The sequence below is a fragment of the Nicotiana tomentosiformis genome, chromosome 6 (assembly GCF_000390325.3).
Source record: "Nicotiana tomentosiformis chromosome 6, ASM39032v3, whole genome shotgun sequence".
Lineage (NCBI taxonomy): Eukaryota > Viridiplantae > Streptophyta > Magnoliopsida > Solanales > Solanaceae > Nicotiana > Nicotiana tomentosiformis.
Genome location: NC_090817.1, coordinates 87,529,458 through 87,673,636, shown reverse-complemented (window position 1 = coordinate 87,673,636; position 144,179 = coordinate 87,529,458). Strand labels below are relative to the sequence as shown.

At 38.1% G+C, this 144,179-nt stretch overlaps 3 protein-coding genes and 1 long non-coding RNA gene across 6 annotated transcripts; 1 reads left to right on the top strand and 3 right to left on the bottom strand.

The window, feature by feature from the left end:
* Positions 1–2,037: 2,037 nt before the first annotated feature.
* LOC138894370 (secreted RxLR effector protein 161-like) lies at positions 2,038–3,009 on the bottom strand. The gene is made up of 2 exons (XM_070179065.1): positions 2,500–3,009; positions 2,038–2,157 (listed from the first exon to the last, which is right to left on the bottom strand). Exons 1-2 carry the CDS (start codon positions 3,007–3,009, stop codon positions 2,038–2,040), a joined length of 630 nt encoding a protein of 209 aa, XP_070035166.1.
* A 39,290-nt stretch (positions 3,010–42,299) lies between these two features.
* LOC138894369 (uncharacterized) lies at positions 42,300–69,725 on the bottom strand. Its single transcript, XM_070179064.1, has 5 exons — positions 69,068–69,725; positions 44,234–44,910; positions 43,293–43,663; positions 42,604–43,023; positions 42,300–42,516 (listed from the first exon to the last, which is right to left on the bottom strand). Exons 1-5 carry the CDS (start codon positions 69,723–69,725, stop codon positions 42,300–42,302), a joined length of 2,343 nt encoding a protein of 780 aa, XP_070035165.1.
* Positions 69,726–71,201: 1,476 nt separating this feature from the next.
* LOC104084682 (uncharacterized) lies at positions 71,202–83,266 on the top strand. 3 transcript variants are annotated; one of them, XR_683659.4, is made up of 6 exons: positions 71,207–71,347; positions 71,985–72,064; positions 81,947–82,020; positions 82,102–82,224; positions 82,319–82,419; positions 83,078–83,266. It is a non-coding gene; the product is annotated as an uncharacterized lncRNA (long non-coding RNA). The 3 variants fall into 3 exon arrangements; XR_001967019.3 differs by lacking the exon at positions 71,985–72,064 and having other exon boundaries at positions 71,202–71,347; XR_011408726.1 differs by lacking the exons at positions 71,985–72,064; positions 83,078–83,266 and adding an exon at positions 82,700–83,044 and having other exon boundaries at positions 71,202–71,347.
* A 16,693-nt stretch (positions 83,267–99,959) lies between these two features.
* LOC138894368 (uncharacterized) lies at positions 99,960–100,565 on the bottom strand. Its single transcript, XM_070179063.1, has one exon. The coding sequence runs from the start codon at positions 100,563–100,565 to the stop codon at positions 99,960–99,962; it is 606 nt and encodes a 201-aa protein (XP_070035164.1).
* Positions 100,566–144,179: the final 43,614 nt, after the last annotated feature.

Sequence of the window (144,179 nt, the reverse complement as noted above, 5' to 3'; positions counted from 1 at the left end):
GCTTCCATGAAGAATAGGCCTACACGAGAAGTGATAGATCTTCTCTCAGCATGAGGGAGCAAGACCTTGTTCACCATCTCAAATAGCAGTTCGTACATTGGAAGGAGGGCCTTCTTCTGTACCTGTTTCCTTCAAGATGGCATTTTTGAAATTTTGAGAACAAGATCCTAGAACACTAGACAGCCCTTCAGCAGGCACACCCAGAATAGATCCCAACAAAGCAAAGTCCATTACCATGTCAACTCCATTCACCAGCACGCAAATATGATCATCATCAACTTTAAAGAGGTCGGAATAGAAACTTTGAACTTCCTCATCATACACCTTTGGAGCATCACTTGTGAACAAATGTGTCCACTATTGAAACTCACAAATTTCAACCAGTTGTCTCACACCAGCCTCCTCCAAAATGTCAGGGGCAAATGTGCGGGCCCATAGCACCTTTTGATTCATCAACTTCTTTTTCCCAGCACTCATTGGATCACCAACTGTGGCCTTCTTTGATGAATCAGATTCCTCATCAGTGGAAGCTTTTCTCTTAGCAGACTTGCGAACATTCTTTCCTTTTTCATCAGACTTCGCACACTTTTCACCCAATTCTTCCATCACCCTGGCAGTAGGCCGCAGACTCTTCTACTGACTTATCACCAGATTCTTTCACCACATTTTAACTAGCGACAATATTATCAGACGTGTTCAGACTTTCAGCAGACACAGAAGATCCCCTTTTAGGCTTGGGGAGACCATGCTTTTGTGAGCGCTTTCTAGTCAAGGAACCAGGTTCCTCTTCTACTTCATCATCCACATTCACAATTGGCACTGGTTTCTCACTCACAACTTTCCCATCTTTCACTAATTTTATTCTCTTTGACTTAGTTTGGTTGTTCTTAAGCACAGACTCAAGAGCCTACTTCATTTGCAACCTTGTAGTAGTTCGCTTAGGAGTACACTCTTGAGCAACCATTGGTCTACGCCTAGTCAAGCTAGCAATTGGCATATCATCAGAATCCTCTTCACTGTCCCCAATTACTTCTACAAAACCAGATCTCATCTCAAGCATAACCACAGACAAAGGCTCAGCATCGAAACGAGGGGAGGGAGCAAGATCAATATTGACCTAGGGCTCTTGAGAGGATCCTTGAGTTGGATCCTCTGAGGAGGGATCAGGTCCCTTATTTGGGACCCCAGTAGTATTGTCATGTGCCGATTATTCAACAGGCACAAGCTCTCTACCCTCTACCACAACCTTAGACTTTCCCCTAGAGCCTCATATCCATCTGTACTTCCTTCTATAACAACCCCTTCATTAGTTATATATAACATGTTCTCTATTACTTCTTTCTCTTGTAACTCCATTGAAATCGCAGAAGAAGAAGAAGTTGTACCTGTAGGCTCAAGATTGGGAACTGAAGCATTCTCAGAACCAGCAGTTGGATCTACATTTAAGCCTTCATCCAAAGGAAGACTAGAGATTTCCTGATTCTCTTCTTCATCAATAGGACCATTTTCACCCAGTTTTTTCGGTGAGGTAGGAGGAGATCTTGTAACCACAAATCTTCTAGGAGTTGAGATTTTGCGACTCCTATGATAACCAGAACTCGATTGGATAGGAGAGGAGACGGAGTGTGGGGGTGACTCTGCCCTAGGGTTTTTTCTAGAGGTGGTGTTGAGGGAGGAGTCTAATATCGATGTTTGAATGGCTGAGGACTCAATGGGGGTGTCACTTGGGACACTTGAGGTTTCGTGATTTTTAACCATGGAGAGAAGTGATGAGTTGAGGAGAAGAGATGGGTAGTTTGAAAAGGATAAAGAAGAAGGAAAATCTTAACGTTTAATGTGAGGAGTTGTGACAGTGATGGATGTATTTAAGATTGATGAGGGACCAATTAGGAAAAGGCGACAGTTTTGGTAGTCTGGTCGATTTCTAACGGGTGAGACGTTTGGGTTCAGAAGACGCAAAGAAAAGAAACTGACACACTGATGACGTGGCACTTGTTTTAACCGTTCAAAATTGTGTAAGAGAGAACAGAGAAATTACTATCCTGTGTCAGGAGAACCAGGTTCCCTGACTAATCTTACATCTGTAAGCTTTGCCCTTTTTACCAGCACGTACTGCATCAACTGCCTATTTGCTCTATAATCATCATGTGTGTATACCTGTAACGGTATAGAGATGAGTTAGATTTTGCCAGAAAATACTTTTTAGCTAATTTTACTTGAACATTTCTTTCATAGCCAATCATCGAGGGACCAGGTTCTCAGTTGGGTTTAATCAACCCAGTGCCAGACGATTTCTTTCAAAATGTTCTCTACTCAAGGGCCTTGGTAAATATGTCTGCAATCTGATCTTCTGTGTTGCATAATTTTATGCAAAATGAGCCCCTTTTCAACATTGTCTCTAAGGAAGTGGTGACGCACACCAATGTGCTTGGTTATCTTATGTTGGACTGGATTTTTGGCCATATTGAGTGCACTTGTATTGTCGCATAGGAGAGGCACACAATCTGAGAACACTCCAAAGTCTTCCAGTTGCTGCTTGATCCACAACAATTGAGCACAGCAAGAAGCAGTTGCTATATATTCTGCTTCTACAGTTGAGAGTGCCACTGAGTTTTGCTTCCTTGTACCCCATAAGATTAGGCAAGAATCCAGGAAATGTACCATTCCAAACGTGCTTTTCCTATCCACCAGATATCCTGCATAATCAGCGTCAGCATACCCAATAAGATCAAAGTTGTCACCTGAGGGATAGTAGAGAACCAGGTCATGCGTTCCTTTGAGATATCTCAATATTCTCTTGGCAGCCTTCAGATGAGATTCATTTGGATTAGATTGAAATCTTGCACAGATACCCACGTCAAACACAATGTCTAGTATGCTTGCAGTGAGATACAAGAGTGGCCATATAATCCCTCTATACATGGCCTGATTTACAAGGGAACCAGGTTCATCCATGTCTAGACGAGTAGTTGTGGCAATAGGAGTGTCAATAACTTTTGATGCTTCCATCTCAAACCTTTTCGGCTGCTCCTTGATGTACTTCTGTTGACTTATTCATGTCCCCTTTTGAGATTGCCTCACTTGAAGTCCCAGGAAAAAATTTAATTCTCCCATCATACTCATCTCGAACTCACTCCCCATGAGTTTTGTAAACTCTTCACAAAGAGATTCAGCTATGGCTCCGAAAATGATATTATCAACATATATTTGAACAATGAGTAACTTCCTCCCTCGTTTCTTCAGAAAAAGAGTGTTGTCAATTTTCCCTCTTGTAAAACCATTTTCTAGAAGGAATTTTGACAACCTTTCATACCAAGCCCGGGTATCCTACTTTAGCCCATACAGTGCCTTGTCCAGTTTGAACACATGCTCAGTATGCTCGTGATTCTCAAATCCAGGAGGTTACTTTACATAAACTTCTTCTTTTAGGAAGACATATAGAAATGCACTTTTGACATCTATTTGGAAAAGTGTGAATTCCATATGTGATGCAAAGGCTATAAGGATTCTGATGGCTTCCATTCGAGCAACTGGAGCAAAAGTTTCATCATAGTCAATCCATTCTTCCTGATTGTAGCCTTGAACTACAAGCCTTGCCTTATTTTATGTTGTGTTTCCAAACTCATCAAGTTTGTTCCTGAATACCCACCTGGTTCCTATAACGGTTCGATCTGCAGGTCGAGGAACCAGGTGCCATACTTTGTTTCTTTCAAATTGATGCAGCTCTTCTTGCATGGCATTGATCCAGTCTGCATCTTTCAAAGCTTCTTTGATGTTTTTGGGCTTTATTTGAGAAAGAAAGGCTGAGAAGGCAAGTGAGTTTCTAGCTTTTGACTTGGTCTGAATTCCTGAGTCGAGAGGAGTGATTATGTTGTCAAAAGGATGTGAGCTTTTGTGCTTCCAATTTGGTACTTGAATCTCATTGGTAGAGGAGCCAGGTATATCTGACTAAGGTTCTTGGCCGCTTCTTACTTCAGCAAGTAGAGTACCTTGGACTACATCAATAACTCTATTTTCAACTTCAGTTGTTGTGATTGTGGGACTAGGTTTCTCTCCAATGGATGGAGATGTATTTGCATCATCTTCACTGGATTCCTTGACATGACTCATCATGTCTGCCTTTCCATTTGCCATGTCAATAACTTCACCTAGAATAAATAAAGTTTCTCCGTCTTGGTCAACATGTCTTTCCTTCTCACAGGAGAGGTGAGATTCATCAAAGATCACATGTATACTCTCTTCAATACATTGAGTCCTTTTGTTGTATACTTTGTAAGCTTTGCTTTGAGATGAGTATCCCAGAAAGATTCCTTCATCACTTTTGGCATCGAATTTTCCAAGAGTTTCCTTTCCATTATTGAGGACAAAACATTTACACCCAAAAGTCCTTAGATGTGTCAGCTTGGGTTTCCTTCCATTCAGCAGTTCATATGGAGTCTTGTTCAGAAGGGACCTGATCATGCACCTATTCACCAAGTAGCAAGCAGTATTGACAGCTTCTGCCCAGAAATTCTTTGCAATCCCACTGTCAATTAACATTGTCCTTGCCATGTTTTCAAGAGTTCTATTCTTCCTCTCCACAACATCATTTTGTTGAGGTGTTCTTGGAGCTGAAAATTTATGAGTGATATCATTTTCAGTACAGAACTCATCAAATTTGGCATTGTCGAACTATGTCCCATGATCAGACCTAATGCAAGCTATATTATTACCCATCTTCACTTGAATCGTTTTGATGAACGCAACAAACACTTCAAAGGTTTCATCCTTGGTTCTAAGAAACATAGTCTAGGTGAATTTGGAGTAATCGTCAACTATAATGAAGATATATTTATTTCCTCCCCTGCTTGCCACCCTCATGGGTCCACATAAATTCATGTGAAGAAGATCAAGTGGCCTTGAGGTACTGACTTCCCTTTTGGACTTGAATGAGGATCTGACTTGCTTGCCTGTTACACATGCATCACACACTTTGTGATCCTTGAAACTTGACTTGGGCAGACCACGAACCAGGTCCTTCCTGACCAATTTGTTCAGCAATGTAAAGCTTGCATGACCCAGCCTCCTATTCCATAATTCAGCATCATCATCAACAACACTTAGACATCTGAGATCACCATTCTGCAGAAACTCAAAATTAGCAACATAGATATTTTTGTATCTTTTAGCTACAAGCACCACCTCACCAGTCACTAGGTTTGTGACTGTACATATTTTTGACACAAAATCCACCTCGTTTCCCCTGTCACAGATCTGGGAATCACTTAGCAAGTTGTACTTCAACCCGTTCACGTAGTACACATTTTCGATTGAGTGTGAAAGTGACTTCCCAATCCTTCCAACTCCCAGAATGTATCCTTTCTTGCCATTTCCAAAGGATACACTACCTCCTTGTAGGGCCTTAAGTGAAAGGAAATCATTTGTACATCCAGTCATATGCTTTGAGCAACCGCTATCCATGTACCATTGTAGGTCGTTTTCTTTCACTGTTCCCTGCACAAGAAAATCAAGAGTTAGACTTAGGAACCCAAACGAGTTTGGGTCCCTTGTAATGAGGAAAGGGTGAATAAGGGATCTTCTGGTCCAAGCAAGCATCATGCGTTTTTTATATGAGGGACCAGGTTCTCTACCAGTAGTTACTTTTTTAGCGAAAACTTTATTTTTCTGTTGTGACTGAAATCTGGCCTTGTAGTTTTCTTTAAAGTGTCCAGTGTTGCCACAGTGAGTGCAAAGCCAATTATCAGGTACAGTAACGTACTTGTTATGAGGATTGTAAGGAATCTTTTTCCTTTGGAACCCAATCCCTTGTCTGCTTCCCCTATTATTGGTGTACATGGCAGTGATAGCATCAGAGGACGAGGTCCACTTGAGTGAATTTTCAAGGTCACTCTCCACTCTTCCTAGTTCTTCATGAAGTTGTTTGTTTTTATCAAGCTCAGCATACAGACTGGACTTCACTGAATTTAACTTACTTTCAAGCTTAATGTGTGCTTCGCTTGCAACTTCCTTTCCCTTTTGAGAATTTTTCAAGCCTACTCTCCATTTTAAGTTCCCCAATTGTTTCCTTCAAGTCCACTAGCACCACTAATAGGTCATCTCTTTCATGCTCAGTGTTAGCAACCCTCTCAGTTAAGACTTCCTTTTCTTTTATTACACACCCAGTGGTCTCTTTTAGGTCTACCACGACGACCATTAGATCATCTCTTTCATGTTCTATATTTGCAATTTTTTCATCTAAGGCCTCATTTTCTTTCTTTAGGTTCTCAATTGTTTTCTTTAAATCAACTACAACGACTACTAGGTCATCTCTGATTTGTTCTACTTCTCCTAATTCCACAGTTAAAGCATCTTTATTATTTATAAGACTGTGATAAGAATCAATTAACACATTTGCCAAATACATGAGTTTTTTAGGAGAATAATATTTCAGATTTCTCTGAACATCTAGAAAATTTTCCTCATCGTCGTCGTCATCTTCATGATCATCAGACTGATCCATCAAGGCAAAGATTGAGTCATACTCATTTTCTTCACCTTCTACTGCTTGAACTATCACCATGATCATTTTCTTCTTCAGATTCGCTGGAGGAATCTCCCCATGCAGCAAGAGCTTGTTTCACAACATTATCAGCGACATTCTTTCTCTTGAAGCGTTTATCAGGAATCGAGTTCCTCTTGGTTGCTTTGTCTGTGTTGTGCTTGAATTGATCCTGCTTTAGGAGGGGACAGTCCTTGATGAAGTGTCCTGGCTTGCCACACTTATGACAGAGGTCATAGTTTTTTGGCTTGCTAAAACTCCCTCTTTTTAGAATGCCTCCATTTCTGCGAACCATCTTCTGAAATCTTCTTGTCAAGTAAGCCATATCACCATCCTTACCACTTGAATCATTGTTGTCCGTCTTGAGGGCCAAGTTCTTCTCTCTTTTGGGCTCTCTTCTTTCATTGTCCTTCTTTTTCTTTATTTCATATGTTCTCAAATTGCCAACGAGTTCATCGATTGTCAGCTTCTGCAAGTCCTTCGCCTCTGTAATGGCATTCACTTTGCTTTCCCAAGAATTGGGCAGCACGCTAAGGATTTTCCTAACAAGCTTGTTTCTTGGAATAATTTCACCAAGAGAGTGGAGTTCATTAATGATAGAGGTGAAGCGAATATGCATATCTTGGATGGATTCATCATGTTTCATCCTGAAGAGTTCGTATTCAGTTGTGAGCATGTCGATCTTGGATTGCTTGACCTATGTTGTTCCTTCGTGAGCTGTCTAGAGAGCTTCCCATATTTCCTTGGCTGACTGACATGCCGATATCTTATTGTATTCATTAGGACCAATACTACAGACAAGGATTTTCTTTGCACGAAAATTCTTCTCTATGGCTTTCCTGTCGGCATCATTAAATTCTTTTCTTGTTTTGTGAATAGTTACAGCAGGGTCACCACTGATTTTTGTGGAAACAAAGGGTCCATCACAGATGACGTCCCAGAGCTCGAAATCGTTAGCCATGATAAATTCATGCATCCTTGTCTTCCACCATCCATAATACTTGCCATTGAACTTTGGTGGCCTGTAGATAGACTAACCTTCTTCAAAGTTTGGTGGAGCAGTCATGAGGATCTTTTCTAGGTGTTAGCTTGATAGAAAGAACCTGTTCTGATACCAATTGATAGAATTTAAGGGTCCACCAAACTATATAGAGAACCAGGTTCTCTATAAGTTCGCACAGATATAAGTTTCCACAGAAACCACGCACACTACAATGAGTAAATGACAGGAGGAATTTTACGTGAAAAATTTTCAACTCAATGGGATTAAAAACCACGACCTACCCTTGTAGCATTTCAACTTCACTACTGAGAAACTTTCAGATTACAACCTATGTAACCTAGGGATTAACCTCTTAATCCCTCACTAACTTGTAACACTCTATTACAAGTCACTTTGTAATAACTCTATTACAAAGAGTTTACAACTCGACTAACTCTAGCCAAGACACAAACACAAGGGCTTATGATTTACAAAGGGTTTCCTACGCAATGCTTCTAAACAAGCTAAGTAGGAATTACAATTGAAGAACTATTACAAAGTTAGAACTCAACTAAGGACATACAATAACATGATATGGGAAACTAGCCCGTAGTAGTGTTGTTATTTGTTCTTGATGCACTTGAGAATCATTCTCTTGATGATCAATCACAGAGAGTGTGCTTGAGTAAATTCTCTAAGTGTTCACAATATTTGGTTTACCTTCCTTGATATTAATAATGCATTTGTGACATCACTAGGATGATGTAAGCAAGGTAGGTAAAAGATATTCCCCATAAAGTTGAGAGTTGTACTGTTCCTACATTGTAGCGTGTGCAGGCAGAAACTTTACATATGGGGCAGTTGAGTTGTGCAGTTTCTTCGGGAAGCGGTAGCTATTTGTTCCCTTTGTTGTTCCTTTGACTCTGAAGAGTTGAACCATATCCCAAGCTAGAACCTTTTGATTTTAAGATCTTGAGAATGTGTAAGAGGTTCCTTATTTGGTTCTTGACAGTAAGTTTGTTAGATCATCAAAACATAACAGGGATATACATATAGCCTATCAAAAGAAAAGAAAGTGACTGATAATTAATGTAAAAACTAATGACATGATGGTGGTTATGGAGGATATGAAGGTGGTCCGCTGTATGTGGGTGAAGTAAAAGGAAGAAGAGAAAAAATAAAAGAAAAAGAAAAGGAAAAAAAAAGTAAAACAAAGTAAAAATTATATTTTTATTTTAAAAAAGGAAAAATACGCTTAAATTTATCCTATCACGCGCTACATTGAAGTATAGAATATTCTCTGTGCCATATAAGCATAAAAGAGGGTAATAATTTCACCTCAAACATGTATAGGAGGGTTATAGAACCAAACAAAAATAAAGGTGCATCTAATAAAGTGGTTCAATCCCAATGGGATAATTACGTATTATCCCAAAAAATAAAAGCACTGAATATAAGACAAAGCACAGATTCATATGATATATACGCTATTGAATTCGAGAATGGTGTAGCCCAAGGGATAAATTTGTGAAATTTATCGGGCCAACGCAAAATCTTGGACTTGGACCGTAATTGCTAACCTACATGTAACTTGAGATTTTTTTTTAGTATATATACAAATTTTTAAACTTATTTACCTAGTTTATTTAAGTTTTCCTATTTATAAAAAGTAACTAATTTTTTTACAAAATATATACAAATTCGGTCAAATCTACAATATATCTACAACTTAAATACAATCTTTTTTGCATAGAATTCGGTTAAAAATTAAAATTTACATATACAATTTATATACAATTATGTTAGTTGTATATATTATGTATGTCGTTTCTACACCCAACATACAAAATATATACAATTTATTTATATCTTCTTCTTCGAATTTCAATTTGAAATTTCAACCAAAACCACCTCGAATCTTCACCAAATTCTCTCAAAATTGAATCTAAACTTCAAAGGATATTCCCAATCATTTGCAACAACACCCAATCCAAACAAACAATAATTTTACAAAATTTAATTTTTGAATTTAAAGTTTCAAAACTTTTTAATGGTAGTCAATGGAGCTTCACAATATCAATTGCATTCTAATGATAAAAAATATCCCAAAAAAGGAACTTTCGTTAACAAGCAAACAGATCATCAGTATCGTTCAAATGGTTTTCATTTGAACTATCATTAATTGCCCAATTGGATGGCCATGCTCATAGAAGAAAACCTTAATGTTGAGGGGCACGGAATATGAGCCTAGATTTTACATGCATCAAGCTTCTAGGTTGGTACTACTGGGTCACATAGCTTAAGCTTCTAGATTGGATGAAGAAGAAGAGAGAAAATAGGAAATATTAGATTCTAATATATTATTTTGTATATAAGTAAATTATGTATTAACTTGTAACTAAATTAAAATTTTAATACTCAGTAAATAAATTTCAAAAATCGTATAAATATGTAAAAATCTCTTAATATTTGTGCCACGTAGATTAGCATTCAATGGATAAACAAAGCATTTCATGAAAAACTTAATACCCAAACTAATAATGAGAACTATCAGTAGATACATACGTGTATGTAAAATCAAATTTCCTCCTAGAAATGCGGAGTTGACTATGCCGGCCAAATATTAAAAGAAGATTTGATATAAAAAATCCTTTTGAGTTTACACTAGTTTTAAAAGAAGTTTTGACATAAATTAACATAATATCTTACATAAAAAACAAATTTTAAACTGACAGCACTTTGGAAATAAAAATGCTCACAAACAATTTAGCTCAGAAAATTTACTTCACTTCCCGAATTTAACTACAAAAAGCTATACAGCATGATATTATGAGAAATCAAGACTAAAAGATACGTCTCAGTAACCTAATGAAAAGGGTGAGAAATACTCATAACATATTGAAAACGGTTTAAATTTGCCTTCCTTCCACCTACTAGACCATAGTTGTCCTTAAGTTAACTTTTGGATTAAAAATATCCCTCCTTTTAACAGATATTTTTGATAGCATATGTGGGTCCTTTAATTAAATATGTGGCACTTATTTATTGGTCCACCGGCAATTAGACCAACCCAAAAATAATTCGACCCATCCACATTAAAACCCAAAACAATTACAAACCATTTGATTTTTCTAGCAGAAATTGTCCAAAGATTTTCAGCACTGCAAGTTTCTATTACGACAATGGAAAGCTTGAAGTTCAATCTTCACAGCAAGGTACTGACACAATGTTTTAAGTTCCAAACAACTTTAGCCAAGCAATTTAACATAACTGATCTCAATAAAGAAATCTAGCAGTAGAGGATTCAACAATGCTTAGTACGAGCTCCTCGAACCAGCAACTATACTTGATTCTCAGCTTCAATTCAATAGGTTTTTTCGAATGATTTCCATCAACCCTTAAATCAGTACTACAAATTTTTATCAACCCCAGATTCGTTCTTGAGAACCTAGGAAGGAATTCGAAAATTTCAACCAACATACTTCAAATTCAGTATAAACTTCTCAAAGATTGTAAAAATTGGTGTTTTGAAACCAGAAACAATTCAAAATCCCAGATTCAAAACACCCAATTGATCCCTTAACAAATTTTCGGTGTTAAAATTAAACTCAAGTTTCCGGATCATTCAACAATGGCGATCCAAAATTTTCTGGCGCAAATTCAATTCCAACAACAAGTATTGGCAGAAAACAAATTCAAATGATTTCACAGCCTCAATAATGGTTAAACTTAAAAAACATTCCACAAATTTAAATTTTGTTTGAGCCCCGTTTCTTCAATGTTTTGCGTTTTATGACTGAGTGTATTCAGAAACTGCGACGATTTTTGGTTAAAACTAGCGCAAATAAGCTCCAACCTATTCTATATCTAAGCTCAGCTAAGCTTCTTCGAAAATGGTGGATTCTTCGAAATCCAGTTCCAACAATAGCCAAACTCAGGTGTAAACAAATAAATCCTAATGGGTCGGGTAATTTATGAGTCGGATTATTTATGGATCGGGTCTAATAGCCAGGTGGATCAATAAATTAATGTCAAGTGTAACGACCCGACTTGTCGTTTTAAAACTTTACGCTCCGTTCAGTGACTTAAGGTCTCGAGCAGCTTCGCAATATGTATTATGACCTGTGGGTATGGTCGAGTTTGATTTACTCAAGATTCAGAATTAAATTAAAAGAACAATCCTTATTTAGAAGTTTAAATGGAAAGAGTTGACTAGAGAGCTGACTTTTAAGTAAACTACTCCGAAATAAAATTTTGATGATGTCAATAGCTCCATATGGTGATTTTGGACTTAAGAGCGTGCCCGAAAAATTATTTGGAGGTCCGTAGTGGAAGCAAGCTTGAAATGGCAAAAAATTAAATTTTGGAAAGTTTAACCGGGGGTGACTTTTTGATATCGGGGTCGAAATCTTATTCTGAAAATTTAAATAGCTTCGTTATGTCATTTATGACTTGTGTGCAAAATTTGAAGTTATTCCGGATTGATTTGATATGTTTCGGCACAAGATATAGAATTTGAAAGATCAAAGTTCATAGATTTTGATTTGAGGTGTGATTCGTCGTTTTGATATTGTTTGATATGATTTGAGGCCTCGAGTAGGTCTGTGTTATGTTATGAAACTTATTGATATGTTCGGATAGGGTCCCGAGGGCCTCGGGTGAGTTTCGGATGGTTAACGGATCGAATTTGGATTTGGATGAGGAGCTGAAGCAGCTAGGCTGCTAGTGTGATCACACCTGCGCGAAAAAGGGCCGCAGGTACGAGCTCGCGGATACGAGGAATGATTCACAGAAGCGAAAAGGCATGGGCTGTCCAGGCACCGCGGGTGCGAAAACAATCATCGCGGATGCGAACACCGCGGGTGCGAAAAAAATCATCGCGGGTACGAAGACCGCAGACGCAAATATATCATCGCGGGTGCGAAGACCGCAGGTGCGAAGAAATCACCGCGGGTGCGAAAATCCTCGACAGAATGTTAAAAAGTGAGGGGTTCCGAGTTTTGCCATTTTTGGGCCTTCAAGCACGGTTTTGGGGTGATTTTGAGAGAGAATTCAAGAAAAACTTGAGGTAAGTCACTTGTGATCATTTCTACTCCATAATATTGAATTATCATCGACTAATCCGACTAGATTATATGTTTTTGAGGTGTAAATCGGGGGTTTGAACTTAGGGATTTGAAAATAAGATTTGAAGATTTCAAGGTCGAGTTAAGGTCGGATTTTGGTAAAATTGGTATGGTTAGACTCGTGGTTGAATGGGATTTCGAATTTTGTAACTTTTGTCGGGTTCCGAGATGTGGGCCCCACAGACGATTTTTGAACTAATTTCGGATTTTTGGTTGGAAAATTAGTATTTTCTTATGGAATTAATTCCAATAAATTTTATTGACTGAATCGAATTACTTGTGACTAGATTCGAGGTGTTTGGAGGTCAAATTCAAGAAAGAAGGCGATTATGGAATATTGGCATAACTTCAAAAAGGTAAGTATCTTGCCTAACCTCGAGTTGGAGAATTATCCCTTAGGCATTGAGTCTTATGTGAAAATTATGTACGCGAGGTGACGAGTACATACTTGGTTTATATGTGCAAATTATATCGGTTGAAATTCGTAGGCGCCCTTAAGGATTAAGTTGGAAAATTGTTGTAACTTATTCAATCCCTTATTTGTTATGCCTAATTCTTTGTTTGCCGAGGTTATTTTTATAGGATAAATTGGTGTGATTGTCACTTGACTTTTATGTGAACTTTGTGTTTGTTTGAGTTGCCATTTTTTTATGGAAAACACTTTCATTATTGATTTTACTTATAAATAATTAAAATAGAAAATTTAGTTAATAAGATGAATTACTTTTCAGTTCACGTTGTGGAAAATTTAGTATTGAATTATAAAGGCCGTAAATCATATTGAGTCAAAGTGCCAAATTATGAAATATTATTCGGTTAAGCTGTTCACTCCCGAATATTTTGTTAAGATGTTGTGCACATTATGATCGAGTCATGGCTCCTTATTGTGGAAAAATAATGTGTTGTTGATTTCTGTGGCAAGTTATAATATTTGAGCGCTTAATGTGCAATTTGTGATTGTAATGACCCGGGCGGTCATTTTGAGAGTAATAGCCCCGATCCCCTATTAACTGCTTTCCCCAAATTGTTTTCTGCTATTGTGACATGCCGGGATGATTGGTTTTGAGTTTCGGAGTGTTTTGGGACACTTAGTCCCTAAATGAGAGCTTAAGCCTTAAGATTTGGACCGTAGTCGGAACTGTGTGAATACGACTCCGGAATGGAATTTTGTCGCTTCCGTTAACTCTGTTAGGTGATTTTGGGTTTAGGAGCATGTCCGGATTGTGTTTTGGAGGTTCGTAGCTTATTTAGGCTTGAAATGACGAAAGTCGAATTTTTGGAGTTTTGGGCCGGTAGTGGAATTTTTTATATCGGGGTCGTTTTCCGATTTCGGAAGTTGGAGTAGGTCCGTAATGTTGATTATGACTTTTGCTCAAAATTTGAGGTCAATCGGACGTGATTTGATAGGTTTCGACATCAGTTGTAGCATTTTGAAGTTTCAAGTTCTTTAACTTTGAATTGGAGGGTGATTCGTGATTTTAGCGATGTTTGATGGGATTTTAGAGCTCGACTAAGTTCGCATGGTGTTTTAGGATTGGTTGGTATGTTTGGTTGAGGTCCCGGGGGCCTCGGGTGTATTTCGGATGCTTAACGGGTGAAAGCTTGGACTTAGAGAAATTTCTGATTTTTGCTGGTTTTTGGTGTTTTCGCACCTACGGTGGGGAGTCCATAGGTGCGGCCTCGCAGAAGCGAGACTTGTAGGCACAGATGCGAGAAGTCGAGAGTTTCCCTGGGGTCGCAGGTGCGAGGAAGTTCCACATCTGCGATGCCTGCAAATGCGCAAGGCTGTTCGCAAATGCGCAAGATGCGCAGAAGCGGAAGGGATGTCCGTAGGTGCGGCCCTTTCGTCGCAGGTGCGAAGGCAGATGGGGTAAATGAGTTTCGCAGATGCGCACGTTTTCCGCACAAGCGCACCCGCAGGTGCGAGCCCAGGTTCCGCAGGTGCGGAAATACCTGGGCAGTGATTAAAACCGAAGGGCTTCGCGATTTTTGTCATTTTTGGCTTTGCAAACTCAGGTTAGGGCGATTTTTGAGAGCATTTTCGAGGCATTTCTTGAGGTAAGTTCCTTGTGCTTATTTTTGGTCAATAACCTTGCCTTGCCATGTATTTTCCCACCTAGTTAATATGTATTTAAGGTGGAAATTGGAAGTTGGAGGCTAGGGATTTGGAAGTTTGAATTGTGGATTGGAGGACCATTTGGTGTCAGATTTTAGTAAATTTGATATGGTTAGACTCATGAGTGAATGATCTTTCTAGTTTCGTCAATTTTGTTGGGTTTTGAGATGTGGGCCCGGGGGCGGGTTTGAGCCAATTTCGGGTTTTGGCCTAATTTTGTAGTTTTTCTTATGGGATTCATTCCATTAGCGCGTATTGATGGTATTGTACTGTTTTGAATAGATTCGGGCCATTTGGAGTCGGATACCCGTGGCAAGAACGTGATATCAAGTTCATTTGAGCGGCTCGAGGTAAGTGGCTTGCCTAACCTTGTGTTGGGGACTTCCCCCTTACGATATTTTGATATTGTTTGGTGTGTGGGCGCCATGTACGTTAGGTGACGAGTACGTACATGGGCTATTATTGCAAAAATCATGCTTAACCTTTTTAAATCATAAATTGCATCTCTTATTAATTGTACTAATATGTTTAATTGTGTAGTTTAGACTAGAAAAGCATGCTTGCGTGTTTTAACTGAACATGACGCACAATTGACATTTTGTGCGTCATGTTCAATTAAGTCCTTATTTACCTTATCTGTGTCCAGTATAAACTGTATAACTCGATGTCATACCTTTCATTTCATCTTGTGTTTCATATTTAAATTGGGACTAGAGACGTATTCCGGGAGATCCCTTTGTACTGCATATTTACTTTGGGACTACAGACATATTCCGGGAGATCCCCCTGTACTGCATATTTACTTTGGGACTACGGACGTATACTGGGAGATCCCCATGTACTGTATATTTACTTTGGGACTACGGACGTATTCCGGGAGATCCCCCAGCACTGTATATTTACTTTGGGACTACTAACGTATTCCGGGAGATCCCCCTGTACTGCATATTCATTTGAAACTATGGGATGGTATCCCGAGAAACTTCCCACTGTGTTCACCTTGTTTTGAGCCGAGGGCTCCCTTAACTATTAAATTTTCGAGAATTTCTTTAACTGTGTTGCCGTAAATTCTACTTATATCTTTTACTGTTTAATTTATTATATTTACTCTGGTAGGGCCTTGACCTGACCTCGTCACTACTCGATCGAGGTTAGGATTGGCACTTACTGGTACCATTGTGGTGTACTCATGCCCTTTCCTGTACATGTTTTTTGTGTGCAGATCCAGGTACGAGCTATCAGCCTTGGGATTAGTGCGCGTTGCTGATTCTAGGAGACTTCAAGGTATTTCTGCTTGCGTCCGCAGATCTTCGGAGTCCCCTTCTACTCCCTTGTCTAGAGACTTTCCTTATTATCTTCAGAATTTTGTATAGAGCTACATAAATTATAGCATCTTGTGACTTAGTGATATTTCGGGTTTTGGGAAACTATTTTGTATATGCCGAGTGGTGCTACTCTTGGCTATTTATAATATGCTATTTACCTTTAAAATGTTGTGTTTTCTTTATATTTTTCGCAATAGTAAGCTTACCTACTCGTAAAGACTAGGTGCCATCACGACCCCTTTCGGAGGGATAATTTGGGTCGTGACAAGTTGGTATCAGAGCACTAGGTTCGTAGGAGTCGCGAGTCACAAGCCGGTTTATTAGAGTCTCGCGGATCGGTGCGGAAAAGTACGTACTTATCTTCGGGAGGCTATGTAACTGTTAAGAACAATCATATTTCTTTGATTTCCTTGTCGTGCGAGTTATTGACCCCAAAAAAATTCTAAGATTCTATTATATTCTTTCTCACAGATGGTGAGGACCCGCAATGGGAGGACCGACGATCAAGCACCCGAGCCCCCTTCCAAAGCCACCAGAGGCCGGGGTCGGGGTAGAGGACCACCACGCGGTGCAGCCCGAGCACCTGCGAGAGCTGCGTCAGAGGAGCCCCCAGCAGCTCCAGTTGGAGGGCTAGCGTCAGAGATCCCTATTGCTACTCCAGCCCTCCAGGAGAATTTAGCTCCGTTCTTGAGCATGTTCAGTACTCTGGCTGGACTATTTCCGATAGCTCCCGCTCCATCTCAGGCCGGGGGAGGGGAACAGACTCCTGCAGCCCGCACCCCTGAGCAGAGGGTCCAGGTTGATCAGGCCCCAGAGTATATTCTTAAGCCCCCAGTGGCTCCGGCTCAGCATGAGATCAGGGTAGCTGCTTCTGAGGCAGAGCAGCTCAGACTTGAGAGGTACAAGAAGTACCACCCACCTACAAGAAGTACCACCCACCTACAAGAAGACTTGAGAGCTCAGCTCAGCATGCTCTGGGTTTTCTTGAGGAGTGTCATCGTATTCTTCGCAGTATGGGCATTATGGAGACGGGTGGGGTTTTTTTCACCGCTTTCCAGCTGAGGGGAGAAGCATATCAGTGGTGGCGTGCCTATGAGCTGAGTAGTCCGAATGAGGCAGCCTCACTCACTTGGACTCATTTTTCAGAGATATTCTTACATGAGTATGTTCCTCAGATCCTCAGGGATGCTTGGCGCGCAGAGTTCGAGCAGTTGCGTCAGGGTTCTATGGCTGTGTCGGAGTATGCAGTCCGTTTCAGTGGGTTAGCTCGCCATGTAACAACTCTGGTTGCTACAGTCAGAGAGAGGGTTCGTCGCTTCATTGAAGGACTCCACCCCAGTATTCAGACCAGTATGGCCAGGGAGTTGGAGATGGACATCACTTATCAGCAGGCAGTGAGCATTGCCAGGAGAGTGGAGGGCATGTTCGCCCGGGACCGAGAGGAAAGAGAGGCCAAGAGGTCTCGAGAGACTGGTCATTATTCAGGAGCTCGTGCACCAGCAGCACGCTATGGTAGGGGTTTTGTGATTCACCCTGTTCATTCAGCTCTTCCAGCAGCCAGCAGTGTCCCAGCTCCTCCTAGACCTCAGGAGCCCTATTATGCACCGCCAGTATCCAGTATGCCTCCTACTCGAGGTGCTATTACCGGCCAGTCCAACAGGCCAGGTCCGAGTCAATCTCAGTTTCCGCGTCCTCCAAGAGGTTGTTTTGAGTGTGCTGATACTCGTCACCTGGTTAGAGATTGCCCCAGAGCCAGGAAGGGTGCACCTACACAGATTTATCAGCCTCCACGTGCTCCACCAGGTCCTCCGGCCATTCTTCCAGCACCAGATGCTACCCTACCTCCTTAGCCAGCTCGTGGTGGAGGTCGGGGAGGTCGAGGTCGCCCTAGAAGGGGAGGCCAGGCTAGGTACTATGCCCTTCCATCCCTATCAGAGGCCGTTGCTTCAGATTCAGTCATCACAGGTATCGTCCCTGTCTGTCATAGGGATGCATCAGTATTTTTTGACCTAAGATCTACATATTCATATGTGTCGTCTTATTTTGCTCCACATTTGGGGATATCTTAGGATTCTTTGAGTTCCCATGTTTATGTATCTACTCTTGTGGGAGATTCTCTCATTGTGGACCGTGTATATCGGTTGTGTTTGATTGCTCTTAGTGGTTTTGAGACCAGAGCAGATTTGTTATTTCTCATTATGTTAGATTTTGATGCTATCTTGGGCATGGACTGGTTGTCGCCCCATTATGCTATTCTTGATTATCACGCTAAGACTATAATGTTGGCTATGCCAGGTTTTCCGAGATTAAAATGGAGAGGTACCTTACAGTATACTCCCCGCAGGGTCATTTCATTTCTTAAAGCTCATCGAATGGTTGAGAAGGGGTGTTATGCATATTTGGCCTATATGAGAGATGTCATTATTGATACCCCTACAGTTGAGTTAGTTCCAGTAGTGAGGGACTTTCCAAATGTGTTTCCAGCTGATCTTCCAGGCATGCCGCCCGACAGAGGTATTGATTTTGGCATTGATTTGTTGCCGGGCACTCAACCCATCTCTATTCCTCCATATCGTATGGATCCTCCTGAATTAAAGGAGAGCAGTTGTAGGAGTTGCTTGATAAGGGCTTCATTCGGCCCAGTGTGTCACCTTGGGGTGCTTCAGTCTTATTTGTAAAGAATAAGGATGGTTCTATGCGTATGTGTATTGATTATCGGCAGTTGAATAAGGTTACAGTGAATAATAGGTATCATTTGCCTCGTATTGATGATTTATTTGATCAATTACAGGGTGCCAGGGTGTTTTCCAAGATTGACTTGCGTTCTGGCTATCATCAGTTAAAGATTCGAGAGTCGGATATCCCGAAGACTACTTTCAGGACCAGATATGGTCACTATGGGTTTCTTGTCCTGTCATTTGGGCTAACCAATGCCCCAACAACCTTTATGAATTTGATGCACAGTGTGTTCCGGCCTTATCTTGATTCCTTCATCATCATGTTTATTAACGACATCCTGGTATATTCCCGGTCTCGGGAAGATCATGAGCAGCACCTGAGGACCGTGCTTTAGACTTTGAGGGAGAAGAAATTGTATGCAAAATTTTCTAAGTGTGAATTCTGGCTTGATTTAGTGGAATTCTTGGGCCACATAGTGTTTTGTGATGGGATCAAGGTAGATCCGAAGAAGGTGGATGCAGTGCAGTGTTGGCCTAGACCGTCATCAGATACGGAGATCCGAAGTTTCCGAAGTTTGACGGGGTATTACCGTCGCTTTGTGGGAGGATTTACATCCATTGCAGCACCTATGACCAGGCTGACCCAGAAGGGTGCTCCGTTCAGGTGGACCAAGGAGTGTGAGGAGAGCTTTCAGAAGCTCAAGACAGCTTTGACTACAGCCCCAATATTAGTATTGCCTATAGGTTCGGGGTCCTACACTATCTATTGTGATGCCTCGAGGATTGGCCTTGGAGCGGTATTGATGCAGGATGGTAGGGTGATTACCTACGCGTTTAGACAGTTGAAGGTGCATGAGAAGAATTATCCAGTTCATGATCTCGAGTTAGCAGCTATTGTTCACGCCCTAAAGATCTGGCGTCATTATTTGTACGATGTTCCCTGTGAGATTTACACTGATCATCGGAGTTTACAGTACTTGTCCAGGCAGAAGGACCTTAATTTACGTCAACGGAGGTGGTTAGGGCTACTTAAAGACTATGATATCACTATATTATACCACCCGGGGAAGGCCAATATAGTGGCCGACGCCTTGAGTCACCGGGCAGAGAGTTTGGGGAGTTTGGCATATCTTCCGGCAGCTGAGAGGCCCTTAGCCTTGGATGTTCAGGCCTTAGCCAACCAGTTTATGAGATTGGATATTTCAGAGCCTAGCCGGGTATTAGCTTGTGTGGTTGCTCGGTCTTCTCTTTATGACCGTATCAGGGAGCGCCAGTATGATGATCCTCATCTTCTAGTTCTTCAGGATAGGGTTCGGCGAGGTGATGCCAGAGATGTGACTATTGGTGATGACAGTGTGATGAGGATGCAGGGGTAGATCTGTGTGCCCAATGTAGATGGGCTTCGGGAGTTGATTCTCGAGGAGGCCCACAGCTCGCGGTACTCCATTCATCCAGGTGACGCAAAGATGTACCAGAATTTGAGACAACACTACTGGTGGAGGAGGATGAAGAAGGATATAGTTGGGTTTGTGGCCAAGTGTCTCAACTGTCAGCAAGTCAAATATGAGCACTAGAGGCCGGGTGGATTACTTCAGAGGTTAGAGATCCCAGAGTGGAAGTGGGAGCTGATCACCATGGACTTTGTAGTTGGACTTCCACGGACTTTGAGGAAGTTCGATGCTATTTGGGTGATCGTGGATCAGCTGACCAAGTCAGCCCATTTCATTCCAGTGTTGACAACATACTCTTCAGAGAGATTGGCTGAGATTTATATCAGAGAGATTGTCCGCCTTCATGGTATTCCAGTATCCATCATTTCTGACAGAGGTACACAGTTCACATCCCGGTTTTGAAGATCCGTACAGCAGGAGTTGGGTACTAGGGTGGAGTTGAGCACAGCCTTTCACCCTCAGACGGACGGGCAGTCCGAGCGCACGATTCAAATTCTTGAGGATATTCTTCGTGCATGTGTGATGGAGTTCGGAGGGTCATGGGACCAATACTTTCCACTTGTAGAGTTCGCTTACAACAACAGTTATCAGTCCAACATTCAGATGGCACCGTATGAGGCTTTCTATGGTAGGCGGTGCCGGTCCCCTGTGGGATGGTTTGAACAGGGCGAGGCCCGATTGTTGGGTAGAGATTTGGTCCAAGATGCCCTGGATAAGGTGAAGGTGATTCAGGAGAGACTTTGCACAGCCCAGTCCAGGAAGAAGAGTTATGCAGACCGTAAGGTTTATGATTTGGCATTTATGGTTGGTGAGCGGGTCTTGCTTCAGGTATCGCCTAAGAAGGGTGTCATGAGGTTTGAGAAGAAGGGCAAGCTGAGCCCGAGGTTCATTGGTCCTTTTGAGATATTGCGGTGAGTTGGGGAGGTTGCTTATGAGTTTGCCTTGGCTCTCAGCCTAGCAGGAGTTCACCCGGTATTCCACGTGTCCATGCTCCGGAAGTATCACGGTGATCCGACTCATGTATTGGATTTCAGCTCAGTCCAGTTGGACAAAGATCTATCTTATGTTGAGGAGCCAGTAGCCATTTTGGACAGGCAGGTCAGAAAACTCAGGTCAAAGAATATTACTTCTGTAAAGGTCCAGTGGAGGGGTTAGCCAGTCGAGGAGGCAACTTGGGAGACCGAGCAGGATATGCGCAGCCAGTACCCTCATCTTTTCACAGTTTCAGGTATGTCTTTATACTCGTTTGAGGACGAACGATTATTTTAAGAGGGGGAGGATGTAATGACCCGGCCGGTTGTTTTGAGAGTAATAGTCCCGATCCCCTATTAACTGCTTTTCCCAAATCATTTTCTGCTATTGTAACTTGCCGGGATGATTGGTTTTGAGTTTCGAAGTATTTTCGGATACTTAGTCCCTAAATGAGAGCTTAAGCCTTAGGATTTGGACCGTACTTGAAACTGTGTGAAGACGACTCCGGAATGGAATTATGTCGGTTTCGTTAGCTCCGTTAGGTGATTTTAGGTTTAGGAACATGTCCGGATAGTGTTTTGGAGGTTTGTAGCTCATTTAGGGTTGAAATGGCAAAAGTTAAATTTTTGGAGTTTTGGGACGGTAGTGGAATTTTTGATATCGGGGTCGTTTTCCGATTCCAGAAGTCGGAGTAGGTCCGTAATGTTGATTGTGACTTGTGCGGAAAATTTGAGGTCAATCAGACGTGATTTGATAGGTTTCAACATCGGTTGTAGAATTTTGAAGTTTCAAGTTCTTTAAGTTTGAATTGGAGGGTGATTCATTCCGGAAGTTGGAGTAGGTCCGTAATGTTGATTATGACTTGTGCGCAAAATTTGAGGTCAATCGGACGTGATTTGATAGGTTTCGACATCAGTTATAGAATTTTGAAGTTTCAAGTTCTTTAAGTTTGAATTGGAGGGTGATTCGTGATTTTAGCGTTGTTTGATGGGATTTGAGAGCTCGACTAAGTTCGCATGGTATTTTAGGATTGTTTGGTATGTTTTGTTGAGGTCCCGGGGGCCTCGGGTGTGTTTCGTATGCTTAACGGGTGAAAGCTTAAACTTAGAGGAATTTCTAATTTTTGCTGGTTCTGGTGTTTTCGCACTTGCGGTGGGGAGTCCGCAGGTGCGGCCTCGCAGAAGCAAGACTTGCAGGCACAAATGAGAGAAGTCGAGAGTTGCCCTAGGGTGGCAGGTGCGAGCAAGTTCCGCATCTGCGATGCCCGCAAATGCGCAAGGTTGTTCGCAAATGTGCAAGATGCGTAGAAACGGAAATGATGTCCGCAGGCGCGCGCGCGCAGGTGCGGCCCTTTCATCGCAGGTGCGAAGGTAGAGGGGGTAAGTGAGTTGCGCAGATGCTCACGTTTTCCACACAAGCGCACCCGTAGGTGCGAGCCCAGGTTCCGCAGGTGCAGAAATACCTGGGCAGTGATTCAAACCGAAGGGCTTCGCGATTTTTGTCATTTTTGGCTTTGCAAGCTCGGGTTAGGGCGATATTTGCGAGCATTTTTGAGGCATTTCTTGAGGTAAGTTCCTTGTGCTTATTTTTGGTCAATAATCTTTCCTTGCCATGTATTTTCCCACCTAGTTAATGTGTATTTAAGGTGGAAATTGGAAGTTGGAGGCTAGACATTTGGAAGTTTGAATTGTGGATTTGAGGACCATTTGGTGTCAGATTTTAGTAAATTTGATATGGTTAGACTTGTGAGTGAATGAGCTTTCTAGTTTTGTGAATTTTGTTTGGTTTCGGGACGTGGGCTCGGGGGCCAAGTTTGAGCCAATTTCGGGTTTTGGCCTAATTTTGTAGTTTTTCTTGTGTGATTCATTCCATTAGCGCGTATTGATGGTATTGTACTGTTTTGAATATATTCTGACCATTTGGAGTCGGATACCCGTGGCAAGAACGTGATATCAAGTTCATTTTAGCGGTTCGAGGTAAGTGGTTTGCCTAACCTTGTGTTGGGGACTTCCCCCTTAGGATATCTTGATATTGTTTGGTGTGTGGGCGCCGTGTACGTGAGGTGACGAGTACGTACATGGGCTATTATTGCAAAAATTATGTTTAACCTTTTTAAATCATAAATTGCTTCTCTTATTAATTGTACTAATATGTTTAATTGTGTGGTTTAGACTTGAAAAGCATACTTACGTGTTTTAACTGCCTAATTGACATTTTGTGCGTCATGTTCAGTTAAGTCCTTATTTGCCTTATCTATGTCCGGTATAAACTGTATAACTCGATGACATACCTGTCATTTCATCTTGCGTTGCATATTTAAATTAGGACTACGGACGTATTCCGGGAGATCCCCTTGTACTGCATATTTACTTTGGGACTACAGACGTATTTCGCGATATCCCCTTGTACTGCATATTTACTTTGGGACTACAGACGTATTCCGGGAGATTCCATTGTATTGCATATTTACTTTGGGACTACGGACGTATTCCGGGAGATCCCCCAGCACTGCATATTTACTTTGGGACTACGGACGTAATCCGGGAGATCCCCATGTACTGCATATTCATTTGAAACTACGGGATGGTATCCAGAGAGATTTCCCACTATGTTTCTCGTGTTTTGAGCCGAGGGCTCCCTTAACTGTTAAATTGTTGAGAATTTCTTTAAATGTTTTACCGTAAATTCTACTTATATCTTTTACTGTTTAATTTATTATATTTACTCCGGTAGGGCCTTGACCTGAACTCGTCACTACTCGACCGAGGTTAGGCTTGGCACTTACTGGTACCATTGTGGTGTACTCATGTCCTTTCCTGCACATGTTTTTCGTGTGCAAATCCAGGTACGAGATATCATCCTTGGGGTTAGTGCGTGTTGTTGATTCTTGGAGACTTCAAGGTATTTCTGCTTGCGTCCACAGATCTTCGGAGTCCCCTTCTACTCCCTCGTCTAGAGACTTTCCTTATTATCTTTAGACTTTTGTATAGAGCTACATAGATTATAGCAGCTTGTGACTTAGTGATATTCCGGGTTTTGGAAAACTATTTTGTATATGCCGAGTGGTGCTAATCTTGGCTATTTATAATATGTTGTTTACCTTTAAAATATTGTATTTTCTTTATATTTTTCGCAATATTAGGCTTACCTAGTCGTAAAGACTAGGTGCCATCACGACCCCTTTCAGAGGGATAATTTGGGTCGTGACAGTGATATGTTGTAATATTTGAGCACTTGATGTGCAATTTGTGATATGTTATAATATTTGAGCACTTGATGTGCAATTTGTGATATGTTGTAAGATTTGAGCACTTGATTTGTAATTTGTGATATGTTGTAAGATTTGAGCACTTGATATACAATTTGTGATATGTTATAATATTTAAGCACTTGAGGTGCAAGTTGTATTATGCTATGATATTTGGGCACTTGAGGTGCGATTTATGAAATATTATGATATTGATACGCATGCAGTGAGATAAGGGTGGCTTGAAACGCATGGCTAGTAGGGGAACTACTAGAAGTCATGCGGTGATATAAGGTCAGGGTGTTGAAACGCATGCGGTGAGATAAGGGCGGCTTGAAACGTGTGGCTAGTAGGGGAACTAATAGAAGCCATGCGGTGTGATAAGAATGGCTAAAACGCGGGATGCCATTTCGGGAAAAAATAATTTCTTTAAAAATTAAATGTGAAGGCTCCCGCGGTGATATAAGAAAATGAGATATTGTGAATTTATTTATGATTTGAGACTACGAGGCAGTACCTCGGGAGTGCCCTGTTGATATTTCCTTATTTATGTTCCTGTCTTGATGATTTTGTTTCATTGAATATGTAAATTCTTGTCTTCTTCCGTGATGTACTAGTTGACTTTATTATCATGTGTTTTGTGTTCCTAGTTATATTGTGTTGGTTTTGGCTTTTTAGCACGTGACTCTGAAGAAGTATATTTCTAGGTTTTCTTACTGATTTTCGATGATTGAGTTGATTTAAATAAAAAGGAATTATTATTTTATTTTATATTAAATAGTTTTACAACCAAATCAGTATTTTATCTGATACCTTAATTTAAGTGAAATATTAGTTTCTTCACCCAGATGAATTCTAAAAATAAATTCAATTATTTGTTGATTTCTTACTTGATTTAAAAATTCTAAACTCACTTTAGTGGAAATAGATTGATCATGTGGATCTTATATACATTGAGGATATTTGGCACGTGAGTTGTTCGTGCAGTTGAGATATGAATTGAGGGCACGAGGTGCTGGAAAAATATGATGATTTAATTATGGGACGCGAGGTGCCGTGAAAATATGAAAATGGGCCGAGACCCGTGTTTACGAAAAATATAAAAATAAACTGAGACCCGCATTTTTATGATTATGAAATTAGGTGTCACATGGTGACTTTTTAATTTAAAGAATTATATTCAAAATATTTATTTGGAAGGATTTTTATTCAAAAAGAATTATATGTGAAAGACATTTATTTGAAGGACTTGATTTAATTGGGTGTAATTGTGTTTATTAATTGTTGAGGGATATTAATGGTATTCTTGTTGTCTGTTGTGCATATCACTGGTTGTTTTATCCTGCCCTTATTGTTATTATTTCCTAGTATTTTGTATATTATATTGCACAAGTTATTAGACTAGTGAGTGTCTTGACTCTACCTCGTCTCTACTCCATTGAGGTTAGTCTTGATACTTACTAGGCACCGTTGTGGTGTGCTCACTTTACACTTCTGCACATTTTTGTGCAGAGCTAGGCATTGTAGGTATCGGACTTGAGCAGAATTAAAGCGCGATGTAAAGATTCAAGGTAGAGCTGCTTGGCCGTCGCAATCCCTTGGAGTCTTTTCATTTTATTGTACTGTTAATTTATAATCAAACAGTGTTGTATATTCGGTCTTCGTGATCATTCCATGTATTCAGTTAGAGTTCGTGACTCAGTACTACCAGTCTTGGGAGGTTGTATATTGTGATTATTTCCGTTGTTGTTTTTAAAAAAAAAATGGCTTCAAAAAGTAATTGTAATCGGCTTACCTAGTCTTAGAGACTAGGTGTCATCACGACGCATGTGGTGGGATTTTGGGTCGTGACACCAAGGGACCCACATATGCCATCTCATAATTATGTTAAAAGAGAGATATTTTTAATCCAAAAGTTAACATTAAGGGCAATTATGGCATAATAGGTGGAAGGAGGGCAAAGTTAAACCATTTTCAATACGTTTGAGACGTTTTTGACCCTATTCCGTTAAATAAATAAGAGTCCTTTCATAATTATTTAACAAGGGGGACTAGTGCAATCGACCAAAAAGAAGCTGACGACACCTTTAAATACTTCTCTCTTCTTCTTTTTTTATTTTATTTTTTATTTTTATGATAGCGATTTTGATATGCCACTATTGTAAACTAAACGAAAAAAATATAAAAAGATAAAGTCAACTCCCAAACAGCCCTAGAAAACAGATTTTCTTCGCAAGCACCCTGGATTATGGATGCATCAACAAACATATTATTGCGGAAGAATAATTTAATTTTTGAATTAAATTAAACAAAGAAATGTAGGACATGTCTATTTTTGTATGTCAATCTTACAATTAAATTATTTGAATTAGTATAAGCACCCGATACATATTTTTTAATATTGTCTTATACGCCAAATTGACGTGTCATTGCAAAACCATACCTGCACAGCTGCACTAGAGGACATCATAATACATATGATTAGTTTATTTTAATGAGACAAAAGAATAAAAGAGAGAAACTAAAAAAAAATCGTTGGCTTATATATCATGAATAAAACACTCCGTATACATACCGTACTTTTCTTCTTGTTGTTTTGTTTTGTTTCTTAATCAAATTCTGGATAGAGGCAGATACGATGATTACTCAATATTATTTCAATTAGCACTGCATCATTTATAAGTCTTGCAAAGTCATAAATAATGCATATAACCTGGTAAATATATCTTCATAATCTTCAAAAAAAAAGGTTGCTTGTACAATTGTGTATGATCTTTTTTTAGGTTCTTTTCCAGTAATTAACATTTTAGCACTTCATAATTGAGATTATATTCCATTCATGCGTATCAAAGTATGAGAAAAAAAACTTGCCTAGCCTATATTGTGCGGGAGACACCAGTAGTAAATTTATTCATGGAGCACAGTAAAAGTATTAAGTTGGAAGAAAAATAGTCGACTTCAGTAATCTACTTATTGAGAATATGAATATAATAAGGAATGTTATCTAAATTCTAAGACACCACAATCTATAATATGAATTATTTTGGGTGGTTGTGATGCATGACCTTGAATAATCATGATAGGTTCAAGGAATTACCAATTATAAATCAACACTAAAACTTTATTAATTAATTAATTAGTTGACCAGGTTATATGCATAGCTCATCATCTCCAAATTACAAATTGCTTCATCTATATCCTGTGGCTTGCAATCTCGATTTAGGAGTCACATCTTATAAATTAACCAGGTTATATGCATTGCTCATCGTCTCCACATTGCTAATCAATTCATCTATATCCTGTAGCTTGCATTCTCGATTTAGGAGTCACGTCTTTGATTTAAATTTGAATTAAAAAAAAAGTCCAACCTTTTATTCCGATTTTCATTACTCAAATGGTCATTCAACTATCCGAAATTACTAACTAAAGTCATTTTTCTTTCGTTTGTAATAGTAAAGTCACTAAACTATGCATATAACTCAGAAGGCCACTCAACTAGAGTTCTCAAACTTTTGATTGCCAAATACCTACCCTATATGTAATGACCTAACCAGTCATTTTAACTTTTAGAACCCAATTTTCTAAAAAACAACTTTCCGTATGTGTTTTTTATGATTTATGACTTGCGGGGATGGTTGGTTCGGGATTTGGAAGTGTTTGGGTTGAAATCGGAACACTTGGTTCCTTAAGTTGGCTTTAAAAGGTCAAGTTTGACTTCGGTCAACATTTTGAGAAAACGACCCCGGAATAGAATTTTGACGATTCCAACAGCTCTGAATGGTGATTTTGGACTTAGGAGTGTGTTCAGAATTTTATTTGGAAGTCCGTAGTTAAATTAGGCTTGAAATGGCTTAAATATGAATTTAAAATTTGAAAGTTTGACCGGGAAGTTGAATTTTTGATATCGGGGTCGGAATCCAATTCCAAAAAATTTCATAACTCTGCTATATCATTTATGACTTGTGTGCAAAATTTGAGATCAATCGGACTTGATTTGATAGGTTTCGACATCGAATGTAGAAGTTGGAAATTCTAAGTTTCATTAAACTTGAATTGGAGTATGATTTGTGATTTTAACATTATTTTATGTGATTTGAGGTTTTAAATAAGTTTGTATGATGTTTTAGGACTTGTTAGTATATTTGGTTGAGGTCCCGAGGGCCTCGGGTGAGTTTCGGATGGTTAACGGATCAAAAATTGCACTTAAAAAGCTGCTGCAACTTTTCCTCTTCTGTTGGACATTCTGGGTTGTGATCGAGCCCAGATATCGAGCCCAGAGTTGACGAGGCTCAGGCTCGAGCTTGTGTATCTAAGCCACGATCGAAGGTCCAACTCGAGGACCATGATCGAAGGCAAGGTTCGAGGGCTAAGATCGAGGGTCACGATCGAAGTCCCAGCCTCGATGCCATGATCAAGGCCATGATCGAAGCCCAGGCTCGAGGGCCACGATCGAAGCCACGATCGAGGCCCAATTCCGAAGGCTGCCTGGGCAGTTTATAAAAGAGGACATTCGTCCCATTTGCCATTTTTAACGAACTTGAGCTTGAGCAGAGGCGACTTTTGACAGATTTTCAAAGGAAAACATTGGGATTCGAGCCAATTGAAGTTGGTTAATCGAGGAAAAGGCCTACTAGTGGATTAAATTGGAGCAAGACGAGGTAAGTCTCTTGTCTAATCTTGTGAGGGAGAAATTAGCCCATAGGTAATTAAAATTAAATAATTATTGCCAATTGTGGGGGCTACGTATACACGAGATGACGAGAGTCCGTGCGTAGCTACTATTAATGAGAAAGTTTGGGTAGTTTAGGACTCAAAGCATGATTACTTGTGTAAATTGTATTCCTTGTGTGTGTGTGTGTGTATATATATATATATATATATATATATATATATATATATATATATATATATAGTGTGAATTGTTAGATAAAAATATTAAAGGATGAAAATCTCATATGCTTAAATTTTCTGTTTAAATTAATTAACTGTTAAGAGAATTTGTTCTTCCTCCTGAATTTATCTTATAATAAATATACTCTCATTCCGGAGGTACACAAAAAAATATCCTCCTTTCTTGTGGAGCGGGCCGAACGCCTCGGCATGATAGATGCATCTATGGATCGTGCCGCACGTCACTCGGCAATGTACACGAAACTCTGGAGCGGGCCGTACGACCTCGGCAGAAATCGTGCTTGATAATAATAAAAATTACACGATACTTGGACAGTTTATTGCAGCTTGTAAAGCTATTTGATAAATTGGAAGTTTTATTAAAATTGAAAGATTTAATTAATAGATTGGAAATTATTGCATTTGAAGGATTTTTATTATTTCTGCTAATTGAATAAAATTATTGTTAACCTTGTGAATCATGCTGATTTAAATAATTATAATTTATTCCATTTATTATTGATGACCCTTAGTGAGTGTCAAAGTCGGCTATCTCGTCTCTACCACTTAGAGATTAGGCTTGATACTTACTGGGTACACGTTTACGTACTCATACTACACTTGCTGCACTTTTTGTATAGGACTTGAGGCAAGTATTAGTGGGGAATCTATCGCCTTGCACCCACGTTATCCAGGGACATAGTGGTGAGCTGCCTTTCTGAGCCGTCCTGCAGCTATCAGTGTCTCTCCTTGTATTTTTCATTCTGTCTATTTTTATTTCAGACAGTATTTGAGGTTTTGTATAATCTACTAGATGCTCATACACTTGTGACACAGGTCTTGGCACACAAATTGGTAGAATTTGGTGTCTTATTATTTTTCTTAGATTTAAATTTTATCGATATATGTTTAATCTATTAGTTGGCTTGCCTAGCTATAATGTTGGGCGCCATCACGATCTATAGATAAAATTGGGTCGTGACAACATGGTATCAGAGCCTTAGTTTACATAGGTCTCATAAGTTATGAGCAGACCTAATAGAGTCTTGTGGATCGGTACGAGAACGTCCGTACTTGTCTTGGAGAGGCTATAGGGTGTTAGGAAATTTACCTTTCTTCATATTCCATCGTGCAATTTATGTAGTTCTAAATATCCTTCTTTTATTCTCTCACAGATGGTGAGAACGCGCTCTAATGAGGTTCCAGACCAAGGAAGAGCTACTCCCCCAGTTGCTAGAGGCCGAGGGAGGGCTCCAGCCCGTGGTAGAGGGCGAGGATGTCCTAGGACTGTTCCAGTTATGCCGTCAGTGGGTCCAGCAGAGAACCCCATTGTTGAGGAACAGGATGAGGTGCCTGTGGCAGAGCCAGCTTCGGTGGATTTCACATCTGCACCGAGATTTCAGGATGTCATGGGTCGTATGTTGCGGTTCATGGACAATATGACTCTGGACGGTTTATTTCCGGCAGACCCAGCCACATCTCAGGCGGGCGGGGGAGCACAGACCCCTACCGCATAGGCTCATGGACAGGAAGTTGATGTATACGAGACCTAGGGTGCACTACCCGTGGGTGGAGCCCATGCCAGTTGTAGCCGCTGATCCACAGAAACTATTGGAGAGATGGACTAGACTACGTCCTCCTATTTTGGGGGGGGGTGCGACATGAGGATCCCCAGGATTTCATTGATCGGTGCAAGGATATACTGTACAATATGAGGATATTGGAGACTCATGGGGTAGACTTTGCTACTTTTCAGCTAAAGGGCAGAGCCCGTAGATGGTGGCAATTATATATTCTTGGAAAACCAGCAGATTTTCCTCCCATAACTTGGGACAGGTTTACCCGTATCTTCCTGGACAGGTATATTTCACCCTCCCAGAGGGAAGAGTTGAGGTTTCAGTTTGAGCAGCTCCAGAAGGGTCAGATATCAGTGACTGATTATGAGGTGAGGTTTTCTGAGTTATCTCACCATGCACTTATGATACTTCCTACTGAGGCGGAGAGAGTGCGAAGGTTTGTTGCAGGTCTACATACTGTCATTCATGCCACTATGGCTCGAGAGGTTGAGATGGGTACTTCTTATGAGCTAGTCGTGGAGATAGCCGGATTGAGGGTATACATCAGCGGAGCTGAGAGCAGGTTACGAGAGATAAGCGGTTTAGGTATTCTGGAGAGTTCAGAGGTGCTCCGTCTGGGGGTAAAGGTCAGTTCATGATAGGGCACTCCAACATGCACCCATATCCAGCACCACCGCCTCCTCGGAATGCTCTAGTGTGACCTTATTCAGTGCTATACCAGAGAGTTATTTTCGCCCACCAGCTATTCAGGGTCCTCCCGATGGGTATTCGGTTCCCCAGGGCCAAACTCTGAGTCAGCAACCCATCTCACCGAAGAGTTGTTACGAGTGCGGGGACCCCAGTCATATACGGAGATTCTGCCCCAGGCTGCAGGGTAGCCCAACGCTGCAGGGTCAACAGCTTATGCTTACTGGACCAGTTGCTCCACCAGTAGTCCGACCACTAAGAGGTGGAGGACAGGTGGGTAGGGGTCGTCCTAGAGGTGGAGGTCAGCCAGGCAGAGGCCAGCTAGTTGGCTTTCCAGCTCAGTTCTATGCTTTTCTGGCCAGACCAGATGCAGAGGACTCAGATGCCATGATTACATGTATTATTTCTATTTGCGGCAAATATGCCTCAGTATTATTTGATCCAGGATCTATGTATTCATATGTGTCATCTCTATTTGCTCCATTCCTGGGTGTTTCTCGTGAGTCCTTGAGTACTCTTGTTTATGTGTCCACTCCTGTGTGCGATTCTATTATTGTGAACCGGATCTACCGGTCCTGTATTATTATATTTTATGGTTATGAAACTAGAGCAGATCTCATATTGCTTGAGATGACCAATTTTGAAATTATTCTAGGCATGGACTGGTTATCTGCATATAATGCTATTCTGGATTGTCATGCCAAGATTGTTACCTTGTCTATTCCAGCATTTCCTAAGCTGGAGTAGAAGGGTCCGTCTGTTAGTTCATTTAATCAAGTTATTTCTTTTATAAAGGCTCAACACATGGTTGAGAAGGGTTGTTTGGCTTATCTAGCCTATGTTCGGGATACTAGTGCAGAGACTCCGGCTATTGATTCTGTGTCTGCAGTTCGGGAGTTCTCTGATGTATTTCCTTTAGATCTTCCAGGTATGCCACCTTATCGTGATATTGATTTTTGTATTAACTTGGCTCCAGATACCCAGCCTATATCTATTCCACTGTATCACATGGCTCCGAAAAAATTGAAAGAACATCTTGAGGAGTTACTAGCCAAAGGATTCGTCAGACCAAATGTATCGCCTTGGGGTGCACCGATATTATTTGTGAAGAAGAGGGATGGAACAATACGGATGTGTATTGATTATCGTCAACTCAACAAAGTCACTATTAATAGCAAGTACTCGTTGTCACGTATTGATGATCTATTTGGCCAGTTGCATGGTGCTAGGGTGTTATCTAAGATCGACTTGAGGTTGGGGTACCATCAATTGAAGATTTGGGATTCAGATGTTCCGAAGACTGCTTTCCGGACTAGATATGGTCATTATGAGTTTCTGGTGATGTCCTTCGGTTTAACTAACGCCCGGACAACGTTTATGGATTTGATGAACAGGGTATTCATGCCATATATTGATTCGTTTGTCATTGTCTTATTTGATGACATTTTGATCTACTCGCGCAGTAAGGAGGAGCATGAGCAGCATATGAGAGTAGTGCTTCAGACGTTGCGGGAACAAAATCTATATGCTAAGTTCTCTAAATATGAGTTCTGGTTTGAGTCTATAGCATTTTTGGGGCATATTGTATCGGGCGAGGGCATTAAAGTTGATCCCATAAAGATTGAGGCAGTTCAGAATTGGCATCGTCCCACTTCGGCGACTGAGATCGGGAGTTTTCTGGGTTTAGCAGGTTATTATCGTCGGTTCGTAGAGGGTTTTTCGTCTATTGCAGCACCTTTGACCAAATTAACACAGAAGGGTGCTCCGTTCCAATGGTCCGATAATTATGAGGTGAGCTTTCAGAAGCTCAAGACAACATTGACTACAACACCAATGTTAGTGTTTCCTTTCAATTCGGGCATGTATATAGTGTATTGTGACACTTCACGCGTTGGCTTGGGTTGTGTATTGATGCAGAAATGGCGAGTTATTGCATATGTTTCACGCCAGCCGAAGTCCCATGAGAATAATTATCTGGTACATGATTTGGAGTTAGCTGCGATTGTTCACGCTCTTAAGATTTGGAGGCATTATCTTTACGGTGTGTCTTGTGAAGTTTACACTGATCATCGCAATTTGCAACATTTGTTCAAGTAGAGGGACCTAAAGTTGAGACAACGCAGATGGATTGAGTTACTAAAAGACTATGATATTACTATCTTGTATCATCTGGGCAAAGCAAATGTGGTTGCAGATGCCTTGAGTAGAAAGGCAGAGAGTATGGGTAGTTTGGCTTTCATTTCAGTAGAGGATAGGCCATTGGCTTCAGATATTCAGTCCTTGGCCAACAGACTTGTGCTGCTGGATATTTCAGAGCCCAGCCGAGTTCTTGCATGTGTTGTAGCTCAGTCTTCACTATTTGAATAGATCAAGGCTCGCCAGTATAATGATCCACACTTAATGGTTCTTTGAGAAATGGTACTATGGGATGGTGCCAAGGAAGTTACTATTGGAGCGGATGGCGTTCTGCAACTCCATGATTGTCTATGTGTCCCTAATGTGGATGGACTGAGGAAAATGATCCTAGAGGAGGCACACAGTTCTCGGTATTCTATTCATCCAGGTACTACGAAGATATATCGTGACCTGAGGCAGCATTATTGGTGGCGATGAATGAAAAAGGACATAGTTGAGTATGTAGCTAGGTGTCTAAATTGCCAACAAGCTAAATATGAACACCAGAGGCCAGGCGACCTACTTCAGCAGATGACTATACCAGAGTGGAAATGGGAATGCATCACTATGGACTTTGTAGTTGGGTTGCCGCGGACCTTGCCGAAGTTTGATGCAGTTTGGGTCATTGTCGACATGTTGACCAAGTCGGTACACTTTATTCCTGTTGTGACTACGTATACTTCAGAGAGGTTGGCCCATATATATATATATATATATATATATATATAGGAGATAGTTCGATTGCACGGCGTGCCAATTTCCATCATATCAGATATAGGCCCTCAGTTTACTTCACACTTCTAGAGAGCAATACAGAGTGAGTTGGGGACCCATGTAGAGCTCAGCACAGCCTTTCATCCGCAGACCGACGGGCAGTCAGAGTAGACAATTCAGATTTTGAAGGATATGCTCAGGGCATGTGTGATTGACTTTGGAGGTCAGTGGGATCGTTTCTTACCTTTGGCCGAGTTTGCTTATAATAAAAGTTACCAATCCAGCATCGAGATGGGTCCATTTGAGGCTTTATATGGTCGGCGAGGTCGTTCGCCCATCGGATGGTTTGAGTCTGGTGAGGCTAAGTTATTTGGTACTGATTTGGTAAATGATACCTTGGAAAAGGTAAAGTTGATTCAAGAGTGACTTCGTACAGCACAGTCCAGACAGAAGAGTTACGCAGATCAGAAAGCGTGTGATTTATCATTTATGATGGGTGAAAAAGTTCTCTTGAAAGTTTCGCCGATGAAGGGAATCGTGACATTTGGGAAAAGGGGGAAATTGAGCCCAAGGTTTATAAGCCAATTTGAGGTGTTGAGACGAGTTGGGGAGGTTGCTTATGAGCGTGAATTGCCTCCCAGCCTATCGGGAGTTCATCCGGTTTTCTATATATCTATGCTCCGGAATTATCATGTTGACCTATCACATGTGTTAGACTTCAGCACAGTTCAGCTAGATAATAGCTTGGGTTATGAAGAGGAGCCAGTTGCCATTGTTGATAAACAAGTTCGCCAGTTGAGGTCCAAGAGGATTTCTGCAGTAAAAGTCTAGTGGAGGGGCCAACCAGTCGAGGAAGCGACTTGGGAAGCCGAGGAAAATATGCGGAGCAGATATCCACACTTATTCAGCACTTCAGGTATAATTCTAAACTCGTTCGAGGACGAACATTTATTTAAGAGGTGGAGAATGTAATGACCCAACCGGTCATTTTGACTTTTAGAATCCCGTTCCCTAAAATAAAACTTCCCGTATATTCTTTTTATGATTTATGACTTGCGGGGATGGTTGGTTCGGGATTTGGAAATATTTGGATTGAAATTGGAACACTTGGTTCCTTAAGTTGGCTTTAAAAGGCCAAGTTTGACTTCGGTCAACATTTTGAGAAAACGACCCCCGGAATAGTATTTTGACGATTCCAACAGCTCCGTATGGTAATTTTAGACTTAGGAGCATGTTCGAAATTTTATTTGGAAGTCCGTGATTAAATTAGGCTTGAAATGACTTAAATAAGAATTTAAAGTTTGGAAGTGTGATCGGGGAGTTGACTTTTTTATATCGTGGTTGGAATCCAGTTTCAAAAATTATCATAGCTCCATTATATTATTTATGACTTGTGTGCAAAATTTGAGATCAATCGGACTTGATTTGATAGGTTTCGACATCGAATATAGAAGTTGGAAATTCTAAGTTTCATTAAGCTTGAATTGGAGCATGATTCGTGATTTTAGCGTCATTTTATGTGATTTGAGGTTTCAAATAACTTTGTATGATATTTTAGGACTTGTTGGTATATTTGGTTGAGGTCCTCGGAGCCTCGGGTGAGTTTCGGATGGTTAACGGATCAAAAGTTGGACTTAAAAAGCTGCTGCAATTTTTCCTCTTCTGTTGGACGTTCTGGGCTGTGATCGATCCCAGATATCGAGCCCAGGTATCGAGCCCAGGGTTGACGAGGCTCAGGCTCAAGCTTGTGTATTGAAGCCACGATCGAAGGTCCAGCTCGAGGACTATGATCTAAGGCAAGGCTCGAGGGACAGGATCAAGACCCAAGATCGAGGGTCATGATCGAAGGCACATGCTCGATGCCATGATCGAGGTCATGATCGAGGCCATGACCGAGTCCCAAGCTCGAGGCCATGACCGAAGCCCAGGCTCGAGGGCCACGATTGAAGCCACGATCGAGGCCCAATTCCGAAGGCTGGCTGGGCAGTTTATAAAAGAGGACATTCGTCTCATTTGCCATTTTTGACGAACTTGAGCTTGAGCAGAGGCGACTTTTGACAGATTTTCAAGGGAAAACATTGGGATTCGAGCCAATTGAAGTTGGATAATCGAGGAAAAGGCCTACTAGTGGATTAAATTGGAGCAAGATGAGGTAAGTCTCTTGTCTAATCTTGTGAGGGGGAAATTACCCCATAGGTGATTAAAATTAAATAATTGTTGCCAATTGTGGGGGCTACATACGCACGAGGTGACGAGAGTTCGTGCGTAGCTACTATTAATGCTAAAGTCCGGGTAGTTTAGGACTCAAAGCATGAATTACTTGTGTGAATTGTATTCCTTATTTAATTAATATTATATATATATATATATTGTGAATTTATAGATAAAAATATTAAAGGATGAAAATCTCATATGCTTAAATTTTCTGTTTAAATTAATTAACTGTTGAGAGAAATTGTTCTTCCTCTTGAATTTATCTTATAATAAATATACTTTCATTCTGGAGGTACATAAGTAAATGTCCTTCTTTCTTGTGGAGCGGGCCGAACGCCTCGGCAGGATAGATGCATCTATGGATCGTGTCGCACTTTCCTCGGCAGTGTACACAAAACTCTAGATCGGATCGTACGAACTCGGCAGAAATCGTGCTTGATAATAATAAAAATTACACGATACATGGACAGTTTATTGCAGCTTGAAAAGCTATTTGATAAATTGGAAGTTTTATTGAAATTGAAGGATTTAATTAATAGATTAAAAATTATTGCATTTGAAGGATTTTTATTATTTTTGCTAATTGAATAAAATTATTGTTAACTCTGTGAATCATGCTGATTTGAATAATTATAATTTATTCCCTTTATTATTGATGACCCTTAGTGAGTGTCAAAGTCAGTCATCTCGTCTCTACCACTTCGAGATTAGGCTTGATACTTACTGGGTACACGCTTAAGTACTCATGCTACACTTGCTGCACTTTTTGTGCAGGATCTGAGGCAAGTACTAGTGGGGAACCTATCACCTTGCACCCACGTTATCCAGAGATATAGTGGTAAGCTGCCTTTCTTAGCCGTCGTGCAGCTACCAATGTCTCTCATTGTATTTTTCATTCTGTCTATTTTTATTTTAGACAACATTTGAGATTTTGTATAATCTACTAGATGCCCATACATTTATGACACCAGGTCTTGGCACACACATTGGTAGAATTTGGTGTCTTATTATATTTCTTGGATTTAAATTTTATCGATATATGTTTAATGTATTAGTTGGATTGCCTATCTATAGTGTTGGACGCCATCACGACTTATAGGTGAAATTGGGTCGTGACACTATAAATTATAAACTTTTATCTTCTTGTTATTTTTTTAACTTTTTAATATTATGATTTTTTCTCTTTTTAATTTATATTATGGACTTACCTATAGAATAAATAAATTTATTTATAATTTAAAAAATAAAAATAGTATTTAAGCATATATAATGTTGGAATAATAAAATATTAAGCATAGTTAAAAAATTTAATTAGAACAATTTGTTCATAATAATAATTTTGATATTAACAACAAAAACTTAAAAATTTATTTACACAATTGAGAATGAAAGAAAGTAAAAGTTTTATAATATATATTCCTTGCACATAATATAAAAAATATTTTTTTAAAATAAAGGTATTTTATAATATATATATATATATATATATATATATTATATTTTTTGAATATTAAACTCAATCATACCATTATTCCGATGTTATATATGCTAAGAAACTAATTTTTTATTTTTTATTTTATAAATAAAATTTATTTTTTTATAGGTAAGTCCATAATATAGATTAAAAAGAGAAAAATCATAAATTTAGAAAAGTGAAAAAAAAAAAGAAGAAGATAAAAGTTGATAATTTAGAGGGTAAAATAGGTATTTGACAATCAAAAGTTTGAGAAATCCGGTTGGGTTGCCTTCTAAGTGTTATAGGCATAGCTAAGTGACGTTTCTGTTACAAACGAAAGAAAGATGACTTTACTAGATAATTTCGAATAGTTGAGTGACAATTTAAGTAATGGGCTCTTTATTCTGTGTCTTCTTCAAATTAAAACAAAAGAATATTATTTACACCAAAGTATTAACCAAGCAAATAAATGCATGGCATGTATCCTGTATAGGAATATTTATCGTTTAGCCAGGCATATATAAATTACGTATTTTCTTAAGATTAAATTGCTTACTTTGATGTAAACATCATATGCGAAATTTTTTTGCGTCTTCTTCTGTCTTAAAAACGTATGCAAGGCAATTTGCAATTCTACGAGTGGAACATAGTAATACCGCTGACCATTGGCTTCACCTTTGGATATTGTAATAGAAAAATCCAAGTTGTTTGCTTCGTCATGTGGAATGAAACTATCAGCTTATCTAAACTTTATTTTTATTGCAATTTCTTTTATTTTTCTGAACAAGTCTTCCATAATCAATATGGATTAGTCATGAACCAATTAGACATTCTGTCGGCACAGGCCATCAGAAGAGGTGGGAGGTTCAGTAAAGTGTAGTAATTAATACCTGTGAATTGCTCACATTGATTGAATAAATTAAGCAGGTTCATTATAGCTTCTTGACGCAGTCCTTGGCTAATCTTATAATTCATATCCAATCATAGAAAAGGGGGGAGGGGGGGGGGGAATGAGGAAGAGAACGTCTTTCTTCAATTATCACTTGATAAGTCAATCCCTTAATCCATAATTTGGTAAATAGATAAGACATACGGGAACATCCTTATCTTATAATGCTGGACAAAAAGTATTTGTATCACTCGTTGATTCATGGGATCTAAATTTATCCAACCATTTAAGTAAACAACCGAAAAGATAGAGTCAGAGATATACAGCATATCGTGCACTTAATTTATCCAATAATTTACATACACTATTGAAGAGATAACTACACTAGAGCTAGCCGTGTATACAAAAATAAATCTTCAATGATATTATGAGATATTATTATATACGAGGGCGGCAAATGGGATGTTGGGCTGGTCAAGATAGGCTACTTCATTAAATGGGTCATTGCCCGACCCTGCCCAAAGTTCACTTGGGTTAAGATAGACTGAGTTAAGATAGGCTAAACAATGGGATGTAACCCAACCCGTCCAAATTGACCCGAATCTTTGTATTATTCTCAATCTTTAAAATAATCATATATAAAAATTAACTTATATTTTAAAATAAATATCAATTCATGCCAAATGAATATTTCCTCAATTTGGATTTAGAGTTTTATTTGATAGTTTTTCTATCTTATAATACTAACATAGATTAGAATAATAAAAAAGTAATAAAATTAGACTTTTCCACCCATCCCAACCCACCATCCACCACCCTACCCTCATGCTTCACCCACCCTAAATAGAAATATTAATTAAATATTAAATAAATATTTTCTTTTTATAATGTAGAAAGTTCTTTCGTTCAATAAAATAAGTATTTTTTTCATATTGTAGAAAAAATATTTTCTTTCATTTCAATAAAATGAGTACTTTCTTTCTAAGTATATCAGCCAAACATGGAAAATTTAAAAATATTTTTCAAAACATGGGGCAAGATAGAACTCTATGATTGATCATTTCCATGGGTCACGGTTGGGCATCATCATAAATCCATTTGAGCTGATGATTTTTTATGAGTTAACTTGGGCTAGCCCAAAACAACCCATTTGCAAAATTATTCTAGTCCGAACCCATTAAAACTTGGACGGGTTGGACGGATCAAATGAGTTTGGATTAGTTTTGCCACCCCTAATTATACAAAAATTGACGTACGGATATTACAAGGATTAATTAGTAAAACACCATAGAGCGGAACAGCTGAAAAGCTGATACAAAAGTTATTTAGTATAATAATCGTGTATCAACCTATAAACTGCACCCTACATATAGCATAACGCATATAAAATATATAATATTTTCTTTTGAAAAAAAATAAAATTTAAATTGTGTTGGAAAAAATAATAATCCCGCCCAGAAATAAAATCCACGGCAAATAATAATAATACAAGAGAGTAACAATGACACCAACTCTTTTAATGGGGTAAAATATAATACCCGAGCGGAGCAATATAACCACTATAATATTACAACTTAGTAGTGTCAAGAGACTACTACAATTTTGAAAGAAATAACATTCTTTATTTAAAATATATCACTACAATATTACTCACACTCACTATTTATCTCATAGATTACAATCTGTGGATTACTCTCTCTAACTTCTATTGCTTCTCTCTTATTTTGGTGTAATTGAAATGAAGAATGGAGGCCTCTATTTATAGTAAGAGATGTCATCCAACTACTATAAAGTAGATAACTTGTTGTTGATTTAGTCCTATAATTTTTCAACAAAGTTAGGCACGTCCCATTTTTTTTCAACAAAGTTAGGCACTCATCCCATCCCATTTTTCTTCATTTCTTTTTTTTCCTCTTAATATGAGCCCCACAAATCTCTCCCTTAATTTTGATTTTTTTTTTCATTCCAAGACTTGATCTCAATCTCTAAAAATCCTCAAACTTAAGAGGCTTTGTAAAGATATCTGCAGCATGATCATGAGACTTCACATGTTTGAGCCTGACTTCCTTCTTGGCAATGCACTCTCTGATGAAATGATATCTTGTATCTATATGGTTGCTTCGATCATGATACACCAGATTCTTGGCAAGTGCCTGTGCAGATTTGTTATCAATATAAATCTTTGTAGCTTCAATTTGTGGGAAACTGAGCTCCTTCAATAATCTTCTTAGCCAATTAGCATGACAGGTACATGATGTTGCTGCTATATATTCGGCTTCACAAGTCGAGAGAGTAACTATGGACTGTTTCTTTGAACTCCAAGAAATAAAAGAATCACCCAAAGAAAACACAAAGCCAGTTGTGCTTTTCTATCATCAATATCTCCCGCATAATCACTATCACAAAATCCCATAAGGTTGAAATCATTAGAAGAAGAATAAAATAATCCAAAGTCAATTGTACCTTTTAGGTAATGAAGAATTCTTCTAGTGACCTTCAATTGAGTGGAGGTAGGAGCTTCAATGAAGCGGCTTACTATTCCAACCGCAAAGAGTATATCTGGCCTGGTACAAGTCAAGTACCTCAAACTTCCCACAAGACTTTTGTAAAATATGGGATTCACTCTTTCTCCTTCATCAAACTTGGATAATTTTGTCCCACTCTACATCAGTGTGTTCACGGGGTTGCAATCGAGCATGTTGAACTTCTTCAATATCTCTTTTGTATAGCTTTCTTGAGAGATAAAAATTCCATCCTCCATCTACTTCAATTCTAGGCCCAAGTAGTACGAGATGAGACCTACATCTCTCATCTCGAACACACGAGACATATCTTTCTTAAAGGCTTCAAACAAACTTGGGTTATTACCCGTGAAAATAAGATCATCAACATAAAGACAAACAAGTAAGATACCTTCATTAGTATGAATTTTAAGGTAAAGATCATATTCATGGAGACAACGAGTAAACCCATTGTCTTGAAAATACTTGTCGATGCAACTATTCCATGCTCGTGGGGCTTGCTTTAATCCATATAAAGTTTTCTTCAACCACAACACTTTATCTTCATAATTTTTGACCACAAAGCCCAATGGTTATTCAACATAGACTTCTTTTTCAAGATAGCCATTCAAAGAAGCTAACTTGACATCTAGTTGATGGATCTTCTACTTCATTTGCGCTGCCAAAGATATGAGCAAACGAATCGCCTCCATGCGGTCAACATGTGCATAGACTTCTTCATAGTCAATGCCTTGCCTTTTCTAGTAGCCCTTAGCCACAAGTCGTGCTTTGTATTTCTCCATATCTCCATCAACATTTTTCTTTGTCTTGTATATCCATTTAACTTCAATTGCTCGATGACCCTTAGGAAGAGTTGTTAATTCCCAAGTGTTGTTCTTCTCTATTGACTTGATCTCCTCCTGCATACCTTGTCTCCACCTTTTGTCTTCAACAACTTCATCAAAGTTCATTAGTTCACTATCAGCAAAGAGACAATATAAACAATCAAAATTAGTAACTTCTTTTGTATCCTCATAGAGCTCTTGAATACTCCTTGTCCTTTACGGTTGTTCATTTGAACTTTCTTGAGAAAAGGGAGATACAACATTAGTTGGAGAAGGAGGTATAGTTGTATCCTGCACAGGTTCCACGGTCTCTAGTTCTTCTTTATCACCAAAATATGGAAGAAAATCATATAAAGTTTCTTCCTGAGCTTCCCAGTTCCATGCCAATTCTTCATCAAATTCAACATCGCAACTTACCACCATCTTGCCGCTACTTGGGTTGTATAGCTTGTAGCCTTTTAAACTCATATCATAGCCAATAAACGCATGCTTAACACTTCGATCGTCTAGCTTCGCTCTCCCTTGATGTGGCACATGAGCATAGGCTATGCTCCCAAAGATTCTCAAGTGCTTGACACTTAGCTTTCTTTCACTCCATGCTTCTTGAGGGGTTTGATCTCTAACATTCTTTATTGGAGACCTGTTGTTCAAATAAACTGCACAAGATACAACTTCTGCCCAAAATTCCTTGGGCATATTTTTAGCTTTTAACATACATCTAGCCATATTAAGAATCGTTCGATTCTTTCTCTCTGCAACTCCATTTTATTGGGGTGAATAAGGTACCGTTAGAGGGCGACGAATTCCATGAGATTGACAAAAGTCATTAAATTCTTTTGAAGTGAATTCGCCTCCTCTATCGGACTTTAAAGCTTTTATTTTATAGCCACTTTCTTTTTCTACAAGTACTTTGAATTTTTAAAAGCAGCAAAAGCTTCGGATTTTTGGTTCAAGAAATAAACCCAAGTCTTTCTACTAAAGTCTTCAATGAAGAGTAGAAAGTATTTACTTTTACCAAAGGAAGGTGGATTGATTAGCCCACACACATCAGTGTGAACAAGCTGGAGCGGTTTGGTTGATCTTGACATGACTTCCTTTGGAAAACTCCTCCTTGCAGATTTTTCAAGAAGACAAGCTTCACACAATTGATTGGAATGGTTGATTGATGGTATCCCATGCACCATGTTCTTTTCTCCCATTGATTTGAGCGCTTCAAAATTCAATTGCCCAAATCGCATGTGCCAACACCATGATTCATCTTGCACATTAGCATTCAAACACTATGCATCAATTGTCTTAAGATTCAGATAGAATAATCTATTCTTAGCCATATGCACTTTAGCAATTATAATTCCACTTGAATCTCTAAGCGAGAGATGCATATTTTTCATGTGGATGTCATATTCCTTTTCAAGAAGTTGGCCCAAACTCAAAATATTACTTTTTAATTTTGGGACATAATAACTATCTTGAATTAGCTTGTGACTACCATCTTTACAGGAGATCAAAATCGTACCTATCCCTTCAATTTGAATCTTTGAGGTATCTCCAAAGGACACATTACCTCTCACCATTTTATTGATCTCCACAAAATTCTCTTTGCATCCACACATATGATTGCTTGCTCCATTGTCCAAATACCACGAGTTGCAATCATCCCTGCCTTCTTCCTTGAGTGTCATCAACAGCATTGACTCAACTTTTTCTTTCTTGTCGTTAACAAGGTTAGTTTTTCCTTCAACATTGCTACGACATTTCCAAGAGTAATGGCCAAATTTATGACAATTATAACACTCAATTTTTGATTTGTCATATATTTATCCATTATTTTCTTGGTAGTAGGCACGTACTCTTCCTCCTATATGTCCACGATCACGACCTCTGAATGTTTGGTGGATTTTAACTTCATTGTTGACGTTGTTACCGTTACTTTTTCCTCTTCCATGACCGCCACGGCCTCGTCCTCGTCCATTCCCTTGATAGCTCTTTTTACCTCCATAATCCTTGAAGTATGCCTGAGTTTTAAGAAGTTGTTCCAATGGCCCTTCTTGTCTCCTTTTGATCTTTTCTTCGTGGGCCTGTAAAGAGCCCTCCAATTTATCTACCATCATAGAGTTTGCATCTTTAGACTCCTCAATAGCACACACCACAAAATTAAATTTAGGTGTTAAAGTGTGAAGGATCTTTTCTACCACACGGATATCTTCTATGTCCTCACCGTATCTTTTTAGTTGATTTACAACAGCCTTCACTTTTGAACAATAATTCGAAATGCATTCAGATTCTTTTATTTTTAAAACTTCAAAATCAGCCCCTAGAGTTTGAAGTTTTACCTTCCTCAACTTGTCTACTCCTTGAAGAGAATTTTGTAAAATCTCCCAAGCTTCCTTTAAGGTGGTAGCATCTTCCACCTTCTCAAACATGGTATCATCCAAACATTGGTGGATGAGCATGGGGGCTTGTTGATCTTGCTTTCTTGTCTTTGCCAAGACATCTTTTTCATTATCGGGTTTTGCATACCCTCTATCTACGATTTTTCACACATCCTGGGAGCCAAGAATGGCTTTCATACGTAGACACCATTTCTCATAATTATCTTTTGTGAGACGGGGGTACTGAAAAGACAGTGTACCATTATTTTTCATGGCTCTGATACCACGTTGTTGGGAAAAATAATAATCCTGCCCAGGAATAATATCCACGGCAAATAATAATAACATAAGAGAGTAACAACGACACCAACTCTTTTAATGAGATAAAATACAATACTCGAGCGGAGCAATATAATCACTATAATATTACAACTTAGTAGTGTCAAGAGACTACTACAATTTTAAAAAAAATAACACTCTTTATTTAAAACTTCTCACTACAATATTACTCACACTCACTATTTATCTCACAGACTACAATCTGTGGATTACTCTCTCTAACTTCTATTGCTTCTCTCTTATTTTTGGTGTAATTGAAATGAAGAATGGATGCCTCTATTTATAGTAAGAGATGTCATCCAACTACTACAAAGAAGATGACTTGTTGTTGATTCAGGCCTATAATTTTTCAACAAAGTTAGGCACCTCCCATTATTTTTCTTTAACAAAGTTAGGCACCTATCCCATTTTTCTTCATTTCTTTTTTTCCCCTCAATACGAGCCCCACAAAATGGACCCTAAGTGATGAACAAAATGGGTTACATACTACGTGATGCCTATAGCTTCCTTCAAAATTTGTCCATGCATATTAACCTTAAAAAGAAGCATCCCAACAATGATGGTTTTCATTGATCTAATATGCTCAAATTACGTCAGGTCATAATTTAACATGATTAATACTTTCTTTATTATTCGCATATTGCGCTCATTTTGATACTAGTTAACCTAAAAAAGAAAGCATTTCAATATCAGTATTTTTCTGGATGGTACAAGCTGAATGTAGATGAAGCCTTTAAACCAAATATGTGTGGCTTAGGAGGTGTAATAAGAAATTATAAGGGAGACTGGATTATGGGTTTCCATGTGAGAACCCATGCGCTATCATGTATACATGCAGAAATTATTGCCTCAAGATAAGGCTTGGAAATTGCCTTTGAGCAAAACCTACTACCACTTGAAGTAGAAACAGACTCGACACAAGTAATTAAACTCTTGGAGCATGGCCATCTGACTTACAACTCTCTTCTTCATAACTGCAGGGGTTAATATCTAGGAAGGAGAGGGAGTTGGTAATCCACATAACTTCCGTCAAGGAAATAAAGTAGCCCACCTTTTGGCAAAGGAAGGAACCAAGCAGTCCAATTCTAATAATCCAAAATGTTTTGTAGTCCCTCCACCCTCTATTGTGTCCAGGATGCTGGCGGACAAGGACGAGGTTTCTTCTATTAAGCCAGATTTAGAAAGTATCTGTAGGAAATTAGCTAACCTTGGAAATTTGAATGTCATGGATGGCATCTCAACTGTCTGTAATGATCTTATGGATCTTATGTTTGAAGTTTCGTAGTATTAATGAATAAAATATTCCAGTTTCTCAACAAAAAAAAGATGTTTTCATTGTCTTTCTTTCATTGGTATATTAACCATATATAGTTAGTCATCATCAACTGTAATTTCAAGTCGAGCTAGAAAACATAATTTGGTCACATATATGATAATAGGGTGAAAAAAGTATTAACCCTAAGGTATTTATTTTTAGCATTAAAAGATATTTATTTATTTATAACAACTAGAACACAGGTGCTAGCGCACTATAGTCATTACAAGTGCCTCGGTGGGCTATAGTTATGCCTCTTAGGGCATTGTCATTTCCTAAGGAAGCCAACTTATAACACAAACTTTTCGAAATGTTTCTTACACAGACACAACCTTCCTGATCTTTGTGATAGGCATCTACCACAGATAGGTGAGACAAAAGAACATAATTTATTATAGTTGGATTGCGTAAGAGCTTCCTTAGCCAAAATATGTGCCACATTATTTGCTTCCCGAAAGTTATGCTTCACCACGATCTTGTCACGATCCAAAATTCCACCACAGGCGTCGTGATGGCACTTACTTTCTAAGATTAGGTAAGCCAATTACAATTATATTTCGAGCCATTTTTTTAAAATATATAATTTAATATAAGTGTCGAAACCAAAATCAGAAAACAAATATAACCACCTCCCAAGACTGGTAATACTGAGTCACGAACTCTAATTGAATACATGCAATGATCTCAAGGATCGAATATAAAATATTGTTCGAATAAGAGTTGACAGTACAATAAAATGGAAAAACTTCATAGGACTGCGATGACCAAGCAGCGCTACCTTGAATCCTTGCGATCACACTCTAATCTCTGCCCAAATCTAATATCTCCAATACCTGGCTCTGCACAAAAATATGCAGAAGTGTAGTATGAGTAACCCACAGTCGATACCCAGTAAGTATCAAGATTAGCCTCGGTGGAGTAGTGACGAGGTACTATCAAGACACTCACTAGTCAAATAACATGTGCAATATAACAGTATACAATAGTACTGAAAAACAACTAGCAATGATAGCAACAAAAATCAACCAGTGATATAAGCATCAAGGCAACAAGAACACCATAATTATGGCTCAAACGAATAAGGAACACAAGTACAACCAATTAATCAAGTCATTCAAATGTAAATCTTTTACATATAATTCTTTCAAATAAATATCTTTCGAATATACTTCTTTCAAATATAATTCCTTCAAATATAATTCTTTCAAATAAATATCTTTCTAATATAATTCTTTCAAATAAATATCTTTCGAATATAATTCTTTCAAATAAAAGTCATTCTGTGACACTTCATTTCATAATCATAAAACACGGGTCTCATTCCACTTTCATATTTTTAAAACATGGTTCACAACCCACTTTCATATTTTTACGGCACTTTGTGCCATCTTTTTCACATCCGCACGGACAACTCACGTGTCAAAATATCAATATATAAGATCCGCACGGACAACTCACGTGCCAATAATAAAATCATCATTCACTCACGGCAACTCGTGCCCACATCCCATTTCACAACTGCACGGACAACTCACGTGCCAATATCATAACCATTATATACCCACGACACCTCCTGCCTATATTTCATATCACAACCGCACGGACAACTCACGTGCCAATAACATAATTCGTCCGGCAATAGCCATAGGCTCACAATTTCAACATGTATCACACTATTATCAAATTTACTGAATTAACAAAATAAGTTACACAAGATATAAAAATAAACACAAGAAAAATCACAACATCACATAAAAATCACCAGCACAATAACCCCATATCATCACATATCATCCTTGACAATAGCCACATTTATCTTTCTTATAGCCACCTTTATCGCTCCTATAATAGCCTCACTTATCCCTCTGCCCTGACAATATCAACATCCACCCCTATCGCTCTTATAGCCACCCTTATCACTCCTATAATAGCCTCCCTTATCGCTCCATTTAATAGCTCACATATCACTCCGTCCAGACAATATCCCAATACACATAACAATAGTGAAATGCTACTCTTATATCCGCATAATATCAACAGTGGGATGCCACCCTTATACGCCGCATAACAGTAACTCAAATCAACAATTCACACAGAATATTATCACAACAATACAACATAATCAACTCGTATTTACAAATTGCTTGTAGGCCACAACCTTTCTAAGGTACAACGAAATCAATTAATTTTATAGCAGATAGCCCACAGCTCTACACAATGTATATAAAATTTCAAAAACAACAACAAGGATGAAAAAGTAGCTCAGCAAGAACAACGCCTTCTTTAATCCATATTCTTGGAAATTAGATTGATATATCTTTTCAAATTTAATTAATTAATTATTTGCAGATGAAAAATCCTTAATGAAATTATTTTCACGAAATGGCAACTCAATAGAACACACAATCCACATAAAAGTCAAGTAACAATCACACCAAATTATCATATAAAAACCAAATTGGCAAATAAGGAATGAGGCATGGCAAATAAAAGATTTAATAAGTACCAATAATTTTCAGTTTAATAAATAAGGGTATCTACGAATTTTAACCGATATAATTTGCACATATAAGCCAAATACGTTCTCGTCACCTCGCGTACACGGCTTTCAATCACACAATTTTCACATAAGATTCAATGCCTAAGGGGTAATTCCTCCACACAAAGTTAGGCAAGATACTTACCTTTTTGAAGTTAGGCCGGTATTCCAAAATAGCATTCTTGCGTGAAATGACCTCCTAACGGCTCAAATCTAGCCAAATTAATTGCATAACTTCATTAAAATTTATCGGAAACAATTCCGGGCTAAACGGGCGAGGACCGTTTGATCCGATTTTAGTGGGCCTGGGCCGGTCCTACGATTTGGGCCCACCAGGTCCGGGACCATTTAGCCCGCCAGAGCCCGGGACCGGCCCAGTCCCTTAACGGGCCAAACGGTCCCAACGGTTTGAATAAATAAAAAATAATAATAATATAGCCGTTGGGCTGTCAAAAATAGCCGTTGGCTATTTATAAAATAGCCATTTAACCTCCCCCCCAGCTTTGTTTTAATACCAAACTTTTTATAATTACACTTTTTCCCTATTTTCAACTATAAATACCCCATCATTCTTTTATTTTTTCTTACAAAATCATCATTCTATCATAATCTCTCTCTAATTTTCTTCTATATCGATATATATATATATATATATCTTATATCGATATACTATATATACATCTTATATACTATATATATATTCGATATTAAATATTGAATATTAAAATTTAGGTCACAATTCTATAATAAAATTTATAAAGCATTGTCTTAGATATTTTTCTTAACATCCTTTTGTCTCTAATATCTATTTAATTTTTAAAAAAAATATATATATGTTGGGCCCACTTAGCCCGTTTAGCCCGCGGGCCGGGACCATTTAGCCCGGGACCAAATGGTCCCGGTCCCGAGCCGGTCTCTATAAAAAGCCCATTTTTCTCGGGCCCGTTTTGCCCGTTTAATTTGGGACCGGACCAGGACCGTTTGGACCGGCCAACTTGGCCCGTTTAGGCCCGGGACTGGCCCACTTGCCAGCCCTACCGAAAGTCAACGCGGGGTTCGCCTCTCGGAACCTGACAGAGTTTTCACGAAATTCAAACACCCATTCCGATACGAGTTCAGCCATGCCAATTTTATCCGATAACAAATCGACCTCTAAATCTTAAATTTTCGATTTTGAAAAATTTTACAAAAATTTCAATTTCTTGCAAACTCGAATTAAACAATGAATATAACCATGAATTTATGAAATATAATCACTTTCTCATATATAACACTTACCCAAGTCGAAATCGTGAAGAAATTCTCAAAATCTCCCAAAAACCGAGCTCCAAAAATTCCAATCAAAAGTGGCGAAATGACATAAATGCCGCATCTGCGGCCTCGCTTTTGCGAGCCAAAACTCGCATTTGCTGAGTACACTACCGAGCTAAAGCCTCGCATCTGCGGAAGGATTTTTCTCTTCTGCGCTATCGCTTCTACGATGAACAAATGCGCATCTATGAGATGCTCCGCTTCTGCATTCCAGCGATCGCACATGCGCTGTCGCAGGTGCGCAACCTTGTTTGCTTATTCGATGAGCTGCCAGCCTTCCCAGTCTCACTGATGCGATGCTTATTTAGCTTCTGCGAGGTCACACTTGCGCCCAAAATTTCATAGGTGTGATTGCATCAGCGGTTGCCTAGAAACAGCTTCAGCAACAGAAATTCCAGCAGCGTCAACAAGTCGCCAAACGATCCGAACCTCGTCCGAAACTCATCTGAGCCACTCGGGACCAAGTCTGAATATACCAATAACATACCACGGACCTACTCGGGGTTTCAAATTATATCAAACAACGTCAAAATTTTGAATCGCGCCTCAAATCGAATTATGAGTTTATGAATTTTCCAAAATCTATAATTTGGGCCGAAATGTATCAAATCAATCCGGAATGACTTCAATTTTTTCACACGAGTCATAAATGACATAATAGACCTGTTCTAATTTCCGAAATCAAAATCTGACCATGTTATCTACAAATCAACCTTCGGCTAAACTTATAAATATTTTAAAACTTCAACTCTTCCAATGTTCGCTAAAATGCGCCGAATTGTCCTACGGACTTCCGAATCAAAATACGTACATACGCATAAGTACAAAATCACTATACGAAGTTATTGGAATCATAAAAATTTCATCCCAAAGTTGTTTGCTCAAAAGTCAAATTTCGATCAACTATTTTTATTTATGCTTCAAAAACAAGAATTGGTCTTTCGATTTAATTCTGAACCTTCTGAAAAGCAAACTCGCCTGCACGCGCAAGTCATATACATATTATGAATTTTCTCGGGACCTTAAGTCGCTGAATGAGATGCTAATTCTTAAAATGACAAGTCGGGTCGTTACAGATCTCCCCCATTTGCATTTCCTGCTTCATTTACCACATGCATTCATAGATTAAGTCAGTGTAAGTTATATAGTCATCATGAAGGAAGCGTATGATTTCTATTGCGTTTGTTTACACTTTGATTGGGGCTATTTTTTGGCTGACTATAATTTGGAGTGCTTGTGGTTCTACTTGTATTGGCGTTGCTGCATGTGTTCTCTTGTGGTATGCAATGACCCATTGGCCCTTATTGTCGCGTATAGCTTCGCATACTCCTCCTTGTAGGCCCTCGCTTTTGAAAACTCCATCGATATTAATTTTGTGCTATCCATTAGGAGATGCCTTCCAATTGCTGCTAATATTTCTTTTTAAAGTATGTGTTGTAGGATTAGTCGCTAAGTTCTTGTATTCCATGGTCTGGTCAATAATTCTTTTATATTGAGTCGATGGCTGGTATTGTTTTGGTTGTTTTGGTTTCTATTATTCCAAATAGTCCACAGGGTGAATGGGAATACTTATTCCCACGTGATATATTTGTTGGTTATGGTAATGTTGGCATTTTTGAGTTGCCAACCCAGTGTGATGTTGATGTTTGTGGAGTTATTTTCCAACCCATGGACTCCTAAAAGGATTTAGCAATATCGCATTCCCAGAAAAATGTGGTTTATCGACTCATTTTTGTATTTGCATACTGGACAGTTAGGATCTATATTAACACTGTCACGCCCCGAACCTGGGCATGGACGTAACACGGCACCCGTTGTCTAACTACTGTGACTGAGTGAACCAACTGGATGGCTGAATCAACATGTGATATCATAACATACTGAAAGCGAAAGATAAACTAACACATATTGATACACTGAAAGTCTGAATGATATAAATTAATGTGCGGGAACACTAACATAAGTCTGAAGTATATTTGTAGCCAATATTGCTTAACATGAAAAGCCTATGACTCTGCCTAACTGTTACTCTAGTCTGTGAAGTCTCTAATGAAGTACTGAAAACACTAATTGTCTGAAAATACTAAAGATTGTAAGGTAATGATAATGCCCCGAAAGAACTGGGATCACCAAATAGCTGGTACAAGAATCCTAGTGCTCTGAATCGTCAACCTATAAATCATTACTTGTATCGTGAGATGCAGGCCCTGGGCAAAAGGGACGGTAGTACATTTGAATTGCATTGGTATGTAAAGCAACTGAAAGAAAAAATTGTAAATGCTGAAACTAAAACTGAGTTGATAATTGATAACTGATAACTGAAATAATAATTGTTGAAACTGAAACTGAAATGATAACTGATAAATGATTACTGAAATGAAATACTGAATCATATTGAGTTACATGATACTGGAATACTGAATAGGACTAGACTGAGACATATATTGTTGAACTGATTATGAAAACTGAAACTTCAAATGTTTATGACATGCTGAGTAATCTTGACTGAGACTCATGGGCATCAAACCCAAGTCTATATTGATTATGCACCGAGCTCACAATGTTCACAATGAAAGTCATGAATAAGTTATGGAGCTAGATAATAGAAGTTCTGTAATTATTCAAGGAACTAGGTTTAACTATGCTTCTGAGGCAATTAGTAACGTCGTAAAAGAAACATAGTATAGGGAGAATCATTAGCATTCCCAAACATAGAGAGTTAGCCTCACATACCTTAACTTCCTGCTCTTGAACAAAATACAACATTCGCTAACCCTTTTAACTTTAATCTATATCAATACAAGTCAAAGGGATTCCATATTAGCAATAATACTCATGTTTTGGTCACTTAGGCCTTTTATCAAACACGTGGTAGGCATAAAGTTTTATAATCCTTATTAATGGTGTTTCTACACACAACAACCCATTATTTTGCTCATAGATAATACTAAAATCTCAAAATGTTATAATCAGTGCCATTCTTCATCACCCATAAGATAAACAACGCCCTTAACCAATAATCAACAATCAACAACCCAAACCTATAACCGTTCATGTTTTTCTATCAAATCCATCAACCCATATCTCATGAACTAGAAGAGGCTATAATCATTAATCCACTACTATAATCAAGTAGAGGTGGAAGATATTATCTTTTTTAAGTTCGATCCTCTTGAATTCGAGTTCTAGAGTTTCTTTTTTCAAACAAGATGTGCCAAATAAATATCACTATTATAACTTACCTTGGATGGTGGAGGGACCTTTGAGGAGTTAGGTTCTTGAGAGCTTTCCTTTCTAGAGCAAGTTTTTGTGTTTTGGGGTGTGGGGGTGAAGTAGGGATTTAAAAATGCCCCCCCCCCCGATGTGCTCCCACACACCCGAAGGCCCAACCGCGTACCTGGACGTGCGTTAGGGCATTAGCACTGCCACAAGTTCTATCTACTCCGATATCGTATTGACAAATGGTTTAATGTGTTAGAAAATAGACTCATAGATCTTTAATTTTATGGGTGGAACACCCCATAACTCTAAGTATATTGGGAGAAAATGGTAGTTACATTTAACCCAAAGTTTCAGTAAAACTTATGAACGTAACTTGTGATGACTTTCATCGACTTTTGTTCCACCACTCGCTTGACTTCAAAACATAGCACACGACTATCATATGAATAACATAACTCATAACATAACCTCCTTATCATGTTAAACACCCTGGTCTCACCCCAAAAGTACATGTTATATCATTCCCAACTTGGTGGGGTGTGGGGGTGAAGTAGGGATTTAAAAATGCCCCCCCTCCCCGATGTGCTCCCACACACCCGAACGCCTAACCGCGTACCTAGACGTGCGTTAGGGCATTAGCACTTCCACACCCTGCCAGACGTGCACCTGGGCACTTTTCGATCAGAAATCCATTCGGGATACACAACATATATTTGGAAAGCTATTTCAAAGGGCTACAACTTTCGTGTATTACAGTTTCCAAAATTCCCAACTGATATTTACGAAATCCGTCTAGAAGACAGACCTTCCATAAACGTAGTTTATTTTATCGAATCTGATACACCTCACTCTCCGTCTTGATTCCAAAATAACTCTTTTCACCTATACTCATCCCGATAAGACTTCATATGTCCAAGATGTCATCTTAATACTCATTTAACATATCCACTCGTAGTCTGAATTTATGGAGTGTTACATTTTCTCCCACTTGGGATCATTCATCCTCGAATGATTGTCCTGACTGTAACTTCGGCTAACTCCGGATCTTAAACGGGTTTTGTGGAAACATGAACTTTCATGAACACTTGTTGTTACAACCCATGTTTTTGTACGTACGAGTACATCGTAAGTCAATTGATGTAAGCTCAGAAATGAAATCATATTTGAAAAGTTTACAAAGTAAGTTAATCATGTTACCTTGGAGGTTACAAATATTGAAGATTAGGAACAACAAGTACAAAGAGGGTTGGAAGGTTCAGAAGCTAAAGAAATTAAAGAAAATAATATTTCGTTGAAAGTCGACAAGTTGGGAATGATATAAAACAGAGTTTCAGAGTATTAAAACAGAGTTAGCTACGTTATGACCACACTTAACATTTCAGAGTATTATCCATGCAACATATATGTTGACAATCTTACAGCTATAGGAGGCTCTGGTATAAAGTTAAAAGAAAGAATTGAGTCCACCTCACAGACAAAGGCTTGAATTGTTAGAAGACTATATTATGGATATTCCATGGCGTCCGCCAAAGGTGAAAGTAGTAATACCCTAAGCAGCAGATCGGAAGATAGCTTAAGACTACTTAAAGGCTGGGAGAGAAGAGGAAACTAATGAGTTACATCAGGAGTCTGATTATTAGACCAATATAATTATAGAAATCATGATTCTAAACATTGCAAAATCACTCTTAACATTAGAGGTACAAGAAAGATAGTACAACAGTCATATTCTATAATGGCTCTACAATAAAGCCAGATAAAAAAAAAGTACCAGCCTCATTAGGAGTAAGTATGAAGCTCTCGCCGGATTATGTATGCACTAGAAGTGCAAGTTTATAGTAAAGCTTCAAGTTGTGGATGTGAATTCTAATTATGTGGAAGGGAGGTTATGAAAGAGATAGAAGATACAATGCGAGATTAAAAGCTAAGTAAGGTAAAGGTTAAGAAGGTACGAGATGCTCAAGTGTAGAAGGTTGTGAATAGTCCATACATTAGATAGAGGGCTGGAAGCGCCGTGATTCAGTATCCACAAATGATAGTGGCATTTTCAGTGACATATATTCTAGCCTATAGTTTCCAAGTACTGAGAGGTATAGTTAAGAGAGTAATGAAGAGTTAGGGAGGATTTTATGTCTCGCTTGAAGTTCCAGAATAACATAAGGAAATGTATGGTGCTAGAAAGTTAAAGGAAGGTTGTGAGTACTATAAATAGATATGTGTAGGTCGCAAGCTAAAGTATGGTAGATCAACAAGGTTTTAGGTGGACAAGAGTAAGGATAAGCAGAGGTGATTGAGAAGGTGACGAGAATAGGTAAGGCCTCAGAATTAAGCCCATCAAAACAAGAGAGTTGATGGTTTCCGTAAGTTATAAAAAAAACTCAGTATAGCCTGAATGAACTCAGAGGAGTCTAAGACTATGAGAAATTTGAAGAGATGAAATGTTGCCCCGGTAGTAGAATAAGGGTGTAATTGTGATAGATAAGAGGATAACGTTAAGGCCATTGATTGGTTAATGATTCCAAGAGAAGGGATTTCATGAATTGCATGAGATTAGAATACCCCTCATAAGATGAATCACGTTGAGATGCGATGAAATACGGTTATTGAAGTATAGTATCGTCCCTAGGTGGATCAAGTAAATAACTTCAGATGCTCCCTGATGAGACGTGATCCCTAAGGACAATGTATTACGTAAGAGGTTTCAAGTTAACAGTGGTAGATTATAGATCAACATTAAGGTGAATCAACAATAGGCAGATAAAAGTTCCAAAGTATGAGATGATATTAGGCCGTCATTCTTAGGATGAACAGTAATGAGGAAGAACTAAAGGACTTAGATTTATACATATAGGATAAACAGCGAGAGGGTAACCTGGAATTGGGTAGCAAACATCGGCAATAATTAACCGAAGTAAGTGTGATGGTGTAGTATAACCTACCTAGATGTAGTAAAGCCAAAATTATATATTTACAAGGCTACGAAACAAGACAAAGTACCGAGTGAAGAACTTCACTACACCTATATATACCGGGAGGAATAACTTGTCATAGTTCTATATATGTTTCCAAAGTGAGGCCTAGAGATTGGCTAAAAGCTGGAGGAAAAGGAATAGAAGAGTCGCATAGGTGTACATACAAGGACAAAGTCGTACAGGCTGCATGACAGAAGCCGCGAGTTTGAGTTATTCACTTGTAGCAGACTGTTTTGTAGACTATTTTGTGTTGTTGTTGGGATGCGTGTTTTAATACTGTTTTGTGGATTTTTGGAGGAGGAAGGGTGTGGATAAACACCACATAAATGCAGGGTGGTGGGTTGGTCGTTTATCGTAACAGTGTCGGGCTGTTTGACACTACTACAATGGTCGTTTTGTGTATGAAGAGATTGGGGTGTGTTGGGCTATTTTGTAGTATTTGTGGTGTATATAAGGTTGAAAAATAATGTATACATGTTGATATTGTTGTATTCTTGTGTTGTTGGTGTTATTTTGAATTTGGAGGAAGTAAGGATTATAGGGGAGACGCTGCCCGTTTTAATACAAAGTAAACTTATCGTTCATACTGCGATAGTTGTACCTCTCGTAACTTAATGATAGTATTATTATCGTTGTTGTAGACTAAGGTACAAATAGGCGTGTTCAACTTGGTGATTGGAAAGATTATCATAAGGTATGTTAAGGATAAACCTTTCTTCATTTTGGCATGATCCCGTAACTACATGAGTTTGATAACGAGGCATAAAGAGAAGTTCGTATTCCTGAACTTATGTACATTATCCTAGTCTCAGAAGTTACAGTATTCTCCCTTATCAAGACTTCATATTCAGTTTAGTATTGTCTTCTTTCAGTCAAGAGAGCATAGAGTGTGTATATATATATATATATATATATATATATACAGTATTACAATATTTTCACCACCATCGAGCTATAATTGGGCAGGTCCCTATTGGGCAACCTCTGATCAGATGGTAAGTTATATACCGAGCCTATTGTGGCCGAGCGCCTATGAGCGAGCCTAGAATGGCTGGGATATAGAGCCTAGTATGGTCGAGCGTCTATGAGCGAGCCTACTATGGTCGGGCAGTTACAAATACCGAGCCTTATAGGGCTGGACAACTATTTTACATACTATATAGAGAGAGTTGAGTCAGCATCAGCAAGTAAGAATATCTTGAGATTATTTTTGGCTCCCAATTACATTCAGTTATTATATCATCAGTTCAGTTTCAACTTTCAGTTATTTTGTTGCCTTCCATACTCAGTACATTATTTTGTACTGACGTCCCTTTGCTGGGAACGCTGCATTTCATACCTGCAGGTCCTGATAGACAGCTGGATAGACCTTTCCAGTAGACAGAGCCAAATATCATCTTGGTTGGTAAGCTCCACTTCCCCGAAGTTACCAGGTCTATACCTTGGAGTCTGTTTTATATATACATGTTTGATGGGTAGGTTGAGGTCCTGGCCCGACCATGATACAGTTCAACTATCTCTAGAGGCTTGTAGACATGTCCTGTATAGTTCGTATATTAGTAGATGTTCATGGCGGCCTCATCAGCCTGCACATTTATATAAAGATATAGATATTTTAATATATATGAGTTTTTGGGTATGTTTACCCCTCAGATGAGAGAGACGATATTTTCAGATGATTCAGAATATGGCCTCGTCGACCTAGGTTGAGGGTTACCCCTCTAGATTTCACAGTTACAGAGTGGTACGCTCGGGCCGAGTATGGTACCGGGTGCCAGCCACGCCTCTTCAGGTTTGGGGTGTGACACTTGCATACTAAACTCAATGAATACATGATTACTGAACTGCTGAGATACTGAACTGAATGATTACTACATTGACTAAATACTGAGCTCACTGAATACTGAAGGACGTGGAGATTATAATAAAAGGTTAGTTACCTTCAACATTTCTCCAAAACATATGCCAACTATCATAGCATAACACAAGCCTCACAGGGCATTATAACACTTATAACATAAAACATATGCGCGAATACTGGTCTGCCATGGATACGTGAATACTGAAGTAACATGGATATATGAATATTGAACTGGCACGAATATTTGCATACTAAACTAACATGAATATCTAAGCACTGAACTTATATCAATATTTGAGTACTAAGCTGATATGAATATTTGAGTACTGTATTGGCATGAGTATCTGAGTACTGAAATGACATGAGTATCTAAGCACTGAACTAGCACGAATATCTGAGTACTAGAAACTTGAATGTTATAACATGATACGTGAAATACTGTTTGTATAGCTGCAAATTCTGGTGGCAAAATCTAACTCATAAGCTAATTGACCTATCATTCGCAAGATTCTATGTGGCCCAATATAGCAAGGACTAAGCTTCCTCTTCTTCCCAAATCTCATAACGCCTTTCATAGGCGAAACTTTTAGAAACACCCAATCATCAACTTGAAACCCAACAACTCTTCTTCACCAACTTTGAACCAACCAATTGGCGATCTACACCTTCGCCCATACAGAGTCTCGCACGATGCAATCTTGATACTAGAATGGTAGGTGTTATTATTAGCAAACTCAATGAGAGGTATGTTATCATCCCAATTACCTTTAAAATCAATGATATATCCTCAAGTGTCTGAATAGTACGCTCTGCCTAGCCATCTTTCTGAGGATGAAAAACTATGCTGAGGTTTACTCTTATGCCTAATCTTTTCTGAAAGGACTTCTAAAATTTCAATGTAAACTAAGCATCACGATCAAAAATTATGGATAACGGAGTCCCATGCAATCAGATGATTTCCTGAATGTACAACTTGGCATAATCTTTTGCTGAATCTGTGGTCTTTACTGACAAGAAGTGCACTGACTTGGTAAGTTGATCTACAATCACTCAATCAAATTATTCTTTCAAAATCAGTGAGAGAATCCTATTATAAATTCCATATTTACCATCTCCACTCAAGAATATGTGAATTTTATGGTAAAACACTAGGCTTCATGCTGCTCGACTTTCACTTGCTAATAATTCGGACATTTGGCCACAAAGTCTGTGACATTCTTTTTCAGGTCATTCCACCAATAAATCTCCTTAAGACCATGGTACATCTTTGTGGGACCTGAGTAAATAGAATACCTGAAATTCTGGGCTTCAGACATAATCCGCTCTTTGAGCCCATCTATGTCCGGAACGCATAGTCTTCCTTGGTACCTCAAAGTACCATCATCGCCCCCTTGTTCAAAAACCATCGTGTTATGCATGTGAATCCCCTCTTTCAGCTGCAACCAGTAGATATCATCAATCTATTTATCTTTCACTCTGGCTACTAAGGAGGAACAAGTCTTGTTCTAGACAACAACTCCACCATCTTTGGAATCCGAAAGTCGAACTCCTAGCTTTGCTAAGAGGTGAACTTCTTTCACTAAAGTTCTCTTGTCTTCCTCAATCATTATCTATACTTCCCATACTTGATTATCTTTTTAAGGTACTTCCTGAAAACACTTATAGTATTGTTGCGAGCTAACTCTTTGACCAATACTCCGAAGATTAGAGTCTCGTGCAATGACACTACCATCGTGATACATAACTAGGCATAATTTATAGTTTTTATATCCTATGCTAACTATGCAAGTTTCAAATCTCCATCTGGACTTAGTGACAATTTTCACATCTCTCCCTTAGACCAAAAGTTAAGGTCTTATACTTGCATATCCTTCTCTTTTGTTGGGATCCGAACAACTTTTCTTATCTTCTCAATTCCTTGCACTTTACATCAATGAAGACTCATCTTCCAACGTACTTCTAAGAAATCTTTCTTACTAGGAAAAACTAAATTACTTACATAAATGGAAAGCTAATTTATTCACAACTATCATACACAATCTTAATGATTTAAATCTGCTCACACTGTCAATCTTAGGAAGACCCCTTTTTGATAACTCTTAAAGGGTATTCTTTTGTAGTTTGATCTCTCACTGCCTAGCTGATTATTTTTCTTCCACGGGCACTATACTTCAGGTTTAAATTAAACTCTTTGGGTTATAACATGCGTTCGATGTTTCAAACTGTTACCACTCACTATTGTTAAGCTGGCTAAGCAAATCAAATCCTACCGATACTAGCTCTGCTGAAATTGTTAATTCATTGTATCTACTCAGAACTTACTTACTATTCATTCACTAACCACCTGCTAGCATCATGTTTTCTTGTTCTACTTTGAATAGCTAAAGCGAAGCATAAGGTTATTTCTAACTTCCCTCACTATCTGACCCTGTTCTACGGTCGCATACTTATCTTTCTTTTTTTGTACTATGTACATGGATCACACTTAGGGAAAGTTCATCTGTCTTAAATAAAATTGGAATATCTAAACCCAAACTTTCTATACACTTCAAAATCATATCAAACTATAAACATCTGCGAGAAACACTTAGTCACATAACCTAAGAGGGGACGGTCTTATATTTTATCTCACAATAATAGCGGCTTCTAACAGTAATTCACTAACGTGGTACTTTCCAATTCTGATTTGAATAAATCTTAAACAACTTAAAATCATTCCCTAAAATTCAATATCGCCTGCTCTTGGTTCTCATTTCGTACATCATATTATTCTAGTCATATGCATGAGTCGTGCGAAAAACACGTCTTTGGAAATATAAAACATTTCTGCCTCATAGGTATTTTTTCCTTAGGATCTTTTCTGTCCAAAACTATAGTGATCAATTCTATATCCGCTGCGGTTAAATTCTTAACTTGTACGTGGGGTCTGGCATCTAAACTACCATAATCCCACATGTGGCTTCATTTCCAAGAATTAAAAGAAATTATTCTATGAATTAAAACACCTACGACTACCATGCACAAACGTGTCCTTCAGAGTATATCATCATCTGATAAATTACCTCATGCACTATCCGGCGAGTCTTGAGTCTTAATCCGAACCTAAAACATGTGAATATTTTGCTATAATCACCGTTACTTACATTTTCATTTAGCACCCATATGAATCACTATATACTCACGAGTCACCTTTATTTGGATACATTGAAAATTGGAGATATAGTAAATAAATTACTGAATATTAGCGTACTGAATAACTATAAACCTACTAACTGAAAGACTGTATAACTGGTAACTGAGGTAAACTGATAACCATAAAACATGATAACTGCTTTTGTACTTTCTGATAAGATTATGCTTTAATTTATACTGCTATCCATTGCATCACACTTTCAACATCCTCTCAAGTATCACTTGTTACCAACATGTACTCCATAATTATGCTCCAATGGGCAATCATCCTTTCTAAAACCTTGGGTTTTTCTTGCCCGCCGCTTAGGCATTCGATACGTCTGGAATTCGATTGGAAGAGAATCTTACATATTGCTCTAAACTTTATGACACGCTCTAGAGTAGAAGAAAATGAGACAATCCTGAATGTCTTGGTAGTTAACCGTTAATATGCATGGCCAGCACATACATATAAAGGAAACTCCATTGGATATGACTTCATAGACTCCCTAGGACACATGAACCTAGTGCTCTGATACCAAGCTTTGTCACGTCCCGAACCTGGGCTGGACGTAACACGGAACCCAGTGCCTAACTACTGTGACTGAGCGAACCAACTGGATGGCTAAATCAATATGTGACATCATAACATACTGAAAGTGGAATATAAAATAAGACATATTGATAAACTGAAAGTCTGAATAATATTAATTAATGTGCGGGTACACTAACATAAGTCTAAAGTATATTTGTAGACAACATTGCTTAACATAAAAATTTATAATGTGCGGGTACACTAACATAAGACTGAAGTATATTTATAGCCAACATTGCTTAACATGAAAAGCCCGTGACTCTGTCAAACTGTTACTCTAGTTTGTGAAGCCTCTAATGAAGTACTGAAAATACTGACTGTCTGAAAATATTGAAGACTGTAAAGTAATGATAATGCCCCGAAAGAACTGGGGATCACCAAATAGCTGGTACAAGAATTCTAGCACTCTGAAGCGTCAACCTATAAATCATTACTTGCATCGTGAGATGAAGGCCCCGGACAAAAGGGACGTAAGTACATTTGAATTGCACTAATATGTAAAGCAACTAAAAGAAAAAATTGCAAATGCTAAAACTAAAACTAAGCTGATAATTGATAACTGCTGAAACTGAAAATGAAATGATAACTGCTAACTGAAATGATAATTGATAACTGATTACAGAAATGATAACTAATAACTGAATTGAACAAAGGAAGTAAGGATATGAATACTCCCTCTTCTGAATGATGAACAACCTGTTTATCTGAATAAACTACGACCTCGAGCCCAATATATATGTGCACAAGCTACGGTCTCAAGTCCAAGTATACGTATACATAACCACGGCCTCAGGCCCAAAAATACATAAATCATCAACTACTAGCTCAGGCACAAACATGCATAAAGCATAAACTACAGCCTCAGGCCCAAATATGCATAAAACATATAAACTACGGCCTCATGCCCAAATAGAAGTATTCAACATTTAGGGAATTAAATTCAGGAACTGAGAATCATACTGCAATATGTGATGCTAAAATACTGAATCATATTGAGTTACATGATACTGAAATACTGAATAAGACTAGACTTAGACATGTATTGTTGAACTGATTATGTAAACTGAAACTTCAAATGTTTATGACATGATGAGTAATCTAGACTGAGACTCATGGGCATCAAATCCAAGTTTATATCGATTACGCACTGAGCTCACAACGTTCATAATGAAAGTCATGAATGAGTTATGGAGCTAGATAATAGAAGTTCTGTAACTATTCAAGGAACTAGGCTTAACTATGCTTCTGAGGCAATTAGTAACGTCGTAAAAGAAACCTAGTGTAGGGAGAATCATTAACATTCCTAAACATAGAGAGTTAGCCTCACATACCTTAACTTCATGCTCTTGAGCGTAATACAACATTCGCCAACCCTTTCAACTTTAATCTATATCAATACAAGTCAAAACGATTCCATATTAGCAATAATACTCATGTTTTGGCCACTTAGGACTTTTATCAAACACTCAGTAGGCATAAACCTTCATAGTCCTTATTAATGGTGTTTCTACACCCAACAACCCATTCTTTTGCTCCTAGATAATACTAAAATCTCAAATTGTTATAATCAATACCATTCTTCATCACCCACAAGATAAACAATGCCCTTAATCAATAATCAACAACTCAAACCTATAACCGTTCATGCTTTTCACTCAAACCCATCAACTCATATCTCATGAACTAGAGTCTATAATTATTAATCCACTACTATAATCAACTAGAGGTGGAAGATATTACCTTTTTGAAGTTCGATCCTTTTGAATTCGAGTTCAAGGGTTTGTTTTCTCAAACATGATGTCCTAATCGAATATCTAATGATTTGGAGGGTTTACCCATATTAATAAGGTGTTGAGAAATTGAAATTAACTTAGAATCACCATTAGAACTTATCTTGGATGGTGGAGGGACCTTTGAGGAGTTAGGTTCTTGGGAGCTTCCCTTTCTAGAGCAAGTTTTTGTGTTTCAGGATGTGTGTGTGGGGGTGGGGGGGGGGGGGGGGAGGGGGCGAAGTAGGGCTTTAACAATGACCCCCCGGGTGCTCTCCCGCACTCCTGAAGGTCCAACCGCACACCACAAGTGCGCGGCCACGCACGAGACTATCCGGGCGCGCACCTGGCTCTGCATTGTCCAGTAAAATGCACATAACAATTCGATCATTAATCTGTTCGAGCTACATAATATATCGTTGGAAATCTATTTCAAAGGAATACAACTTTTATGTATTACAAATCCTTCTAGAAGACAAACCTTTCATAAACTTAGTTGATTTTATCGAATCTTATACACCTCACTCTCCATCTTGATTCCAAAATAACTCTTTTCACCTATACTCATCCCGATGGGACTTCATATGTCCAAGATTCCATATTAATACTCATTTAATATGTTCACACCTAGTCCGAATTTACAGAGTGTTACAAATACCACTTTTGTTAATGTATGTCTGCCTTGGGATTTTGTTATGGTAACATTTCCATATGAAGTACTTGATTTTGTTAGGGAAATTTAGATCCCAAATCCATTTGAAATAATTATTACTAGGTTCATGCTCGTCAATTATCTTGTAACAAGAATTGGTACTGAATACGCCGCTAGAACTTAAGCTCCATAGAAGATTATTGGGTGTTATAAGTGTCTTGTTTGGGACAAGGGTGTTGATCTTGTTTATTATGGTATCCAGAAGGTAAAATGAATTTTTTTCCAGATCCCATATATCTTTACCACAGATATCCCTAATTCTTAGGTTGCTCTAATTCTTTGTCAAAGAGACAATTATGAAACTCCTAAGATAAGTTATGTTAGGGATCCAATTTGTATCCCAAATATTTAAATCGAAGTATTTATTAACTGGCCACCTAATGCCCTTGTTTCAAATGGACCATCCATTTAGAAGACTATTCCAAGTATGTGAGCCTATTTTGGTATTTTTTGTCTTCCCGTATTTACTAATTAAAACTTTTGCCCAAACATTTGATGAGTTATTAAGAATTCTCCGTGCTAGGCTGGTTAGTAAAGCCATATTTTTTACCTGGCTTTTCTAATACCTAAGTCACCATGTTCTTTTATTTGGTAACGATGTCCCATTTAATTAGGTATATTTTTTTCTTCTCCGCAGTAGTACCCCATATGATTATCTCTTTGAATTTTATCGATAGCTTTTACAGTTTTGTTTGGTAGTAGGGATAGTTTAGAGTAGAGGTTACTAAGGTACTCCTACCATCCATGCTTAACCAATTTTTATTCCAATTATTTAATCTTGACCTCATCTTATCGATCAAAAAATGATAATCTTTGTGTTTTGGATTTCTGTTTAGAATTGGGAATCCTAGATAAATCCCAAAATTGTTACTAATTTTTATGTTAAAGAAGTTTGTCAATAAGTTTTTGGTTGAAGCTCCACAATTTTTGGAAACAATTAATTTAGACTTTTCTCTATTAATATTCAAGACTGAATAGTTACATAAATTCTCCATGCTACACCAAATTATTTGGATTTTTTTTTCATTTGCTTGCCCCATTAGAGTTACATTGTCTGCAAAGAATAGGTGAGCTAGTGGTGGGCTTCTATGATTTAATTTTATAGGGTCCCAATTTCTGGTATCTACTTGATTTTTAATATTTTTAGAGAGTATATCCATGCAAAGGATAAAAAGGTAGGGGGGAGGGACATAGGATCACCCTGCCTTATACCCCTTGTAGGAGCGAATTATTTTATTTTATTCCCGTTAACTAGTATGGATATATTGCTAGTTGTGATACAATTAATAATTAATGAGGAAATTTTTGGAGGGAATTTAAAGAACTTTAAGTTTCTATAAATGTAAAACCATTCTAATTTGTCAAAAGTTTTTTCTAAACCTATTTTTAGAATTAAGCTAGGCTTGCCTTTTGATGAATTAATTTTCCTCATGACTTCTTGGATTATGATTGCATTATCACTAGTCTGCCTGTTTTTTAAGAAGCTAGATTGTTGTGAGTTGATGAGCTGATTTAGGAACGTCTTGATTCGATTGGCTATGATTTTTGTTATCACTTTATAAATAGTGTTACATAAGCCGATAGGCCTAAAGTTCTTAAGGTTGTTAGCATTATTAATTTGGAGGATGAGGCACAAGTATGTGTCATTGATGTTAAGAGTAATTGTGCTTGTTTGAAAGATTTTTTGGCATAAATTGATAAACTTACTTCCCACAATGTGCCAGTATTTTTGAAAAAAAGAAAGGGTGCAATCCATCTAGGCCTGGTGCCTTATATGGTTTAAAGGAGAATACTGCATTTTTGATCTCATAATTTCTTAGAGGATTATCAAGGCTTGAGAGATCTGTTGTATGAAAAGTCTCATTGTCCCTTTTAATAATCGACCAACCAGTTCTAACATGGGAGGGAGCAAAAATATTTGTAAAGAAATTTGTTGTGTTTCATTAAAGACATTTGATCTCTATTCAATTCTCATTGTCATCTTTGAAGAAAACTATATTGTTCTTCCTTCTTTTGTTGGTCACCTTGATGTGAAAAAGTTTTGTGTTTGTGTCACCATCGTTAAGCCAAGTTATCCTAGATATTAATTTCCAATAATCTTCTTCCAGTTTTAGAATATTGTTATAATCGTCAATAAGCGTCTGTTCAATAATACTAAGGAAGTTGCGTGTAGCATAATTTGGAAAATTTTAAATTTCATTCAGTCTAGCTAAAATTTTCCTCTAATTATTAAAAATATTGCCAAATGTATTCTTCTTCCATTCTAAAACTTCAGTTTTGAAGAAGTTTGTGCCACTTAATAGGTCCCTAACTATTTGTGACTATATTAGCAAAATCAGGATGAGAGCACCAAAATCTTTCTATTCTAAATGGTATGTCTTGATTCTTGTATATTTTTTTGTTAAGGTTGATTAGAATAGGGTTATGATACGAATGCGTTTTTGGAAGGTGATTTATGGTTACATTTGGAAAAGCTTATAGCCATTCCACATTTGAGTATACTCTATCTAGTCTTTCTATGATTAGCCCATTTCTCTTCCTAGGGTGATTAGACCATATATATTTGCATCCCTTGAAGCCTAAATCTACTAGGTTTACAATAGTTCAAGTAGTTAATTAATGAATTAGTCTGTATTTGATTAATTTGTCTACCACCAAATTTATCTCTAGAGCCAATAATTTCGTTAAAATCACTCCCTACCATCTATGGACCTTTATAATATTTAGTAATGTTTTTCAAGTTTTCCCCTAAAACATTTCTTTCTAGCATGTCATTACTAGCATATATAGCACTAAAAATCCAAGTAAGATTTGTGGACTTTACCTCGGTCATGGCATGAATTTTCTGCCCCCTTTTAGTAAAATTATTGACGGTTACCATGTCATGATTCCACAATATCACCAATCCACCAGCTTGGCCAAAAACAGGGACTTTAATCATCTCAGTGAAGTCAAAAGCCTCCTGAATAGGTGTGTGGTTTGCCATTTTAGTCTCCGAAAGAGCAACTAAACATGGCCTATGAGTACCCATGAGCTCTCTAAAATCTTTCCTAAAGTTATCATTATTAGTACCTCTTACATTCCAGATTATAAAATTATTTGGTTAGTTCATTATGTCTAGAGAGCATTTGAAGAGTGTCACTCGACAGTTCGAGTGTCACTCGACAGCTGAAGATAGATTTCTTGTCTAGACTCTCCTTGAATATTAGTATTTTTACCTTGCTTAGACTTGAAAAGGCCACTTATGGCTCCCCCGGCCCCAGATGTGGCATGATGTCCTCCTCTTCCTCCTGGATTCTTTCCTGATTTTGCATGTTTGGTAGTGGAGCATGTTCTTCCATTGGAGCTGGCTGTGGTGCCATCAGTTTGTTCTCCCTGTGTTGCGTAGTCTATTGGGTGGGTGAAAAAATGTCAGTTCTTATGGTGCAAAGAGTGAGAGGTTTAATGGAGCATTCTGTGGAATCTGTTTGTTGGAGTTGCTTGGTATATTCTATATATGTTGCTTGGTGTGGACTAGATTTTGGTTCATTGAAGGTGCAAGAGGTTGGAGTATGTTGTTCATCCACATTTGATTTATATAGTTGTTCATTGCAAGATTCCTTCATTCTGAGATTAGCTGTGCAGGATAGTGTGTATTTTGGATTATCATAATGGATTTTTGGCCATTGATCTCTAGATTGAATCAGATTACATGGTCTATCAGACCTAGATCCACCCACGATTGAGGTTGGTGGTTGTGCATAGATCACTGGGTTTGATAGGAAGTGAGGAGGAAGAGGTGTAAGGTTGTTCATATTTTGCTGACGAGGGAAGCGGTAGAGTTGGATGAGCCTGTATCTCCGCCTTAATGTTAGTGGTACTCTTGGCATTTTGGTGATCTTCTTTATTTATTCTAGAGTTATTATCTATAGGGTTAGAAAAAGTGGTAATGATGTGCTCTATTTTCATGAAATTTGAGAGGGTTGGCGTAAGGTTTTAATCAAAATCTTGCATGGATATCATCTTCGCCACTTGTCTTTCATTGTCTTCCATGTGTTCAATAGTTACTTGGTTGAGAGGGGAGTATTTTGCATGTTGATTGTTATTAGTTAAGCCCATGGTAATAGTGTTATAATTGTTAATAGGGCAATTGATATAATCTCGGAGTGTCCTATTTGTAGTTAAATAATTGCTAATAATTGTTTTTGTAAGCGGGAGGTTACTATTACCAGAATAGCATGCATTTGTTGTCACATTTTTGCCACTTGTAATGTCACAGCTTATTGGTTCATGCATGTGTTTAGTGGTTTTGTTGCTTTCATTTTATTTATTTTTTCCAAAACCATGTGCTCTTCTTGAAGCATTGCAAACCTGCTCATCTGATTGTTTTGTGGTTTATCAAAATATGTTTGGTAATTTTTTGGTCTGTTAACATGCATTAAATGGGGAGTTTTTAAGAATCATTGTTGGTATCTCGAGGATGTTGTTTTTTAACATATTTCAAGTATCGAGTGTTAAGGTACTTACCAGTAGAAGCATCATAAATGTGTACATTAATAGCTGTCACCGTTGATGTGCTTGCAATATTATTGGAGTTCTTGGATATTCTAACCTTGCTTTTTTTAGGGAAGGAAATCATCTGCCACTCTTGAGATCCTTCTTGCACGGATTGAGATAGTTGTAAAAGCTTTTTCTCTCCCCTTTGTTGGATTGGTTGACTAGAGTAGGAACAATTATAGCACGTATGCCCTAACCTTCTGCAAGCTTTGCAATGACTATTTTCTCTTTCGTATAGAAGATCTTGCTTGTGAGGTCCAACGAGTACATGAGTTTGTACTGGCTGCTCTAATGGCAGTTCTACGCATAGTATTGTGTATCTTCCCCTTTGTGTGGCTGACGTGGACGCGTCTACTTTAAGAAGTTTTCCAATATTGTTCCCAATTTTTGAGAGTATAAGTCCATCATAGAATTCTGTGGGGAGTTGGGGTAGCTTTACCCGTACTGCATTATAACTTTGTTGAGCTTTCTTAGTCACGAAAATTGGGACCCATTTTTGTACTGATAAGAAGAAGCCGTTAATAAACCAAGGTCCATTTTGTAGCACCTTAACCATGTTTTCTTCTTCTGCAAACTTGACAGTATAGTAATCTTCTCCCAAATAAAGATTCTCGTTAGGCTTCCACATGTCTTGTATTTTTTGTTTGTTTAAGATAGTGGTACATTAGGCGCTTTCCCATAAGCTTTATAATGACTGAATATTTCCATGGGTTGTAGATACGCTCACTACAAGAAATAAGCAAATTTGTGGAGGGGTATAAGACCCCCCACTATAAGGTCATTTTGAGGCATTTCTTTCAACCTCGCAATATAGTTCTTTTTGTGGTAATTTTATTGTGGGGGTTTGTGATAACCTCCGCAAATCGTATTAACTTGTGGAGCTTTGTAAATCACCGCAATTTAATATAATATGTAGCGGTTAATAATCCCTAATTTATTTATTTATTTCACCTTATATTTTGTAAAAACGTTGCATAAAAGTGAAGGAGTTTGATCAAAATGACCAATTTGATATAATTTACGACTATTTCTAACCTCAATATAAATTGAACCATTCTCCCGACTCTATTTGTTCAACTATGTTTTGATTATAGTTAATTGAAAAGGTCTTAATTAAATATGTCGTTATTATATCTTGTCTTTTCTTGAATAAGATTACAAGATTAGGTTCTTGTTGCACAACGTCACCTATGAGTAATAAATAATAGATTAATTGCAAAGACTTAAAAGTGGGATTAGAGATGACAAAACTTTGGCGCGATTGATGTGAGTCGTTTGAATTGCTAGCTAGAGTTAGTTTGAGAGAATAATTATAAAAATTACTGCTTTTGATCGAGAGATAATTATGTTATGAGAGAATTCACGATCAATAAAGAATAGTTCGACAAAATTATAGGAAGCACGTTAGACGTTCATTGAAAAATACCTTTATTTACTTAGTTACTTATTTTTATTGCTTTAACAGTTGTTAATCAATAGCTTAAATATAATTTATAATTTTTATAACTCAAAAATTACTCGAACATGTCTTCTTAGTTATATTAAATAGTTATAGGTAAGCGTCATTTCTCGGTGGATTCGACTCCAAACTCTTTAGTCGGGTATTTCTAGCAATTTTTGTTATTTTTTTAGGAATAAAGTTGGACGCGATGAATGCACTTGAATGTCTTTTATTTTTAGTATAGTAGGACTTTTGAATTTACACAAATAATATTTGTAATTTTACAACTTTGTTACGTATCTAGTCATGAGTATTTAGCATTTTGAATATTAAATGAAATATTTTTATGAGTTGTTGTGAGTTTGTTCTATATTTTAATTTATTATTTGTTAGTATTTTTTGTGTTTCATTACTTTGTTATTTTCCTGTTTAATTATATTTATCCCTTATATTTAAGTATTTTTTGTTAGTAATTTAGTTATGTTTTCCATTTTTTAAATTTAAATAGTAAAAAGGAAATGAAAGAGAAAAATAGAGAAAAGAAAGATGTTAAAAGACGATATCAGCCACCATCTATATAGGTTTTAATCTGCACATTGGGGGTAATTTGGATATTAGACTCAAATTTATGGAAACGGAAAAAATTCCCTCTCCTTTTTCCCCTTTATTTTCAAAGCGCACAATTAGTTCCCTCTCTTCAACTTACAAATTAGCAGGGCTTAATTTCCTTTCTTCATCATAGCAGGGCTCAATTCCCTCTCGTGATCATCTTCTCTACAAAATAATTCGGCGCAATCCGAACAATAAAGGTTTGTACTTTATCATACTCTTCTTATTTTCTTTGCTCTGAATCGTCTTTGTTTACTTTCTAATGTAGAGTTCGTACCCGAATTTATTTTCGATATGCCTTTAGAATTTGGATCAATGTATTATTACAAGTACTGGGTTATATTTTGGTTCAATTGTTGTGTGGGTTCCTCTATTTTCGAGGTTCAATCGCAAATCTTACACTTTTAAGAGTCATCGTTGTGGAGGAAATGAGTGCGGGCTTTTGAAAAGAAGGATCTCTACTGAGAGGTTGTATATTTGTATTAGGTAGTATTTGGAAGATCTTTTATCTTTAAGGATGATTGAAGTTGTCTGTATTTTTGTTATTGGATGGATTATGTGCTTAGGATCGTGAACCCGGTACAACGCTATGCACTTTTTCTATTTCGTGTTATTCCCCTTTTATGGGGTTTGATGATTATATTCTTTGGATCTTGGATGACTAATTTTATGCACTGCATGAAGCTTTTCAAGTAAATACTTTGCAACGTCTGAGAATATTTTGTTCTTTAATTAGTCTAAAAGGACATCAAATAGGTTATGTTGTATGTATGCAACTACTGCATTCTTGTATATGAAATATGAGTACAATTACATGAACTTTTATACAACGTGCAGGTTGTTGTATATAATTATCCACTGAATCAAAGGGTATTAAGCAATGGATCAATCATCCCGGATTTGAGCTAATCACCATGGTAAAGCATTCTTTGCTGTTTGTTTACATGTACAAATGTGTTTGGACTTTGTTTATCCAAAACTATTTCAACAGTATTTTTGAGCAATTTATCTATGAATTAATTGCTGGAGCAACCTGGCCGTCACTCTTATCCTTTGACGGACAAGTTGTTTCTATCCTTGTGCAATAAGGGCTCTATCTTCTATTTCTGAATACAAGCTTGGTGAGCCATCATCGTCTTACATTAACTAGAGTACAACATTAAACTTTGGCTAGCAGTTCCAGCTTGTCTTTTTGAAGCCTTATTTAAAATCTGAACATGTCTTGTCATTATAAAAGCTATCCAATAACTAGCCAGAGCAAGTGCTAGAGATCATATTGTCACGACCCAAAATCCTACTAGTCGTGATGGTACCTAACCCAACCCGTTAGGTAATCCAATTTCCAACTATCCAATTCTAATGAAATTTATTAAAAGAAAATATCTAAAACCGATACTTCTCCCCAAGAACTGGTAGTACACATCATGAGCTTCTAAGAATAGAGTATACAAGGCGAAAATGAAATAAATACATAGTTTGTTTGAATAATACATAAACAGAGCTTTTATAAATCTAAGGCTACCCTGAACAAGAGGCAGCTACAACAGGAATGCAGGTACATCTTCAAATCCCGCAACCATCGAGCACATCAACAACAACAGCCAACATCTGCACGCAATGTGTAGAAGTGTAGTATCAGTACAACCGACCCCATGTACTGAGTAAGTAACAAACCTAGCCGTAGGTTAAAAGTAGTGACGAGCTTCCACCAAGGTCGGGTCCAAAACCAATAGTCCACAACAATCCATAACAACATAAAGCAAATAATACTAGAAATAACTCAGGGATAAAATACTCAGCCAAGTAATGATTTCAAAAAAAAAATAGTAAGTTTTTTCTTTCAAATACATTAGTGAAAATCCAAATCGTTTGCCAAAATTGCCAATAATATGAATAGTTTGAAAACAATAAATTTCTCCAAAAATCTTCTCAATAATAAATAATATATATCATTTTCTTTCCGGATAACCCGTGTAAAACAAATACATCACTATGCCCATCTGTCAAAAATGTGTGAGAAATTATGAATGATGTGATGTTGTACAGCATGAGGAAAAGTACATCTCTATGCCTGTATGTCATGTGTGCATGCCAATGCGATGCAACTCAATGATAAAATCATAAACAGCCCCTCGGGCAGAACATCACTCATATACAACCCATCGGGCAAACCTCACAGTCACTCGTGCCACTCGGGCATACCTCACAATAACTCTTGCCACTCGGGCATACCTCACAATCACTCATTCCTCCCAGTCACTCATCACTCGGCACTCAGTAGGTACCTTCGCTCGCTGGGGGTGGGTGTGTACAGACTCCGGATGGGATCTTTCATCCCAAGCGCTATAATCTGCACGGACAACTCACGTGCGATAATAATAAAGTATACTGCAGGCGGGCAACCCCGATCCACACTCATCCTCACAATCAGGCCCTCGACCGATATCAAACATGTTGCGACGTGCAACCCGATCCCATAAATATGTAACATGCTGTGGCGAGCAGCCCGATCCCATAAATATGCAACATGTTGCGACGTGCAGCCCGATCCCATGAATATGAAACATAAATCAAGCCCTCGGCCTCACTCAGACATAAACCTCTCAAGCCACTCGAGCATCTCAGTAAAACAGGGCATTCGGCCCAAAACATTTTTATGCATCAAAATAGAGTCATAAAACTGAGTTATGATATGCAATGAAATGAATATGACTGAGTATGACTTTTCAATTTAACACAATAATTCACAGCAGTATGACCTCTGCGGGTCCCAATAATACTGGCACATAGCCTTAACATGATTTGTAATATGCTTTTTAGCTCAATTTCTTTAACACATAAAACCGCATGGAAAATACCAAGGTTATTTAACTATAAAATTACACATAAACAATTATGTCACAATTTCTATAGTGCACGCCCACACGCCCGTCACCTAGCATGTGCGTCACCTCCCAACAATTCACAAAATACATATATTCAGGGTTCATACCCTCAACTCCAAGATTAGAAGAGTTACTTACCTCAATCCAAGCAAATTCTTTATTCCAATAAACCTTTTCCTCGTGATTCGGCCTCCGAACACCTCGAATTTTAGTCAAAATAATTTGATACAATCAACACGAGGTATAGGAATCAATTCCATATGAAAATGCTAATTTTCCATAAAAATTCGAAATTTAGCTCAAAAATCGCATGTGGGACCCACGTATCGGAACCAGACAAAAATTACAAAATCCGAACACCCGTTCCGATACGAGTCCAACCATACAAAAATTATCAAATTCCGACATCGGATTGACCTTCAAATCTTGATTTTACATTTTTGGAAGACTTTATAAAAATATATTTTTCTTCCATAAATTCACGGATTCATGATGTAAATGAATATGGAATCATGAAATATAATCAATATAGGATAAGGAACACTTACCCCAATGTTTTCCCGTAAAAATCGCCCAAAAATCGCCTACACCGAGTTCCATAAACTCAAAAATGAGTAAAAATGGCAAGAACCCCGTTTTATAGACCCTCAACTGTTTCAGGCATCACAGGTAGCGTGGGGCGCTGCTTGTGGCGCAGTTTCCAGCATCCCAGAATTCCCAGCGCCAGGGCTAGCGCCCCACGCTACCCTGGGTGCTCGCGGCGACAGAAAAATCTTTCCCGACACGGAAATAGGCATAACTCTCTCTTACGATGTCCGAATTCAACGATTCTTTTTGTTATGGCTCCGTAATTTCAATACGGATCTAATACTTCAATCAAAACTGAATTTGGAGCTCATTTGATTAATGTGATACCTCATATTCTTGAAGAATCGACATCGAATATTCTAGGTTCGATGCCGAAACATAGCAAATCAATCCGTAATGAACTCAAATTTTGTTTACAAGTCATAAATGACATAACGAAGCTATTCAAGACTTCAAATAGTATAAAGGAGAGTAATTACTCAAAACGACAAGTCGGGTCATTACATTCTCCCCCACTTAAACATACGTTCGTCCTCGAACGTGCCTAGAGTTGTTTCCAAGCCATCAAATCACTATTTCACTTTACCACGTACATACCCGGGGGTGAACCCACGTCACCCTATTCCATATAGGCTTGACAACACAATCCAACTGAATTCATTAATTTAACTCTAGCCCATAAACCTTGGAATTTAATTTCCAACCTTTAGAATTTCTTTCAAGACACGAATCTTACATTTATACACTTTATGAGTTTGAACAAGGTGTATCAAGCCATAACTATCACCACGGATATAATCAACCAACATATCACACAACTCGCTTGCTCGTAACACCATTCCCGATCGCAGTGACTACTCCAAAACCAACTGCATACTAGTATTAAACCCATATCGAACCAAACCTCATCCCAAAACCTTCGTACACTGTTGATAATAAAAGAAACACGCGAAATAAACAAGTCATGGAGCTCTCTTGCCCCAACCAGAACCATAATCGCTTTTTGAGCCGACTTTCAATATTATCCTCCCTAACATGCCGTAATCAAACATGATAGTACCCATTCGAGGTCCAATGACCTTATATTACTAAACACAACTATTTCCACAGACATGCCGCACCAATATAACTCAGAGCCACAACCCGTGTCATATGTCCACCAATACGCAACAATTCAAATGTACTCAGTCATGAAAAATGACTCAAATGAGAGAACTGCCCCACAATATTAATAACTACTGCCACAACGAAATGCTGAAAATTCATCATACACCGTAGAACCATCACCCGATTCTAACACAAGGTTCATACCTTAACATAGCTCCGCTGTAATGTGTGTCCCCATCCAAACGTTGGTCCATATAATATACCATGAGCCACCCTGCTCAAAATCAATAACCACGGAGAGGCAAATGACAAAAATGCCACACAAAACCTGAAAGAACATAACCATTACGCAATCGATCATGCAATACCCAAATACTCATCACGCTCAAATTCCACTATAAAACTCAAATAGGACCGCATCATCTGTGCACATAACCAATGAATCACAACTCCTCGTAGCATGAAGGAGCAACTCACAGATCATCTGAGAACACGAATAAGCTCAACATCAACCGAATGACACATCCCTCAACAATAGCAGTATGGAGCCAACCATTCCGGCTCGGTGTAGAATACACATCTTAATTGGGCCTACCAATGGACCGCTGAATCAACTCGGGTTACCCACAAATAGATAAAAGTTCTTCCGAAACTCCATAATGACTGAATCATAATACATTCTATCATCTGGCTAGCTCCGGCCATAACTTCACAGTCCACAAATATGAAACAACCTGCTCCTGGGAACTCCCAATCTCCAAATCAATAGAACACGCGAATCACTATATTTGATTCCATCTCCACCGCTCGAATGTCTAACACATCGCTCATACACGATCATTCTACGAGGAATATTTCTCTTATTCTTTCGTGCCACATAGCAACATCTTAAAATCAGCAGTCGATCAACCAGGAAAGTGCCGCAATACCTATAAAATATCCATAATTCAAAACATAGTGCGCCCTTTTTTTTTTTAATATACCCTATACTCACGTAATACCAAATAATTATAGCATCCGTCTAAACATCGAAAATTGTTCATGCCCTTTAAGAATTTATGACCTCTCTTTCAAAGCTAAACCGTGACCTTGCACAAACCAACCTTAATCCCACACAACACACCGCATCTATCATGCCATCATGTGAAAAGTACAAAAATCTTATTATCAACTTTGAGTCACCAAAAATTTACATACCATTTTAGTTAGAAACCTTTCTCTTGCTTCTTTCTAGGAGGAAATCACAATACATAACACGTTCTCCACACCGGTAGAAACCATCAAGAATTCTTTGGAATCCATTTGCACAACCAAGCCGCCAGGACCGAATCTCTCCAACTCATCCAAGCCACGCAGGTCACCAAACCCAAGAATATTGCCACAAAAACATCTGTAAAGTCTTACCACGTCGTAATTATCCAAAGGACTGATCCTACCATTACCATACTGGTCCAGTCTACTACCCAGTTGTCCTATTTCACCAAGTCCGTTCCGAATTTGCCTCCACATTAATACTCCTCCTTGCTAAAATACCACGATCTTTAACCACAACTCACCCCACAACCTAACATAGAACCACAACGCCCTACGACCCATAAGCAACTGTACTCTTCTTAAGCACATTCAAAACTACTACAACTGTAACCCTTACTCTGAGAATACCTTATGTGAATTTGAAAATTTTCTTCTTACCTTCCTTATACAAAAGTGTTGAATCCATAGTTATACAGAATTTCCGCAAGTCCAGGCACCATCAAACGAAAATCTTAGATTTTATCCATACGGGAGTCCGGAAACATTCTCAATTGCTATATATAATTCTCAAACCCACTGGAATTTTCTCGGGAGTCATCCACTTTGCTCAGATTTAATTGCACCGCCCAAATGGGTCGAAAGACACGTGCCACATTAGCACAACAACACTCAAAGAAGTAACTCTACTTTAACACCACCTATCAAATTTATACTCTGTGCGCACTACATCATTCACCCATAACAACTCACTCATCTCGCGAATTTCATTTACTCATACGTGCAATATAATCCTTAACCATGAATTTCCTTATTCGAGTCATCCTCGATCTCAACTTTTGCAAGTCATAGCTATCCCACAAGTATGCCTCAGACCAAAATTAAAATTTAACACCTAACCATGAAATCAAATTGTCAATAGCAGACTCCCCCACTTGGCTCAAAGTCATAGATTAAAACATTCCATAACTCACAATACCAATACTCTATTACTGCCATAATGCCACAGTCCGTCCAATGAAACTTCTTCCCAAGTTCATACAACGCCAACCATAAAAATACCTCAATCATCCGCTAAGCTCGTATTCATCCTCTTAACACACACGTCAACTTTCTCAACCAGATTCAGATTCAAATCTCCACCCATACACCTCGTCGTTAGAAAATAAACTCTTTACTCACATCATAAGGAATACTCCTACGTAGATTACTCCGCAGAGAATAACCCACCTGCTTAACCTCAAATTGGTATCTTGATATACCCTTTCGCAGTCACAATTACTATGCAATCACTTGGTCTATCTGAGTTCAAACTCACTAACCAGACATGAGAAATTAATATGTCCCAAAATTTAACAATCGTGAATGATCCTTCAAAACATTCATACTGGAGACCGTACGCCACATCAATTCGAAAATCAAGCACCTAATGGACTTTCCTTTACATTTCAAGGAAACACTTCTCGTCATATTCAAATCGTCTTAACACATCTCGCATTTATATCATTTTCATCACAAAGCCATTCCGCCGCTCATTGAGCCACAAATTCCACTGTAGGGTCATTACCGGACATATGAGTCAAGTTACAACTGAAGCTACCGAGCTCAAGTTGTGGTCTAACCATGGCCTCAAGTACTCCAGACTGGCCCATCACCAAAACACAGAATACACACCTCGAACCTCATTCATAGAATCACAAGCCGGCGATGCACAGCTGATACCGAGCGCTCATGTGCGCATACGAATACGTGGAAAGAATTCAAAGAGTTATATTTCAAGCTGAATCAATTCCGTACGATAAGGAAAGAAAGATGGAAAATTATCCTAAATGCCTTGTAGCCTCTCGAAGATAAGTATGGACGTCATCATACCGATCCACAAGATACTACTAGACACTTGCTCATGACTTGTAGAACCTATGAACCTAGAGCTCTGATACTAACTTGTCACGACCCAAAATCCCACTAGTTGTGATGGTACCTAACCCAACCCGTTAGGTAATCCAATTTCCAACTATCCAATTCTAATGAAATTTATTAAAAGAAAATATCTAAAATCGATAATTCTCCCAAGAACTGGTAGTACAAATCATAAGTTTCTAAGAATAGAGTATACAAGGCGAATATGAAATAAATACATAGTCTGTTTGAATAATACATAAACAGAGCTTTTATAAATTTAAGGCTACCCTGAACAAGAGGCAACTACAACAGGAAAGCAGGTACATCTTCAAATCCCGCAACCATCGAGCACAACAACAACATCCAACATCTGCACGCAATGTGCAGAAGTGTAATATCAGTACAACCGACTCCATGTACTGAGTAAGTAACAAACCTAGCCGTAGGTTAAAAGTAGTGACGAGCTTCCACCAAGGTCGGGTCCAAAACCAATAGTACACAACAATCCATAACAACATAAAGCAAATAATACCAGAAATAACTCAGGGCTAAAATACTCAGCCAAGTAATGATTTCAAAAAAATAAATAGTAGTTCTTTCTTTCAAATACATCAGTGAAAATCCAAATCATTTGCCGAAGTTGCCAATAATATGAATAGTTTGAAAATAATAAATTTCTCCAAAAATCTTCTCAATCATAAATAATATATATCATTTTCTTTCCGGATAACCCGTGTAAAACAAATGCATCACTATGCCCATCTGTCAAAAATGTGAGAAATTATGAATGATGTGATGTTGTACAACATGAGGAAAAATACATCTCTATGCCTGTATGTCATGTGTGCATGCCAATGCGATGCAACTCAATGATAAAATCATAAACAGCCCCTCGGGCAGAACATCACTCATATACAGCCCATCGGGCAAACCTCACAGTCACTCGTGCCACTCAGGCATACCTCACAATCACTCTTGCCACTCGGGCATACCTCACAATCACTCAGCACTCGGCACTCGCACTCAGTAGGTACCTGCGCTCACTGGGGGTGTGTTCAGACTCCGGAGGGGATCCTTTATCCCAAGCGCTATAATCTGCACGGACAACTCACGTGCGATAATAATAAAGTATGCTGCAGGCGGGCAGCCCCGATCCACACTTATCCTCACAATCAGGCCCTCGACCGATATCAAACATGCTGCGGCGGGCAGCCCGATCCCATAAATATGCAACATGCTGCGGCGTGCAGCCCGATCCCATGAATATGAAACATAAATCAGGCCCTCGGCCTCGGTCAGACATAAACGTCTCAAGCCACTCGGCCATCTCAGTAAAACAAGGCATTCGGCCAAAACATTTTTATGCATCAAAATAGAGTCATAAAACTGAGTTATGATATGCAATGAAATGAATATGACTGAGTATGACTTTTCAATTTAACACAATAATTCACAACAATATGACCTCTGTGGGTCCCAATAATACTGGCACATAGCCTCAACATGATTTGTAATATGCTTTTCAGCTCAATTTCTTTAACACATAAAACCGCATGGAAAATACCAAGGTTATTTAACTATAAAATTCCACATAAACAATTATGTCACAATTTTTATAGTGCACGCCCACACGCCCGTCACCCCACATGCCCGTCACCTAGCATGTGCGTCACCTCCCAACAATTCACAAAATACATATATTCAGGGTTCATACCCTCAACTCCAAGATTAGAAGAGTTACTTACCTCAATCCAAGCAAATTCTTTATTCCAATAAACCTTTTCCTCGTTATTCGGCCTCCGAACACCTCGAATTTTAGTCAAAATAATTTGATACAATCAACACGAGGTATAGGAATCAATTCCATATGAAAAATGCTAATTTTCCATAAAAATTCGAAATTTAGCTCAAAAATCGTATGTGGGGCCCACGTATCGGAACCAGACAAAAATTACAAAATCCGAACACCCGTTCCGATACGAGTCCAACCATACAAAAATTATCAAATTCCGACATCGGATTGACCTTCAAATCTTGATTTTACATTTTTGGAAGACTTTATAAAAATATGATTTTTCTTCCATAAATTCACGGATTCATGATGTAAATGAATATGGAATCATGAAATATAATCAATATAGGATAAGGAACACTTACCTCAATGTTTTCCCGTAAAAATCGCCCAAAAATCGCCTACACCGAGCTCCATAAACTCAAAAATGAGTAAAAATGGCAAGAACCCCGTTTTATAGACCCTCAGCTGTTTCGGGCGTCACAGGTAGCGTGGGGCGCTGCCTGTGGCGCACTTTCCAGCACCCCAAAATTCCCAGCGCCAGGGCTAGCGCCCCACGCTACCCTGGGCGCTCGCGGCGACGGAAAAATCGTTTCCGACACGGAAATAGGCATAACTCTTTCATACGATGTCCGAATTCAACGATTCTTTTTGCTATGGCTCCGTAATTTCAATACGGATCTAATACTTCAATCAAAACTGAATTTGGAGCTCATTTGCTTAATGTGATACCACATATTCTTGAAGAATCGACATCGAATATTCTAGGTTCGATGCCGAAACATAGCAAATCAATCCGGAATGAACTCAAATTTTGCGTACAAGTCATAAATGACATAACGAAGCTATTCAAGACTTCAAATAGTATAAAGGAGAGTAATTACTCAAAACGACAAGTCGGGTCGTTACACATATTGAAGTAACTTTGTCATATTCTTCCATTTCCCTTTTCATGGTGCATGGCCTTTTTGGGTGAAAGAAGCATGGTAATTCTGTATCCATTCATGTAGATGTTTTTAGGATTTTGTGTGATTTCCAGTTTAGCATTTTTTATTTGCACAAAATTAAAAAGGGGAAGTTCTTTTCCTTTTTGTTTTTGCACTTTTGCTAATTCTAGTTTTTTAATGTTTTCTGCCTCTTCAATGTTGCTTTAGATAGTTGAATTTAATAACAGGAAATCATGTATGTAATTACAGGAAATCAAATTTTAATGATTCTTTTTTTATTGGTCAATAATTTTTTTGTTGGCCTTGCATTTTGTTTATAATGTCAAGGTGATGCACATCCATTGCAAGATAAATCCCCCACCAGTGCAAAGGTTTGGTGGGATGTATGATAGCATTGATGTGTAAGTTATGTTTCTTAACTTTTTTGGCTAGACATCTTTTTAGAGAAAACTTAATTTATATAACATACTTCTTTATTATAGGAAGCTACAACCATTGAAGAATATTTGCAGCATTGAATCTAGTTGGATTGAAACAAAAAAAATGGTAGCCTTCGGAACAAATGAACATGGTTAGTTCAATGGCATCTTGCTATATGGCTACAGGTAAACGAAAACTTGAGATATAAGTCTAAATTCACATCTTAAATAAATTGATTGCCTATGAATTTCTTTTATCCCTTAACACTATTGTTTACAGAATTATACTGCAATATAAGAAACAACAAAGATCTCTGGCATTCTTATTGTGAGAATTGATTCTGCTAGCTACTTTTCCAACTCCAATTACATGAACTACAGGTACTAATTGTTTTAATTAGCCTACCAATATCGTTTTCTTAAAGCACTAGACTTTTGGATTTGCATGAAAGTGGTAGTTTTGAAGGATACTGTGATATGGTTAATTGATGAAGAAGAACAACTGAAAGAAACTAATCAGCCAAACTTAAAGAATTTCGATAGTTCAGTTTCGATAGTTGAGATGTCACATAAGTTATCTCCTAAATTTTCAATCCTTTCCTGTCTTTCCCCCAGATAGTGTTAAGTAATATAGAGTAATTTGTAACATACTCTTTCGCAGTTGTTACTGATACATATACTAGGGGAATCCATGCCTTAAAGATTTGATTATGTCCTAATGTTAGAATCCTATAGAGGTAACTTGTATGTTGATAATTAGTAATTATCATGAATATATCGGTAGAATTTATGCTACCAGATAGAGTAGCTTGTGATGAGATATGCGGTAATTACTTTGTACTTTAGCTCTTATTCAAGTGAATATCTAACAAATTCAGTGGAATGTTTGTGTTAAACCAAGTACCTGACATTTATGTGTAAGAGATTTAATTTGAAGCTTTTGTCTTTTTCATGTCACTAGAGTTTTCCATTTATCCTTTTAGAAAAATTCTAGTTGTTTATAAGCGTTTTCTGAAGTATTTTTATTTCAATGTTTTAGCATAGTGATGCTGAGAGTGAGCCTACTTCATTGGGATGCTAGAGTATCACCAGATGACAACAATTCGAATCACTTAGCAAATACTTAGCACTTTTGTATTTTATTTATTTATTATGGAACTACTCTAGATTGTATTATGTTTAAGTTACCATATATAGTTTAAATTTGAATATGTGATGTTTGTTATTATTGATACTTTTCTTTATGGAATTTGATTTATGTTATGTGAGTTATTTAATAAAATAATTTATTGAATCTTAGAACTGAGGTTTTCATAAAAAATTAAAAGACAATATTTCCACCTTAAAAAATTGTGGCAGTGTTTATAACTGCTGCATATTAGTTTTTTTTAAAGATTAAGATCATATTGTGGAGGTTTATAATTCCCACAAAATATATTTTTAACACATTGGGATTATATTGCCGGGGCTATAAACTGCCGCTGACTTTCTTTGAAAACCTCCGCAAATTAAAATTTTATTTTGTGGCGGTTGTCGTGGCAGTTTTGAAAAATTACCACAAATATGTTTATGGCGAACATAACTATGGCGTTTTCCGAAACCGCCACAATTATTTTGTGGGGGTCAAGAATTGCCTCAAATCGACAAGAAAACCCCAACAAATTGAGCATTTTCTTGTAGTGCTGCCTGTCTGCTGTCGACATCCGTTAATATTATTTGTCTCAAATTTTTTGTCAATTTCCCTGCTAAAGTTGGACCTGGCTCCGATGATTGAACCTCCATTGGAATTGTTGAAGTCTCTTCAGATGAGTGTGTATTTGTAGTAAAGATTTCATTTTCCAGTAGCTTATCTTTGTAGGATGGTGTTGGTGAAACTAGGTTTGTGTTTATGTCAGGAGGCTTTGATGGGATTTGGGTTTGGTTTCCTGATCGGTTATCTAGTGAGAAGTCGCTCATTCTCTCTTATAATTTTAAGACGAAAAATTTATCTTCTTTAAAATGGAAAGTTGAAAGTACCCTAAGGTACTTTATAAACGTGCATAAAATATTTCTTACTATTTCCTTTAAGAATTTACTCCAACGGGGGCTCAACATCAATAATAATAATTGGGATGAGCTTAACCCCGATACCATAATATATATAATAATGTCTCATAATAATGTTTGGGATTGTTATTGTATTTATAAAGCAGTACATAAGTGTAAAAGGGAAAAATACCCTTATTTAGAAGGGTAACGACTTATCGTACAACAACTCCTAGGCTAACATAGTAATATATATATGACAATTGGTTCTTATGTTAGTTGACACTAATATAAAACACAAGGGCTGCTTGCACCCATGTATTGGACCACTATTCACCCTTTAACCCATTCCGCGCCAAAATAAAATTTAAGAAAAAGATCACAGACAAATATTGTTCGGTAAAAAAAGTTGTTTGTAGAATAAGTGGAATACATACCAATAAAAGATAAGAAGATCATGAATTGAGCATATTTGGGGGGTTGTGGGTGAGAAAAAACTGTTGCACACGTCACACGACATGCATTCTTCATAGTAGGATTAATCCTATAAATTAATGTTATCAGGTGAGAAAAAACTGTTGCACACGACATGCATATCAGGTCGAGAGTAATGTTAACAAGGACAAATTAAAATTTTAAAATATCGATTAATTGCACTGAATGCCAAGCAATAAACAAAGAACAAATTATAAGAGGTGCAAGTTACAGAATTGGGTCAATTTGGCCCATACTTCCATCTTCTCCAAAGTATTTTAAAAAAATATAATTTTGGAGAAAAATTATTTTTTCTGCTTTACTTAAAATATAATAGACTATAAGATGAATTGAGCCGAAAGTAGAAGGAAAAGAATAAAAAGAACAAATGAGGGAATAAAAATGTCAGGAGATCAGTTTCTATTCTCCTCTTCACAGACTAGCCATGGCTTCGACAAAAATGAGTTCAGTATCGGCTTCTTAAATTCCATAGAGCCGTGAATGATAAGAGCTCTATTTTAAGAACTGACCATATACTGATATACATTTATCTGTTTTTTAATAATCAGGTTAGTTGATTGTACCTTTATTAATCACTTGTTCTAATTTCTTATAATAACTAAAAATTTGTACTCCAACAACTATTTTCCGTACATACTGTCGCATCTGAACTATGTTGCTTGCGTTTGAAAGTACAAATTCAGAGATTGTACGATCAAAAGCATTTGTTTGTTAAAATCATGTTTTGTACTTCAATACCACACATTTGAGTGTTTTGTGTGGTGTCTAATTTTTCGTGTGCACAGATTATAAAAGAACCTAATTCTTCTATGTGTTCCTTATACTACTGTAGCGGAATAATAAATGCGAAAAGTAAAGAACACGAGTATTTTTACGTGGAAAACACCTGGCTCAAAGGGTGAAAAAACCACGACCTACTACCTAGTAGGATATTTTCTAACACTTCACTAAATTATTGAGCCAAAAACAGCATTTACAAAACTCTTTGTAAATCTAAGGATTACTTCTAACCCTTTGTGGCAACCAGCCTCTAGTTGTTGCGACAACTTCAAGTTAACTCTAACTTGAATACAACATTCAGAGCACCTAGTACAATTACTTCTAGATAAAGCTATAAGGTATAACTCAAAAGCCCTACTATAATGAAACTAGAATAAAAGACAGACACTTGGAACTGGGTCTTCAATTTGATTCATGTAGCTTCTGGTTTGCACACTTGAATCACACAGGAATTACTTACAAAATGCCTTGCTATTTTGCTCTCAACTCACGTTTAACTTCAGCGTTTGTGCGTACCTGTAAAATGAGAACATCCTGCAATTTATAGAGTTAGTAGAATAGAAAATAACTAGCTAGAGTTCTAATGCTATACTCTTCATTGGTGGAAGAGTCCTAGTTATCTTCAACTTCTAACTCCTCCCTTATCTAGGATAGAGTTCTCTCGAGTAAGGAGTCATTCTCCTAATCAATTATGCAACATTTTCATTCAATAGATATCATATATAACCACTTAAGCCTATCTCTTTCACGTGTATGCCTTGTGCCCGAATTCTGCCTGTGTTTTGTGTACATTGTGTATGGACCTGGTTCATACTTGAGTTTCTTTGTCAATCACCAAAACAAACTTCACTTAGGCCAACAAATTCCCCCTTTTTGATGATGACAAACTATGTGCTTTTCATAAGCATAATACCTGTTTCAACTCAGCTCAACATCAACACAATGTTAATATTTTCCATTTTTAAAGTCACAAATCATCAAGGACCAGGTTCATTAGGTTATAAACATCACAGTCCAAGTAAAAAGTGTCACATGCCAAACCGATGGGCCGCGATGGGCACCCGGTACCTTACTCAACCGAGTACCAATATAACGTATCTTTTCGTATTATACTATCATAGATAACTGAGCCAGAGATGCTGTTGTGAGATAAGTAGAATACAACATGTAATACCAACTTAACATAAGATATACTGGCCTATAAGACCAAAATAACCACTCGTACACTGAACATAGGCCGACAAGGCCATACAATCTTTTACTTGACATCTGTTTACAAGCCTCTAAGAATACATAATTATCATAAAGGTCGGGACAGAGCCCCGCCATACCAAACAATACGCGTCTAAATCATACTGACCAAACAAGCAACTCCGGAGCAAATGGAGCGCGCCAATACCTTCCGCTGAGCTGATAGCTTACTTGGAGGACTCGCAACCTGTCTATCGGGACATGCGGGCATGAAATACAGCGTCCCCAAACAAAAGGGACGTCAGTACAAATAATGTACCGAGTATATAAGGAATGAACATCAGTAAATAATAGACATGAGAGAAACATGGAGTAAAAGACTCAACATGTAAGTCTGAATAGCTAGTGATTCATTAATATTTACAATGTCATGCATATGCATATAAATGTCGTACCATGCTTAGGTATACGCGTTCATAACATCATCAAGCCTCTAAGGGCATCCCATCATATCATCTAGGCCACTGTGGGTAAATCATCAACGTATACCAGCTGATTAGGTGGTGATGCGTATATAACGCCATAATCTTTTCCCATATCCCATATCCATATATATATATATATATATATATATATATATATATATATATATATATATATATATATATATATATAACGCCATTTGGTCATGGGTCAATGTAAATGAATGCAATGCATGAGAAGTACGTCAATAAAATCTCTCGGAATGTCATAAGACCATTATGCCTTTGATTAATATCATGAAATAAACTTTATCAACTTACGTATTTTCTGAGACCCATGAACAGATGATAGAATAATAGGACACATGGGGAATCAAGAATATAGGCATCTCTAGTATTTCTATGAATAGAGTCATTTATGGAAGTTGTGCATTTGCTCGTTTCGTTTGTATCGTATGGATCATGCCAAAAAGAAAGAAGGGATAGCCTTAACATACCTAGACCAATTCTCTTGACAATTTCTCTAACACATGTCTTTTGTGACGAACACGTAATGACAGATCTAATTAGGAAAAATTCATATGATATTCTTGCAAAAGATTGCACCGTACTCCCTTAGAATCGCAAAAATCCCGTTGCTATAACATTACGTAGTATAATTTCGTATGAAGATTTCTTGGCTGGAGATCCGTTACATTTGTAGATGTAGAACACCTCCATTTTGGTGAATTTGATCATAATTTTGGATGGCTTTTCTTGCTGAAGAAAATCACGTTTTCCATTCCATATATTTGTGAATTTGAGACTTTAAAGGCTTGGCCAAGATTCCTTCTAACTTTGATTTGGGAGATTCATTAACGTTGCTGGAGTCCTTTTGATGCATAAATTCATGCATCCAACTTCCATCATTGAAAAATGTATTTGTTTACAATAGTTGGTCCAACAACATCCATGTTTGATTTATTTTGTGCCACCACCTCCTTTAGGCTTGATTAGTTGGCAATTTGTTGCCACACTTACATACCCCCATGTGTATAATTGCCCCCTTATAATTATCCAACAATTTTCACTTAAATACTTATCCACAAATCCAATAATTAATCAATTACCCACATAATTAAGAATTATCTCAAATTACTTAAAATACTACTTATTTTTAACACACCTTACTCTCATGGTCATGTAGTACCTTGTATGACACTAGTCCATAATTACTGGATATTATAGCTCGGACCGTATTTTATTCCAAAATGTCAAACTTCGACGAAATTTATTTTCTTCGATTTTCTTACCCTCTCATTACGTCGATTAACTTACGACGAAACTTTAACATACGAAAATGCGGGTTGTAATATCTCATTTTCGAGATTCCATCAATTTACTTATGGCGTACTTTCACGTATGAAAATATGGGGTGTAATAAAAAGCACAACCTATCTTCCCCCTTTTGGTATCAACGAAAAGTTACAGAATTATGTTAGATAACCATATATTAATAGATATTACTCATGGCCTCTGGAGCTAATTCAAATGCAATCATGGAGTCAAGCATCATATATCAATCAAATGGCATTAGCTATCTAAGAAGCATCAACAAACAGCTAGAGCACAAAACAGTTGATTAACATTGATACTAGTCATCCACAAAGCAGATAGAAAAATAAAGATACGGGATCATGAGCAAAATGAACAAAAAAAAATCCCATCTAGGTCACTAGTTTGTCTAATTGGGCTAGGAAGGTTTCAATGTTGTGAAGGAACATGTTCTTGGTTTCTGGCCTGAAGTAGCTTCAACATATCATGAAGAATGCCATCATTCTTCTCCTTCTCCTTTTCAAGCTCAGCCCTGAGAGCATCCCTCTCAGTTATTACTTTGGCTAGCCTCTTCTTCAGCCTCTCAATCTCAGCATCCTTAGCCACACTCTCCTGCACCAAGGCTCACACTTTGCTGTCCACGAGTACCTTTTTGGGTGAACCAGTTTCTTTAGGAGTGGTGTGGACTTCATAGTCACATACAGTCAAAGTGTTTGCCCCAAAGTGATCCTTGTTTGTACCTACTTCCCATTTCTTGAGGGGTACCTTGAAGTGATCAAGTATAGCCATGAGAATGAAATCATAGGGTATGGCATGAGTTTTGGTGCCAATTAGAACCCTATCAAGAAGCTGGATGATAAACCCAAGCCAATTTATTTGCCCCCCCACTGTCTAGACATTCTATAAGGACCAGGTCCATGAATGTGGCAATGTGCCTTCTTTCCTGCCTGGGCAGCTTAACCTTGTTAACAAATTCAAACAACACTTTCTGGGATGGCTTTATCTCACTTTTGTACACAGCCTTGGCCTCTAGCTCTAACTCATTGTCAGCAAACTTCCTTGTAATGACAAGGGAGGTAGGGAGGTTCTCTAGGCTTGGCCATTTGATCTTTTTGTAATCATTATACCCTTCAGTAGGTACACCTAGAATCTATCCCAATTCTTTTTCGTCGAATCTCACAGTCACTCCCTACACCACACTGGTGACTCTGCCATTTTTTATCTCACAATTTTCCATGAACTCTACAATCTCAGCCCTGGCAAACTTTCCATCCATCTGAAGGACCATGTCCTACCAACCCTGCAGTTGTAGTTTTTCCAGCAGCATCATCATGCCTTCCTCCTCCAAGTTTATGAGGAGTCTACCTTTTAAGATGGTTATTTTTCCAAGCTTAACCATCTTGTCCTTCTCTGCATCAGATTCTTCTTTTTATTCACTATCTTCTTTCTTCACTACTTTCACTTTTCTAGACTTCAAGGCAGACTTGGTTCTTTTTACCAAGGTAGAAGGTTATGCTGACTTTGTTTTCGAAGGAGATTTCTTTTTGGAAGTCTTGATTTTCTTTTCTTTAGGATTCACAACCTCCACCTTTTCTGCCTCATCACGAAGGATCATGCCTATCTCCTTAATTTCAACTGCTTCAACAGGCTCAACCACATTCTTCTTTCTCTTTGCAGCAACTTTTTTTTTACTTTCTTTCAAGGCCTTCTCAAGTTCAACCTCACTCTGCTTATTCTGACTCCTTGTAGCTCTTTCTCTTGTGGGAGGAGTTTCTACAGTGATAGAAGAGGCATCCTTTCTCTTCTTATTTGCCCTAGCAGTTCCAGGAATTTTAACTCCTGAACTTTTCTTCCTTTTTGGATTATAGTTGTTAGACACACGTTTCAGTAGATCTTCGAGTGGTTCATGTACTGATGGAACATGTTCTTGAACATTCTTCCTCAATCTAACCAACCCCTCATCAGCTTCTCCAGACCCACTTCTCACTTTTTCTCTCAAACTTTTTTCTTCTCCAGTAGATTCCTCACTCCATACTACCAATCTCCTGGATGAAGATTCAACCACTCCTTTTCTCATTCCCCTCACATCGCCTTGAGCACCCTCACTCTCTTTTTATTTTTTATTTTTACCACCCAATTTTCTAGACTCAATTGTTTCAACCCTAGCCATAGTTCCTATCAAAACAAACCTATTTTCCAGATTTTCAGCAACCCTAGAGATAGTCTCAGATATAATTTCTAGACAAGATGTTACCTGCTTTGTTTCAGATGAAACAATTTCTTTCCCCTCAGTTGTAGACTTGAAAGAATCTTTAGATTTTTGGGGTTCATGTGCCTGAATTGTCTTCAGTTGCTCATTGATTTTCTTGATTTGTTCTATTCGGGCGACTACTTTGCGAGCAAGCATATTGAATCTTCCTTTCTTAGAGATAGGCGTGGTTGAGGGTGTGGTTGAAGGAGTGGGTGTGGATTCTTTGGGTCGCGATAAGGGATTGTCAGAGGTGTTAGCCATTGATGGTTAGAGGATGAGAGAAGATGATTATGTGTGTTTAGAAGATGAGATAAGGGAGAGAGAATTGTTTGGCGGTTGTAAATTAGAAGTGAAGATACGACTAAGGCCAAATCAATTTAAAGAGGGATAATTTGATTGGATAATGACATCTTTTTTAGAAGCTTAAATGTCTAATCAAGCTAGGAGTCAGTTTGAAAAGACGTTAAGGACTCTCCCTAGATTCTAGGCAGTTATTGCATTTTGGGACTCTTTTTGGGTAAAACTGGTTCATTTCGTAACGGATAAGCTCAAGGAGGTTAGGATTAAATGGGACTCTCCAAAGATCATGATCCAAATATAATTATTCTAAAATATGCAGAGTGGAGAGTACGTACCATGTAATCTTGATGAACCAGGTTCTTCATTGAGAAATCTCTTGTGTAAGTATGAATTTTCCAAGAAAATAAAGATAATATCATTAGAGATTAATGAGATATTTTAGCACATGGCACAAGTATACTGATGAAAGTATGAGACTCAGAAAAATACTAATCAAATTAGATGAGGTACTTTCCCTTTTAGTCTGTTCCAAAATAAATGACACATTTCTAAATTTTGAAATAATTCAACTTTAAACTCTTTATTTTACCATTTTTTCCTTAATAAGAAGCTTTTATAACCACACAAATGTCAAGTTTTTACCCCTTAAGCTTTTAAGACCACAAGTTTCAAAAGTCTTCTTTTTTTTCTTAAACTCTGTGTCTAGTCAAACTACCTCATCAAAATTAAAACGGATAGAGTATGTACAAATTCATAGATTTTCTAACCAGTTTGAGTTAGAACTGGTTCCTTTTAGGTGAAAAGATCCCTAATTCTAACATGTTCCTTTCAACGTGATCTCTACTTAGAGCTTTTGTAAAGATGTTAGCTATTTGCTTGCCAATAGCACAAAATTCCACAGTGATCAGACCCTTTTCATAGTTGTCCCTCAAAAAGTGATGCCTAACATCTATGTGCTTAGTTCTTTTATGATGAATCGGGTTCTTGGTCATACTAATTGCACTAGTGTTATCACAAAAGATAGGGACACAACCTACATCAATTTCATAATTGTTGTTTGATCCACAACAAGTGAGCACAACATGAGGCGGTAGTAACATATTCAGCTTCAACAGTAGATATGGCCACCGAATTTTGCTTTTTGGTGGCCCAAGACACAAGACATGAGCCAAGAAAATGTGCCATACCTCAGGTGCTCTTTCTATCCACAAGAAAATCCGTATAATCAGCATCATCATATCCCACTAAGTTGAAATTACTACCATTTGGATACCATAGACAAAGGTCAGTGGTGCCTTTTAGGTATCTCAAGATCCTCTTGACAACAGTCAAGTAAGACTCCTTTGGATTTGCCTGAAATCTAGCACAAAGGCCTACACTGAAAACAATGTCAGGTCTGCTAGCAGTGAGATATAACAAAGAACCAATAATTCCCCTATACAGATTCTAATCAACAGATGAACCAGGCTCATCTAAATCCAATTTTGTTGTTGTTATTATAGGAGTGTCAATTTCTTTGGAATCTTCTATTTTAAACCTTTTAAGCAACTTTTTTATATACTTATGCTGATAGATCATAGTTCCATTTGAATTTTGTTTAATTTGTAAGACTAAAAAGAAATTAAGCTCACCCATCATACTCATTTCAAATTCACTTCCCATTAGTTTAGCAATTCTTTACTTAAATTATCAGTAGTTGCTCCAAGATTATATCATCAACATATATTTAAACTACTAAGAAATCTTTACCTTTTTCTTTCAATAATAAAGTATTGTTATTTTTACCTCTCTTGTAGCCATGCTCAAGCAAGAATTTTGATACTCTTTTATACCATGCTCTTGGAGCTTGCTTGAGCCCATAAATTGCCTTGTCAAGCTTGTACACTTGATCAGGACATTCCTTGCTTTCAAAGCCCGGAGGTTGCTTGACAAACACTTCCTCCTTTAGATAGCCATTGAGGAAGGCACTCTTGACATCTATCTGATGGAGAGTGAATTCCATGTAAGCAGCAAAGGCTATAAGGAGTCTAATTGCTTCCAATCTTGCAACTGGAGCAAAAGTCTCATCATAGTCTATGCCCTCCTCTTGACTATATCCTTGAACCACCAATCTTGCCTTGTTTCTTGTAATTGTTCCATCTTCATCAAGTTTGTTTCTGAAGACCGATTTTGTACCAATTACTGATATGTCCCTGGGTCTTGGTACCAGATGCTAAACTTGACTTCTTTCAAATTGGTTGAGTTCATCTTGCATTGCATTCATCCAGTCTGCATCCTGCAAAGACTTAACAACATTTTTAGGTTCAATATGAGATAAAAAAATCATCAAAAGCATAAAGATTCTTCAAGGAAGATCTGGTTTTGATTCCAGAGGTTGGATAAGTAATTATGTTCTCAATGGGATGAGAACTTTGATACTTGTAAGGTTTCACAACCAGTTGGTTTCCCCTAGATGTTCCTTCAATTTTTTGTTACTAAGGAATAGGTTCATGGACAGGTTCTCTCGAGGTTTGAGGATCAGTTCCTCTTTGTTCAATTCCCCCTGTCAAGTTACCCTGGGTGAAAGGACCTGTTCCATCACCTGTTCCTTCCTCTGGTGCAACTTCAGTATAGGCTGTGGTTTTATTTGAGTTTCTTACCAGCCCAATTAATTCATCATCATGTTCCTGCCTTTCAGAAAGAATGTTAGTTATGTCAAAAACCACATGTACATTTTTTTCTATACACATAGTTCTTTTGTTATAAATCTTATAAGCTTTACTATGTGAAGAATATCCCAAGAATACTCCCTCGTCCCTTATGGGATCAAACTTACCTAGGGAGTCTTTACCATTATTATGCACAAATCACTTGCATCCAAATGCCCTAAGATGGGATATATTTGGCTTTCTCCCTTTAAGTAACTCATAGGGAGTCTTATCAACAAGAGGTCTAGTCATGCACCTATCTATGATGTAACATGCAATATGCACAGCTTCTGCCTAGAAACTATGGAGCAGTTTATTAGAAAGAAGCATAGTCCTAACCATTTCTTCCAATGTCCTATTCTTTATTTTAACTACTCCATTTGTTGTGGAGTCCTAGGAGCAGAAAAAATATGATTTATTCCATGCTCGTCACAAAATTTAGCATTCTCAAATTCAGTACCATGATCAGACCTAATTGATGCAGGTTGATTACCTAGTTGTTTCTGAGTTTTTCTAACAAAAGAAGTGAACATGTCAAATGCTTCATCTTTAGATGTTAAAAATAATTTCCAAGTAAATCTAGAGTAATCATCAACAAACACCATACCATATCTCTTACCACCTCTGATCAATGTCCTCATTGGTCCACAAAGATCTATATGGACCAGTTCTATCGTCCTGGTAGTGCTTACTACTTTCTTGCTTTTGAAAGAGGATCTTACCTGCTTCCCCCTTGCACAAGCCTCACAAACTCTATCTTCCTTGAACTTAATGTTAGGTAGCCCTATCATCAAGTCCTTGGAGACTAGTTTGTTGAGTTGATTTAGACTGCATGTCCAAGTCTCTTGTGCCAAAGAAGGGGATCATCATCCAACACACCTAAGCAAGTGAGTTCATTATCGGAAAGTGTGGACAGATCCACAATATATATGTTGTTCACTCTTTTTCCTGCAAAACTATATTGCAGTGGTAAGATTAATCACAAAGCATTTTGTAGAGGTTAATGCTATCGTGTTATCTCTATCACACAATTGTGATACACTTATTAGACTGTACTTCAGTCCATATATGAAGTAGATATTCTCAATAGAGTGAGAATCAGTCTTACCTACCTTTCCAACCCCGATGATCTCACCTTTATTTCCATTTCAAAAGGAGACATTACCTCCTTTAAGGAATTAGTTCTTGCTTCCTGTCATGTGCTTTGAGTAACCACTATCCATGTACCATATTTGGCTGCTTCCCTTCATTTGGACCTGCAAAAATAAATTAGGAGTTAGTCTTAGGAACCCAAACTAGTTTGGATCCCTTTCTATGGGCAGAAGGATGAATCAGATTCTTTTTAGCCCAACTTGGTAGCCTATTCTTCCCTTCAACAAATTCTTTGTTCTTTTGACTTGCCTTTTCTTTTGCAGTGCATTCATTTTTATAGTGACTTGTTTTACCACAGTGTGTGTAAATCTTGTTCTCAGAAAGTGTGAGGTACTTGCTTTTGGGATCCCACTTAGGTGTCGGGTTCCCAAAGCCAAGTCATCTTATGTTGCTGCTATGGTGTTCTTGTAGCCATGAAAGTGCATCGGATTATCTGTTCCATTTACAGGTTCTGTTTAGCTAATGTTTGACCTTGCTTATATCCTATTTTAGAATTCTTACATGTTCATCTCTCTTGTACAACTCATCCTTCATTTTTCCTACATTTTCTTCTAAAGTGAGTTGTGTGTGATCAACTGTATTTTGCTTGTTCCTAGTTTCAATTTTAGATTTTTAGATCTAAGCTTTAGGACAGTTGAGTCAAGTGCAAGAATCTAGTTCTTCAACATAGTATTTTCACTTACAGTTTCACTAACTCTAAGTTCCAGGTTTTTGCACTTGGCCTTCAAAATCACACATTCTTTAGACAGTTGTTCCTTTTCGTCATTTACATCCTCAGATTCATCAATTAGCTCCAGTAGTAACTCAGATAACCTTTCTTTAGACAAAAATTTAATCTTGTCTTTGACATGAAGGACACATACCTCAGTTTTTTCATTAGATTCTCCAACGGCCACAAGTGCTCGTTCATCCTCATCCTCATCATCTGAGCTTTCTCTCCAAGCAGCGAACATAGCCTTGGTTGATCCTTTGTTGTTATTTTTCTTGGGTTGAACCTGTTCCTTCGTTCAGCTCTTTTTTTCTTCTATTCAATTTCCTACAAAAGACAGTTCTTGATGAGGTGATCAGTCTTTCCACACTCATAGCAGCCATCATTGGTTTGCTTCACAAGAGATTTTGACTTGCTATAACACTTTTTGAAGAGCCCTTTCCTCTCCTCAGGTACTTCTTGAAGTCCTTGGTGATCATAGCCATTTCATCATCTTCCATATCGTAACCTTCAGTGATTCTGAGTGCCAAGCTCATTTTCTTCTTAGGTACATCCATTTTCATGGTTTGTCTCCTATGTTCATAGGCAGTGAGATTTTCAAGTAATTCATCCAGTGGGAGAGTGGCAATATTCTTTGATTCCTGGATGGCAGTGATTTTGCTCTCCCAAGTGATAGGAAAAACCCTAGTTAGTATCTTCTCGACTCTATCTTCTTCAGTAATAATCATTCGAAGAGATTTTAGCTCATTTGTCAGTGTAGTGAACCTTGTGTACATTTCTTGAATGGTTTCTCCTTCCTTCATAGCAAAGTTCTCATACTGAGAGTACAATAGAGTTCCTCTGGATCTCTTCACCTGAGGTGTTCCTTCGTGAGCCACTTGCAGTGTGTCCCAAATTTTCTTAGCATTGACATAACTTTGGGTTCTGTTGTACTCATCTGGACCAAGTTCACAAATAAGTTATTTCTTGGCTTTAGCATTCTTTTTCCACTTCTTCAAGTCCTCAGCAGTGCAATCCGCTCGTCTTTGGCACATCTACTCCTTCAACATTTTTCTTCAAGGTAGCTAGTGGACCATCGGTGACAATGTCCCATAGCTCATAGTTCTCTCCTATAATGTGATCCCTCATCCTGTTTTTCCACCAAGAGTAGTGTTGGCCATTAAAGAGTGGTGGCCTAGTAGTGGATTGTCCTTCCCAGTATCCATGTGGTGCACTTATGTTGATCTTCTCCTAAGGAGTAAACCTCTTTAAGGATAACCTGCTCTGATACCAATTGATATTTTGCGTGCATAGATTATAGAAGGACAAGGTTCTTCTATATGTTCCTTATACTACTGTAGCGGAATAATAAATGCGGAAAGTAAAGAACACAAGTATTTTTACGTAGAAAATACCTAGCTCAAAAGGTGAAAAAACCACGACCTACTACCTAGTAGGATTCTTCCCAACACTTTACTAAATCACTGAGCCAAAAATAATATTTACAAAACTCTTTGTAAACCTAAGGATTACCTTTAGCCCTTTGTGGCAACTAGCCTCTAGCTGTTGCGGCAACTTCAATTTAATTGTAACTTGAATACAACACTCAGAGTACCTAGTACAATTGCTTCTAAATAAAGCTGAAAGGTACAACTCAAAAGTCTTTGTACAATGAAACTAGAATAAAAAACAGACACTTGGAACTGGTTCGTCTATATGGTTCATGTAGCTTCAGGTTCGCACACTTGAATTACACAGGAATTGCTTGTAAAATGCCTTGCTATTTTGTTCTCAACTCACATTTAATTTCAGCGTTTGTGCGTACCTGTAAAATGAGAACATCCTGCAATTTATAGAGTTAGTAGAATAGAAAATAACTAGAGTTCTAATACTATACTATTCTTTGGTGGAAGAGTTCTAGTTATCTTCAGCTTCTAACTTCTCCCTTATCTAGGATAGAGTTCTCTCGAGTAAGGAGTCCTTCTCCTTATCAAAATGGAGAGAGTTAACAACTTCGGGAATTGAATTATGAAAATGAAAGAGGTTACCGTTGAGAAAAATTTCTCTGTCCAATTAGTTAATATGGTTGATTTTTTAAAAAGCTAATGAAGTCTTAGTCTTCACTTGAAGAAGAGCTCTCGAGCTCAATTTATCATTGTCGTGTGAGAATTTATGTTTAATCTTTCTACTAGTGTGTGTTGGTCAATTCTCACTACTTGAATTTGCTTTTTGGGTAGAATTTCGCCCAAAGCTCATTTTTTATCAGTGCTAGTTGTCAAATTACATTTAAATCAGTTCATCTCACTATAAACAGGGGCGGAGCCGGCCTTTTGGCTACGGGTTCGGCCGTCGAATCCAGTAGCTTTGGTTCAAACCTTATATTTGTCTTAAGAAATTCATTGAATATACACAAATTATTAAGTTAGAACCCAGTAACTTAAAAGAACTTGAATCCTGAACCCATAAACTTCAAATCCTGGCTCCGACTATAAATAAATGATTGAATAAGAACGAAAATTTAATTGTATATTCAAATAGGGGATCACATTCCATGACTACTCCAGTTGCTGAACTCAAAATGAAAAATCATCTTTCCTTTCTGAAGTGTCAATTTAAACAGATTACACGTCAAAAAGAAAATCAATGATAACCTACTTTTACTCTTCTTTATTTAAAAGATAAATCAGAATAGCAAAAAACATGTACTAATACATTTCTCCCTTCTTTTTTTTTTTTTTTTTTTGTATATTAAGTAACAGATACTTCTTAATTAATTATAGTGTAAAACCATATCAAAACATTTCAATAAAGAGAATGCACACTGTCCCAAGGAACCTTACAGGTGAAAGCATGTAACTTAAGGAAGCCTACTAAATTAATAAGTAATTGATGTTGGTAGTTCTTCAAAGAAAAATAATTAGTGAAATGCGACTTATGTGTGAAAATTGTGTGACCTTTTTCATTTAAATGTTTGACATTCAGTGATATCAATTTTTTATTCACATCTATATGTTAATAGTATAAAGTATTTAAAACTTTATAGTCAAAGAAGAACAAATATGATTTCTCAAATAGCCATACCGTATTCTTTCTGAAATGAATGGGGTAGTTTACAAGCTCATATTTCTCTTTGTTTTTGTTGAGGAGCTATGCTTTGGCGCCAGATGAAAACATGCGGAGATGTAGTTAGATAGAAAAGAAGAGAAGCTCCAAACTAATTCCATTAGATGAACAGAAGAAAATGAAATTTGTACTGTGTTTACAACTAACTAACTGCTATTAATACAACTCAACTAACTACCGACTTTACTTAACTTAATCATAGCTCATTGACAGTTGTACATCTACACACCTAGAGTTCTCTACACTCCCCCTCAAACTGAGGAATGAAAATAGGTTCTTCATTCCCAGCTTGCTCATTAAGTATTCATGTTGTGGACAACAAAGACTCTTTGTCAGCACATCTACAAGTTGTTCTTTGGTTCCAATATGCTGTGTCTGAACCAGATCTTCTTGAATTTTCTCCCTCACAAAATGACAGTCTATGTCAATGTATTTTGTCCTCTCATGAAAAATGGGAAGAGCTGCAATTTGAATGACAGCTTTGCTATCACAGAATAGTTGTGATCTTTCACATGTATGTTTTTCAGACTACTAATGCTTCTCAAGACCTTTAGAGGTGAATGTCCAAGCCTCATATGCTACAAAGATATGCTATCTCAAGATGTATGCTCACCCTCAGTTTTATTCTTAGTACTGGAAATAGAGATGCTATCTACACATGAACTATTTACATATGAAGTAGGTAGGCTATGTTTACTTGCAGAATCAGAACTGAATCCTCTTTGTGGACTAGCTTTCAGTATGTAGAGGCCTAGATCCTCCTTATCAATCCCTATCACCTTTCCACTGAAGAGTTCCTGAAACAAGCAGAAATCAAGAAAGAATATTGCTAGACATTTTAACTCTTTTATGATCTTAGAGAATGATAATAGATTGTACTTGAAGTCTGGAATATATAGAACATTATGAAGAGTTCTATCTTAAAAATGTGTGAGTCACCAGTTTTCTTAATGGTTACTTGTTCTCCAGTAGGTAGGTGCACTCTATTAATTTCCAAACTTGTCAACTCCTTGAATTTACTTAGCAACCCCAAGTTATGCACCATGTGATTAGTAGCCCCTGTGTCAACTATCTAGTTATTATCAACTAGATTAGACATAAGAGATGTGGTAATACCTGCAGGTCCTACTTTAGCTGTGTTGGTCACAGATTCAACTTCCTTTCCTTTGTGTAGATAAGGAGTTCCCAACAGTCTGAGAACTGGACTGGGATAGATTTTGTTGTATATCAGATGTTGAAGGTGTTGAACTAGTATTGATCACATTGTTGGCATAGTTATTAGGTCCTCCTCTTTTCTTTTTATACTTGAAATCTGCTGGATAGCCATGTAGCTTATAGCAATTATCCTTTGTGTGACGCTTAAGCTTGCAATATTCACAGTAAGGAGGAGCCTTCCCATAGTTATTTCTAGGTCTGTAACCACCTCCATTTGCTCATTTGTTACTTAAGAGTGAAACATGTTCTCCATTCTCAGTACCAACACTAATGGTATTTCCTCCTCCTATTTTCCTTTGGCTTTCAACATTAACAATCATACTATAAGATTGATTTATGTTTGGCAGTGGTCTAATCGTGAGAACTTGATTCTTAGCATTCTCATAAGACTCATTTAAACCAAACAAAAATTGGTACAGTTTTTGCAATTGATATTGTTCAGCATGTTTCCTGGACTTAGGACATCCACAATAGGATGGAGGAGCCAGAGTTTCATATTCATCCCACAGTTCACATAGTCTAGAAAAATATACAGATACTGAGGACACTCCCTTGACTAATGTGGCAATTTTCTTATGCAAATAGCACGCTTTAGATGCATTTACTTTGTCAAACCTCTCTCTTAATTCTTCCCACACCTTATATGCATTAGAGGCATATATTACAGTGCTAATTAGACTTGGATAAATTGTATTCATTATCCATGCTAACACAATTGCATTATGCCTATCGCACAACTCATGTAGACTAACACCATACATCTCCTTTCTATATATTCCTAGCACAAATCCTAACTTGTTTTTACCGTGAAGAACAATTTTCATAGATCTACTCCAAATCGTGTAATTTTTAGAACCTTGAAGTTGTATTGAGATGAAAACAGAACCTTGAGTGTCTGAAGGATGAATGTATAGAGGAAGATTCTATGAACAAGCTCGAGATTCTTTGTGTTGTGTGATTGAGCCGCTGGTGTACTTGAGGTTTAAGCAGACGACACTTCTTCATCAATTGCCATTGTTGCGACACAAATTTAGCAGAATCACTTCCTTATCTCTTCACCAAATCACAATAGAGCACTGAATTGTACTCGTAATTTCTCAACAAAACAAACATATATGTTCTTCAAGTTTCAGCCAGATACAGAAAACCCTAAATTTGGAACTTTTCTACTAGCTAAGAAATTGACTAAACAATTAATGCTTAACACTCGTCTGATGTTTGCTGAGCTAAGAGATCTAACTCACAGCTTTGATACCAAGTTGAAGAGCTCAGCTATGGCACCAGACAAAGGCATGCAGAGATGTAGTTAGAGAGAAGAAAATAGAAGCTCCAAACTAATTCCATTAGATGAGAAGAAGAAAATAAAATTTGTGTAGTGTTTACAACTAACTAACTGCTATTTATTCAACTCAACTAACTACAGACTTTACCTAACCTAATCACAGCTCGTTGACAGTTGTACACCCACACACCTAGAGTTCTATACAGTTTTTTATCTTGAATGAGTTGACGCCTGGTACTGAACTTCTCTTCTCATTTGGATTTAGGAGGATCAATTGATGGATTTGTCCTATGATTTTATTGAATACCACTCTTTCAATTACTTATTTCACATATTCATAAGTGCGAACCCGATTAAACGAATTAAGAATTTTTTTTACATATATTGTTGTACAAAAATGTCTAGAACTTGTCTTTAATTAGGAGAAGAAAATAATTTCTTTTGATAACATGGCTAAACCTGCTACAACTTGAATCGTTTATTAATGAAACTTTGTTTTACCTGCAGAATGTATAAAACTATTTAAAAACTACATACCAGCTTGTATACGGTCAAAACAGTTTCAACCTTCGTATGATTAGTCAAGATTGGAACATAATAGACCGAAAGCCATCTTCATAATATCGAGTATGAGATCTGAAGCCACGTTACCGAGCTCAAATTTTTGGTACCGATAAAATACCGAGCTCGAAGTCATTAACGAGCTCGAATCCAAATCGAACTATGATGCGAAGCGAAGTTATCGAGCTTGAGAGTTAGAGGCCGACCAATACCGAGCCAAAGTCAATACCGGGCCCCGAGTCAATATCGAGCTCGAGTCAATATCGGGCTATAAATCTGGAAACCAATCAAAACCAAGTCCGATCAAGATCGAGCCATGGGACAAGATTTGTTACAACCGCACTAAGGGAGAGAATATCGGCGAGAATTAGAAAAAAACTAATCTATCATAGGTTTCCCACTATGTATTTTTAATTATATCCAAAGTAGGAACCCTCCACTATAAGAGGGATGGCTATTATTTCTGTAAGGGGGTCCAACATTAAGGCATACATACACTCTCATATTCAGATATTACCATTCATAGAGAAATAAAGTAGAGATTATCCTCTTGTGAGCTTTATATATTGATTCATCTTGCTTATTCATAAAATCATTTTCTATTCAATATTGGTTCGTATTTCATTCTTTACGATCAATATTCGATATATTTTTACTTACTTTGCTGATTTGTGCCAAGTTATACCACGTACCCTTAGAACTGCATATAAATTCAACTCTATTTATTTTTCAGGTAAGCAGTTTGGAGCCCACCGTGGGGTTAAGGATAACAGTGGTTTTTTGGTACAAATCTCTACAAAACACACCATTTTACGCTTGCTCTCGGAAGTGTTTATGATTTCAGGTTAGAAACAACGATCTCTGAATTAATGGCCCTACCTATCGACAACGAAGCAGGCCATCAAGATGAGAACAACAAGTTAACTCCCGGGGGGTGGAAGACCACTCGTTGATCCCATTGGAGTCGGGTCGAAGAGCCAATAGACGTTAATTCACATGTGGCCATCGAGGCAAACCAAGGTCCTGACCCTGAAAATAACATTCAAGGTGGAACTCGGTCTGCAACTCGGAATACCCAAAACGCTGAGGAAAATGAAATCAGCTTACGTATGATTTTCAAAATGTTGCAAGCTCAACAAGTAGCGATAGCCCAGTTGCAGAGCCAAACACAGGCACCAACCAGATTCGAGCCCAGTCCACCCCAAGAAGTCACCCACAAAATGGGGCCAGCTATAGTAAGGTCAAAATGAGCAAGAATCGGGGTCTAATCACGAAATTGTTAAGATGTTCGACGAACTGACAAAACGAATAGAATCAGGATAAATGAGGATCGAGGCAAACGACAAAAAAATGAAAACGTATAACTCCAGGGTTGATCAGATACCGGGGGAACCACTGATATTGAAGGTCTTAGATTCCAAACAATTCGTACAAAAGCCTTTCCTCCCGAGCGCGGCTCCTAAACCGATCCCAAAGAAGTTTTGCATCCCCGAAATTCCTAAATATATTGGAACAACCCCAACGAACATGTCACCTCTTACACATGTGCCCTTAAAAGGGACGATCTAGAGGAATATGAGATCAAATCTATATTATTTGAAAAATTCGGTGAAACCCTGTCAAAGGGAGCAATGATATGGTATCATAATTTACTGTGTAACTCTATCGAATCTTTTTCTATGCTTCCAGATTCTTTCGTAAAAGCACATGCTGGGGCCATAAAGGTCAAGACCAGGAAGTTAGACGTATTCAAGGTAAGACTAAAGATAATGAGATGCCAAGAGAATTTGTATCTCATTTCCAAATGGAACTAATGGATCTACCACCAGTCACAGATGATTGGGCAGTTCAAGCTTTCACTCAAAGTCTAAACAAACAAAGCTCGATGGCTTCATGGCAGCTAAAGCATAACTTGATCGAGTACCCAGGTATGGTATCAATCCAAAATAAGAGTCGAAGACGACCAGTTGGGTTCTAGGCCTGTTGCTAAAAGGGACATCAATCGAGAACAAAGGCCGATCAGGGACCGATATCGACCATATAGTGGAGACCATATGAGGAACAAACCAAGACATAACCTCGTACAAGGAAATAAAAGAAGTGATTGAGGCCAAGGGTCTTTGGGGTTGATGAATAGAAATGGGTTCGACAGATATACCGTACCTAAGGAAGCACCACAATTATCGGAGTATAACTTCAGCATCGATGCATCTATTATCTTGTCGGTTATCAGATGCATCAAAGATACTAAATGGCCTCGACCTCTGCAGACCGATCCTGCACAGAGGAATCCCAATCAAATATATGAATATCATGGCACTGATGGACATAGAACGGAAGTTTGCAGGCAACTGACAGAAGAGGTAGCCCAGTTATTCAATAAAGGTCACCTACGAGAATGTTTAAGTGACAGGGCCAAAAACCATTTCAGAAACAGGGATTTCAAAAATCAAAACGAACATTAACAACCATAACACATCATCCACATGATCATCGGTGGGATCGATATCCCTCAGGGGACGATGCTTAAACACACTAAGACGTCGGTTATAAGAGAGAAACGATCTCGAGCTCAGGATTACGCACCCGTAGGAACCTTGTCCTTTAATATCGAAGACGCAAAAGGAATCACGCAACCACATAACGATGCACTGGTAATATCTATACTTATGAATAAAACTCAAGTTTAAAGTGTGTTAATTGATCCAGATAGTTCGGCCAACATCATTCGATCGAGGGTCGTAGAGTAACTCGACCTACAGGACCAGGTCATGCTCGCAACCTTGGTACTAAACGGATTCAATATGGCATGTGAAACTACTAAGGACGAAATAATCCTACCAGTTAATGTGGATGAGACTATCCAAGAGACGAAGTTCCACGTGATCGAAGGCGATATGGTATACAACGCCCTGTTCAGAAGACCATGGATCTACAATATGAGGGACGTACCCTCGACCGCCCACCAGGTTTTAAAGTTCCCAACATCGGGGGGAATCAAAACGGTTTACGCGGAGAAACCGATAGATAAAGAAATGTTTGTCGTTGATGAAGTGATCCGATATCATCATTATCATGAGCAAAAATATCAGAATCGAAGGAGGAACGGAATACCAAATAGCAATCACAAACGTCAGCTTCGACCCAATTAAAAAACCAGAAGATTGACGAAGATGATGAACATGGGGTCCCTCGATCCTTCGTGGTTCCCGATGATTCCGACGCTACCCAATCAACGGTCGAAAAACTGGAGTGAAAGGTATACCTGGGCACGGGGTTAGAACTCTAGCTCAGGAGAAAGCTTATTCAATTTCTTATAGCTAACATAGACTGTTTCACTTGGTCCCATCTTGACATGACAGGGATCCCACCGGGAATCACCACTCATAAGCTAAGCTTGGACCCAAAGTTCCACCCGGTAAAACAAAAAAGAAGGCCCCAGTCTGAGGTCAAACATGCCTTCATCAAAGACGAGGTAACCAAACTTCTTAAAATATGGTCCATTCAGGAAGTAAGATATCCCGAATGGCTAGCAAATATGGTAGTAGTCCTTAAAAAGGGGAACAAACTTAGAATGTGTATAGATTATAAAGACCTGAATAAAGCATGCCCTAAGGATTCTTTTCCTTTGCTTAATATCGATCGTATGATCGATGCCACAACCGGCCACGAGACTCTCACTTTTCTTGATGCCTATTCCGGGTACAACCAAATAAAGATGAACCCGTAAGATCAGGAAAAGACCTCGTTTATCACCAAGGTACTGGACTTATTATTATAATATAATGCCATTCGGTCTAAACAAATGCTGGTGTAACTTATCAACGCCTAGTAAACCGAATGTTCAAAAAGCAAATAGGAAAATCAATGGAGGTTTATATTGATTACATGTTAGTTAAATCCCTACTTGTAGAGGACCATTTAAAGCATTTGCGGGAAACATTCGACATCCTGGGATGATTCATTTCGAGATCCTCAGATAGGAGCCACCAATATTTCTCCCTTCTAAAAAATAAAAGTAATTTTTCATGGACTCCGAAATGTCAGCAGGCTTTGGAAGAGCCAAAATGGTATTTATCGAGCCCTTCATTGCTTCATACCACGAATGCAGACGGACAACTTTATCTGTATATAGATTTCTCGAAGATAACGGTAAGTGGAGTCCTAATTCGAGAAGAGCGAGGTACGCAATTCCTTATTTATTATGTCAGTCGAACTTTAGGTGAGGCCGAAACTAGATATCCACACTTAGAAATATTAGCGTTTGCTTTAATAAGTGCCTCTAGGGAACTAAAACCATATTTCCAGTTCCATCTGATACATGTTGTAACGACTTATCCTTTACAAAATATTTTACACAAATATGAACTTTCAAGACGATTGGCCAAATGGACCATAGAGATCGGCGGGTACGACATCGAGTATCGACCTCGAACAGTTATCAAATCTCAAATCTTAGCAGACTTCATGGCTGACTTTACGCCGGCCTACGTACCCGAGATTTTAAAAGAATTAATAATAAAATCGGGTACCTCTTCGAGAGTTTGGACCCTATTTACGGACGGTGCCTCGAATGCAAAGGGGTCCAGACTAGGCATCGTACTAAAATCACCCACAAGCAATGTAGTTAGACAGTCTATTAAAACTACAAATTTGACTAACAATGAGACCGAGTATGAGGCCATGATTACATGTCTCGAACTAGCTAGAAGTTTGGGAGCCGATATCGTGGAGGCTAAATCTGATTCCCTCCTTGTGGTAAATCAAGTCAACGAGACTTTTGAGGACCGAGAAGATCGAATGCAGAGGTACTTGGATAAATTACAAGTAACCCTACATCAATTTAAGTAATGGACTTTGTAACATGTACTTTGAGAGCAGAATAGCGAGGCAGACACTCTTGCAAACTTAGGTTCATCGGTCGAGGATGACGAACTCAACTTGGGGACTATCGTACAACTCATGAAATCATTAATCGAAGAAGGCCACGCCGATATAAACTCCACGAGTTTAACATGGTATTGGAGAAACAAATACATAGAGTACTTCAAGAACGGGAAGCTTCTGTTAGATCCAAAAGAATCAAGGGCTCTGCGCACAAAGGCAGCACGATTCACCTTGTCCGAAGACGGAACACTATTTAGGAGGACGTTTGATGGTCCACTTGAAATATATTTGGGACCAGGAGACACTGATTACATCTTACGTAAAATTCACGAAGGCACTTATGGAAATCATTCTGGTGCCGATTCATTAGTCCATAAAATAATCAGAGCAGGGTATAATTGGATCAATTTGAACAAGGATGCAAATGAGTTCGTTCAGAAATGCGACAAATGCCAAAGGCATGTGCCCATGATTCATCAACCCGAGGAACTTCTCAACTTGAACCTATCTACATGGCCTTTCATGAAATGGGGGATGGACATTGTCGGCCCCCTCCCATCGGCCCCAAGTAAGGCACAGTTTATTTTGTTTATGACTGATTATTTGTCTAAATGGATTGAAGCACAAACTTTCGAGAAAGTTAGAGAAAAAGAAGTAATAGACTTCGTTTGGGACCACATCATATATAGGTTCAGGATTCCATCCGAGATTGTATGTGATAATGGAAAGCAATTCATCAGCAACAATGTAATTTAATTTTTCGAGGACCACAAAATCAAAAGGATCCTATCAACACCTTATCATCCTAGTGGGAACGGACATGCTGAATCGACAAACAAAACCATCATCCAAAATCTTAAAAAAAGATTAGCCGACGCTAAAGGGAAATGGAGAGAAATACTACCCGAGGTCCATGGGCATACCGAACAACATCGAAATCCAGTATCGGAGCAACACCATTCTCGTTGGTTTATGGCGTCGAAGCCCTAATCATGTTTGAGGTCAGAGAACCTAGTGCTAGATTTCGGTATGCGACAAATGAGTTGAATAACAAAAAAATGAACACGAGCCTTGAATTATTGGACGAAAAATGAGAAGCAGCTCTCGTCTGATTGGCCACCCAAAAACAGCGGATCGAAAGATACTATAATCGAAGAATCAATCTTCACCATTTTAAAATAGGGGACTTAGTGCTAAGTAAAGTTACCCTCAACACCCAAAATCCAAATGAAGGAAAACTGAGTCCTAACTGGGAAGGACCGTATTAGGTTCTCGAAATCATTGGTAAAGGATCCTACAAGCACGGTGTGATAAGCGAAAAATAACTACCAAGCAATTGGAATGTGTCGCACCTAAAATGATACTACTGCTAAGGTACGAACCTCCCATGTTCATTTATATTTCGAAAATAACCCTTGCAGGAGTTCGACCAGGAACATGGATGGATTATTCAACCCGGAGTCTTTAGGCCTGAAAGCATGCGTTGTACTCTTTTTTCCTTAGATCGGTTTTATCCCAAATGGGTTTTTCGGTAAGGTTTTTAATGAGGCAACCATTAATCGTGCTAAACTAGAATAATTCAACAATATCCAAGGCCTCTTTACAATCAACCTCGAGTACTGAGGGGCATTACCATCGAATATATCAAGTTCGATCATCAAGTTCGAAGCAAGGAAGTTACTTCATAACAACAGGGTTTCGATAGGAAAGATTGTAAGAGCCAAATGGTCAAAACGAACCATGCTCGTGTATTTTGCTCGATCCCTAGTACAAAGCATGAACACATGTATAATGACATAAAGAGAAATTTCTCGTTTACCGATATCTCATTTCTCAAAATCCATCCTCTATTTTGTGATCTATTATGCAAACAGGCTTAAGGGCCGACCATTACCCCATAAATTCGGGACTGCCACCCGAAAAATCAGTAAGATCAAACCCACAAAACCCTAAGGGATACCTTATAAAGCCTACATGCTATATTACTTCGAGTTCGAGCAAGCACTCACTCGACTTCTAAGCCTAATGAAATGACCCGCCCGGTTGTTTTGAGTGTTACAGCCCCGTTTCCCATTTACTGCTCAATCTATACATTACAGTCATTTTAAGACTTACCGGGTTAGTTGGTTCGGGTCCAGAGGGAATTTAGAGTGAAATGAGACACTTAGTATCATAATTAAAAAATTTAAGTTAGAAAAGTTGTACGAATGTGGATTTATGTGTAAACGACCTCAGATTTGAATTTTTATGATTTCAATAGCTCTGTATGGTAATTTTGGACTTAGGAGCGTGTTCGAAAAATTATTTGGAGGTCCGTAGTAGAATTTGGCTTGAAATGCCGAAAGTTGATTTTTTGGGAAGTTTGACCTGGGTCTTGACTTTTTGATATCGGTGTCAGAAACCGATTCTGAAAATTTGAATACCTCCGTCATGTCATTTATGATTTGTGTGTAAAATTTGAGGTCAATTGGACATGATTTGGTAGGTTCCGGCGTCGATTGTAGAAATTAGAAATTTCAAAGATCATTAGGCTTGAATTAGGGTGTAATTTGTGGATTTAGAGTTGTTTGAGGTGATTTGAGGGTTCTACTAAGTTCGTATGATATTTTAGGACTTGATGGTGTATTTGGTTGAGGTCCCGAGAGCCTCGGGTGAGTTTCGGGACAGTTTCAGATCATTTTCCTTGTTTTGCAACTGCTGGAACTGATATGTGGTATTCTTCTTCACGAATGCGAAGGGTCTCACACGTTCGCGATGAAGGATTTTGGGAAGCTGGGATTTTCACATCGCGAACGCGATGAAGAAGAAACGAACACGAAGAAGGGGGCTGGGAAAAGCCTACGCGAACGCAAGTGGGCATACACGAATACGAAGAGTAAAGGGAGTTGGGGCCTGCCTGGCATTAAGCCTTCGCGAACGTGGCTCATGTCTCGCGAACGCGAAGGGAAGAGGTCGGAAAGCATCACGAACGCGATGAGGATATCGTAAACACAAAGAAGGAATCTTGGCAGCACATTTTTTGTGCTTCGTGAACGCGAAGCTATGGTCGCGAACGCGATGAAGGAAATTCTGGGCACAATTAAAAGTTCCAAAACAAGGGTTTTGAGTTCATAACACAAAATCAAATTGGGAGCTCGGTAGAAGGCGATATTTGGAGAGATTCTTGCGTGGGTGTTTGGGGTAAGTGATTCTTATCCAGTTTTGATTAATTTTCATGATTATGTCTTTGAATTCGTCATTTAATGGGTGAATTAAGTTGAAACATTTAGAAACCCTCTTGGTTTAAATTGACGAATTGAGGGCGAGTAAAGGTCGGATTTTGGTAAAATTGGGATGGTTAGACTCGTGGTTGAATGGGCTTTTGGATTTTGTTATTTTTGTCGAGTTCCGAGATGTGGGACCCACATGCGATTGTTTCAGCTAAATTTTGGATTTTGTTGGAAAATTAGTATTTTCTTATGCGATTAATTCCAATAAAGTTTATTGACTGAATCGTATTATTTGTGGCTAGATTCGAGGCGTTTGGAGGCCAATTCACGAGGCAAAGGCTTAGCGGAATAAAAATTTCACGGTTTGAGATAAGTAATAGTTATAAATCTAGTCCTGAGGGTATGAAACCCTGGACTTTGTATCATGTGATTATTTTGGAGGTGACGCACATGCTTGGTGATGGGCGTGTCGGCGTGCACCGAGGGGATTGTGAATTGGTCCATCCTGTGGGAACTGTAAAGTTGAATAACTTGTTGTTAGCTATGTGATCTCTATGTGTACACCCCCATAACTATTAGGAGCCTTTCCGAAGTCTGTACACCCCCAATGAGCGCGGATACCCATTGAGTGTGAGTGTTGAATGCTGAGAGCCGAGTAGTTGAGCTGTTGTGACGAGTTGAGTGATTGTTGCCCTGAGAGGCTGTACTTGCTTTTCATTTGTTGTTGCACTTAGTTTCTATCTGTCATTGTTGTGAAATTCTCTGAAAGATTTTATATCCGTATTACATGAACTTAAACTTCTGGATTTGAAAACTTGTGTATTTTTGCTGGAATTACTGAAAGTGAACTATAAATGTGTAGCTCGTCACTATATTCAGTTCCTTATTTATTATTGTTACTTGCTGAGTTGCTTGTACTCATACTACACCCTGCACTTCGTGTGCATATCCAGGTATTCCCGTACATAGCGGGTGTTGATTCTTTCGTGCGGTTGACTTTTCGGAGATTCAGAGGTAGCTGTCGTGTTTTGCAGACCTTGCCGCTCCTTCCCTATCTCCTTATTTACAGTAATTGGTCTCAGGTTGTTATGGACTGTATTTTCTATTCCTGTATTCATATTAGATGCTCATGTACTCAGTGACACCGAGTTTTGGTAGTTTTTATATATGTATTTGTGAATTTTCTTCCGCTAAATTTAATCATTTTGTTTTTAAACGTAAAAGATATGAGAGTTTATTGAGATTGTCGGCTTGCCTAGTATTGAGGTAGGCGTCATCACGACAGGTGAGATTTTGGGTTGTGACAAGTTGGTATCGGAGCTTTAGGTGACATAGGTCTCACGAGTCATAAACAGGTTTACTAGAGTCTTGCGGATCGGTACGGAGACATCTGTACTTATCTTTGAGAGGCTGCCAAACCTTTAGAAAATTTTTACTTTCTGTATTCTATCGTGCGGAATTGATTCCGCTTGAAACATAACTCTTTGAATTCCTTCCACGCATTTCGTATGCGTATATGAGTGCTCAGTATCAGATGTACATCACCGACTTGTGATTTCTATGAACGAGGTTCAAGATGTATATTCTGTGTTTTGGTGATGGGCCAGTGTAGAGGACTTGAGGCCACGTTTAGACCGTAGCTTAGGCTTGGTAGCTTCAGTTGTAACCTGTACTTTGGACTCATATGTCCGGTAATATCCCTACGAGTGGAATTTGTGGCTCGATAAGCGATGGAATGGCTATGTGATGAGTATGATGTAATTGCGGGATGTGTTAAGACGATTTGAATGTGACGAGAAGTGTTTCCTTGAAATGCAAAGGAAGGCCATTGGATTCTTTAGTTTCGTTTTGATGTGACGTACAATATCGAGTGTGAATGTTTTGAAAGAACTTTCACGTTGTTAAATTTTGGGGCAAATTAAATTCTCATGTCTGGTTAATGAGTTTGGACTCAGAAAGATTAAGTGATTTCATAGTAATTGTGGCCGCGAAGGGGTATAACAAGATGCCAATTTGAGACTAAGCATGTGGGTTATCTCCTTCGACGTAATCTACTTAGGTATGCTCCTTATAATGTTGAGTGGAGAGTTTCTTTTCTACCAGCGGGGCATATGCGTATGTGTTGAGATTTGAATTTGAATCTGGTTGAGAAAGTTGACTTGATTGTCGCGAGAATAAATGCGAACTTAGAGGATGATTGAGCTATTTTATGGTGGGTGTTGCATAAGCTTGAGGAGAATTTTCATTGAACTGGCTGCAATATTATGGAAGTAATATAGTGTGTGTATTATGAGTTATCGAGTGTTTTCTTCTATGGATTTCAGCCAAGCGGGGGAGTATGCTATTGACAATTCAATTTCATGGATATATGTTAAATTTTAGTTTTGGTTTGAGGCATACTTGTGGTTTAGTTCTGACTTACAGAGGTGTAGATCGAGGATGACTCGGGTATGTAAATTCTTGGATACGGGTTACATTACACTTTATGAAAATATAAAAATTATGGAATGATGAAGTTGTTATTTTGAAGGATTAGTGCACACGAAGTATGAATTTGATTGGTCGTGTTAAGGAATGGTTACTTATTTGAGTGTTAATTGTACTAAAGGAGCACATGTATTTCGCCCCGTTTGGGGAAGAGTAAATTAGATTTGAGCAGAGTGGATGACTATCGTGAGGGTTCTAATGGATTCAAAATGTATATGTGGAAATTGAAAAAAATTCGAATTTGTATATCACTAGAATCAGTTACTTACATTTGGATGGTATCGGGAAGTGCGATAACTCTGTTTGACTATGGATTCTACATTTCAGTATAATAAAGGAAAGAGGAACAATTTTAAATTCGCATAAGGTTTTTTCAGAGTGGGTGTTTCAGTTGTGGTATTTATAGGTGGGTAAATATGATTTGGTGAGACTCTATAAATGTTTTGGTGGTAATATTCTTGGATTTTGGTGACCTACGTGGTTTGGTCGAAATAGAGGAATTCAGTTCTGATAGCTTGGTTGTGTGAAAATGAATTTCAAAGTGTTCATGATAGTTTCTACCATGGTTTGAATCAGATATTTTCTACCGGTGTATGAAACGTGTTGTGTACTGTGATTTCCTCCTGGAAAGAAGCAAGAGAGAGGTTTCTAACTAATAAGGTATGTTATTTGCTGGTGATGCAGAGTTGATACTGAGATTCTTATTCTTGTCACATGATGGCATAATAGACGTGATGTGTTGTGCGGGATTAGAATTTACATGTACAAGGTGACCGTTCAGTCTTGAAGAGAAGGTAACGAATGTTGGATATCATGGTCAGTTTTAGATATTTCGATGAATGTTATAACTGCTCGGTAATTTCTGAGAAGAGTGCGCATTTCAGAAGGTGCGTTGTATTTTAACTTACGAATGTTCATCGATATTGCAGTACTCACCTGGTTGATAGACTTGTGATTTTCAAATTATTGCTATGTGACACGGAAGAATTATGAAAGTATTCCTCATGGGATTATCGTTAATGGAAGATGTGTTAGTCATTTAGTGCTGGAGTTGGGATCAGTTACGGTGATTCATGTGTTCGATGAATTTGGAGACTGGAAGTTCTCATAAGTATATTGTTTCGGGGTTGCGACCTATTTGAGGTGACTATTTTATTTAAAACTCGGTGGAGGAACTAGATGCGTTAATTATTTGTAATAGCTAAGCTCTATGAGTGCGCACATATGTGAGGTTTGAGACCATGTACGGGCATTAGAGCAATTATTCATACTCGGAAGAATGCTTAGGCTATAATATGCCTAGATTTGACTGTTAAGTGTTAAGGTATAATGTTTTACGTATTCTTACCTTTGTTGAGAACTATCTGGGCTATACTTAAGGTTACAAAGAAGATGATTCCCTAAATAAACGAGGTAGTTACTAATTCTGCGTAAAATTGCCGATTTGAAGTGTGATAACAAACTTTGCACATGCTTACACTATGGCATGCTATTTATACCAGTCCATGAGCATGAGAATCTTATTTCATTATCATATAAAAGTGTACTTGTTTAATTTCTCCTGTATGATATGCTGGGGCTGGAGGTATGTGACCATGCTAGACAATTCATATTATTCGCATGTGAGTTGTTTGTGTCGTGTGTGGGAATTTTATATCTATGATAATTTATCTGATTCATTAATTTCCTTCCTCTATAATTGTGCATATGCGCCTATAGTTATCCTCTTCACGAAATTTGAGGAGTTAGTTGTAACATTGTGGTTGTAGTGGTGCTTATTGAACATGAAATATGGTTCTCTTCCTTGAGACATCTCCCATATTTGGGTACATGGATTGCGTAGTAGTGGCTGGAGTTATATTGATGTGGCGTGTCTGTGGGATATTGCGTTTAATAATATAAGGTCATTGAACCTAGAATGGCTACTATCAGGCTTGATTATGGTATATTCGAGAGGGTTATGGTTTTGATTGGGGCGAGAGAACTCCATGGCTAGTTGATCTGATGAGTGATTATGAGTTTTTGATTGTTTCTTTCATCATTGGCATTGTACGAAGGTTTTGGAATGCGGTTCTGTTGAATGTGGGATTTTATACTAGTACTTAGTTGGTGTTGAGTAGTTACTGTATTCAGAAATGGTGTTACGAGTATGCGCGTTGTGTAGTATGTTATGCGATGGTATCTGGGATTAAGGTTACGGCTGGGTACAGCTTGTTCAGGCTTATACAATGGGTAGATGTGAGAATCGGGTCTTGAAAATAATTCTGGATGTTAGAAATTTGGCTCCAAGGTTTTTGGGCTAAGCTTAAATTAATGATTTTCAGTTGTGTTATGTTGTCAGGCCTATATAGAATAGGATGACGTGGGATAACCCCCGGGTACGTGCGTGGTAAGATGGAATAGTGATTTGATGGCTTGGAAATAATTCTTGGCGCGTTCGAGGACGAATGTATGTTTAAGTGGGGGAGAATGTACCAACCCGGCCGACCGTTTTGAGTATTACAACCTTGTTCCCCCATTTACTTTTCAATTTATTCTTTACAATCGTTTTAAGACTTACCGGTTTAGTTGGTTCGGGTTCAGAGGGAATTCGAAGTGAAATGAGACACTTAGTCTCATAATTGAAAATTTTAAGTTAGAAAAGTTGACCGGGTGTAAATTTATGTGTAAACGACCTTAGATTTGAATTTTTATGATTCCAATATCTCCGTATGGTGATTTTGGACTTAGGAGCGTGTTCGAAAAATTATTTGGAGGTCCGTAGTGGAATTTAGCTTGAAATGCCGAAAGTTAAATTTTTGGAAAGTTTGACCGGAGGGTTGATTTTTTGATATCGGGATCGGAATCTAATTATGAAAATTTGAATACCTCCGTTATTTCATTTATGACCGTTGTGCAAAATTTGAGGTCAATCGGACATGATTTGATAGGTTCCGACGTCATTTGTAGAAATTAGAAATTTCAAAGTTCATTAGGCCTGAATTGGGGTGTAATTCGTGGATTTAACGTTGTTTGAGGTGATTTGAAGGGTTGACTAAGTTCGTATGATGTTTTAGGACTTGCTGGTATATTTGGTTGAGGTCCCGGAGGCCTCGGGTGAGTTCTGGGACGGTTTCGGATCATTGTTCCTTGATTTGCAACTGTTGGAACTCATATCTGGTATTGTTCATCGCGAACGCAAAGGGTGTCACGCGTTCACGAAGAATGATTTTGGATGGGTGGGATTTTACCATTGCGAACGTGATGAAGAATATGCGAACGCGAAGAAGGGAGCTAAGGAAAGCCTACGCGAACACAAGTGGGAAGACGCGAACGCGAATAGGAAAGGGAGTTGGGGCCCTGCATGGCGTTAAGCATTCGCGAACACGGCTCGTGTCTCGCGAACGCGAAGGGCAGAGGTCAGAATGCATCATGAATGCGATGAGGATATCGTGAACGTGAAGAAGGAATCTTGGCTGCACATTTTTTGTGCTTCGCGAACGCGATGAAGGAATTTCTAGGCAGAATTAAAAGTTCCAAAACGGGGGTTTTGAGTTCATAACACAAAATCAAATTGGGAACTCGGTAGAAGGCGATTTTTGGAGAGATTATTGTGTGAGTGTTTGAAATAAGTGATTCTTATCTAGTTTTTATTAATTTCCATGATTATGTCTTTGAATCTATCATTTAATGGGTGAATTAAGTTGAGAAATTTAGAAAACCCTCTTGGTTTAAATTGAAGAATTGAGGGTCGAGTTGAGGTCAGATTTTTATAAAATTGATATGGTTAGACTCGTGGTTGAATGGGCATTTGAATTTTGTAACTTTTATCGAGTTCCGAGATGTGGGCCCCACAGACAATATTTTGAGCTAAATTTTGGATTTTGTTAGAAAATTAGTATTTTCTTATGCGATTAATTCCAATAAATTTTATTGACTGAATCGAATTATTTGTAGCTAGATTCGAGGTGTTTGGATGCCAATTCATAAGGCAAAGGCTTAGCGGAATTGGAATTTCATGGTTTGAGGTAAGTAACAGTTATAAATCTGGTCCTTAGGGTATAAAACCCCGGGCTTTGTATCTTTGATTATTTTGGAAGTGACGCACATGCTTGGTGACGAACATGTGGGCATGCACCGAGGGGATTGTGACTTGGTCCATCTCGTGGGAACTCTAAAGTTGAATAACTTGTTGTTAACTATGTGCTCTCTATGTGTTGTGGAAATTTCACTGTAAGTCATGTTAGAAACCATGTTTAGGCTATATGTTGATATTGTTGGGGCCCATAGAGGTCGTGTACATGTTGAACTATCTGCTTAATTGTTGTTTTGTAGTCAGTCACAGTTTACTTGATTATTTTATCCCAGACTTTATTGTACATTATTGATGCATCATATCAGTGTTGTTTGGGTTGATTTCATGATTGTTGAGAGCTCGGGAGACTAGGGAGATTTATGACTAAACGAGGTCGAGGACCTGATTGTGAGGTATTATACTACAGCACGTGAGTTGTCCGTGCGAATCCAGATATTATACTATAGCACATGAGTTGTCCGTGCAGATCCAGATATTATATTATGGCACGTGAGTTGTCCGTGCGTATTATAGCGCTTGGGCTGTAGGAGCCCCTCCGGAGTTTGTACACCCCCAGTGAGCTCGAGTACCCATTGAGTGTGAGTGCTGAGGGCTGAGAGACGAGTGGTTGAGCTGTTGTGACAAGTTGAGGGATTGTTGCCCTGGGAGGTTGTACTTGTTTTTCATTTGTTGTTGCACTTAGTTGCTATCTGTCATTATTCTGAAATTCTCTGAAAGATTTTATATTCGGATTACATAAACTTACACTGCTGGATTTGAAAACATGTCTATTCTTTCTAGAATTACTGAAAGTGAACTATAACTGTGTAGCTTGTCACTATCTTCGGTTCCTTATTTATTATTGTTACTTGCTGAGTTGGTTGTACTCATACAACACTCCGCACTTTGTGTGCAAATCCAGGTGTTCCGGAACATAGCGAGTGTTGATGCTTTCGTGCGGTTGAATATTCGGAGATTCAGAAGTAGCTGCCCTGTTTCGTAGACCTTGCCTTCTTTCCTTATCTCCTTATTTACAGTATTTGGTCTCAGGTTGTTATGGATCGTATTTTCCAGACTTGTATTCATACAAGATGCTTATGTACTCAGTGACACCGAGTTTTGGGAGTGTTTATATATGTATTTGTGAATTTTTTTCCGCTGACTTTAATCATTTTGTTTTTAAACATAAAAGATATAGGAGTTTATTGAGATTGTCGTCTTGCCTAGTATTGAGATAGGAGCCATCACGACAGGTGATATTTTGGGTCGTGACACCTAAGGCCTAATCTTATTTTGAGTTCAAGAAATCACTCGTTCGACCATAAATGCTTAAGGCTACTCTTACTTCGAGTTCGAGAAAACACTCACTCGACTATGAAAGCCTACAGGCTGCACTACTTCAAATTCGAGCAAACACTCATTCGACCTTAAAGCCTAAGGGCTACCTTATAAAGCCTACGGGCTACATTACTTCGAGTTCGAGCAAAAACTCACTCGGCTACTAAGCCTAAGGGCTAATCTTATTTCGAGTTCGAGCAATCACTCACTCGACTATTAAAGCCTACGGGATACACTACTTCAAGTTCGAGCAAACACTCACTCGACCTTAAATCCTAAGGACTACCTTATAAAGCCTACGGGCTACATTACTTCGTGTTCGAGCAAGCACTCGCTCGACTACTAAGCTTAAGGGCTAATCTTATTTCGAGTTCGAGCAATCACTCACTCGATCATAAAGCCTAAAGGCTACTCTTACTTCGAGTTTGAGCAAACACTCATTCGACCTTAAAGTCTAAGGGCTACCTTATAAAGCCTATGGGCTACATTACTTCGAGTTCGAGCAAAAACTCACTCGATTACTAAGCCTAAGGGCTAATCTTATTTCAAGTTCGAGAAATCACTCATTCGACCATAAATCCTAAAGACTACTCTTACTTCGAGTTCGATCAAACACTCACTCGACTATTAAAGCCTACGTGCTATACTACTTCGAGTTCGAGCAAACACTCACTCGACCTTAAAGCGTAAGGGCTACCTTATAAAGCCTACGGGCTACATTACTTCGAGTTCAAGAAAACACACTCGACTATTAAACCTAAGGGCTATTTTTAATTCAAGTTCGAGCAAACGCTCACTCGGTTATAAATACTACAAGGTCCGACTTCGATCAAATTTCCTAAAGCCTCGAACTTATGAAAGCTTTCATAAGGCATGAATAAAACAAAATTTTCATAAGGTAGAAAATGAAACAAAGACAAGTCGAAAAAGGAAACGATCTTCATATATATGAGTATTTACAAGGTCCGATCAGGACCCTACACAAAAATATCAAAAATAAAAAACCCTAAGGTTCCTGATTATCTCCAGGAGCAGTCGTTTCTCTAGAGATCTCCTCCCCGCTCTCAGACCCACTATTGCTCTCATCATCATCGGAAGTGAAACGACCCGGCCGTTCGTTTCGAGGGTTATAGCCATGGTTTCCCCATATCTAATTCTTTTTGTATTATTCATATATATTATGTTATATCGGGTTAGTTGGTTTAGGACCAGAGTGGTTTCAGATTGAATTGAGACACTAAGTGTCTTAAGTAGAAACTTAAGTTGGAAAAGTCAACCAGATATTGACCTATGTGTAAGCAATCTCAGATTTGAATTATGATGGTTCTGTTAGCTCCGTTAGGTGATTTTGATCTTAGGAGTGCGTACGGAATGAAATTTGGAGGTTCGTGGTAGAATTAGGCTTGAATGGGGGAAGTTGGAAATTTGGCGATTTTGGTCGGCAGTGGAAAATTTGATATCGGGGTCGGAACGGAATTTCAGAAGTTGGAATAGGTTCGTAGTATCATTTGGGATGTGTGTGCAAAATGTGAGGTCATTCGGACTTGGTTTTGTTGGTTTCGGCATCGGTTGCCGAATTTGGAAATTTATAAGTTCTTAGGCTTGAATCTTAGGGTAATTTGGTGTTTAGATGTTGTTTTTAGTGATTCGAAAGTTCGACTAAGTTTGTATGTTGATATATGACTTGTTAGTATTTTTGGTTGAGGTCTCGAGGGCCTCGGGGTGATTCTGGGTGGATAACGGATTTGTCGAAGTTGGAATTTGCAGGTGGAGCTGCTGCTTTTACTATTTCCGCACCTGCGGAAGGAAGAATCATAGGTGCGCGGTCGTTGGTGCACAAAAGGGGTTTGCAGGTGAGGCCAATGCTGGGCTAGGAAGGATGCGCAGGTGCGAGAAGGCTATCGCATTTGTGAGACCGTAGGTGCGAGACCTTGGGAGCAAATGCGGAAGGAAGGAAGAAGGCTGGCTTCGCAAATGCGGCGCGCCACGCGCAGGTGCGCAAGCGTAGGTGCGGCAGGTTTTCCGTAGATGCGGAGTTTGGGCGGATAAGTGAGTTGCGCAGGTGTGGCTCCTTGGACCGTAGGTGCGGTCGCGCGGATGCGAGAAGCCTGGGCAAGGGGTACATATTGCACACTTCGCGAATTTTGGTGCATTTTTCACCATTTCTATTTGGTTTTGCAGCTTTTGGGAGTGATTTGAAGAGGGAATCAAGGGTTTTTTTTATTGAGGTAAGTTACTTGAGCCCTAATACTCGTATATATTGTTATTTTGCATTGTTTAAACATGTAATTAGTGAAAATGAGGGGTTAGGTCTTGAGATTTGTGGAGGAGTAATTTAAGGATTTGAAGGACCAAACAATGTCGAAATTTTATGAATTTGGTATGGTTAGACCCATGAGTGAATGGGATTTCTAGTTCTATAAATTTTGTCGAATTTCGATACGTGGGCCTGGGGACCGGGTTTCAGCCAGTTTTGGGTTTTGGTCTAATTTTGTAGCTTTTCATGTGGAATTCATTCCATTAGCGCATATTGATGGTATTGTAGTGATTGTGAATAGATTTTGAGCATTTGGAGACCTAGTCTAGAGGAAAGAGCATTGCACGGCAGAGAATTGACCGGTTTGAGGTAAGTAACGATTGTAAATCTACTCCTGAGGGTACGAAACCCCAGATTTTGTATCATTTTACTATTTTTAGTGACGCACATGCTAGGTGATGGGTGTGTGGGCGTGCACTATTGGGGATTGTGATTTGGTCCGTCCCGTAGCAACTGTAAAGTTGTATACTTTGTTGAAATTATATGATACTTATATGTTTTAGAAAGAGTTTCTGTAAATTGGGTTGAATGCCATGTTTGGGCCTTGTATCAGTGTTGTTTGGACCCTTAGGGGGCTTTTTCTTACTATCCTCTCACTATTTTCGATTGAAAATCTATACTCAGTCATGTTTATACTTGTTTACCGCATAACTCAGTTTTATGACTCTATTTTAATGCATATAAATATTTTGGGCCGAAGGCCCTGTTTTACTTAAATGCCCGAGTGGCTTGAGAGGTTTATGACTGAGTAAGGCTGAGGGCCTGATTTATGAGGATATTAATAGGATCGGGGTGCACACCGAAGCATGTTGCATATTTAAGGGATCGAGTTGCACGCCGCAACATGTTTGATATAGCGCTTGGGCTGAAGGATCCCCTCCGGAGTCTGTACGCACCCCCAGTGAGTGTAGGTACCTACTGAGTGCGAGTGCTGAGTGACTGGGAGGCATGAGTGATTATGAGTATGCCCGAGTGGAAAAGAGTGATTGTGAGGTATGCCCGAGTGGCACGAGTGACTGTAAAGTTTTCCCGAGGGGATGTATATGAGTGATGTTTTGCCCGAGGGGATTTTTATGATTTTATCATTTTTGCTCACTTTTGCATTTTTTTTCCCTTTGTTTGAAAACTGTTGAAAAATATATTTAAATGATTTTTACTAGAACTGGGTTTAAACGAGATGTTTTGATTCAAATCCTGATTTTAAAAGCATGTGGTATTTTATTGAGATTTCCTGATATGAACGTTATATGCCTTATTGCTCGTCACTACTGTTCAGTCTTTATTTATTGTGGTTACTTACTGAGTTGGCGTACTCATGTTACTCCCTGCACCTTGTGTGCAGATCCAGGTGTAGCTGGACACGATAGCGGTTGTTGATTGTTCTGATTGTAGGTTTTTCCTCGGGATAGCAAAGTAGCTGCCTGGTGATCGCAACCCTGCTCTTCTCCCTCTTATCTTCCTTTAGTTGTATTTAGCTATTTTCCAGACTGAGTTAGTCTTGATATTGTTAGACAAAGTGTAGTAGATTCCCATGACTAGTGACACCCCGGTGTCAGGATTTCCTTTCCGCACTTTTATTTTGATTTGAACTCCTTTACGAAGGTTTTTATGTTAAATAACATTAAAATTTTCTTTGAAATGTAAATATCGGTTTGTTTTGGAAATGAGTCGGCTTGCCTAGTTCCACGATAGGCGCCATCACGATAGGGGTTAGTTTGGGTCGTGATAGATTGGTATTAGAGCCTAGGTTACATAGGTCCACGAGTCATGAGCGGGTTTAGTAGAGTCTTGAGTATCGGTACGAAGACGTCCATACTTATCTTCGAGAGGCTACAGAACCTTCAGGAAAAATTTCCACATTATTGAATTCTTGTCGTGTGAATATGTTGATTCTAGTTACTAAACATCTATTGTTTCATTCTCTCACATATGGTGAGGACTCGTACTACCGGTCAAGGAGGGCCATAAACCAGTACCACCAGCCAGGGCCGCGAGAAGCCGAGGACACGGTAGAGGCAATGGTAGGGGGAGAAGTGCAGCCCGTATAACAGCTGGGGCAGTACCTGCAGATCCACTAGTTATCCTAGGCCAGAACTAGGTTCCAGTTGTTGATGCACCAGCTCAGGCACCACTTATACCTATTGTGATTCCAAGCCTTCAAGAGGCCCTAGCTCTGATTCTGAGACCGTGTACCGGCCTTGCTCAAATGGTCTCTATCTCTACGGCCGCAACCACTTCTCAAGCCAGGGGAGGCACTCAGACTCCCGTTGCTCACACGCCCGAGCAGGTTGTTCAGGGACTTCAGACACCAGAGGCACCACTAGCCCAGCTGGTTGCAGTTGCTCAAAATTATATGGTTCCTGCTATGCCTGAGGATGATCAGCATAGGTTGGAGAGGTTTAGGAGACTCCAGCCACCACCTTTTAGTGGCGCAGAGAGAGAGGGTGCTCAAGACTTCTTGGACAGATGTCAGAGGATACTCTATACTTTTGGTATTTTGGAGACTTGTGGGGTCTCGTTTACTACCTTTCAGTTTTCTGGGGTTGCATTCAGATGGTGGGAGACCTACGAGAGGCGTAGGCCTATTGGCGTATCACCCCTTACTTGGCAGCAGTTCTCCTTGGTCTTTTTGGAGAAGTTCGTGCCTCGAACCCGCAGAAAGGAGATGCGCAGACAGTTTGAGTGGCTTCACCAGGATGATATGTCTATGATACAGTATGAGATACGATTCTCAGAGTTGGCCCATCATGCTATCTGGTTGGTCCCCACGGACAGGGAGAGGATTATGAGGTTTATTGATGGTCTCACTTATCAGCTATAGTTGCTCATGACCAGAGAGAGGGTTTTAGGTGCTACCTTTGATGAGGTTGTCTATATTTATCGGAAGATTGAGATGGTTCATAGTCAGGAGAGGGTTGAGAGGGAGGATAAGAGACCTCGTGGACAGGGTGGATTCAATGGTGCTCCCTTTGGGAGTTAGTTTTAGCACAGTAGAGATCGTCGTTTCAAACATAGTCAGCTTGGCCATTTCACCGTGGTGCATCATTTGGCCATGGTTCTCACAGTTCTCAACAAGGCCACTCATCACATAGTGCCCTTCCAGCTCAGAGTTTGTCCCTTGCTCCACCTGTTCAGGTCTCTTCTATGCTAGGTTCCTCTACTAGTTATCCCGGTGCTAGGGGTTCCCTTCAGTTTTCGCCACCAGCACCCGGGAGTTGTTTTGAGTGTGGGGAGTTTGGGCACATGTGGAGGCATTGTCCTCGTCCTCATGGAGGTCTATCTCAGCAGAGGAGTCAGCCTCCGACTTTATTACCGGTTACCTCACCACCCGCCCAGTTAGCTCGGGGTGGAGGTCAGTTAGTTAGGGGTCGCCTTAGAGGGGGAGGCAGGTCAGGGGGTGGCCAGGACAGTTTCTATGCCCTCCCTGCCAGACCAGGTGCTATTGCTTCAGATGTTGTGATTACAGGTATTGTCTCAGTTTTCCACAGATATGCCTCAGTATTATTTGACCCTCGTTCCACGTATTCATATGTTTCCTCGTATTTCACCCATTTTCTAGATATGTCCCATGAGTCTTTAGTTTCATCTATACGTGTATCTACTCCTCTAGGCGATACTATTATTATGGACCACGTGTATCAGTCATGTGTGGTGACTATTGGGGGTCTGGAGACCCGAGTGGATCTATTGATGCTCAGTATGGTTAACTTTGATATGATATTGTGTATGGATTGGATATCCCCATGTCATGTCGTTCTAGATTATCACTCTAAGATGGTGACGTTGGCTATGCTGGGATTTTCGAGGGTTGAGTGGAGCGGTTCTGTAGATTATGTACTAAGCGTGGTGATTTCATATTTGAAGGCTCAGCGTATGGTTGAGAAGGGTTACCTATCTTATTTGGAGTTTGTAAGGGATGTTAGTTCAGAGACTCCTACTTTTAGTTCTGTTCCAGTAGTACGTGATTTTCCGGATGTGTTTCCTACAGACCTGTCGGGCATGCCGCCTGATAGGGATATTGACTTTGGTATTGATTTGGTGCCGGGAACTCAGCCCATTTCTATTCCACAGTATTGTATGACACCGGCGGAGTGGAAGGAATTGAAAGAACAACTTCAGGAACTCCTTGATAAAGGGTTTATTCGGCCTAGTGTGTCACATTGGGGTGCACCGGTTCTATTTGTAAAGAAGAAAGAAGGTTCCATGAGAATGTGTATTGATTACAAGCAGTTGAACAAGGTTATAGTGAAGAACAAGTATCATTTGCCTCGTATTGATGATTTATTTGACCAGCTTCAGGGAGTGAGGGTGTTCTCCAAGATTGATTTGAGGTCCAGTTATCACCAGCTAAAGATTCAGGATTTAGATATTCTTAAGACAAATTTCAGGACCAGATATGGACATTATGAATTCTTGGTGATGTCTTTTAGGCTTACCAATGCCCCAGCAACATTCATGCATTTAATGAACAGTGTATTCCAGCCCTATTTGGACTCATTCGTTGTTGTATTCATTGATGACATCCTGGTGTACTCTTGTAGCCAGAAATAGCACGTTGAGCATTTAAGGATTGTATTACAGAGATTGAGGGATGAGAAGCTTTATACAAAGTTCTCCAAATGTGAGTTTTGGCTCAGTTCAGTAGCATTCTTGGGGCACATAGTGTCCAGTGAGGGTATTTAGGTGGACCCGAAGAAGATAGAGGCGGTACAGAGTTGGCCCAGACCATCTTCAGCCACAGAGATTAGGAGCTTTCTTGGTTTGGCATATTACTATCGTCGCTTTGTGGAGGGATTTTCATCTATTGCATCGCCCTTGACCAAATTGACCTAAAACGGTGCTCCATTCAGGTGGCCGGATGAATGTGAGGAGAGCTTTCAGAAGCTCAAGACTGCTTTGACCACAGCTCCAGTGTTAGTTTTGCCATCAACTTCAGGTTCTTACACCGTGTATTTTGATACCTCGAGGATAGGCATTGGTTGTGTTTTGATGCAGGAGGCTAGGGTGATTGCCTACACCTCGAGCCAGTTGAATACCCATGAGAAGAACTATCATGTCCATGATCTTAAGTTAGCAGCCATTGTTCACGCCTTGAAGATTTGGCACCATTATTTGTATGGGGTTCTTTGTGAGATCTATACTGATCAACGGAGTCTGCAGTATCTGTTAAAGCATAAGGATCTTAATTTGCGTCAGCGGATATGGTTGGAGCTTCTTAAGGACTATGATATCACTATTTTGTACCATCTGGGGAAGGCCAATGTGGTGGCCGATGCTTTGAGTCGCCGAGCGGAGAGTTTAGCATACCTTCCAGCAGTAGAGAGACCATTGGCATTGGATGTTCAGGCCTTAGTGGGCCAGGTTATGAGATTGGATATTTCGGAGCCCAGTCGGGTATTGGCTTGTACGGTCTCCAGGTCTTCTCTTTATGACCGTATCAGGGAGTGTCAGTATGATGACCCCACTTACTTGTTCTTCAAAATAGGGTTCTGAGAGGTGATGATAGGGATGTGACTATTGGTAGTGACGGTGTGTTGAGGATGCAAGGCCGGATATGTGTGCCTAATGTAGATGGGCTTCGGGAGTTGATTCTTGAGGAGGCCCACAGCTCGCGATATTCCATCCATCTGGGTGCCGCGAAGATGTACAAGGATTTGAGACAACACTATTGGTAGAGGCAGATGAAGAAGGATATAGTTGGGTTTGTAACTCGGTGTCTTAACTATCAGCATGTTAAGAATGAGCATCAGAGACCGGGTGGCTTGCTTCAGATATTAGACATTCCAGAGTGGAAGTGGGAGCGGATCACCATGGACTTTGTAGTTGGGATCCCACGAACCTCGAGGAAGTTCGATGCTATTTGGGTTATTGTGGATTGACTGACCAAGTTCACGCACTTCATTCCAGTTGGTACTACTTACTCTTCAGAGCGGTTGGCTAAGATTGTTCGCCTGCATGGTGTTCCATTTTCCATCATTTCAGATAGGGGCACTCAGTTTACATTACAGTTTTGGAGGGCCGTGCAGCGAGAGTTGGGTACTCAAATTGAGTTGAGAACACCTTTTCACCCTCAAACGGACAGGCAGTCCGATCGCACTATTCAAATATTGGAGGACATGTTGTGCGTTTGTGTTATTGACTTTGGGGGTTTATGGGACCAGTTTCTGCCACTCGCAGAGTTTGCATATAATAACAGTTATCAGTCGAGTATTCAGATGGATCCGTACGAAGCTTTATATGGGAGGAGGTATAGATCTCCGGTTGGATGGTTTGAGTCAGGTAAGGCTAGGCTCTTGGGTACAGACTTGGTCTAGGATGCATTAGATAAGGTAAAATTGATTCAGGAGCGGCTTTGCATGGCGCAGTCTAGGCAGAAGAGCTACGCGGATAGGAAGGTCCGTGATGTGTCTTTTATGGTTGGGGAGAAGGTTTTGTTGAAGGTATCACCCATGAAGGGTGTTATGAGGTTTGGGAAGAGGGGCAAGTTGAGCCCCCGGTTCATTGGGCATTTTGAGGTGCTTCAGAGGATTGGGGAGGTGGCTTATAAGCTTGCCTTGCCACCCAGCTTGTCAAATGTGCATCCAGTGTTGCATGTTTCCATGCATCGGAAGTATATTGGAGATCCGTCCGATGTTTTGGATTTTAGCATGGTTAAGTTGGAGGGTGATATGACTTATGATGTGCAGCCGGTGGCTATTTTGGATCGACAGGTTTGAAGGTTAAGGTCAAAGAATAAAGCTTCAATGAAGGTGTACTGGAGAGATCAGCATGTGGAGGAGGCCACCTGGGAGGCTGAGCTGGATATGCGAAGCAGATATCCACGCATATTCGATACTCCAGGTATGTTTCTAGACTCATTCGAGGACGAACGAATGTTTAAGAGGGAGAGGATGTAACGACCCGGCCAGTCGTTTCGAGAGTTATAGCCCCATTTCCCCATTTCTACTTCATTTAGTGTTATTCAGCAATATTATGTTATATCGGGTTAGTTGGTTCGGGGCCAGAGTGGTTTTAGAGTGAATTAAGACACTTAGTCTCTTAAGTAGAAACTTAAGTTAGAAATATCAACCGAATGTTGACCTATGTGTAAACGATCTCGGATTTGAATTCTGATGGTTCTGTTAGCTTTGTTAGGTGATTTTGGACTTGGGAGTGCGTCCGGAATGAAATTTAGAGTTTTGTGGTAGAATTAGGCTTGAAATGGCGAAGTTGGAAATTCGGCGATTTTGGTTGGCAGTGGAAAATTTGATATCGGGTTCGCAACGGAATTTCGAAAGTTGGAATAGGTTCGTAGTGTCATTTTTGACGTGTGTGCAAAATTTGAGGTCATTCGAACGTGGTTTGGTTGGTTTCGGTATCGGTTGCCGAATTTGGAAATTTAAAAGTTTCTAGTCTTGAATCCGAGGGTAATTTGGTGTTTTGATGTTGTTTTGAGTGATTCGAAGGTTCGACTAAGTTTGTATGTTGATATATGACTTGTTGCTATTTTTGGTTGAGGTACCGAATGCCTCGGGGTGATTCCGGGTGGTTAATAAATTTGTCAAAGTTGGAATTTACAGTTGGAGCTAGTACTTCTGCTATTTCCGCACCTGCGGAAGGAGGAGTCACAGGTGCTAGGTCGCTGGTGCGCAAAGGGGGTTCATAGGTGCGGGCAATTCTGGGCTAGGTAGGATGCACATGTGCTATAAGGCCATCGAATCTGCAAGCCCGCAGGTGCGCAAGTGCTGGTGTGAGAGGTTTGTCGCAGATACGGAGTCTGGGCGTATAAGTGAGTTGTGCAGGTGCGGTCGCGCAGGTGCTAGTAAATGGCTGCAGGTGCGAGAAGCCTGGGTAGAGGGTACATATTGCACACTTCGCGAATTTCGGTGTATTTTTCACCATTTCTATTCGGTTTGGAGCTTTTCGGAGAGATGTGAAGAGGGAATCAAGGGGGTTTTCATTAAGGTACGTTACTTGAGCCCTAATACTCGTATATATGGTGATTTACCATTGTTTAAATATGTAATTAGTGAAAATGAGGGGTTAGGGCTTGAGATCTTTAGAAGAGTAATTTCAGGATTTGAAGGACCAAACGATGTCGGATTTTTATGAATTTGGTATGGTTAGACCCGTGAGTGAATGGGCTTTCTAGTTTTATAAATTATGTCGGATTTCAATACAGGTGCTCGGGGACCAGATTTGAGCCAATTTCAGGTTTTTGTCTAATTTTGTAGATTTTCTTGTGGAATTCATTCCATTAGCGCATATTGATGGTATTGTACTGATTGTGAATAGATTCGGAGCATTTGGAGGCCGAGTCCAGAGGCAAGAGCATTGCACGGTAGATATTTGATCGGTTTGAGGTAAGTAACGATTGTAAATCTAGTCCTGATGGTACGAAACCCCAGATTTTGTATCATTTTACTATTTTTAGTGACGCACATGCTAGGTGACGGGCTTGTGGGCGTGCACTGTTGGGGATTGTGACTTGGTCCGTCCCGTAACAACTGTAAAGTTGCATACTTTGTTGAAATTATATGATCCTTATATGTTTTAGAAAGAGTTTCTATAAATTGGGTTGAATGCCATGTTTGGACCTTGTGCCAGTGTTGTTTGGACCCTTAGGGGACTTTTTCTTACTATCCTCTCACTGATTTCAATTGAAAATATATACTCAGTCATGTTTATACTTGTTTACCGCATAACTCAGTTTTATGACTCTATTTTGATGCATATAAATATTTTGGACTAAATGCCTTGTTTTACTGAAATACCCGAGTGACTTGAGAGGTTTATGAATGAGTGAGGTCGAGGGGATCGGGCTGCACACCGCATCATGTTGCATATTTATGGGATTGGGTTGCACGCCACAGCATGTTTGATATAGGCCGAGGGCCTAAGTGATTTATGCCATGATTTGGCTTGATATAATGCTTAAGCTGAAGGAGCCCCTCCGGAGTCTGTACACACCCCTAGTGAGTGCAGGTACCTACTGAGTGCGAGTGCCGAGTGCTGAGTGACTGGGAGGCATGAGTGATTGAGAGGTATGAACGAGTGGCAAAGAGTGACTATGAAGTTTGCCCGAGGGGCTGTATATAAGTGATGTTTTGCCCGAGGGGCTGTTTATGATTTCATCAGTTTTGCTCACCTTTGCATTTTTTTTCCTCTGTTTGAAAACTGTTGAAAAATATCTTTAAATGATTTTTACTGAAACTCGGTTTAAACAAGATGTTTTGATTCAAATCCTGATTTTTAAAGCAAGTGGTATTTTACTGAGATTTCCTAATATGAACGTTATATGATTTATTTCTCGTCACTACTGCTCATTCTTTATTTATTGTTGTTATTTACTGTGTTGGCGTACTCACGTTACTCCCTACACCTTGTGTGCAGATCCAGGTGTAGCTGGACACGGTAGCGGTTGTTGATTGTTCTGATTGCATATTTTTCCCGAGGATAGCAAGGTAGCACCTGGCGATCGCATCCCTGCTCTTCTCCCTTTTATCTTCCTTTAGTTGTATTTAGCTATTTTCCAGACTGAATTAGTCTTGATATCATTAGACAAATTATAGTAGATGTTCATGACTAGTGACACCCCGATGTCGAGCTTTTTTTTGGTACTTTTATTTTGATTTGAACTTCTTTACAAAGGGTTTTATGTTAAATAACATTGAAATTTTCTTTGAAATGAAAAAATCGGTTTGTTTTGGAAATGAGTCGGCTTGCCTAGTTCCACGATAGGCGCCATCACGACAGGGGTTAGTTTGGGTCGTGATAGACTGATAGGAAGCCAGGGCTCCAGCATCGACTTCAAGCTCTTTATCCTTTTTTATCTCTTCAGTAAGATCGAAACCTCGAGCATGGATTTCCTTGAGGGTTTCCCTCTGATATTGGCATTTGGCGAGTTCAGCAACCCAATATGCTCAAGTTTGAGCGGTCTCGATTGCCTCTCTCGCTTGTACTTAAGCGGCTTCTGCATCGGCCCGATAGACGGCCACGAATGCATCCGTCTCGGCCTTTGCTTTTGTAGCTTCAGATTTGGCCTTGGCAAGTTCGGAAGCCAACCGAGCCTCGAGCTCCTCTATTTTTCTTGCTTCAACCGAGCTCCTCTCTTTCATGCCTTGAAGTTGAATTTCGGTCGATGATAATTGGGCTCGAGCAGCCTCTTTCTCTGCAACAAGGCGGTCCATACCTTCTTTCCACTCTAAAGTCTCCGCCTTTATTATATCGACATCCTCACGGAGCTGCCCGATCATCTCGAGCTTCTGTTGCAGCTGTGATATCGAAATATTAGCCTCCGATCCTGAATCAAGCCCATGAGTTTTTAAGATTTTCATTACCTGCTGGGTCAGATCTTCTCTTTGCTCACAAAGAAGTCTAAGGGCATTTCTCTTCTCCGTGAGCCTTTGGAGGTCGGCCTCGTACTGGCTCAACTCAGCTCGGGACCGAGAACATGTTTTCCGATGAAGCGTTGAAGCCTACGTAGAAAGAAAAGAAGTTAGAAGAGGAAAACAAACACAGAGATAATACCAACCAAGAGAGTTAAGGCTTACCTGATTCAAAGCTCGCTGAACTTCGTTAAAAAGGGGCGATGCCTCACCTAAGTCCTTCCTCGAGTCGTCTAACTCGCTCAGGCCGGTAGCATCTTCGACTCTAGTAAAATAATCACTAAAGGGATATTCCCTTCTGTGGCTTCCTTCAACAGAAAGGGTCTTCATGGCCCGAGCCTCTCGAATCATTTCCTCGAAAAATGAGGGGAGCAGTGGGGAGCCTCCAATTTCTATTGCCCCAAGTGAATCACTTGGGCGTTCTCTCCATCTCGAGACCATCCCCCGCAGCCGTACCCACCATTGGCTCATTATGGTGGGAGGTAGTCTTGATCCTTGATGACTCGGGGACTTCGACCAATTCTCTTCCCAAGACTCTCTCATCACAAAATTGAATCTTTGCGGCCTTCATCGATTTAGTAGCCTTTGGAGCCTCGACGCTCATTTTCACTCGGGACATCAACCCGGAGTCATCATCATCTTCTTCTTCGTCATCATCCCTTAGGCGCTGAACTGATTCTTCGGTCAGAGGGATGGTATTCTTTCACAGCTTACGAGTTATCCTTTTCTTAAGTTTTGGATCCTCGGAAATAGAGGTCTTTTTTCTCTTATTGTCCTTCGCCGGTTTCGAAACAGGGGCCGAAGTCTCTTCTTCGCCAGACGGGGGCCTCATGAGCGCATATTTGCCCAGGTCTACACACAAGAAAATTAATTAAGTATAGGAAAATCATTTTGTTCGAATCATCGAAGATATGGGAAATAGGCTTACCATGATTTTTAGCCTCCCATCGACCCTTTGATAATTCACGCCACGAGCTCTCGGCATATGTGGAGGTCGAAGCCAGGTCTCATACCCAGCTCTTAAGGTTAGGAATAGCACCGGGAATCCAAGCAATCGCTACATCACGAAAAAGGATATCGGTAAGAAAGAAACAAAAGAGTAAAACAATAGGAGCTAACAATAGAAATTATACTTACGCTTCATGTTCCATTCCTCGGGAAACAACATTTTCTCTGTCGGGATTAAGTCAGAAGTCTTCACTCGAACGAACATGCACATCCAACCTCGATCTTTGCCCTCATCTATGCTCGAGAACAACACTTTGGTAGCCCAGCGTTGGAGTTTTATTAACCCACCTCGATAGAGGCGGGGGATGTACAATCTAATGAGGTGGTCGATGGTGAAAGACATCCCCTCGACTTTGTTCATGAAGAAGCAGATCAGAATAACGATCTGCCAAAAAGAAGGATGGATTTGGCCAAGCGTTATTTGGTATTGACGGCAAAAATCGATGACAGCTGGGTCGAGTGGACCCAACGTGAAAGGGTAAGTATAAACACTTAAAAACCCTTTCACATGAGTAGTAATATCTTCTTCGGGAGCCAGGATTATCACTTCTTTGTCCTCCCAATTGCAATCTTTCCTTAACTGTTTAAGATGGCCCTCGGTTATTGAGTACATATACCTCGATACTGGCTCGCAACGACCGGGGACCGACGGAGCTTTGTCGATCTTAAAATCAGAGGTAAGAATACACCCTTCGGGAACACACTCCTCGGGTCGTGGCTCCACTGGTATTTTATCGCCGGCAGGCCGCGAAGAAGAAGCTTTTTCTTTTTTAGGAACGATTTTTGACGTTTTTGCCATTATGATTTGAAGATTAAAGATAGAGGAAGATGACAAGATTTAATGTTCTAAAAGAGGGATTTTGCAATAAAAATCACAAATTTACAAATGAAGAACTTAGAAGATGCGAAAGGGAACTTAGAAGATTTGGAGATGTAAAAGTAAAAAGTAGTAAAAGGAGGGGCTATTTATAGGGTTGGCAATGACGGTTCAATGTCAACAATGGCCGACCATCGTCTGACACGCATTTAATGCCTTGGTAAACTGAACCGACGGGACATCTATCACGTACGTCATGGTCGGGATCGATGCAAATGTCAGTTTGTATCGAGTCATACCGTTGGAAAATCATGTCGTTTCTCGCCACATTCTTCCCGAGAAACGAGGGGACTATCTGTATACGATAAAAACCGGTTTCGACCTTCATTTGATTAGTCAAGATTGGAACATAATAGACCGAATGTCATCTTCATAATATCGAGTATGAGATATGAAGCAAGGTTACCGAGCTCAAATTTCTGGGACCGATCAAATACCGAGCTCGAATCCAAATCGAACTATGATGCGAAGCGGCGTTATCGAGCTTGAGAGCCAGAGACCGACCAATACCGAGCCCAAGTCAATACCGGGCCCCGAGTCAATATCGATCTCGAATCAATGTCGGGCTCTAAATCTGGAAACCAACCAAAACCAAGTCCGATCAAGATCGAACCAAGGGACAAGAGTCGTTACAGCTGCACTATGGGAGAGAATCTCAGCGGAAATTCGGAAAAAGTTAATCTATCATAAGTTCTTCACTATGTATTTTTAATTATATCCAAAGTATGATCCCTCCAATATAAGAGAGATTACTATTATTTCTTTAAGGGGATCCAACATTAAGGCATACATACACTTTCATATTCAGATATTATCATTTACAGAGAAATACAATAGAGATTATCCTCTTGTGAGCTTTATATATTGATTTATCTTGATTGTTCATAAAATCGCTTTCTATTCAATATTGGTTCGTATTTCATTTTTTACATTCAATATTCGATATATTTCTACTTACTTTTTAAATTTGGGTCAAGTTATATCACGTACCCTTAGAACTACGTATAAATTCAATTTTATCCGTTTTTCGGGTAAACACTCTTAAATAACTGTATTTATTAATACTATTTTGTACGGAGAAAGGTGACAAAAGTTTGCGTTTAATTAAACCTAGAGCACATTCCCCCTGGAATAAGAAAATGTGAGAAGCATGAAACTCATCAAATGTATTCTGAAAAGAAAATTGCGTAAACGCCAATGAAAAAGGTCCTACATGCATGAATATTCTCTCCTCTTTTATTTTTCTGATTGTCGTCTTAATTTAAAGGGCTTTCACGCCGTTCCGGAAACAAACAAAGAAGTAGAGACGGCCAAATTACCAACTCCTAAGTCCAATGGATGAAGAAAGAGAAATTAGCATTTTGTTTGATTATAATTAATTAGTTGGACCGTTCTGGGTGAGTATTATTTATATTAGAATTTTCATAAACTATTATTATTTAGTAACTATTAATTTTCTATAGCTATCATATACATAATTATTTTCTATAATTACTATATAGTTATTACGGTAGTGTATTCACATTTATTCGCGTTGCTGTATTCATGAATACAACAGTAAAAAACGTCTAAAATCAGGGCAGTCCAGTTGTACACGAATGTATTCATATATATTCGCGTCATGTATTCATGAATACAACAGTAAAAAACGCCTAAAATCATAGCAGTCCAGATGTACGCGCATGTATTCACATGTATTCGCACTGCTGTATTCATGAATCCAGCAACAAAAAGCGCCTAAAATCAGGGCAGTCCAATTGTATGCGCATGTATTCGCATCATGTATTCATGAATACAGTAATGATAATCCCTTAAAAATAGGTATGTTCAGTTGTCTAAGAGAGAGGAAAAACATAAATAGCATATTTCATGCTTTATTTCATATCTTAATGATAGTATATACCATAAAATACTTATTTTGCTAAATAATATAAAAGGTAGCTATAGAAAATAATATTTTAAAATATTTTTGGTTTATAATAAATAATGTTTATACCTTTGTTATAGGAGATAAAAAAAAATTATTTATTCAACACCGGTAAATTATTAAATGTTTAGGATTTCGGGAGTAGTGACTAAGCCACATTTTCCGGGTAATCAGAGGTGAAATTATTCTTCTACATATTGATTGTTAAATTCTATTTTAAAAAAATTCGGTGGAATTGCAAAAGAAAAAAAAAATAGGTAATCAGGAAAACGCCTGCACCAACCAAAATTGCAAAATGGAATCGATCGGCACTCTCTGTTTGTTCTTTGCTTAGATCTTCGATTCCCTCTAATCACGTGGCTTGGCCGACTCCATTCTCCAACTCATCTCCTTTTCGGATGCCGACAAGTTCAATAATCCGGGACCGATTTATCTTTAATTTCAACTTTACTGCAGTAATTTTACTAATGTGACTGGTGGTGGCAAAATAACAAAAAAAAAATTATTCATTCCTATTATTCACTAAAAAAATAAATTAAATTATTACAGTAATTTTTAAAAATAGTCAAATATAGATGAAGTCTATATTATTCACTTAAAATATTAATATTAATGGATAACCAATGTGTTTAACTTTTACATTTACTCAAATTAAGGATTCTTCAAATTTGGGAGATTAGAACTTCTCCCAAATATAATCACATTCAGGAAATCATAGATAATATGAGTACCCATATTATCCACCGTTAACTCATTTTCTACTATATTAAATATGGGAAAGGTTGAATATTTTATCCGTTTTTTGCATTTTTCATTTTCGACCCGCCCGTTTTGCAACCCCTAGTCATGAATAATGTGACTAGTGGTGGTAAAATGGATAAAATAAATAATTATCCATTCATATTGTCCTCTAAAAATGGGTTGGATAATCAACTTCTTAAAAATGAGTCAAATATGGATATGATTCATATAATCCACTTAAAAAATAGATACTAATAGATAACCAATGTGTTTAACTTTTATATTTTGCGTAGGTTTAAATTAGGGATTGCTCAAATTTGGGAGATTAGAACTTTTCCCAAAAATGATCACATTAAAGAAGCCATAGATAATGTGTGTATTCATATATCCACCGGTTAATCCATTTTCTATTCAAAATAAATATGGGCGGTCGAATATTTTATCTATTTTTGTATTATCCATTTTCGACCTCTCATATTCGATCCGACCAGTCCGTTTGCCACCCCCAAATGTGATACATGAGCTATGTTGCCAATTAAGTATAAGAAAAATAGGCTTATATTATTAAATATTTTATTCATATTCAAATATCCGAATTTGATGATAACCCGTAAAAGTGAGCCCAATTATTGAATAATAATTAGTTGTTGTACCGTGCACTTAATGTGATTGGTGGATCCAGTGTGACAATGAGTGTAAGCTCAACCTAAAGAGGCCCGTAATGGGAGAACCCATCAGGGTTTCATTAATTGCAGCTAGATCGCTTTTCTAGCCCTTATATAACTACACAGTCCATGTAATTTTATTTTATCTCTTATATGTACGTAGTACCTGTCCAATTGACGATGTCATATTGAAGAAAGAGTACGAGAAAGGAAGGCCTAGTCGTTTGCTATTCCATGCTCAAACAGATACGCAACTATTTTTGCTAATTTAAATTATATTATGTCATAATATATATCATGTTTGATCTTGGATTATATTGTACTAACATTCGTACATTAAGCACTTTTATTTTCTGGGGAATGCTTATTAGATACTACTAGTTAGTCTCGATAATAATTCTAGAGAAGTCTAATTTTTGCTTACTGTAAGTGTAAATTTTATACACAATAATCAGTTTATGTATAAACCATTAATACTACATGACAGAAAAAAGTTTTATCACAACAATCTTAGGTGCTTCTAGAAAAGGTAAAAATGAAACAGCATGTAGCTTCAGAGGTAGAGTCAGAAATATAATTTTTATGGATTTAAAATTTTAATTTTTTATATTAATAATATATATATATATATATATATATATTAATAAATTTCTTAAAATAAATATAGAGTTTGAAATAAAGTTGACTCGTATGACTTGTATATTTTGGTGATTAATTCATTTATAAAAGGGAAAAATATGACAGAACCCTTAGTCACGTTGCAAGTACTCTTTACCCACAACGTCCCAATAAACTTGAATTTGGCCCCTACAACAGCATGTCCTCCCCCACAAATCCCGTGCATACCACGTGAACTCTATCTTTCCGAAGCACATCATGTAAATGTAATGACTTCACATATTATTGTAGAACTCTACAGTCCCCACTCTCAACCCTCATAGTTAGAGCCTAGATGCCCTCACCAAATTACTTCCGCCAAATCAATGACGTTGAATTTTTTCTTCCCAAAATTCAAGGCTTGGGACCGAACGCAAACTCTTAATAGATTTGAGAAAATAATTTGAAATGAATAATTTATATTATAGGTATACAATAACAACAACCTAGTATAATCTCATTAGTGGGGTGTGAGGATGGTATGTTGTACGCAGATCTTACCTCTACCGTGGGGTAGAGAAGCTGTTTCCGATAGACTCCCGGCTCCCTCCCTCCAAGAACTCCCCACCTTGCTCTTGGGGTGACTCGATCTCATAACTTTTTGGTTGGAAGTGGAGGGTGCTCACCACTAGAGCAACTCACTCTTGTCTTATCTTGATATAACAGGAAATAATACTATAGGTATAACAGGAAAAAATAAATTGTCTTATCTTGATATGCGAAAAGTGACAAGTAAAAGTGAAAATATATTTTTAGAATATTGGACAAGTAAAAGTGAACGGAGGGAGTACGTGTTTAACTTTTAATTATAGGTAGTGTAAATTTTTATATATTACTCCCTCCGTTAACTTTTACTTGTCCGCTATGAACTTTACACGTCTCTTAAGAAATAATATAAGAAATACATAATTTACCATGATACACATATTAATTGATGCATATATTTAATAGATTTGAGAAAATAATTTGAAATGAATATTTAATACTATGAGTATAACAGGAAAAAAAAAATTATTTTTATCTTGATATGTGACAACTGACAAGTAAAAATAAAAATCTATTTTTAGAATATTAGACAAATAAAAGTGAACGGAGGGAGTATTAAATTATCTAAAGGTAAGGACGCGTAGTAAACGTAATAAGTGATATAAATAATTTAAAAAATAAAACAAATAATCTAGTAAATAAATTAAAACACGCTAATAATGTAAGGATTTTTTTATTGACAGGGAATATACCCTAAGGATTGTTTGGATCTAAGACAAGTTATACATGAATTATAATGTAGAGATCGTATTAGTAATGCATAAGTTAATAATACGGGAATTAATAATACATGAATTATTTCTTGTTGGGTGTTTGGTTCATTGCATTAAAATAGAGTACACAAAGTATCATCGCATTATTTATTTACTTTTCAAACTAAATAAATAATGAATTTACAATTATACCCTTGGATATTTAGTCTTCGTAGGCTTTTAGAAAGAAAATAAAAGATAATTTTGTCCTTTTGGTGCTTTACCCATGTATGACTTATAAATGGATTTGTTATTCAATATTGGTGGTAGTATAAGATAATACACCAATTTGCAGGGGCAGATTTATAACTCCAATCATGAGGCACGTGACCCATGATCTCACTATCAAACTAGATATTTTATGTATGTATTTTTTAGAATTAATCTAATATTATGTATTGACACCCACGTTCAAAAAGTGTAAATGGTGTACTTGATTGAATATTAGGTTATGTACCTTATGAAACAGGGATCGATTTTTTCTACTTTTTTTTAGTGACACACTCATGTTCAACAAATTCTAGATCCGCCTTTGTCAATTGATATATAAAGAAATACATAAATTGGTTATCCAAATTTAATATAACAACTAAATAATGTATTATATCAATACAAATTCCTATACCATGATTAATTGCTTTATACATCATGCCAAACCACACCAAAGTCGTATGGATATATAGAACGATGGGCTTTAGATTGCTTTGACAAATGCGTGGCCTATAAGTGCGGATTTTTCTTTTTTCTTTTTTTGAAAAGGAATTTTATAAAGTGAGAAAGAGAGAGGTCCACGAAATGAAATGGGAATACTGGCAAAGCCTACTCAGAGTGTACGGACATGGGACACATCTTCAGGTGGAGGCTTTCACGTTTCATGTGTAGGGAATTCCCACTAACAAAAGAAAAAGCACTAAACCAGTAGATATTTTAATGGTAAAAGCTACCTAAACCAATAAACTTACATGCTAATAGATTTAATGAAATGAAACTTATATTATCTATCTCTCTATTATTATAAAAGCATGGATAAAATATTAGATTACAAAAATAATTTTTTAATATTAAGTATAATAACTCACAATAAAAAGACATAATTGAAATTTTAGACATTAGCCTTGTAATCCCATTAGTTTTAGGAGATAGTACTACACGTTAGGAATTCTACATGATTATCTTTAGAAATTTACTTTAGGGATATGGACATATTTTTAGCCATGTAATCCTATTACTTTTAGAATATACTTCTTAAAATTTTTTTATTACTAATTTAATTTGAAAATGTATTTTATTGTCCAAATCCATTTAGAAACAGAAAAACCTATATTATTATAAAAGCACGAATATAATATTGATAGACCAAAATAGTCCTTAAATATTAAACAGAAGAACTCATAAAGAAAGAACATACCTGTAATAACTTATTTTTTGGATTACAATAACTTCTATGTTAATTTTTTTAATATAATATTTAAGATTTTAAAATTAATACAATCTTGTCTATTGAATTCTTATTAAAAATGTGTAAGAAGGTTTAATAAAATTAATTTCATAAGAATCCTCAATATTAGCAATACATTACTGCTATATAATATTCAATACCAAGAAAATATAAAAGAAATGCTAAACGGACTGCATAAAGCGTTGAAATTGAGAAAAAATCTTCACGATAATATATTATTATATTATATTTGAACTGCCTTCCTACTCAAATAATATTTTTTATTATTAATTTTTCGTATAATATAAAAAATATACCCAATTATTAAAGAACAACTAAGAAATTTTTTTAAGAATATAAATGTGTGAGAAAAGAAAGAAAAAGGTTGGTAAGAGCCAATACCACTAATGATTTTGCAAACATAAAGATCTAAAAGTGGAATGCCAGATCGATTTTTTTACTCTTTGAAAATAAAATTTATGGTGGATAAAATTATAATTACGGTTAAATATTCAAACATGAGATGAACTACTATTAAGAATCTAAATCAACAGAAAATAAATTATATTTTATGTTAAAACTAAAAAAATAAATCTTTTAATTAATTATTTAGCAAGAGAATCCAATTAAATTATTTTTTAAATTCATCATATGAGTAAAATCATTTTTCAAGTTAAAAAAATAATCTTAGGGTACATAAATTTATTCCATAAAAAGAGTGTTAGAGATTAAAAAAAAATAGATCACAAAGTAAAAAATATTAGTATAATATTAAGAAGGTCACACAAGTATTTGAGGAAGCACTATCAAAGCTAAATTTTGAACAAGAATAAACTTTCAATACTATATTATAAAAAGTCGTTTCTGTTATAGCGGGATTATCCTTTGTAGTTGCCTCTGGCAGAATCGAAATAATATTATGTCATGCATTACTTGCAAATGTCAAATCAAGAGGCATGATATTGTTAGCAATAAGAACAAGTGGTGTACTAGCAACGATTTTACTATGGGGTCGTACAACTTACTTTAGATTTAATATACCTCTTCACATACCTGAAATAGCCATCGCAAACATATCAAAGCTAAGCAATAGTGCTAAATTTATAAGAAATGCAAAAGTGATAATATGGGGTGAAGCGCTTTTGGCTAAGCGTCAAACGATTGAAACAATCGCCCAAAGTTTTAGAGATATATTGAATATCGATGAATCGTTTGGTGGAAAAGTAATAGTTTGGGAGGTGATTTTTGTCGAGTACGATCAGTAGTTCCAAAATTGACCAAAGTAGAAACTGTAAAAGCTAGCCTGCCAAAATTATACTTGTGACCTCAAATGAAAAATTATAGCAACCCCTTTGGGAGGGTGCTACTTACGAAACAAATCTAATTTACTACTTACAACATTAAAAAGATATTAATTAAAACAACATTCAGAATAATTTAGTAGCGAAAATAGGCTCATGCGTTGAGGTCCAAAGTGTAATATTTTTATTTTTGAAAATACTATTTATAATTTATTTTTTATAAAGATAAAATACAATGTCAAAATCTCAACATAAGGTAATATAACCCTTTTTTTTAATAATCAACAAGTTAAAGCAACTTCCTAACAAAATTATACTTTCATTCAACATCACCGCAAGTTTGTATTGTACATAAATTTCAAACTATCGGGTATAAAAAGAAAAACTAGTTTTCTCCTTTGTACATATTTACAAGACAAAGTATAAATTTAGCATATTACAAGACTTAAGTTATTAACACACCCTAAAATAATAAAATAAGTTACTAAATTCAAGTTACAAGATTTTGGTCTTAAGATACAACAAGCCTCCAAATAACATACATAAGTGTGACATATATATCATGTACATGTCCCAAAACTATACAAAACCATGGTGCATATGCAAATATGATCTCCATAAGTGCTCCCAAAAAGACTACTTTATAAGGCCGTCTTCAAATTTCACCTCGTACATTACCTACGATAGAAAACACTATCGCTAAGCATAAAGCTTAGTGGCGTATAAACTTTAGGCTTGGAGCCATTAACTTCTCCAATTCTCATTTTCAGTCCTTGGTAGCTCAAATGAAATATAATTTAAAACAAGTGAACAAATATATCAAAAGTATCAAATATCAACCCTTGAAGTGTTTCTAAATATCAATAACAATGTTCAAGATTCAAGAGTTGAGAAAGCATATACTATCAATCCAAGAGAGTTTGTCAAATATCCATTTTTCGCCCAATATGTACGTCATGACATCACACTAAGCAAAATCAGATATCAAGATAGATCGAAGCCCCAAATCAAGTAGGGTCAAAATCCAATAATCAATAGAATCAAGAACCATATTAAAAATGGCTTCCTAGTTCATACTTAACACGGACAAGTTCCATAATTTAAGACGAACTACAAATCCAAAGTCAAGATGGCAAAAGATCCAAATCAAGAGGCATGCCTAGATGAGTGACAAAGTCACTGCCACAAGAAGGACAAAGTCCCAACAAGAATGCAAAATGGTCAAGCAAATCCGTACGATTGGGCGATTTAGCGAATATCTTACAATACTTGATATAACACGAATACAACGATATAAATTGAAGACAAGAAAAATAAAATATCAGGTTATTTCAAAATATTCTAGCAAGTAAAAAGAGTACAAAGTTACATAAACCTTGGTGTTTTACTCCAAAACAGTTCAACCACAACTTGAGGACGTTCGAATCGTCTACGCTATAGACAAACCAAATCCGTCCACTTCCTCAAATACTTTCCCTTAGATTTTACAAGAGTATATATACCTTAAATATATTATCAAGTATCTATATAAGTTCAGTGATTTAACATGTCAAACTAAACATGATATTTGTGAAAATTACCCAAAATGTTTGAAACAGAAATTTTGGACAGTATCACTATCTCATGTTGTGACTCAAATTTGAAGATGAAAAAGGACAAACTAAGACTGTATAGTCTTATTTACAGTTGTAGATATGTGTCTTGGCGTTTCAGAACATCTTGAATCACCCCATATCAATTTTGTACAAAAAGTTATGCTAAAATTACTAACAATAGTATAGGGAGAGTTTGTAAAACAGAAAATCTGGGCAGCACCTGCCCTATACTTCATCACTTATTTTAGTGTAAATAAAAGACAAACCAGGTTTTGGTTCCTTCATAAGAGCTATAGATCTATAAAATAAATTTCCAGAATGTCTTGGATCACTTAAAACGGAGCTCTATATAAAACAATATGAAGAAAACACTAATAGCTGTCTAGTGTAAAAATGGGTTTAGTAACTTACCACAAAAGAGAGGAGCAACTTGAGCTTCACCAAGAACGAATTTTGTTGGTTGGTTTAGTGGAAATTTATGATGGTTTTCATGGAGTTTTCCAGGTGATAAGAAGGAGAGAGAGATGGGGTTTTCTTTGGCATTAAGGACTGAAAATGAGACGAGGTTATGAAAAAGCATGTCACAAAAGAAATATAAAAACTTTGGATAAGTATGAAAAATGTGGCTGCCCAACCTACTAAATATTTTTAGATAAATACAAAAGGGTGGTAGCCTAAAATCTTAATTATATAATGTATTTAATAACAATTCATCAAAATAATATTAAGTGTTACACATAGCAATATCATGGAACTTCTTTGTCAATATTAACACAACCTAAAGTAAAAAAAATTCATATATTGTAAATTTCACGTTTAGAAAATGCGAAGTAAAATATCTCCTTATTATAAAGATGCTCAATCGAGAATGCAAATATTAGTAAAAATTTGGGGTGTTACAAATATATTCAAATGACAAGAAATATAAAAGTAAGAACAGATCCAACATTTAGTGACTTCTTGCTTCGTGTCAGAAACGAAGAAGAGCATCCAATAAAAGATAATTTGGTTCTTCTAGAACACTTGGTTATCAACCCCAATGGTAATAATAGTGCATTTAGTAAGGAAAATATTTTCATCATTAGATTAAAACTAGTGCAAATTACATGATAAAAATTAAAGAGTTATCTTAGCTAGCAGAAATGAATATGTTGATCAACTAAATAAAAGGTTGATTGCTAAGTTTTATGGTAAAAAATAAAATATTATTCAGTTTTTACTCAGCAGAAGATGATACCAACAATTACTACCAAAAAGAATACTTAAATACCAAATGGCCTTCTACCATACATGTTTGTTGTCAAGTTCATTATTTCTTACGTATGTTAGTGTCACCATATATATAATAGACTAAGTTAAAATTGATCTTCCATTGCATATATGTTGATTTTGAAGAAAAATATGCCCCCCATGCTACTAAAAACTTAGATCCGCTGAATAGCTTATGTAATAGTACACATATGGTATATTGAAATTTTGACAATAACGCCATACATGCAGAACTTATGATACTGGTCAATGTGCTTCCAAGTATGTGTTTATCCCCAAATTCAACTTTCGTCTTCCGAAACTAAAGAATATCCTTTAAATTTGTGTGAAAATAAATTTTAATATGTTTATGTTTAATTTGTAGTTATAATAAATAAAGCACAAGGACAAACATCCTAAATATTGGACTATATTTACCATAATATATTTTCTTACACGAATAACTATATGTTGCACTTTCAAGAGAGATATCAATATCAACAACAAGAGTTCTGGTTATGGCAGAGTAACCAAAGCATTAGAAGGAAACATATACAAAAAAATACCATCTATAAAGAAGTGTTCGGTAAGATACCATCACATTAGATACTCTTAAACTACAATACATAATTATCTACTTAGTATGGCTAAAATTGATCATTTATGTAAGTTCTGATGATATTCTTTCATTTTGAATTCATGTATTATGCTAATGTAACAATATTTTTCGGCATTTAGATGATTATTGTAGTATTATATATAAAATTTCTCTCATTAATTAAATTTTATTGTTCCTTCATATAAATAAAAATTTAAACCATCATGCACTGTTATGTTTATAGATACTAGTTAATTAAAATGTAAATATTCTATTAACACCTTTCTTTTCTCATATTAGATGGGAACGGTTAATTCAGCATTCCTCTCGAGGCTTACATAATGTAGCATCTATTGTCGTTCATTCTATGTAACAGAAACTTTAATGTTTACTCCTATAAATTACCTGAGGACTTTAAAATCCGCATTAGATATTTTCTTGTAGGCTTTATTTTCAATATGATAGTGCTACTGTGGTACAACCCAAAAAAATAAAGCATTGGCCAATACAGACTTTTCAAAACTCAACAGAGATAGTGCATCATCTATATATATACATATATATATCCCTTTTCTCACAGTTA

What these genes read in the sequence shown, in the direction of transcription:
- LOC138894370 (XM_070179065.1), bottom strand. Translation starts at nt 3,009, where the DNA reads ATGGAAGCATCAAAAGTTATTGACACTCCTATTGCCACAACTACTCGT. An exon ending in TTGGAGTGTTCTCAGATTGT is followed by an intron (nt 2,158 to 2,499) that starts GTGCCTCTCCTA and finishes ATACCGTTACAG; the next exon opens with GTATACACACATGATGATTA.
- LOC138894369 (XM_070179064.1), bottom strand. Translation starts at nt 69,725, where the DNA reads ATGTGGAAGCCTAACGAGAATCTTTATTTGGGAGAAGATTACTATACT. An exon ending in GTGGACATATAGGAGGAAGA is followed by an intron (nt 43,664 to 44,233) that starts GTACGTGCCTAC and finishes ATTGATGCATAG; the next exon opens with TGTTTGAATGCTAATGTGCA. An exon ending in GAAAGTTCAAATGAACAACC is followed by an intron (nt 42,517 to 42,603) that starts GTAAAGGACAAG and finishes CTTTGCTGATAG; the next exon opens with TGAACTAATGAACTTTGATG.
- LOC138894368 (XM_070179063.1), bottom strand. Translation starts at nt 100,565, where the DNA reads ATGAAAATTGTTCTTCACGGTAAAAACAAGTTAGGATTTGTGCTAGGA.